The 144,179-nt window shown below is 38.0% G+C and overlaps 1 protein-coding gene across 1 annotated transcript; it reads left to right on the top strand.

Moving 5' to 3' along the window:
• Positions 1 to 65,914: 65,914 nt before the first annotated feature.
• On the top strand, positions 65,915 to 137,805 carry LOC131048674 (light-inducible protein CPRF2). Its single transcript, XM_057982720.2, has 6 exons — positions 65,915 to 66,605; positions 90,793 to 90,913; positions 92,478 to 92,685; positions 133,795 to 133,870; positions 133,968 to 134,093; positions 137,128 to 137,805. The coding sequence occupies exons 1-6, from the start codon at positions 66,093 to 66,095 to the stop codon at positions 137,545 to 137,547; spliced, it is 1,464 nt and encodes a 487-aa protein (XP_057838703.2). The 5' UTR covers positions 65,915 to 66,092; the 3' UTR covers positions 137,548 to 137,805.
• The last annotated feature ends 6,374 nt before the right edge of the window (positions 137,806 to 144,179 follow it).

Raw genomic sequence — 144,179 nt, 5'->3', positions numbered from 1 at the left:
TGGTTCCTTATGGTTCCAAATGGTCTAGTGGATGATGTCTTCTTAGTTGATAGCTAATTCACCCCCCCCCCCCCCCCTCTTAGTTACCTAGATATTTAACAATTGGCATCAGAGCTTTGGTTCCTTGGAGAAGAGCTTAACCGCTTGAGGTAGATCCTAATCTGATGGCACATAAACTAACCATTCCTATCTTTGAAGGATCTGACTATAGCTTCTGGAAAATGAAGATGAAAGGTTACCTAATCTCTTTGGGCTACAACACTTGGAAAGTTGTGGAAAATAAGTATGTACAACCAACAAATGGTCTTACCACTCCAGATGAGTTTCAAGCTTATGAAGAGAATGAAAAGGCAAGGTATGTTATCTTTAGTGCTCTATCAAAGAATAAATTGACAAAGGTTATTTTATTAAATCCTTCTTATAAAGTTTGAGAAAAGTTGAGAGATATCTATGAAATAAATGACAAAGTTAAATTATCAAAGAAGCTTAACAGCTAAGCGCAAATATGAGAACTTGAAAATGGAAGAAGGAGAAGATAAAACAAACTATTTTTAGAACATTCACAATGCAGTAAATGAAATTAGAGAGCTTGGTGGAACATTGACAGATAAAGACATAATTGAAAATATTTGAATGTCTCTACCAGAAATCTATAGTGACAAGATCTTTGTTATTGAAGAAACTTATGATTCGAAGAAGTTTACAAGGGAGAAACTCTATGGTACTTTATATGCATTTGAGATAAGGAAGTTTGGAAAAGACAAAGTGAAATTTGATTTTGCCTTTAAAGCCTCTGAGGAAGATCCAGAAGATGAAAGTTCAAATGAAATGGAAGCAAACTTTGTAAGGAAATTGAAGAAAGGCACTGGCAAATACAAAGATATGTTACCTCTTAAATGCTTTAGATGTGAAAAGATTGGCCATATAGCCTCTAGATGTTCGGAAAAAGGATCAAGACAAACGTTTAGAGAAGGTAAAGGAATGTTTAATAAGAGAGCCTACTATGTCAAAGATGATGGAGAAGAATATGAAGATGGTGATTGTTTGTTTTTGGTAGAAAATGATATACCTAAGATTGATATTCCTAAGACTTTTGCCACTGTCTTAAATACTAGAAGAGATAGAAATGAATGGCTGGTTGATAATGGATGTTCAAATCATATGACTAGTGATAAAAGTAAGTTTTTAAAACTTGAAAAGTATAATTGAGGTTTATGTTAAGTTCGGAGATGATTAGACAACATAAATTGTGGGAATTGGTTCTATTTCCTTTGATGGAAAGAATAATACTAACAATGGTTACTATGTGAAGGGTTTGCATCATAATCTCTTAAGTGTTGGGAAAATGTGTGAAAATGGTTACAATGTTATTGTTTAGAATGATGGTTGTGAGATCCAAAAGGGATCTACAATTGTTATTACAGAAGGGAAAAGGATTGGTAGAAACATGTATATGTTAGAAGGAGATACAAGGCATTGTTTGTTATCTCATATTAATGATAGATAGCTCTAACACTAAAGTATGTACCATATCAACTTTGATAAATTGGTAAATATTAGTTCATCAAGTGCAGTGAGAGATTTACCAAGGCTGAACAAACCGAATAATAATATTTACAAAGAATGTCAAATTGGAAAGAAGATGAAAAGAACATACAGAGGAAAGGAGAATACGTCCACCGGATTGTTGGACTTAGTACACAAAAACTTATGTTGTCCTACCAGGAATAAGGAGTATACAATTTTATGTTGATGACATAATATTTGGAGGAAAAGAAGGCATGTGTACAAAGTTTGTTAATGAGATGCAGAAGGAATTTGAGATGTCCATGATTGGTGAGTTAAATTTCTTTCTTGGTTTGCAAGTAAATTAGAATGACAAAGGAATTTTCATTTCTCAGTCTGAATGCATTAAGGAATTATTGAATAATTTTGGGTTGGAGAACTCTAAATTGGTGTGTACACCTATGACCACCAGATGCAAGTTAATAAAAGATGATAAATACCCTAAAGCAAATGCAAGTCAGTACATATCAATGATTGGAGGACTGTTATATTTGACTGCTACTAGACTGGATATCATCTATGTAGTCTGTTTGGTGGCTATATCTTAGCAAGAACCAAAAGAATCACATGTTGTGGCAGTAATTTAAGAATTTGCAAATATCTAAAAGGAACAAAAGAGTTTGGTTTGTGGTATCCCAAAAAATCATATTTCGCTTTGACAGATTATGCTGATGCAGTTTGGGTCGGAAGTGTTGATGATAGGAAAAGTACAAATGATGGAGCATTCTTCCTTGTCTCCTGGTTGGTTACTTGGTCAAGTAAGAAGTAGGATTTTGTCTCTTTATCTACAACTAGAGCATAATATATTGCAACATCTTCATGTTGCACACAAATTCTTTGGATGAAGTAAACTTTGAAGGATATTGATGTAATATCTGATGAACCCATCTCAATTATGTGTGATAACACTAATGTAAAAAACATTTCCAAGAATCTCATACAACATTCCAAAACAAAGCGTATATCTATCGAGTATCACTTCTTGAGAGAAAAGGTGATGGATAATGAATTAAAGCTTGAGTATGTACCTACAAAAGAACATATTATAGATATCTTCTCGAAGGCATTGTGTAAAGATATTTTTGAGTATCTCCAGTAGAAATTAGGGGTATTACCCCTTCCTAGTTTGAACTAATGTACATTCAAATGTGCATTGGTTCATTGCATTCCCTATATATTCTTATCTAGACTAATGCTTGGGTGCTTCCTCTTAGGAATGGTTAGGATGGCAAACACAAACAAACAAGCAAGAAACCAATTGTTAGTGTTAAGAAATTAGAAATCAAACACTATCCTAAGCAAGCATATCAAGAAAGACACTAAAAGCAAAATAGAGAGCTTAACAAAGAAAACAAATTCTCTAAGACATATCCAAATGCCTTCCACCGTGTTTGTAGCTTCTCCTCCCTTGTTCCTCTCCTCTCCAAGTTCCCAAATGAGTGTAGCTCTCAGTAGCTTTTTGCACTATTCTGGATGTCTTATGGAGGTTCAAGATTGTAAATGCTTTAAACTATGTAAATGCAAGTGTAAAACAAACTAAATATGACATATTATGTAATTAACCAAGATTAATTTTAGCCCAAAATGACAATGTGAGATTATTATGCTAAATGCTCTCTAAAATTCACTATAAGCTAGATGCATACAAGTTTTCAGGATCTGGATTATCAAGAAATGAGCTCCATTTATAGGTAAAATGGAGCAATGGAGGGCTAAGATTGAGTATTCTCAACATAGGTCGGGATTGAAGGGCTTAAGATCCATGTGAGGGCTTTCAATCCAATCTCAGGATGACAAATGTCAACAAGAGATGGGTTGAGAGGAGAGGAAATAAACATTAAATGCTTGACATGACTTGAGGGTTAACTTGAGAGGTAAGGTTAATGTTGAGTTGAATTAATAAAGCCATTATCCAATAAATAATGTCTTTATCCAATGGATAAACTCTTGTGCAAGAGTTAGTGAGGATAACCATGGTCAAAGAAATAAATGCTTGAAGAGACCCATGGGTTAAATGAGGGTTGAGTTAGAGGTAAAGTCTCTAACCATGGGAGAAAGTGGATTTAACCATAAATGGTTATGTAAGAGCCATTAGTGGTTTGGAAGGCTTTAGGGGTTAACTTGTTGAACACATAAAGCATTAAATTCTTTTCAAAGACTTTGAGGGCTTTGAGAAGTGACTTCAAGTTGCTTAGGAATGTGACAATATTTAGGAGATGGATTAGGCTAATTAGGAATGATTAGAAAGTGGTTAGAAGGATCTAGAAGGGGATTTAGGATTGCAAGTGGGTTTGGTGGGTGAGGGAAAATAGGATTTTAATTAAAATAATTTATTTATTTTAACTTGTGGTTGCAACTTGCATTTGTAGGAGAATGCAAGTGGGGGGGATTTAATGATTTAAATAAATATTTTAATTATTTATTTAAAAGAGGAAAGGGAATTAAATTAAATAAATGGGATTTATTCATTTAATTGATTGTAAATTTGGTTTAATGAATTAATTAATATAAATTTAATAATTTATTTAATTAATAGGAGAATGGTTGAAGATGAATTCATTAAATGTTAATTTAATTAACTGTTGGTTAGCGGGTTATTAATCGAATAAAGAGTAAATATTCACTTAATTAAATGGACATATTTATGTGACTATATTTGCCCCTCTTTGAGACGGTGTTGTTTATCGTGTCGTTTCAAAGAAAGAAAAATGGTTGTGAAGAAATATGCCCCATAAATGTTAATTTAATGGGTGCTATGCCCCCTCCAGAGATGGGCCAAAAAATTTCAAAAAATCAGGCGATCTCTCCAAAAAGAACGAGAAGTGGAGGGGAGGTAGAATAGAAGAAATCAGAGATAAAACGGAGAAATGGGAGGTGCTGGAAGTTCATGGGGACCACGGTGGTGAGCGAAGTAAAATTAGGTTGAGGGCTGAGGGTATATATGGGGGTGAAGGGGTAAAAATAGGGTCATTTGCATCCATCTCCACAGCGATTCAGAGCTCTGATAGTGACTTTTGTGAAAGAGCGAGTAGCAGTCAGCATGTCAGTACCGATAGCAGATCATCAGCTAAAGTGGGTCCGTCGATTCCAGCGGCCAGATGACTATGGACCAGTGGTACGCCAATTTGAATTTTTTCTTTCATGCATTTTTTTTATGTCTTTTTGCAAGTGTCCAAGTTGAATCAAGACAATAGCACTAAAACTGTGTTTTAGAGTTGTTGTCACCTAAACTAGCGCTTTTGTGCCGCTATAGCGCTATTGCATAGTGGTTTTAGTGCTATCACAAGGTTTAGTGCAGTCGTGTAGTTGTTTTAGCGCTAGTGTAGTTTTAGCGCAATCGAGTCAATGTTGTAGCGTGGTTGTTCTAGAATGGCATTGTTGTGTAGTGGTTTTAGCGCTAGTGTGTAGTTGTTTTAGCGTGATTGTTAGTAAAATAGCGAAATTATCTGAAAAATAGATGCCCCGGTGTTTAAGAAAATGATCTCCCGATGCCTGTACTGGGTGGATGGATGGATAAGTTAGTTGTTTTGAACTATAGCAGCCCCGTTGAGAATAGGTCATTATGATAAATGCCTATTATAGTCTAGGTTTGCCATGATTGCTTACGTGTTGAGACTTGAAGATACTTGATCAAAGTATATGTTGATAGTTTAGGTTTAAACTTAAGAAAGTTTGAAACAAAACAACTAATGATGATGAGGATGTGTTTTTGTGTAGGAGGATCTTCCCGTCTTAGAGATGCGGGAGCAGCATCCAGCCACGCAGCAGCTGTGAGATCAGCTAACAAAGGTCGAGATTGATTGCATTGCGGCGACAGGTCTTTACGATATGATGTACATGCCCGTGATTGGGATGAATCGTGGCCTGATGATGGTATTAGCAGAGCGGTGGCACAGCGATACTTGCACATTCCATCTGGCTATGGGTGAGATGACTGTGATACTGGAGTATGTGTGGCAGATTTTGCATATTCCTATCCGAGGGGAGTTGGTGACATATGACCAAGCATTGGGGACAGTAGCTGTGCAGTGGATATTTTTAGAGGATGTTTTTATTGATGATGGATCGGTAGCGTGGGAGGAGATAGTTGTGTTATAAGAGCCACTTCCAGCTGTGTTATCAGGGATTGTTGGGGGCCTGCTATGCCCTGATCGACGATCGCATGGACTAGCCATGGGTTGGAGCCAGGTTATAGAGAAGATGGTGACTAAGAGGACCCACTTTGCATGGGGACCATGCATTCTGGCACATTTATATCAAGATCTGCATAAGGTGGTGTACCGAGAGATGAGTTCTCAAGGAGTTGGGATCACTCTTGCATATCTGGGCATGGGAGCACCTACCCATGGCACAACCTGTTAGTTTGCGATTTAGGGCAGTAGATTAGCCCTATGTGTACATGTACAGAGGTATGATGAGTCAGCCCCACCTGGGGAAGTTGGAGTGGTGGCAGCAGTCATTAGATGATTTAGATATAGTGATATGGAGGCCCTATATTAAGTGTGAGCCTTGGGATGATGATGTAGAGGCCTTGTCGTATGTATTTATGACATTATATTTGATTGGTAGGATATCCTACAATGTAGAGAGACAGGTACTTGGTAGAGTGATGAGGCAGTTCGGTCGGAGGCAAGGTTTGTCGAGTGGATCAAGGGAGTATGCACAGGCGGTATGGGAGAGATTCTAGTGGGGACCAGTGTTACCATATGATCAGGCCTTAGCCAAGTTTCAGACTTTACGGGCAAGACCATGGCATATGAGGTCGGGGATTATAGATGCAAGGTTATAGATGAGTATACCCAGTATATGACTGCACATCCTATTCCACATATATCGGAACCGACGAAGCCGATTCCATCTTTTGAGGATGACAAGAGACAAAGACGGAGGAGGAGAGGAGGTCAAGGACTTTAAATAGGTGGATGAGGTAGAGGTGACAAAGGGGGAGGAGGAGGTGGTGAGGGAGGTGGAGGAAGTGGAGGAGGTTGAGGGGGAGGAGGAGGAGGAGGTGGACAGGGTAGTGGATTTAGAGGTGGGGGTGGATTTGGAGGTGGTGGAGAAGGACTGTTACAACGGAGAGGGAGAGGTGGGAAGTCATTGTGACTGTCACAGGGTCCTTTGATTCCAAAAGGAGACGGATTATGTAGCAGGGATATGGGGGAGGGAGAGGCACTTATGGATACGAGAGAGGGAGCTACTGGTGGGGGAGAGGGAACTATAGGTGGAGGAGAGTATCCGATGGGGATGGGAGATGTACGAGAGCATATGCTAGTATATATGTAGACTACAGCATTCGAGGCACAAGTGGAGGAGATGGAGGCAAAGGTTGCAGCTAGAGATGTTCAACTTTTTGCACAGGAGTTAGAGTTGATTGTAGTGTTGAGAGAGGGAGATGATACGGTGGAGAGATTGAGGGAGCTGCAGGAGAGAGGACGAGTTGCAGCAGGAGCACAGGGTGCTACTTGGGAGGTGATGAGGGAGATGTGGTGGGCTTAGGCAGAGATAGATTATTGGCGAGGTTTATATGAGCAGGCGGTGCCATCCAGTCAGCGGGCACTAAGCTATTCACAGATGTGTCGGGCGAGATCAGAGCAGTCTCAGAGGATGCAGAGCAGTGGTGATGTTATGGGTCCTCCACGATGAGATAGTGTAGGTGGTGCAAGATGTAGTGGTGGAGCAGGCGGTGATGGGGGTGCAGCATCTGGCCAGTGTGCCATTTGAGAGAGATTTATGTATTTTATTACATTGTCATTTTGGACTATGACTTGGATGACTCTTGGTAGCCGATATTTTTTATATCATCGTACTCTAATACATGTATGTTTTTGCGAGATGATATATGATGTGATATATGAGGAGATCCCATATTTTGTGATGAGATGCATGTTTGATGATATGTATGGGTTTATGCAGGATGATGATTGATGATTTATGGTTAGATGTATGTTTTTACTTACTAGATGTATATGTTGATGAGATGATTTCTATATACACGTGATGATGATTTTATGATGTCTATATGCATGTTTATGAATGTGATGCTAACATGTGGATGTAGGTTAATATATGTATGATGCATTGTTGTAATGCCTTGTGTATCTAATGCCATGATGATGATGAATGAATGATGTTGACTATGAGATAGATAGTACTTGGTGTTTTATGTTGATGAAATGATGATATGCACCTATGTTTGATATGATGAAATGTAATGAATTGAATGGTTTATGTAAATGTTTACAGATGGTTAAAAATGAATGCAAAATTGATAAACAAATGATGATTCAAATGTTTATGTGATGACCTCAAATGAATGCACTTGTAAAATGAATAAACAAATGTTGAGACAAATGTTTATGTTGTGATTCTAAATGACTTAAAATATGACTAAGTGAAATGATAATGCAAATAAACGCAACTAAGGGATAATGAATAACTGCACCTTAATGCAATTAAAAGGATAATGAATGCATCTTTAATAATTCTAGATGAAACTTTTTAAGATGAGAATGAAATGAATGAGTATAAGAATATACTGGATGGATAGATGAATGTACTTAACTAATAGATAGATAAATGCAAATGAATGCAACTAAATGAATCTAGATGAATGTATTGGAAACAAACTTTAAATGATGATGAATGATTTGGAATGATTTAAGAGACAGCTAACTGTACCTAGATGACTAAATGAATGGATGTTATGGCTAATAATGGTAGTAAATGAAATGATGGTAAATTTATACAAATGAATCTAAATGCCTTTATTTGTAATGATGAAATGATGTAAGGATGATAATGTAAGTAAATGATAATGAATGCAACTAAATGATATTAAATGCACTTAAATGAATATCCAAAATGGATGTAATGAACCTACATGCAAGTAAATGATAATGAACTAGATGCATTTAAATGCAACTAAATGCAATGCAATGGTGATGTCATGCATTCATGATAGATGAATGAAAGTTGGTGAGAATTTGTATGATGCACTGATGATGTATCAGAGAACTTCATCATGATTGTATCCAAGACCAATTTATATTAAATAACTTCTCATATTTTAACTTGTTCACACTTGCATACAAAACCATAAATATGAATAATGAATGATCGAATGGATGGGTGATATGCAACATAATGCAATATAAACAGATGAGATGAAATGACGATCCATAGTGCTTTATTTTTTTCATCATTGAGCAATGGTAGTATCAATCTTGGATGAGGCAGTAGGAACCAAGTTTGGAGCATTGTACCTGTAAGCAAGTAGCATAGATAAAGAATATGCACCCTCCATAATGGTTCATGCTCATATGGTCGAGGTATACACTGTAGTCAGTAAGCCATAGTGATCCATGACTAGATTTTGCATAAGATCATGTATCTTAATGAACTTCCCACATAGACACCATTAGTACATTCCCCAGAATTTCATTGAAACAATTCGCAGATAATAAACAAAATGATACTTAGGAACCATCTTGGCTACTCTAATCACTTGTGGATATCCCAGAGTAGCGTAGGAACCTGATATAAATGAATAAATAACTTTATCAAACTGACCAAGTACTTGATAGCTTAAACATAATTTTCTTGTCAAAGAAAATGTTATTATGTCTTTGTTTTGGTAAGGATGGATGCATCCTTGTTAAGACAGTTGTTTGTCAATGTTTGATTGTTTGGTTGATTTGATAAGTGATCATCATTTGAGTAACTCAAAATGTTTGTTTGATATCTTCTTTGATGCGTATGTACAAAGGTTATCATGTGTTGCCATGTTTTTTATTGATTTTTGAGGTTTTTATGATGTTTTTGGATTTTGTGGGTTGTTTGTGAATGTTTTTGGATTTTGTGAGACAGTTTTGAATGTTTTTGGATTTGGTGAGACAATTTTCAATGAAGAACTCAATGAATCACAAGTAATGCAGAATTGACTTCCATTAATAGGTTAAGAGCATTGCCCCCAGTTTAGATATGACTATGAAAAAGTGGGATGCAAGACACATGAAGTACTAACCTAGATTACAGATCAATAACAAGCCATGGTTTGATTGATGGATGAATGGATGCAATGAATGCGATCGCAGCAAGTCTAAAAAGACAATGGAGCCATAGCCTCTACGAGTGGCGCCTGTTTGCCAGGTTTTCACCATCGCACTTATCCAAGGTGCCACTGGAGTGGTTGTTCACCATTTGGATGCATGATTTTTTTTTTCTTTTGACTATTTTGTTTTTTTTTGTATTTTCTTTAGGACATTTATCTGAATGTTTTGGGTTTTTTTTATATGTATTGGAGCCTGATGCTCTATACAGCTTATGTATGAAACCATTTGAGGTGCATGTTGTTGATCAGAACTGCGAGCAGTTCTCCTTCTGAAGTAGCCAATTAATATGCCCTGGACCCAAATACAGTGGTGATAACATATGGACCCAGCCAGTTTGATTCAAACTTTCCCTGATGTTCTCTGTCTGGTTGGTTATGAGGATTCTCTTTGAGAACAAGATCACCTACCTCAAATGTACGAGGCTTAACTCAGTGATTATAACTTCTGCTCATGTGTTGTTGATAGGCTTTGAGGTGGTTGTATGCAGCTTGTCACCTTTCATCAAGTAGTTCCAAGTCTTGAAGACAGGAGACCTGGTATACTTCATCATCTATCAAATTATGTAAGGAAACCCGTAGAGATGGTATCTCGACCTCAATAGGAAGGATGGCTTTTGTGCCATAGACTAGTGAGTAGGGAGTTGCTCCTGTAGGGGTTCGAATGCTAGTTTGATATGCCCATAGTGTTGGATTTAATTGAACATGACAATCATGGTCAATATCATTGATTGTATTCTTGAGGATTGTCAATATGTTCTTGTTCGATGCTTCGACCTGACCATTTCCTTGTGGGTAATAGGGAGTGGAAAAGTGATGTTGGATGTGAAACTTCTCACAAAGCTCATGGACATCTTGATTTTTGAAAGGAAGCCCATTATCTATGATGATGGACATGGGTACACCATACCGGTAGATAATGTAATTAAGGATGAATGAGGCGATCTTCTTGTCAGTGACTTGGGTAAGTGGAACAGCTTCGATCCACTTTGTGAAGTATTTGGTGGTGGTAATAATGAATTTATGGTCATTGGATGAAGATGGATGAATTTTACCCACAAGATCAAGTCCCCATTGACAAAAGGGCCATGGTGTTGTGATTGGTTGCAATTCCTATGTTGTTCCATGTATCAGGTCTCCATGAACTTGGCATTTCTTGCATTTTCTAACAAAATAGTAGGAGTCTTTTTCCATGGACAACCAATAGTATCCAGCGCACATGATCTTATTTTCTAAGGAAGGACCGCTTGAGTGAGTCCCACAAATTCCTTCATGTACCTCTTCCAAGGCCTTTGTTGTCTCATCTTGTTCCAAACATCAAAGGAGAGTACCATGAAGATTGTGTCGGTATAGGGTTTCAACAATGATGGTGTATCGAGTGGTTTTGCGAATGAAGGTTTTGCATTGGTTATTCGATTGGTTAGGAGGAAGTTTTGATCATGGAGGTAGGTGTAGAACTCACTGTGCCATAGGGATTTAGAACCGACAAGGAAAAATATCATCTTAGATTCAGGGATATAATAAGCGGGAATCCAAAGTTGTTCTGCCAAGAACTTGTAGCCTGTTGAATTCTGTGGAAGATCTAGGAGAGATACAATGGTAGCAATGGCATCAACAACTCGATTCTGATCTCTTGGTATCTGCTCAAACATGATAGTCGCAAATGATGCTTTTAAATTGTCCACCATTTTCTTGTATGGCATCAGTTTATCATCCTTGGTCTGATATTTGTCTGTAACTTGTCAGATGACTTGTTGGGAGTCACCATATATCTGTATTTATTTCAATTTCCATTGTATAGCTAGTCTGAGTCCGGTGATCAGGGCCTCATATTCTGCTATGTTGTTTGTACATGGAAAAGTTAACCTGTAAGACTTCAGGTGTTGGCATATGTTCAGAGTTTTATGACATGATGATATTGTATGTTGTCATTGATGTCAATATGTTGAAGTATGAATCGATATATTAAAGTAAGTAAATTGGCAAGAGAATCGGTATGATGATGTGAATGGGTATATGCGAAAAGGTGAAGCGGTATGTTGAAGTGTGAACTGGTATGATGGTATGAACCAGTATATGCAAAGTTTTGTATCGGAGTTTCATTTGATATGACTACCGATTGGTAGTCTCAGCTTCAGGGTTTCCGGTTGATGCATTTCAAGTCTGTGTGATTCAACCGATGATATTCTGTGATGGGTTAGCATTGAAATGAAGATCAGATCGTGTTGCCACGTCAACCTTGTGTGCGTGAAGGTTTTCCTTGAGGATCTTACATGAAAAATATTGATTCTATCTACCTCAGGAATGTGTGAAGTCTCAGTAAACGGTAGAGAACACGTGATGGGTTATCAGCTTCCTGAAGCGGCAAAGAGCGAACGATGGAGAACGTCTTGAAATTTGTTCAAGATTGTTTTACCCTATGCAATGTGTTTGAACGGTCAGGATTGGACTGACTATATTGATAACCTAAATGTTTAGGGTTTAGGGTTTATTGACCTATTTGTTTCCTATAAGGTCGATGATGATTCTCATTTGAGGTTGTTGGCAAATGTTATGTGTGTATCCAAGTGTAGAGATACTTGATTGTTTCCAGACCAGTGCAGTGAGTAGAGATCTATAGAGTGTGATTGCAAAAGTAAAGGAACTAAAATGGATCTTTCTTGGCATTGAGTGTTGTTATCAGATCAGTGTATTACCTATTGACTTCTAACCATTTCAGCAGTTGGAAAATCCCTTTACTGGGTAGCTTTAACAATATTTTTGTAAATCCTTTAATAGGGTGACTCAAAATCATTGAGTTCTCAAAATCCTCTGACAAGGTAACCTTTAACAGGATTTTAACCTTTAACCAGGTATTTAGCCATCACTTAACCGGGTGATCCCTAGCAGGATCGATTCCTAGCAGAACCTGTTGTAAAGTCCTTAACTGGACTAGGCTCCTAACAGAGCAGACTTTAGAAGAGTTCAAGAACAACTTGTGGGTATTCATCCCCACCGTGGTTTTTCCTAGTTGGGTTTCCACGTGAAAAATCAGTGTGTCATGTGTGATGCTTTTTCATGTGATGATTAGTATTTTATGTTAAGTGGTAATGCATGTTGATCCAGTGGTCATTATATTTCTGATGATGTATTACTTGTTTATGCATATGGGTGAAATGGAAATGAGATATTAGGCATGGTGAAAATATAAGTGTTACCGGTTTATGTCTTTCACAGTCATACTATGTTTTACTGGTAGTGCCTTGTCTTAGATCGGTGATGTTGTTTACCAGTTAGTGCAATCTTTATAGTCAAAGCGGTTTAAGGAAGTTTTTGTCTATACTGATTCACCCCCCCCCCCCTCTCTAAGTATCTGTTGAGTATTTATTGATCATCATTATTCATCAATTGGTATCAGAGCATCCTCCAAGTCCTCTGTGTTGTAAGCTTAATCGCTTGAGGAAAAGATCATATTCTAATGATGAAGAGGGAAGGTCCTAAGTCCAACAGAGATAACTTTAACATATGGAAGGACAGAATGAAGATATACATTAAAAGCATGGGTGCTCAACACTAGAGCTATGTTGAGAATACTTATGTTGTCCCTACCGGTACTCTCACCGATGATCAAAGAAGAGAAATTCAGGAGAATGGGCAAGTCATGGAAGCTCTTATCAGTAGTCTATCTGATGTTGAGTTTATAGATGTTCCAGAAAAAGATAATCCCAAAGATGTATGGGATTCTCTGGAGTCTATCTATGGAGGTGATAAGCATGTGAAGCAAGCTAAGGAAGAAAGCCTTAGAGGAAAGTTTGAAGATATGCAGATGGTTGAAGGAGAGACCATTAAATAATATGGGATAAGGATTAAAACTGTTGTTGGAGACATCAAGAGTGCAGGAGGTACAATGGATGATTCCACCATTGTTAGCAAATTTTTTAGATCCTTATTACCGGTCTATGCTATAAGGGTTGCCGCTATTCAGGAGTTGAGATCTATTGACAAGACAAAGGTGTCCCTTGATTCTATCATTGCTAAGTTGACCTCTTATGAGCTAAACAGTTATGATGGCAGTGTTCAAAAGATTGATTCAGCCTTTAAAGCATCTACTGCACTATCTAGAAAGGGAAAAGAAGCTAGTACCAGCTATGAACCTAGACAAAGCAGAGATATGGATGATGAGGAGATCCTGATGGAATTTGAAGCTCTTCTGGCCAAGAGACTTCCTAAGGGTACTGGTATATATAGAGTTAAGCTCCCTTTGAAATGCTTTTCCTACAATAGGATAGGACACATTGTTGTCAACTGTCCTAATAGTGATAATAAGGACAAAGCAGAGAAGTTCAAAAAGTTCAAAGGAGGAAATAGGAGAAATTGTCTTGTTGCAGTTGATGAAGTTGCCATTGATGATGAATCAAAAGATGAAGAAAGCAAAGACATAGTATTTGTAGTTGTTAAGGAAGATGTGTCAGACAAGAAGGCTCTTGTCTCCCACTTTGATAATTCTAATGAGTGGAATATTGACAATGGTTGTTCTCACCACATGACTGGTGACTGGAGAAAGTCTCTGTCTCTGGAAGAGTATGATGGAGGTGTAGTCCGATTTAGTAATGATGCACCTTGTATGGTAAAGGGAAAAGGGTCCATCTCTCTAAATGGAAAAAGCAGTGCTAATAATGTGTATTGGGTAGAAGGTCTCAGGCATAACCTTTTGAGTGCTGCTCAGCTGAATGATAAAGGACTCACTCTAGAATTCAAAGATGAAGTGTGCAGAATAAAAGGAAAGAGTGGTGAACTGATGGCCACTGATATGCAGACCAAAGGTAACTTATTTCAGTTAAATACAAATATCAGTCAATGTCTAATGGCTAAGTTTGATGATAGTTGTATATGGCATAGGAGACTCTGCCATGTAAATTTTGATAATATTGTGAAGGCCAGTAAGATCAAGTCAGTTAGAGGATTGCCTGTGCTAAACAAACCGGAGAACCCTTTGTGCAGAGAATGTCAACTAGGGAAAATGTCTTCCTCAACCTTCAAAGGTAAATCTTTCATAGCAGATAATTTACTTGATCTTGTGCATACTGATTTGTGTGGTCCTATGAAAACTAGGAATGTTCAAGGAGACAGGTACTTTATGATTCTTACTGATGATTTCTCAAGAATGATGTGGGTCACATTCTTGAAGGACAAGTCTGAAGCTTTTGGAAAGTTTAAAGCCTTCATAGCACTGGTTGAAAAAGAAAGTGGTAAGAGATTCAAATGCCTTAGAACTGACCAAGGAGGTGAGTTCACTTCTAGTGAGTTCAATAAGTACTGTGAAGAAAATGACATCAAGAGGAAACTGTCTGCCCCCCAGAATCCACAGTAGAATGGCCTAGCAGAAAGGAACAACCGGACTATAGTTGGAGTAGCCAAAACAATGCTAATTTAATGGAAGGTTGCTCATACTTTTTGGAGAGAAGCGGTGAGCACAACAATCTATACTATGAACCAGGTACTCATCAACAAAGGTAAGGATAAAACTCCTTATGAGTATTGGGCCGGTAAGACTCCTATAGTAAGCTACTTTAGAGTGTTTGGTAGCAAGTGTTATATCAAGAGGACTAAACACCAGAGCAAGTTTGATGCAAAATGTGATGAGGGAATATTCCTAGGGTATTCCACCAAGAGAAAAGCTCTCAAGTGTTTTAACAATAAGACTCAGAGAATTGTTGAAAGTATCAATGTTAGAGTTGATGAAACCTTTGAGAAACCTAAGGAAACTGGCAGTGAGCAAGTGGTAGATGAATCAGATGTAACCTTCTAAGAACCAATTGCAAAACAACCAAGTACCAGTAATAGTGCTCCTACACTGGTAGATGTTGATGCTAATGAAGATGAGGATGAAGAGGAAAAGCAAGAGGAATTAGTCAAGATCATTCCTATGTATGTAAAGCTGAATCATGATCCAAAGCAGATCATAGGAGATAAGGATGCAGGAATTGTTACAAGAAGAAAGGTCAGAGAAAATTCTTCTATGGTCTCTGAATTTGAGCCTAAAACATTTAAAGAGGCACATAAAGATGAAGACTGGATTAAGGCTATGGAAGAGAAAGTTGACTAAATAGAAAAGAATGGTGCATGGTCTTTGGTACCCAGACCTGAGCATAAAAATGTTATTGACATCAAATGGGTTTTTAGAAATAAGTTGAATGAAGATGGCACAGTGGTAAGAAACAAAGCAATATGTAAGGGATATGCTCAAGAAAAAGGAGAAGACTATGGAGAAACCTTTTCTCCAGTAGCTAGATTGGAAGTAGTTCGAATGCTTCTTGCATATGCATCCTTCAAGGGATTCAAAGTGTATCAGATGGATGTGAAATCTACATTCCTGAATGGAATACTTGAAGAGGAAGTATATATAGAGCAACCAGATGGGTTTGCCCTATCAGAAGATAGTGATATGGTGTGTAGGCTACATAAAGCCTTGTATGGATTGAAGCAAGCACCTAGAGCATGGTATGAACGTTTACACTCCCATCTTGTGAAGATTGGATTTGAAAGAACAAGTGAAGATAGAAATATCTATCTAAAGTCAAAAGGAGATCAGATTCTTATATGTGAAGTGTTTGTTGATGACATAATTTTTGGAGGAGATGACAAGATGAGTCATGCATTTGCAGATGAAATGAAGAAAGAATTTGAGATGTCACTAATCAGAGAGACTAAGTTCTTCGTTAGACTATAGATTCAACAAATGAAAGATGGTATCTTTATCACTCAGTCCAAGTATGTCAAAGAGGTGTTGAAGACCTTTGGCATGGAAGATAGCAAACCGGTTGGTACACCGATGGTGACCAGTTGTAAATTTTCAAAAGAAGATGACTCAACATTGGTGAATGAGAAGGAATACCGATCAATGATTGGTAAGTTGCACTATGCAGTACATAGCAGACTGAACATAGCACATGCAGTGGACATTGTTGCACGTTTTCAGGAAAGTCCAAGAGAATCCCACTTGGTAGCAGTCAAGCGGATTCTTAGATGTCTAAAGGGAACTATAGATTATGGATTGTGGTATCCATACAGTAATGATTTCAATCTCAAAATGTATACAGATTCCAATTGGGTTGGTAATGTGGATGACCGGAAGAGCACAACCGGTGGTGCATTCACTCTTGGTGGTAGACTAAACTCATGGATGAATAAGAAGCAAAGTTGTATCTCACAGTCTACAGTAGAAGCAGAATATGTAGCAACATTTATGAACTACACTCAAACAATTTGGATGAAGCATGTATTAAGTGGTTTCAAAGTCCCTGTATCTGAACCGGTGAGTATATTTTGTAACAACACAAGTGCAATTAATATTTCCAAGAATCTGGTATTGCATGCTAGAACCAAGCACTTTGAGCTCAAGTATCATTTCTTAAGGGAGAAAGTTCAGAACAAAGAGGTTGTATTGGAACATGTTTCCAGTAAGGAGCAGTTAGCAAATATATTCACCAAGCCTCTACCGAAGGCTACATTTACCTATTTAAGAGGTGAATTAGGGGTGTTGCCCCTTCAAGATGTGAACTAAAGGTATGTGCTCCACATTAGTCAGGTATTGCATTGTCAAATCTTGTTAGGATTGGTGTGTTGAAGGATGCTACTCCTCAGGGGGAGTAGCATAGTGGAACATGGATGCCTATGCCTCCACTTTGGCATTGTTGTCAAAGGGGGAGAAGATGTGAAGCAAAGAAGATATCTGCAGTTTTGAAGAAATAATATGGAAGAGATTGGGGAGACGATGTGAAGTAGAGAGATATCTTTGTATATTGCCATCAATGCCAAAGGGGGAGATTGTTGGCATATGTGTAGAGTTTGCTAACATGATGATATTGTATGTTATCATTGATGTCAATATGCTGAAGTATGAACCGGTATATTGAAGTAAGCAAACTGACAAGAGAACCGGTATGATGATGTGAACCGGTATAAGCAAAAAGGTGAAGCGGTATGTTGAAGTGTGAACCGATATGATGGTATGAACCGGTATATGCAAAGTTTTGTATCAAAGTTTTATTTGATATGACTACCGGTTGGTAGTCTCAGCTTCAGGGTTTCCAGTTGATGCATTTCAAGTCTGTGTGATTCAACCGAGGACATTCTGTGATGGGTTAGCATTGAAATGAAGATCAGATTGTGTTGCCACGTCAACCTTATGTGCGTGAAGGTTTTCCTTGAGTATCTTGCATGAAAAATATTGATTCTATCTACTTTGGGAATGTGTGAAGTCTCAGTAAATGGTGGAGAACGCGTGATGGGTTATCAGCTTCTTGAAGTGGCAAAGAGCGAACGATGGAGAACGTCTTGAAATTTGTTCAAGATTGTTTTACCCTATGCAATGTGTTTGAAAGGTCAGGATTGGACCAACTGTATTGATAACCTAAATGTTTAGGGTTTAGGGTTTATGCTACCAACCTATCTGTTTCCTATAAGGTCGATGATGATTCTCATTTGAGGTTGTTGGCAAATTTTATGTGTGTATCCAAGTGTAGAGATACTTGATTCTTGCCAGACCGATGCAGTGAGTAGAGATCTGCAGAGTGTGATTATAGAAGTAAATGAACTAAAATGGATTTGTCTTGTAATTGAGTGTTGTTATCAGATCAGTGTATTACATGTTGACTTCTAACCATTTCAGCAGTTGGAAAATCCCTTTATCGGGTAGCTTTAACAGGCTTTTTGTAAATCCTTTAACAGGGTGACTCAAAATCATTGAGTTCTCAAAATCCTCTGACAAGGTAACCTTTAATAGGGTTTTAACCTTTAACTGGGTATTTAGCCATCCCTTAACCAGGTGATCCCTAGTAGGATAGTTTCCTAGCAGAACCTGTTGTAAAGTCCTTAACCAGACTAGGCTCCTAATAGAGCGGACTTCAGAAGCGTTCAAGAACAATTTATGGGTATTCATCCCCACCGTGGTTTTTCCCAGTTGGGTTTCCACGTGAAAAATCAGTGTGTCATGTGTGATGCTTTTTCATGTGATGATTAGTGTTTTCTGTTAAGAGGTAATGCATGTTGATCCAGTGGTCATTATATTTTTGATGATGTATTACTTGTTTATGCATATGGGTGAAATGGAAATGAGATATTAAGTGTGGTGAAAATCTAAGTGTTGTTGTTTTATGTCTTTCACAGTCATAATGTGTTTTACGGTAGTGCCTTGTCTTAGATCGGTGATGTTGTTTACTAGTTAGTGTAGTCTTTGCAGTCAAAGTGGTTTAAGGAATTTTTTGTCTATATTGATTCACCGCCCCCCCCCCCTCTCAGTATCAGTTGAGTATTTTTTTATCATCATTATTTATCATCAAGATGTTGTCACCTTGAGGTGTGATAAACATAATGCCTGCCCCCGAGCCATGCCTAGTATATGACCCATCAAAGTAGAGCTTCCATGGTTGCATTGTTGTGATCATGAATATCTCTTCATCTGGAAAATTGGAAACAAGAGGATGATCACCTATGAGGGGTGCATCGACCAACTGATCTGCAATAACTTGCCCCTTGATAGTCTTATGGTCCACATACTCGATGCTAAATTCACTCAAATTCATCACCCATTTGGCCAAGCGGTCTGTCAATGCTTCTTTGCTAAGTAAGTACTTTAGTGGATTGATCTTTGTAATGAGTTGTACTTTATGTGTTAATAGGTAGTACCTCAATTTAGTGGCTGCCAAGATTACTACTAGGCAAGCTTGCTCAATAGGTGTGTAATTGAGTTCATAGATGACTAGTGTGCACGAGATGTAGTATACATCACACTCTTTCCCTTCTGCATTGTGTTGTGCCAGTAGCACTCCCAATGTTGTATTAGTTGCTGAAATATAGAGCAATAGAGGTCTACTTGGATCTCATGGGATCAGTAATGGTGTATTCATGAGATAGTCCTTAAGCATCTGGAATGCTTCCTGGCATCTGGCATCCCATTGAAAGTGGATGTTTTTGTGTAACATATGTGTAAAGGGATGACACTTATCTACTAGTTCTGCAATGAATCTTTGGATGGATTGTAGTCGCCCTTGTAATATCCTTAGCTAATGGATGTTCCTTGGAGGTGGCATGTCCATGATTGCTTTGACCATTGTTGGGTCGACCTCAATGCCTTTGCTTGAAAAAATGTATCCTAGAAGCTTCCTTGAGGTTACTCCAAAGACACATTTCTTTGGGTTAAGTTGAACATGATATTGGTCTAGTTTGTCAAATATTTTCTCTAATATTTCTAGATGACCTTCTCTTGTTAATGATTTTGCCAATACGTCATCAACATAATCCTCCATTATGGGAACATGATATTGTTCTAGTCTGTCAAATATTTTCTCTAATATTTCTAGATGACCTTCTCTTGTTAATGATTTTGCCAATAAGTCATTGACATAATCCTCCATTATGGTGCATCATATCATGAAAGATGGTTGTCATGGCTCTTTGATAGGTCGCCCCTGCATTTTTTAGACCAAAAGGCATTACATTCCAACAGTATGTTCCCCATGGACATGTGAAGGTCGTCTTATGTTGATCCTCGGGTGCAATCTTTATCTAGTTGTACCCTGAAAAGCCATCCATGAGAGAAAGCATGGCTTGTCCTATTGTTAGGTCCATGATCATGTCAATGTTTGGTAGGGGGAAGTCATCTTTAGGACATGCCTTGTTTAGATCTCTAAAGTTAGTATAGATACAGATTCCCCCATTTGGTTTGCCGATAAGTACAACATTGAATATCCAATCTGCATAATCAATTGGTCTAATAAAACCAACATCCAGGAGTTTCTTAAGTTCTGCTTTGACTAGTACCGCAATCTGGGGGTGCATTCTTGCGAAGCTTCCATTTTACTGGTTTAGCTCCTTCTGCCATGGTGTGGTGATGGATGACTAAATCAGGATCGAGACCAGGCATTGTCTGGATATGACCATGCAAAGTTGATCTGAAGCTTTTGGAAGAATTCTACAAACTTAGGTTGTTCCTCTGGAGTTAAAAGAGATGCCAAATGCATGTGGTGAGGAGTCTTAGGGGTCCCCACATTGAATTCTTTTGTTTCCTTAATAAGGATTGTTGATCATTCCTGATCTGCACTAGAGGGGAGGATGTCAAACCTTTCATCTATAGGTGCCTCAGAGAGGTTTTCACCATTGGATACGCTCTTTCTTTTTACTTTTTTGGGACCAAACAAAGCCACAGTGTGGTTTTCACTGGAAGATCCATGTTTTATTGTAATATTTTTGCAGCTGAAAGGTTTGGCATCCGCCTTGAAGTATGTTGCGCTATTAAGTTCAATGGTGAATCTAGCTTTGTGATCCCCGCTTGGTATGTTATCCCGTAGTTCCAAAAAGTCAATGATCACCTCATCATTTTGGAATTGGTCAAGGCATGGGGGATTAGATTGGTTCCATTCTATGAGTTCAGGATGGATAATGAGCATTACCTCATCTATCAGGTTAAGTTCATAAGATGTGTCAGTGAGGGTTAAGACATTGTGGTGAAGGTCATTGATGGTACTCTCCCTGTCACAATCAAGCGTAGAATGTGACGTAGCGTCTGTGGAAGGTGTTTCTAGTTCAGGAACCCAAGAGGTTTTAATATGTGCTTCTCCGTAAATAGGGATTTCTTTGTGAGGTGGAGGTGGTGATGCATCTTCCTCATCTGAAGTATTGAGATGTACAGAATCAAATTCCTACTCATGTGAGTTGGTCTCTGAGTCACTTTCCAGCATCCGATTACTATACCAAATCGAGATATCTTTTGAGTTAAACACTGCAGGTGTAATCGGCTGATGTACCTTTGGAGATGGAATGGTTGGTGTTTCGGGGAGGATTATTGGGATCAGTGAATCTGATACTGGGAGTATCGGTGTTGTTGAATCTATTGTTTCTGATGGAATTATCAATATTGTTGATACTGTTGGGGGTTCTGATACTGCTAATGGTGTTGTTGATGCGGTTGCTGCTATTGATGGGGTTGTTGTTTTGATTTGTGGGATGATTGGTGTTGTGGATGGTATTGTTGGGATTCTCAGCCTCATTGGGGCAGTTGGTGTGGTTCTTGGTGATGCTAATATAATCAAGGGTGGCCTCTTTAGAGTATTAGGTTGATATAGAGGTTTGTTGGGTTTCCCTTTGAATCTGAGCTTAGGAAGAGTCTCCTTTTGAAAGCCTAATCTAGTGTTATCTTTAGGCTTTAATTCAAGCTGCAACATCTTGTGTCATCCTTGCTTATGAGGTCCCAAAGCACTATGACCATCATAGCCCATTCTTTGCATAATGGTAAGGCCTTTACCATATTGATTTGTGGGAAGCTTAGCTTGTGGTAATTATAGGTTGCAATCTATTCGCCTGCATCATATAGGTGATTCAAAGTGTAATTATAGGTGGCTCATTTATAATCATTTGTATCTGTGTTTCGCCCTAAAGTGGAAGGACCCCTTTGATCTTGTGATGGAAGCGGATTCATAAACATGAGATGATCATTATTTGAGGTTTTTGGGTCATGTCCTTCAATTTCAATCTCTCCTCGATCAATAAGACCTTGAACAAGATCTTTCAGTCTATGACAGATACTTGTTTTATGCCTTTTCCCTTGGTGGAATTTGCAATGTTCTTTATCCCTCCACCATGGAGGTTTAACCTGAGGTTTGTAATTAGATGTCTTTAGTAAGGTCACCAGATTTGAAAAGACCAATTAACATAACACTGTTTCAATAGGTTCCTCTAAGGGAATGTATGTACATTTTTGTTTATAATTTTGTTGTCGTTGTCTCGGTTCCTCTTGCGGTGCATTGCGTCCTTGATTTTGCAGAGGGGAAATCGTGTTATTTTTAGGAGGGGGATTTTGCCCCACAAATCGGACCATAGGTTGTGCACTCTTTATAATCCTTGCATCTACAACCCTGTCATTGACGATGTTTTTATTTTTATTCCAGAAGTTGGGTTTATCACTATTAAAGCGTGGGCGAGGGCCATCTTTTGGTTCATTGTATATCTTGATAAGCCCCTTTTTAATGAGGACCCATTCACATTTTAACCCTTGGGTGATCATGTCAACAAAGAATTTTGTGCCCTTCATGTCTAGGTGGAATTCCATTTCATCGCTCAAGTTAGAAATAAATATTTCCACTAGCTCTCATTCAGGTAGATGAAGAGAACGCCTACTAGATAGTTGTCTCCACCATTGTAGGAAAGCTGAAAAATAGCTCCCCTGATTTTAGCTTGGTGTTACAAAGATCTGCCATGGTGACATCGTGTTCTATGTTGTTAGAATAATGTGCGATGAACTTTTGGACCAGTTATTCAAATTTCCTAATGCCGCCTATTAGTCAGGAAAACCATTGTGTGGTTGTTCCTCCCAAACTCTTAGGAAAGAGGTGCATTAGACATGTGTCTTCATATGCCACTTCTAGGCAAGTTGAGTGAAATTCCCTTACTTGATCTCTAGGGTCTCCTTTTCCCCGATAATTTTTGAACTTAGGTGTTTCAAACCCTCGTGGAAAAGGTGGCATATGTAGATTCCTATCAAAGGGATAGGGACAAATATCATTAAGTGAAAACTGGGTAGTTTTCACACCACTGTGGAGTTGTTGGGCTAGATTCTCGACTTTTTGCCTCAACATGTCAATATCATTAGGAGGAGGAGGAGGTGGGGGATTTCCTTGATTAAGGTCATATCTGAAGTTATCTTGACCTCTTCCACCCTCATTACGACTATGTTGTTCTGATGCTTGTCTTAATTGTGCGGTATCAAAATCAGAGGGTAGTTTGGCTCCCTCTTGAGCAAGTCTCAAAAAATGAGCATTAGCGTTGTTTTTGAGGATTTCATCGAAAAGTCGATTGAAAAGGGGGTTGTGTTGTACCCTTTCTATTGCTTCAGAAGTGGGAGTACTAGGATTTTCATCATTTGCATTTCCTCCAAAGGCTTCTTGGAATTCATTGAGATTTTCCTGCTCTTCTTCTTTGAGATCTAGTTGTCTAGTCCTTCATCTGGTTTGAGCCATTTTGTTTGAGAGTTATTGTTGAAGTCTGCTGAAAATGATTATGAGTTGGTGATGAAATGAGAGATAAATGTTTGGTGAAGTGTTTAGAATATGGATCTCTAACACTAAAGGTTTGATGTTACCAGAGTCCTTCTATGAATTGTTTGTTGCGTTTGTTGACAATGTTTGATATGATAAGGTATAGCAAGGTCTAAGATGTGTTACAAACCAAGCTACCTAGTAATGAGAGGATGCACTCATAGACTAGTTTTAACCTGCGTATAAATTCCTATTAGGATGAGTTTATCCTAGATGTAGAGACACTCTAAAGAGTGATGTGTTGTTTTGATTCAAGCAATATCTAAAAAGAACTTAGGACAAGACCTTTTTATGTGTTGAGAGTTGGAATGGATTGATGATGTATGAATGTGAGAATGGATGGGAACTTCAATAAAAACTTTGTGTTACATATGGGACAAATTATTCCTCTTCTCTCTCGGGGGTTGGTGGTTCTTCCCGAGCTATGTTATATGTAATGCAGATGTCTGGAAAGAAGGCGGGATTGATTTTGCCTCCCTTGTTTTTATGATAACTCAAAGCTCTAGATTGAGTAAAATCTCTATTGTTCAAAGACTCTTGATCAAACTCGTTGGATTTTCCTTAAAGATATAGATGCATATGACGCAAGAAGGCTCTATGTGAGACAAAAAATTGTCTATTGAGATAGAAAAATTTCCTTCTTTTGATGCAAGACTTTGAGATCAATGGTCTTTTCTTCAAATTGATATGTTTATGAAGATTCTTCCTTCTCAAAATGTGAAGGATGGTCATATAGTTTGATATCTTGTTCGCACTTTGTTTTGATTTTTGTCAAATGTTGGTTGTGAAATTTTTGTGTTGGATGAATACTTGTTTTTGAATTGGTTTTTGATTTTCTTTGACAAGAAAACAGACTAAGCACACAAACACAATAATGTTGCCTCAAAAGGCACAAATAAGTGTGGGTTTAAATCAACCCAATCTTTGAACTTTTTGACCCTTTTTCAAATATCTTTGTGTATGTTTTTCCCAAAGCTTGAAGTTAGCTCAATTTATCACTGGTCTAACAAAAAATGAAGACACTTCAAACACATTTTATCCCTATGGTCCAATGGCCAGTTGTGATAATTTCAGCCCACATCTTGATATTTCTTTAACTTTGGTAAGAAGGTAAGGATGTGATATACTAAGTCTTGGGCGAGCATAACAGATAGATGATCCCTGTGATGGGGGAGTCACCACTTTTATCAGTCTACAAGTAGCCTTTCAAAAAGCTTTGTTTCTACTCAAAGAAATATGTATGGTGAGTATCTTGGGAGCAAAACCATCTATGCTCTTGCACTGAATTTATCACAAATATCCCCAATCAATAGAATGGGTGGGTTTCTATATAAAAAGGTGTCTAGTAATTTTTTATGTTTTTGGACATAAGTTCATTCTATAGTGACTCTCTTAAGAGCCTTGTAACTTGTGGTGGGGCCCATATGTCCTTTCGGCAAGTTACACTGTAGGAACAACTATACCCAAGGCTACAACTTTCGCTCACACCTGATTTCTATTGCAGCTCGAAGGATTTACCACGCGAGGTCGTTCCCAAGAGTGATGTGCCTCTTGGAAGGCCTCTCTTAAAAAGATAAAAAAAATTAGTGTTACTAACACTTTTCTCTTGCACCTAGGACCATGAAAGCCAAGGGAGAGGATAGTGTGTGTTAGAAGTAGGACCACTCGACAAACTTTGCACAAGTGTGCCAATCACCAAAAACACTTGTTCTTTTTAATCAAAATATAGCAATGTGATCTAACTATTTGGAGATGTTGCTCCAACAATCATGGTGTTCTTTTTAACTTCAAAGGTAAAATATTTTTGTAGTCTAGGAACTTGGAATCTTGGTCAACTGAATTGAGAACACGTTTTGCTTGAAGTAAATCGATTGAACTCTGAAGAAAAAATGGTTTGTTATTTTTAAACTTGCCCAAAATGAAGTGTGGATTGTGATTTCTTTAAGTTGATGCAAGAAATAAAATTTGTTTTGTTGATTTTAAGCACCAAAATGAAGATTGTTCCTATCTTGCAAAAAGGAAATTTGTTGGGTTTGGAATTTGTGGTTCTTTTTACCTTGACAAATGAGATTCTTTTTACAAGCCCAAAACAAAATGTGTGATTCTTTTTAAGAGCCCAAATTGAAATGTGAAGTTGATTTTAAACTAAAATAAGAAGTGAATTGATTTTTAAGCCAACTATGAAAAAGTTAGTAAAAAAAAAAAGTAAATTTACTTCCTAATCTAATTTAAAAACCTACACAAAGAGATAAACAGTTAGTAAAAATGATTATGGTGGGCTTCTACAAGCCTAAATTCTGATTTTTCGGTTACAAAAAGCTTTTTTACAACTCTCTGTTACAATAGCGCTACTCTGTGTGAAAACAAAAGTGCTATTTAACACCAAAGTGCTAAATAACAATCAAAAGCACTAAAAGAAGCACAAACGCGCTAAAAAAAGACACAAAAGTGCTAAAAAAACTCTGTCAAATAGAATTAATTTTGTCAAACAGTGAGCTAAAAGCGCTAAACTAGGAACGATAGCGTTATTTAATGGTCAATAGCGCTAAAAGAAAGACAATAGCGTCAATTGAGAGACAATGACATTATTATTAGGAACAATGGCGCTAAAGTACCAACTTTTGAAGGCGCTAAAGCATGAACAAAAGTGTTAAAGCGCGACCTGTGTGTCAATTAAAACATGCAAAAGTTAGTAGTTTTCAAAAAAATAAGATATCGGGAAGTTGCATCTTCGATTTATGTTGATTTTACAAAATGATTCTCTGCAAAAAGGAATGGTTAGGATGACAAAAAAAAAAAAAACAAGTAAGAAACCAATTGTTAGTGTTAGGAAATCAAAAATAAAACACTATCCTAAGCAACCATATCAAGAGAGACACTAAAAGAAAAATAGAGAGCTTAACAAAGGAAACGAATGCTCTAAGACATCTCCAAATGCCTTCCACCATGCTTGTAGTTTCTCCTTCCTTGTTCCTCTCCTCTCCAAGTTCCCAAATGAGTGTAGCTCTCAGTAGCTTTTTGCACTATTTTGGATCTCTTATGGAGGTTCAAGATTGTAAATGCTTTAAACTATGCAAATGCAAGTGTAAAACAAACTAAATATGAGATATTATGTAATTAACCAAGATTAATTTTAGCCCAAAATGACAATGTGAGATTATTATGCTAAATGCTCTCTAAAATTCACTATAAGCTAGATGCATACAAGTTTTCAGGATCTGGATTATGAAGAAATAAGCTCTATTTATAGGTAAAATGGAGCAATGGAGGACTAAGATTGAGTATTCTCAACAAGGCTCAGGATTAAAGGGCTTAAGATCCATGTGAGGTCTTTCAATCCAATCCCAGGATGACAAATGTCAACAAGAGATGGGTTGAGAGGAGAGGGAATAAACATTAAATGTTTGACATGACTTGATGGTTAACTTGAGAGGTAAGGTTAATGTTGAGTTGAATGAATAAAGTCATTATCTAATAAATAATGTCTTTATCTGATGGATAAACTCTTGTGCAAGAGTTAGTGAGGATAACAATGGTCAAAGAAATAAATGCTTGAAGAGACCCATGGGTTAAATGAGGGTTGAGTTATAGGTAAAGTCTCTAACCATGGGAGCAAGTTGATTTAACCATAAATGTTTATGTAAAATCCATTAATGGTCATGTAAGAGCCATTAGTGGTTTGGAAGACTTTAGGGGTTAGCTTGTTGAAAACATAAAGCATTAAATGCTTTTCAAAGACTTTGAGGGCTTTGAGAAGTGACTTCAAGTTGCTTAGGAATGTGACAATATTTAGAAGATGGATTAGGCTAATTAGGAATGATTAGAAAGTGTTTAGAAGGATCTAGAAGGGGATTTAAGATTGCAAGTGGGTTTGGTGGGTGAGGGAAAATAAGATTTTAATTAAAATAAAATAAATTTATTTCAACTTGTGGTTGCAACTTGCATTTGTAGGAGAATGCAAGTGGGGGGGGATTTAATGATTTAAATAAATGTTTTAATTATTTATTTAAAAGAGGAAAGGGAATTAAATTAAATAAATAGGATTTATTCATTTAATTGATTGTGAATTTGGTTTAATGAATTAATTAAAATAAATTGAATAATTTATTTAATTAATAGGAGAATGGTTGAAGATGAATTAATTAAATGTTAATTTAATTAACTGTTGGCTATGTTGGGACCTATAAATTTTTGAAGGTTTAGGGTTTTTGTTTTTTCCGTGAAAACATTTAGAAAAAATTAAGCCTTTGTAGCGCATTGTTGTAATTCATATTGAACTTGAATAGGTTCAAGGTTCAAGGTTCAACCATTTCTCTTGTGTGATTCGTGGCTTTGTAATATTTTTTAACAAGCAAGTGAGAATGTGTTATGTCTGTTTTGAACCATTTGCAAATCGATTCAAGGTTCAAGGTTCAAAATGTCCCTTTCTTTCGCTAAATATCTTTGCTCGTTACCTTTTTCCACTTAACCGGAAGGGTTTGTGCGTTGTCAAGAGGGGCCCCTTTTAAGTCTAGGCCTAGGCGGGTTCTGATAAATTTTAATTTTGCCTAAGTCTTATGTCTTTTCCTATGTATCTGTTGGGTTTCCTAAAGATCAAGAAGGTTCATGTTGATATCATGGCTATCGCTATACCACAACCCAAAAGTGCTCGATGGTTATTCGCTACGACATGGCGACTAAGTGGTGGGACCCGTGAGAAAGGTGTGAAGAGCAAAAATTCCAAGAAGATTAGAAGTCAGGTTTTCAAAGTATCCCAATGACTCGATGGAAAGGGATAAGGTGAACCTTTTATCCCACATTCGTCGTAGGCAGGAGCATTTTAGTATTTATGTGCAAGGTCACATATATCCTAAGTGTCAAAGCTTACGGGCTTTTGGCAAGTCGCAACTAAGTGGTGGGCCCCCTACGTGAATCTCAAAGCACCCAAAATTTTGCAGTATAAGGGAAAGTTAAACAGCAAGCAGGTTGAATGCAGATCCACGGCCATCACTATACCGCCATGTGAAGGTGATCAATTGTTAATGGCCATGACTTGGCGACTGATGAGGTGGCATACAAGTGGCAGACACATGGTGATACCATGGCATAGGATGTAGTCGCTCAGAAGGGCTAAGGGTCAAGCAAATCAAGAAAGATCAACGGTGATCAAGATGGATCCAAGGGTTGTCGCTATGTCGCAATGTAAAAATGCTCGCTAGATATCGCTTACGACTTGGCGACAAACCACTAGCGGCGAACCATGGCCGGTAATTAATGCAGGTGCTTCCTTTCGATAGTTAGTGGAGGTCATGCTAAGGTGTCAAAGTGGAGAGCTTGGAATGAATACCCTCGCGATAGGTAGCACCCAGTTGTAAACTCCAGAGCCAATCAAAGGGTGTCACATGGAAGATAGGTGGCATATCATCAAGGTGTATATCAAGCAGACCATGGCTTCGATGGATCATTGGAGGGACTCACCGAAGGCATCAGTTTCATCAACATGAAAGGTGTCGATGAAACTAGGGTTTTGATAAAATATGAAAATGGCTAGTCGAAGAGGAGGTTTAGCCGAAAGAGTGATGGGTCTGGTAGTCCTGAGGTGGTAGATGGGGCCGTTCTCAAATGGATCTCGGGAGCAAATCATGAGGTGCCACGTGGTGCCACTCAGTTGATGAGGTGGAAGGTCTAGTGGTGTACCACATGGCAGAGCAAGTGGTATGTCATCAATATGAATGTCGGGTAGGCTTTGGCTGTGATGAACCTCTAAATGGTTTCACCGAAAGCTCAGTTCCATCGACAAGGGCACGTCGAAGAAACATCAACTGATCCCACCAATAAAATAATGACATCAATGAAAATATGGTTTCGATGAGATAAGAAAACGGCTAGCTGAAGAGGATGTTTGGCCGAAAGAGTGATATCCGCCAGAGAGGAGAGTAGCCCAGGTGAATTAACTAGTGGGCAAGTCAAGAGGGATCTGATGGTTGGATTGATGATATGATGGTGGTTGCCATGTCGTGATGGAAAGATGCTCGATGGCTAAGAGGCACGACTTGGCGAATAAGTGATGGGACCCGTAGGAAGAACAGTTTGGAGGAAGTAAAGAACAAGCAAGTTCAAAGAAGATCTACGGTTGTCGCCATACCACAAGATGGAGGTACTCAAATGTTAATAGCCATGACTTGGTGACTGATGAAGTGGCAAGATAGGTGGATCCCAAGGGGACTCACGAGAAAACTAGGAGGTGACATATGGTTGAGATCTGCGAGGGTTGATTTTTTGCCTGGATATGGATTTGTCAAATATCAGTGGATGGCTCTCAATCCGAGTAATCTAATTTTGCATTCAAGTGCAACCCATGACAAGTATTTGGGATAGTGACCTTGGGATCTCAAGGTTTATTCTTTAGTAAGAAAGATTGGATTTTCTATAGGCCAAGTGCGGTAGCGGTTAAGTTTTTAACAACCAGAGACCAGGTGGTGGGGCCTGTTTCTAAGCAGATTACTCAAGGAAGTTAAAAGGCATGTTAGTTTCCCTTGATCGGATAGTTGTCGCTATATTGCAACGGAAATACATCCAAACTTTAAAGGTCATGACTTGGCGACTAAAAAAAAATGCTCAGAGAGAATGCCTCCTGATCCGTTGGTGCCAAAGAATTTTAAATATTCAAAAGAAATATCGACAAAGCTATGCAAGTTGCATCTGACGTTGCTTCAAGATGAAAATGGGTTGGTGAGAGGTATCCAGAAGATCTGCAAGGAGATATGTGAAGAACATAATGGTGCATTGATGTGTGTTTTCTTAGGTAAAACCATTAATGCTCTAGCTCGAGATAATACATAGACATTATGCAACTGTTGGTTGTTATTACCAAATTTGGGTAATAGGAATTTACTCTTTTGGCCATCTTCCAAATGAATACCTAGTGAATTAATGAAGCACGCATCCCAAAAAGAATGTTAGATTTCTCCCTCAACTGCAATGGCACAAAAATATAACTTTTGCAATAAATGACTATTAGGGTAAGATTTTTCTTCTAGGTGGTCTGAAGCTTGTTGCATCCCGATTTTTATAAAAGGATACCAAGGCTACCTAAAAAGGGGACACAAATTTTGTAGCTAAACTCTGGCAAAATTAATACAAGCCTTTGTCTTAGCAATTTCTGAGTCAAATATGAAGTACTTGTAACCTTCCAACAGAGGAATGAAATATATAGTCCAGAGAATTTAAAATCCAAATTTGCATTGTCTCTATGTCACTATACTAGTGTTTATTTCATTTAAGTAATCAAGGATTGCTTATTTGAATGATCTATTAGGCATCTAGTGAAGTTGTTCTGAGTATTTTTCTTAAGGAGAAAAATATAAAATACTTTGAACAAAGTCATTAATATTAGTACTCTTGGTGTGTATTGGGTGATGAAGTTTGATGCAGATTAGGACTATGTGTATGTCAGGCATATTCAGAGTTGATCGATCAGGAACTTGTGATTTGTGTACTACTTTCTCTTGTCAGGTTACAGTCCATTGTAGATGACTCTGTTGCCCGGATAAGGCACTGGTTTATCTGTTGGTTTTTATTGCATTTTGTGATCCTCTTTTAAAAAATCAAATCAATTTTCCATTTAGGTTAGTTGTACTGGTCAGTAAGGAAAGTTTGCAGGAATTTACATTGGTTTTTCTACAAACCATTTACCATTTTTGTGAGAAAATAGTCTTTAAAAGGGTTCACCCGCTCAAGCTTTTATAAGCTTAAAGTGTAGGAGGTTTCCTAATTCTAGAACCTCATATTGTTGTCTTTATTTCAAACTTTTGTTGTTCTCTTCCATTACAACACAGAAGCAGTAATTTTCACTTTTAAAGAGAAGAAACAAAAGTTTTCAAAATGGAGAACAACAGGCTAGTGGGTTATTAATCAAATAAATAGTAAATATTCATTTAATTAAATGGACAGATGATAAAATTAATTATTAGTTATTTTTATCAAACTCCTAACATATGCTTGCATGGGTTGTAGTAGGTGTCCATAAGGTTTTACAAATCCAATCAACTAGTTTTGAGTTTGGGTTTCATCGATTTCTCCATCGCTCTTTCCTTTCCCTACTTTCTAGGCCTAGTAGCCCTAGAGCCCCAATTAGCCCTACCTAACAGGGTTTTGAGGAATTATTCAAAATTTTCCCAAAGGGCCAGGAAAACTCATTTGTGATCTAAGTACCCTTTTGAAATAAATTTAAGATTCATGAACTGAGGAAACTAGGTCTATCCATATAGGTATGAAACCCGAAAATGACAAATTTGAAGGGTTTTTGGGTCTTTTTGGTCTTTTTCCAAGGTTTTAATATCTTCCCTTATCTACCACACCTCCAAACTCCTACATAGGCTCTTACACACTCCACTTTCTCATGCCAAACACTTGGCAACTCCAAACCTGCTCATCCCTACAAGCATTTGCAAAATTTCAATCACTTCCTAACTAGGCTATGACTGAGCTCGCCTAAGAAGTGATCTCCAATGGCCTTTCAATGATCTCCAAATCAAAACAAAGACTATGTATACTGTATAAAGTTTCTATTTCTCGAGTCCCAATGGTTATTGAAAGAAACTCAAAGGACTTCAAGCTGGAACCATGTTTGGGCCTCTCAAACCCTTTCTCAAGCCAAGAGCTTTCAAAATCAAAAACTCAATTCAAACCTGAAACAAATAATAATTCAAATGCTTCCTGAGCACTAAAATAACATATACAAATCAATTATTAAAGAACAACAATGCAATCAATCCATAAGTACGGACTGTTGCTCCAAATTTTAGGAAATACAAGGCAAAAGTTGGAAAATGGTCTTCAAAATATATTATGATTTGCTCCGAGCGTTCACCAACATGATTACATTCATACTCAGGAAATTTATATGTCATTTTGGGCCTAACTAACTCTCCATTGGTTTCTTAACCACCGCTTTGCTCAAAGTTGCTCAAAGTTGCAAAATGTTGTCAAGCAACATTGACAACTTTTGCCAAAAAGGGCGTTTTTGCATTTCATGCTTTGTTTCTCATTCTAAACCACCTAGGATGACTAAAAACCATTAAAATGACATGTCTCAAAACCAAATAAGGCTTTTCAATATGTTTTACACCAAAATGCATGTTTATGCCATTTTAGGCTTACAAGGGCTTACAAGCCAAAATTGAGTAAACACATGATCCTATTGACATCCAACCTCAAAATGCATATCACAAACACATGTGGACCTATGAGTAGTCCATTATTCACAATCCAAAACCAAACTATAGACTAACACACCAAAATGTAGAAAATGCACTCAAAACTAGATGCTCCTGCACCATACTCCCCCAATGAGAAAGAAGTCAAGTGACTCCTTTAGGAAACAAAGAAAGGGGAACTCCAAGATTAGAAAATTTTGCCTTAGGTACCCAAGTAGCCTCAAATACTGGAAGGTGTTTCCATTTAATCAAGTGGTCCATATAGGCGGTATGCCTTGTTTTCTTCAAAACTCTAGAGTCTAACACCTTCTCGGCTTGGGGAATGGGTGTAGGTGGTAAGGGCAGGTTTGAGAGTGCTTGAGAGACCTCTGAGACTCTACTATCTTCTTCTAGAAGTGTGCCCTTATATTGCACAAAATCTACAACATTGAAGATGGGGGATAAAGCCAAATCACTAAGTAGGTCTAACTTGTATGCATTGTTGCCATGCTTGGCCAAGATTTTGCAAGGACCAACCCTCCTCATCTGAATCTTACTAGGGACACCTTTCTAAAGCCTTGCCTTGTTCAAATTTACCATGACCATGTCTCCAACTACAAATTGGATATCCTTTCTTTTCTCATCTACTCGTTCCTTGATTCTTTGAGTGGTGTCTAATAGGATTGTCCCAACCTGCTCATGAACCTCGTGCATCGATTGAGCCATGTCCAAAGCATGTCCACTTTGTTGTCCCATCTTTCCAACATATTTGGGCTCCAAAACACCTTTAGGATGAAGGCCATACACAATCCCAAAATGGATTTTACCAGTTGACCTATTCACACTGTCATTGTAGGCAAACTTATCTTGATGGAGGATCTTATCCCAAGCTTGTCCATATTCCTTTTTTAGACATCTAAGAAGGTTTCCAAGTGTTCTATTGACCACCTTTGTTTGGCCATCTATTTGGGGATGATAGGTTGAACTGAAAGACAAGTTAGTACCCAATCTCTTCCACAAAGTCTTCCAAAAATGACCAATAAAATTTGCATCTCTATCTGATACAATGTTGATAGGTAAGCCATGAATTCTAAGAACCTCCTTGAAAAAAAAAATGCAATGTGACTAGCATCATGACTGACCTTACAAGGAATAAAATGGGCCATCTTGCTAAACCTATCTACCACAACATAGATGCTATCAAAACCTGATTTGGTTTTAGGAAAACCAACAACAAAATCCATACTTACACACTCCCATGGCCGGCTGGGGATAGGTAAAGGCTGATAAAGACCAGCATTGGAAGAGGTACCCTTATCTCTTTGGCAAGGCACACATTGTTCCACATATTTCCTAATATCTCTTTGCATCTTAGGCCAATAGTATAATCTTTGGACATGTTCCAAAGTCTTGTTCAAACCAAAATCCCCACTTAGGCACCCATTGTGCTTCTCTTGCATCAAGTTTTCCCTCGTAGACCCTTTAGGTACACATAGTTGTCCTCCTTTGAACAAAATTCCATCTTATAAGGTGTAATTTGCATATGCACTATGAAAATGGTTTCCAAACTCTTGGCAAACATTGTAGGCAGCAACAAAGTCTTCATCATCTTCATACAAATCCCTGAAACAATCCACTCCAATACTTTTGAGATGCACTTCTTGCACTATTAGTAAACTTCTACTCAATGCATCAGCTACTTTATTACATTGTCCTTTATTATGTTTAATGGTAAAGATATATGACTACAAGTACTCTACCCATTTAATATGCCTATGGCTCAACTTTTCTTGAGAATTAAGAATACTAAGAGCTTGATTATTAGTATAAACCACAAATTCCTTAGGAAGCAAATAATGCCTCCATTTCCTAAGGGATTGAACAAGTGAATACAACTCCAAATCATAAGAGGAATACCTTTTCTTTGCATCATTGATCTTTTCACTGAAAAATGCAACTGGTCTATTGTCTTGGCTTAAAACTACTCCAACTGCTATGTTGCTTGCATCACATTCAATGGTGAAGAGCTTGTCAAATATTGGAAGAATAAGTACTGGTTGAGTAGCCACCTTTGTATTCAAGAGATCAAATCCTCTTTGTGCTTCTTTTGACCATTGAAACTTGGTTCTCATACCTCCCTTGATTGTCTCAAGCATGGGTGCAGATATTTCACTAAATCCTCTAATGAACTTTCTATAGAATTGAGCCAAGCCATGAAAACTTCTTACTTCACTTGTTGTCTTAGGTGTAGGAAAACTGATTATAGCTTCCAACTTAGAGGTATCCATCTTCAAATCACCTTTTGAGATTACAAACCCAAGATACACCAACTCTTGTTTCATAAACTCACATTTCTCTAGATTGATGGTTAGTTGCTCATCACATAGTTTCCTTAATACAATCTCTATATGCTTAAGATGTTCATCTTTAAACTTTCTAAAAATTAAGATGTCATCTAAGTAAACAACAACAAATTTACCAATATAGTCCTTTAGTACTTCATTCACGAGTCTCATGAATGTGCTAGGAGCATTTGTGAGTCCAAATGGCATAACAATCCATTCATAGAGTCCTTTTGTGGTCTTGAAGGTTGTCTTCCATTCATCACCCTCCTTGATTATGATTTGGTGGTAACCACTCTTGAGGTCTATCTTGGTGAAGTATTCAACGCCTCCCAAACAATCCATCAAGTCTTCAATTCTTGGAATGAGAAATCTATACCTAATGGCAATCTGGTTTATGGCTCTAGAATCAGTGCAAAGTCTCCAAGTACCTCCCTTCTTTGGGACCAAAATGGTGGGTACTACACATGGGTTGATGCTCTTTCTGATTAGTCCATTTTCTAAGAGTTCTTATATTTTCTTGGCTATCTTCTTGTTTTGATTCGGTGTCATTTTGTAAGCTACCTTATTGGGCAATGAAGCTCCAGGTATGAAATCAATTTGGTGACTTATGGCATGTTGAGGAGGAAATGTTGTTGGTGTTTCATCACTAATAATATCCTTAAACTAATTTAGGACCTGCTTCACTTCTTTGGGAATGCATACTTTCTTTTCTTTGATGTCTTCTTTTGGCTTTACAACAATGGCAAACCCCACTCCTTCTCCTTCCTTGAGTGTGTTGATGAACTCTTTCTCACCAACTAGAAGCACATTAGAACCTTTTGATCTGCCCTCTACTTGGTCTCCTATGGATTGGATCTTGTATGTGATTCTATCCTTTTGAAAGGTATAAGCATTCTTCTCTCCATGGTGTATTTCTTTTCTGTCAAACTACCATGGCCTACCTAGGAGTAGGTGGCAAGCATCCATGGGCAAGATGTCACACAATATTTTGTCATTGTAGCCTCCTATAGTGAACTCCACCCAAGTTTGTTCATTCACAAGTAGATGTTGCCCCTTGGTGAGCCATGTAACCCTATAAGGATCACTATATGGTATGATGAATAATGATGAACAGTAAGTACCAAACCGGTATTGAGAGAGGGGGTGAATCAGTACAGACAAAAACTTTCCCTCAACCAGTTTAACTGCAAAGACTGCACTTAACTAGTAAACTGTAACACCAGTCTAAATCAGGGCACTACCGGTTACACACACAGAGAGTTTGAAGAGCATAAACCGGTAAACACTTAGATCTCTACACAATCTAATATCTCATATCCACTTCACCCTTATGCATAAACAATTAATATATCATCAGAAATATAATGATTATCCGTTCAACGTGCTTTACCTCTTAACAGAAAATATTAAAGCATCACATGAAAAGCATCACACATGACACACAGATTTTTCACATGGAAACCCAACTGGGAAAAACCACAGTGGGGATGAATACCCACAAGTTGTTCTTTGAACTCTTTTAAAGTCTTCTCTGTTAGGAGCCTAGTCCGGTTAAAGACTTTTGCAATAGGTTCTACTAGGAACCGATCCTACTAGGGATTACCCAATTAAGGGATGGCTAAATACCCGGTTAAAGGTTAAAACCCTATTAGAGGTTACCTCGCAAGAGGATTTGAAGAACTCATTGAATTGAGTCACCCTGTTAAAGGATTTACACAAAAGCTTGTTAAAGCTACCCAGTTAAGGGATTTTCCAACTGCTGAAATGGTTAGAAGTCAATAGGTAATACACTGATCTGATAACAACACTTAATCCCAAGGAAAATCCACTTTAGCTCCTTTGCTTCTGCAATCACACTCTGCAGGTATCAACACACTTCTCCGGTCTGGCAAGAATCAAGTATCTCTTCACTTGGATACACACATAACATTTGGCAACAACTTCAAAATAAAAAACATCAACGACCTTATAGGAAATAGATAGGTGGGTAGCATAAACCCTAAACCCTAAACATTTAGGTTTAATAATTTAGTCGGTTCGATCCTGACTATTAATCATACTGCATTGAATACAATAGTCTTGAACAGATCTCAAGACGTTCTCCAACGTTCATTCTTTTCCACTTCAGGAAGCCGATAACCCATCACGCACTCTCCATCGTTTACAGAGACTTCGTACATTCCTAAGGTAGATATGATCAATCTCCAAGCAAGATCCTCAAGGAAATCCTTCATGCGCACAAGGCTGACGTGGCAACACTATCTAGTCTTCATTACAATGCTAACTCATCACAAGATGTCATCGGTTGAATCACACAGGCAATGCATCAACCGGAAACCCTGAAGCTGAGACTACCAACCAATAGTCATGCCAAATGAAACCCCGATACAAAACTTCCATATACCAATACTCATTCCAACATACCGGTTTAACTTGAACAAGCATACTGCTTCACTTTGTCACATATACCGGTTTACATCGTCATACCGATTCTCTTGCCAGTTAGCTTACTACAATATACCGGTTCATACTTCAACATATTGACATCAATGACAACATACAATATCCTCATGTCATCATGCTCTGTACATATACCAACATGGTATTCTTGGTAAATTGAGCTTACTCACCGCTTCCTCTGACATTATATTATTTGTGGATCCTGAATCCACCACCACTCTACATACCTTTCCCATGATTTTGCATTTTATCCTAAACAAGGATCTCCTTTGGCTAGGTTCCTCCTTAACGGGTTCCTTAATCAAGACTCTTCTTATCATAAGATTCTCTCCAACCTTTGAATCCAAACTCAATTCTGATGCTATCATGTTTGATGCATCCTCTTGAGTATAATTTACTCTCCTCTCACCTCCTTGGGATGAATAAGACTTCTCGGGACATCTATAGGCTGGGTGTCCAAGTTGATGGCAATTGTAACACTTAATTGTGGCAAAATAGGACCCTCTACCCGATCCACTAGACCTTCCTCTGCTAGAGTTGCTAGACCCTCTTCCTCTATAGTTGCTCTTGCTATTGGAATCCCCACTTTTCTCAACCAACTTGGATTCCCCTTGGGATATTTGGTCTACACTTCTTCCACCAAAGCTACCTCTTTGACCTCTGTCATCTCTTCCTCTTCCTCTGCCTCTGTCGCTTTTCTCTTGTTTCTTCTTTCTCTTTTCTTCCACCTTGAGTGACAATTGATAGCACTTATGAATGGTATTAGGACACAACAAACTCAATTCCTCTTGAATATTCCATCTCAATCCATTCAAGTATCTGGCTACCTTGATGCTTGCATCCTCTACCACCTTGGATCTTAGACACAACTTCTGAAATTCCTCAGTGTAGTTGCTCACATCCAAGTCTCTTTGTCTCAAGTTTTTTCTCCTCTTGTACAATTGGATCTCATAATCTTCAGGAATGTACGCTTCTTTCACCTTGGCTAACATTCCTTTCCAAGTGGCTATTGGGTTCTTACCCTCCTTTTTCCTCTCTTCTTGGATGAATTTCCACCAAGTCAAGGTTTCTCCTCTCAATCTAGACTTGTCCACCTTCACCTTTTGAGCCTCACTGATCCCATCACATTCAAGGTGATTCTCCAATCCTTCAATCCATTCCATAACTACCTCAGGCTCCATTTTTCCACCAAAAAGTGGCACTCTTTCCAAGGATTTTCCTCCTAAGGCCTTGATTTCTCTAAGGAAAGGTTCTTCGGGTAGAATAGGGTTTGGTTCAAGGGTGTTATCCTCTTCTACAACTTCTTTACCCTTCCCTTCATTGACCTTAATTGTCACTTTCTTAGTCTTGTCTTCAACTGCGTCTAGTTTGCTCTCCAATTGTAGTAATCTTTCCTTAAGGATTCTATTCTCTTCCTCTTGGTCTTCTACCTTCTTGGCTAACTCTGCATTGGTCACCATCCTTAGACTATTTTCTCTTACTAATTCAATGTCTGTCATGTACCGACTTCTTCCCAAATCTCGGTTGCTCTGATACCACTATGATGGGGAGGGGTACTCAAAGAGAGTCTATCCTTCTCCAAAAGGAATTCAAGTGATGTCTTACTGGGATCCCTTCACTCTACTCTATTTTATCAACCAAACTAAACATCCAAACTCTCTAGGAGTTCTCCCAATCAGTATGTGCTCACTAGCTTCTCAGGCATGGTTGAGATTCACAAGGGTAAATCCAACCTTTCTTTATCAAACTCCTAATATATGCTTGTAGGGGTTGTAGTAGGTTTCCATAAGGTTTTACAAAGCCAATAAATTGGTTTTGAGTTTGGTTTTCATCCATTTCTCCATCGCTCTTTCCTTTCCTACTTTCTAGGCCTAGTAGCCCTAGAGCCCCAATTAGCCCTACCTAACCGGTTTTTGAGGAATTATTCAAAATTTTCCCAAAGAGCCAGGAAAACTCATTTGTAATCTAAGTACCCTTTTGGAATAACTTTCAGATTCATGAAGTGAGGAAACTAGGTATGTTCGTACAGGTATGGAACCCGAAAATGGAAAATTTGAAGGGTTTTTGGGTCTTTTTGGTCTTTTTCCAAGGTTTGTAAAGAAGTTGTAAAAGAGGATAGAACCCTTGAACCAGACCCTATTCTACTTGAAGAACCTTTCCTTAGAGAAATCAAGGCCTTAGGAGGAAAATCCTTGGAAGGAGTGCCACTTTTTTGTGGAAAAATGGAGCCTGAGGTAGTCATGGAATAGATTGAAGGATTGGAGAATCACCTTAAATGTGATGGGATCGGTGAGGCCCAAAAGGTGAAGGTGGCCAAGTCTAGATTGAGAGGAGCAACCTTGACTTGGTGGAAATTCATCCAAGAAGAGAGGTAAAAGGAGGGTAAGATTGCTATTGGAATCCCCACTTTGCTCAACCAACTTGGATTCCCCTTGGGATCTTTGGCCTACACTTCTTCCACCAAAGCTACCTCTTTGACCTCTACCATCTCTCCCTCTTCCTCTACCTCTGTTGCTTTTCTCTTGTTTCTTCTTGCTCTTTTCTTCCACCTTTAGTGTCAATTGATAGCACTTATGAATGCTATTAGGACACAACAACTCAATTCCTCTTGAATATTCCATCTCAAGCCATTCAAATATCTGGCTACCTTGATGCTTTCATCCTCCCACCTTAGATCTCAGACACAACTTCTGAAATTCCTCAGTGTAGTTGCTCACATCCAAGTCTCTTTGTCTCAAGTTTTATCTCCTCTTGTGCAACTAGATCACATAATTGTTGGCATATGATGAACCGACATGTTGATATGATGATAATGTATGTTGTCATTGATGTCAATAAGTGTAAGTGAATTGGTATGCAGAATGAAAGAAGTTGGTGAGATGGTATGAAGAAATGCAGTGAACTGATGTCAGGGTTTCACTAAGTGTGACTATTGGTTGGTAGTCTCAGCTCTGGGGTTTCCGGTTTGGCAATCCAGCTTGGGCGATGCAACCAATTATATTCTGTGATGAGTTAGCTAAGAGATGAGGATGAGATCGAGGTGCCATGTCAGCTTTATGCACGTGAAGGATTTCCTTGAGGATCTTGCATGAGAAGATTGACTGCATTAAAAGTCTACCTCGGGAATGAACATTCTTCTTAGCAGTATGAGAAGAAAGCGTGATGAGTTACTGATTCCCATGTGTGGTGAAGAATGAATGATGTATATTGTCTTGTGATCTGTTTGAAATTGTATTGCTCTATGCAAAGTGTTTGGACAGTCAGAATTGGACCACCTATATTGTAAACCTAAGATGCTTAGGGTTTAGATGTTTGTTATTGTAATTTGTTGGAAAATGTTGTGTGTGTATCCGAGTGATGAGATACTTGCCAAACCAGTAAGAGAAAACTGTAGTGTGATTGCAGAAGTAGAGGAATTGAAAAGTATCTGCCTTGGCATGTAGTGTTGTTATCATATCAGAGTTTTTACATGCTGTCTTCTAACCATTTCAATAGTTGGAAAATCCCTTTACCAGATAGCTTTAACAGGCTTACTGTAAATCCTCTAACCAGGTGACTCAAGTTTATTGAGTTCTTTAAATCCTCTAGCAAGGTAACCTTTAACAGGGTTTCAACCTTTAACAGGGTATATAACCATCCCTTAACCAGGTGATCTTTAACAGGATCAGTTCCTCGCAGAACCTTATTGTAAATTCTTTAACCAAACTAGGCTCCTAATAGAGCGAGCTTCAAAAGAGTTCAAAAACAAGCTTGTGGGTATTCATCCCCACCATGGTTTTTCCCATTTGGGTTTCCATGTGAAAAACCTATGTGTCATGTGTTGTGCATTTTTCATGTGATTCTTTGTTTGAGTGATTATGCATGCAGAGCAAATGGTTATGGTATTGTTGACACACCACTTGCATATTTTTATGGGTGAAGTTGTTATCAAGTATTGAATATATTTAAAGTGTTCAGACTTATCAATTTATGTTGTTTGAAGTCTTATTGTGTTTAACCGGTATTGCCATGGTTAAGTTCAGTGATGAAGACAACCGGTTGGTATTGCTTTAACTTGATAAGATTGTGAGAAAGTTTTTGTCTGTATCGATTAACCCCCCCTCTCAGTACCAGTTAGGGTATCTATTGTTCATCATTATTCATCACCTCTCACCTCCTTGGGATGAAGAAGACTTCTCAGGACATCTATAGCCCGAGTGTCCAAGTTGATGGCAATTGCAGCACTTAATTGTGGCAAAATAGGACCTTCTACCTGATCCACTAGGCCTTCCTCTGCTAGAGTTGCTAGAACCCCTTCCTCTATAGTTGCTCTTGCTATTGGAATTCCCACTTTGCTCAACCAACTTGGATTCCCCTTAGGATCTTTGGTCTACACTTCTTCCACCAAAGCTACCTCTTTGATCTCTACCATCTCCCCCTCTTCCTATGCCTCTGTTGCTTTGCTCTTGTTTCTTCTTGCTCTTTTCTTCCACCTTGAGTGACAATTGATAGCACTTATGAATAGTATTAGGACACAACGAACTCAATTCCTCTTGAATATTCCATCTCAAGCCATTCAAATATCTGGCTACCTTGATGCTTTCATCCTCTACCACCTTGGATCTTAGACACAACTTCTGAAATTCCTTAGTGTAGTTGCTCACATCCAAGTCTCTTTGTCTCAAGTTTTGTCTCCTCTTGTGCAATTAGATCTCGTAATCTTCAGGAATGTACGCTTCTTTGACCTTGGCTAACATTCCTTTCCAATTGGCTATTGGGTTATTACCCTCCTTTTGCCTCTCTTCTTGGATGAATTTCCACCAAGTCAAGGTTGCTCCTCTCAATCTAGACTTGGCCACCTTCACCTTTTGGGCCTCACTGATCCCATCACATTCAAGGTGATTCTCCAATCCTTCAATCCATTCCATGACTACCTCAGGCTCCATTATTCCACCAAAAAGTGGCACTCCTTCCAAGGATTTTCCTCCTAAGGCCTTGATTTCTCTAAGGAAAGGTTAATAAAGTAGAATAGGGTCTAGTTCAAGGGTGCTATCCTCTTCTACAACTTCTTTACCCTTCCCTTCATTGACCTTAGTTGTCACTTTCTCAGTCTTGTCTTCAACTGCGTCTAGTTTGCTCTCCAATTGTAGTAATCTTTCCCTAAGGACTCTATTCTCTTCCTCTTGGTCTTCTACCTTCTTGGCTAACTCTGCATTGGTCACCATCCTTAGATTATTTTCTCCTACTGATTCAGTGTCTGTCATGTACTGGCTTCTTCCCAAATATTGGTTGCTCTAATACCACTATGATGGGGAGGGGTACTCAAAGAGAGTTTATCCTTCTCCAAAAGGAATTAAAGTGATGTCTTAGTGGGATCCCTTCACTCTAATATATTCTATCAACCAAACTTAACATCCAACCTCTCTAGGAGTGCTCCCAATCAGTATGTGCTCACCGACTGCTCAGACATGGTTGAGATTCACAAGGGTAAATCCAACCTTTCTTTATCAAAATCCTAATATATGCTTGTAGGGGTTGTAGTAGGTTTCCATAAGGTTTTACAAATCCAATCAACTGGTTTTGAGTTTGGGTTTCATCCATTTCTCCATCGCTCTTTCCTTTCCCTACTTTCTAGGCCTAGTAGCCCTAGAGCCCCAATTAGCCCTACCTAACCGTTTTTTGAGGAATTATTCAAAATTTTCCCAAAGATCTAGGAAAAATCATTTGTGATCTGAGTACCCTTTTGGAAGAACTTTAAGATTCATGAAGTGAGGAAACTAGGTATGTTCATACAGGTACAAAACCCAAAAATGGCAAATTTGAAGGGTTTTTGGGTCTTTTTGGTCTTTTTCCAAGGTTTTAATATCTTCCCTGATCTTCCACACCTCCAAACTCCCACACAAGCTCTTCCACACTCCACTTTCTCATTCCAAACACTTGGCAACTCCAAACCTGCTCATCCCTGCAAGCATTTGCAAAATTTTAATCACTTCCCAACCGGGATATGACTGAGCTCGCCTAGGAAGTTTATCCAATGGCCTTTCAATGACCTCCAAATCAAAACAAAGACTATGTACACTTTACAAAGGTTCCATGGCTTGAGTCACAAGGGTTATTGAGAAAAACTCAAAGGACTTCAAGCTGGAACCATGTTTGGGCCTCTCAAACCCTTGCTCAAGCTTAGAGCTTTCAAAATCAAAAACTCAATTCAAACCTAAAAAAAATACTAATCCAAATGCTTCTTGAGCACTAAAATAACATATACAAATCAATTATTAAATAACAACAATGCAATCAATTCATGAAGTACGGACTGTTGCTCCAAATTTGAGGAAATACAAGGAAAAAGTTGGAAAATGGTCCTCAAAATGTATTATAATTTTCTCCAGGAGTTCATCAACCTGATTAAATTCATACTCAGGGAATTTATATGCCATTTTGGTCCTAACTAACTCTCCATCAGTTGCTTAACCACCGCTTTGCTCAAAGTTTCTAAAAGTTGCTCAAAGTTGCAAAATGTTGTCAAGCAACATTGACAACTTTTGCCAAAAAGTGCATTTTTGCATTTCATGCTTTGTTTCTCATTCTAAACCACCTAGCATGACTAAAAACCATTAACATGACATGTCTCAATGCCAAATAAGGCTTTTCAATAAGTTTTACACCAAAATGCACATTTATGCCATTTTAGGCTTACAAGGGCTTACAAGCCAAAATTGAGTAAACACATGATCCTATTGACATCCAACCTCCAAATGCATATCATAAACACATGTGGAACTATAATTAGTCCATTTTTCACAATCCAAAACCAAATTATACACTAACACAACAAAATGTAGAAAATGCACTCAAAACTAAGTGCTCCTGCACCACCTTAGTTGGCAATATTCATGATAATCCTAGAGATGACATTGAAAAGTCACTTGTACCTCTTCTAGGGTATCTTGTGAGAATAAGGAAAGATTAAATACTAATATCAATGATCTCTTTAATTTAGAGGAAGCATTGAAGAGATATATGATAATATCTTCTTCTCATATACATACTTTAGTGCAAGTGGGGGCAAGGTAAAAATTTTGGTACAACAATTCCTCTAGATCCTCCTTATTCTCTAGAGCTTATCTTGATCATCAACATATTTGTAGGCAATATGATGTATTGCATTTTATTCATGACCTACCTCCTAACATAACATTGAGCAAAGATGAAGCCTTAGATTATGAATATCCTCCTCCCCAACCTACCAAAGAGGATATGAATAATGATGATAGAAAGAAGAATCTCCCTACAAAGGGTATCCCTTCTTCATTTGTTCATCCTTTTGGTCCTTCAACATTCCCTTACGCATCAAATTTTAAGGAAAATCGTGACCAAATTTCCCCTTCATAATAAAAAACATCCTATGAGGTTGGCTATGATATGATTTCAAAACAAGGCTACGAGGGCAAGAACTTGGAAAACAAGGACAAGAAATCAAGGTCCCTATAGATCCTCCCTCACAATCTACTACAACGGGCCTAGAATATACCAATTCAACAGCATCAATGGATGATCTTCTTAAGGTTAAAATTCTTAAGGCGTACTTTGCAAAACATAAAATTTATCGTCCATCTAAACATGCTTCTTCATCAAACAATCCTCCTTGTTCCTCACCTATCCTTTTACCACAATAAAACAATCCTTCTTCTTCCACTAGTGCAACTTTCCTTACATCTCAAGGGAAAATACCTATCCATTTTGAAAATTGATAAAAAAAAACTAGCTACAAGAATCTTCTGGAGGTTGAACTATGATAAGTATGTCACTTTTCCTTTCATAAAATATATCAATAATTACAAGAACATATATGGTGATGTTTATTGTCTCTTTCATCATAGCTATTCTCATTCTCTTGGAAGTTGTAAAGATTTTAAGGAATTTTTTCAAGATCAACATGATAGAGCTTGTATTACTCTTACAACTGATCGTATCCTTTTTCTCAATGCTAATTTAGATGTAGTGCCTTAGCACTCCTATTACTGTATTATGTTGCTCCTTACCCTATGACATTGCTAGTTTACCTTTATTGGGGACTCTTTCTCATGAGTAGTGGTACAACTTAATTCTAATCATACTTGGACAAAACATAATAGTCATTCTTTCTTATCTTCATGCTAGGGGGAAAGGATATTATTTCAATTCTCTCTCCTTTTTCAAAAATTGTCCCTTCCTTTGTGAGTGGCATTTTTTATAACTTGATGTCATTTCTTGCATAGAATTATAATTCATGTGAGTACATGTGTGTTCCTTGTTTAGGACCTATTCATTGTTTGCATTGGTATGTCTTCTTATGAATAATATTCTCTCCTTGGTGAATGTGTGAAATCCTTTACTAAGAATCCACTTTTTCCTAGCAATGGGAGAAAGCGTGTATTCTTAGTTTCCTTCTCCTTTTCAAAGATGTTGTCTTTATCAAATATCCCTTTTATTTTTAGAGGTGAATATCTTTGGATAAAGATCTCTTCCTCTGTACATCCCTCAAAAGGATCCCTTTACACTTGTTGCAAGATATCTCTTTTACAACCATCTTTAATCGCTTATAAGAGTTATACCTCTTTATCTTGGAGATATGTGCATTGTTGCCCAAAGGGTACCTCCTTGGTGATGAAGGTGTGTATCCTTATTTATATCTTACTTTAGATATTAACATAAGGCTATGTTGACATCTTAATGAGGAGCATACATCACAACCTCCTTGTATCATATGTTCAATTCAAGTTGTGGATTTCCTTGCATAATGCCTTGCTTGGTTATCTTTTCAAGCTGCACATTTCCTTGCATAATTCCTTGCTTAGTTATCCCTTTTCAATTCAAGTTGTAGATTCCGTTGCATAATTTCTTGCTTGCTTATCCTTTTTATAGATTCCCTTATATAATGCCTTATTGTGATATCCTTATTGCACATCTTATACAGGTTGTTGCATCCTTGAAACCAGACCAAAAGGCTTAGAAGAGATGCTTGACTACTAAAACTAGACAATTACATATACTAGGATGTCAACTCATCCTATTTTTTTCAACTTCTTTAAGATAGGTTGATTAGCATGATACAACTTTCTAGATCTTCCAACCCTGCTTGTGCTACATTTTTGGATGAGTGAAACTAGCATGACACAACTTGCTAGACTATTTTGACTCTTCCTTCTTACATGGATCACAAAACATAACACAATGTGTTGTCACATGAGAAATCATGTTTTTGTAGATCACCTAGCATAACACAGCTTGCTAGCCCATCAATTCCATGCTCCCTCTTCTTTCTCTCATGGATCACCTAGCATAACACAATTTGCTAGCTCGTGGAATCCATGCTTTATTCTTTATTTTACCCATAGGCACATAGCATTGCTAGTTGTTGGATCATGGTTCTTCTTCTGATGCATACTCTTGCTCTTTCCATGTGACCACTTGTGCTCTTGTAATAGAATTTTGAGAATGATATTAGCAGTTGAGACATTTTTATTATCGAGGTCTCTTCAACTACTTTACTTAGAACCTTTGTTTTTAATACTAACCCCTTTTGTTTCTTGTCTTTAATATTTGATTGTCTTCATTTGGATTTTTTGTCTTTGTATTATTTTGTATACCCTTGCATGTGGTTGTATGAGTTAAGATCCTAAGATTTGGGACCTTATTCTTCAAAATTAGTGATGTCTTATCCCTTTGTGATCTCGCTCCTAGTTGCTCTCTCTCTCTCGCTCTCTCTCTCTCTCTCTCTCTCTCTCTCTCTCTCTCTCTCTCTCTCTCTCTCTCTCTCTCTCTCTCTCTCTCTCTCTCTCTCATCTTTCTACTTTACCATGAGTATTTTCATAGGCTCATACTCTCATTAATTGTGGGGGCTAAATGTAGTGTCATAAATTATAACCTATTATAATTCACACCTCATTCTTGTGCCCCTAATTTAATTTGTCTTATTCTAGTTCTCCCCTAGGCTTGATCTCAACCCTTTTACTTCAAATTTGATGTCACCTAGCTACATGGTTGAGTGGACCCCATCATGGGATTGTGCCTTCCTATTTACCACCTTGTTTGTCCTATTTTGGGAGCATACCCTTGTCTAGACTAGGGTGCCATGGTCCTCCTTAAATATACCCTAATTTAAATAGGATGAGGCACTTTCCCTCCTCGATGAGTTGTGGTCCCCATGTCTCAATGTGATCGTTGAAGGACCACCTAATCAATAATTTACCTAGGGAACCCTATATAAAGAAATCTTATCAATTCATTTTAAATCCAAAACTCTAAGAAGCATTCCTACCATAATTGAGATCATTACAAGCATTCTCAAGTATTGAATGTAGCACTTCATTTTGATGGTATGATGAGAGAATAAGTATCTAATCAACTACTAAGAGGGGGGGTGAATAAGTAGATAGAAAAACTAATAATAAACTTCACCAATATCAAAAATCAATCTCTCAAAGTAAACTTGGAATAATAACTCTGTCAAGATAAAAACTCATAAGATAAATTGGTTGACTGTTACAACAAATTAACAATAAACAACTGCTTCATATCTCAATGCTTCCAGTTATCATGACTTATCAAAAATAGTTAAGTAGTTAAGTAAATCAATTATGAAAACATAACCACAAAAACATTCACCACTTGACACAAATATTTTTGACGTGGAAACCAAAATAGGTAAAAACCATGGTGAGATGAGACTCACAAGACAACTATCTGAACTCCTTTGAAGTTCGCCTTGTTAGGAGCCTAGCCTGTTAAAGCTTTACAAAAAGTCCTGTTAAGAATTGATCCTGTTAGGAATCACCCGGTTAAGGGATTGACTACAAATGCCTTGTTAGAAGCAATACCTTGTAAGGAGTAACCTCAGTAGAGGATTTGAAAATCCAATCTAATTGACCACCTTGTTAGAGGATTTGAATAGCACCAAGCTTGTTAGAGCTTACCCGGTTAGGGGATTTCAATTTTGATGTAATTGTTAGAAAACAATTGGAGTTTGTTGATATGTCTGAATAACACTACACTTGCTTGATTAGATCCATTTAATGCTCCTTTCTGCTACTACTCAAACTGCAGATATATCATCTGGTTCGGCAACCACACACTCAACTGAACCATGTCTATCTCTTTTGCCAACTCTATAAAACTAAACAACTTCATTGACCTTAAATACAAATCAATCAGGTCGGTAACACAACAAAAACCTAATTCTCATTGATATTACAAACAAATTGGTTCAAGTATGACCGTTGGATTACATATCAATCTCTGCACATCAATCAAGAAAACCTTGATTGCTCCTTGATCACTGCTTCATCGAACTTAGTAACTCATCACATGCTTTGCATTAGATGCAATACATTTGCTCATTCCCTAGACAAAAACCGTTATAACAACACGCCAAAATCTCTTGGAATTGTCTTCATACAATAATCATGTGTGTCATAATCATTACTGGCCATCATTAGATCATAAACCAATATAACCAATTCACTAAGCTTAATCGGTTAGGGTTTATCAAAAACAACATGTAGGGTTTACCGGTTACATCAATAGATAAGGTTTACACTGGTTACTGGTTCACTCCACAAATTCTTCCTACCAGTTACAGTAACAATATTACAACAATATCAACAATATCATTACCGGTTTAATTGACATCAATGACAACATAGCATATCATTAATGCAATCTTTATTCAAATGCCAACACATTCCACCGTATTCTTCAAGCATCATGAAGAAAGTCACTTCGAATTTCATGCAAGCATGTGTTTGTGTTTGAGTCTTCTATTATTTTCATATTATTGCATCAACATTTGTTATCACATCTAAAGAGCATCGAATCATCAATATTTAATCAACCATTGCAAATATGAGTTATTGTGATACAACATTTACTTTAGTATTTCAATTACAATTTCAATTTAATTCAAGGTTAAATCCTAAACCAAGGTTTAATCTAAGGCAAACCTCCAACAATAACCTTATTTCTTTATTTTTGTGTGTAGGAAATTGTCTCGGGAGTTGTGAGTGAGGAATTTGACAAAATAGACTGCAACAATTAGACTCAGCTTTTGAAGGTGCAAAAAGTGGAGTACCAAAGCAACCAACTCCCTTCAATCCTGAAAATTCCCAATGACATTCTGCTAGTGTATTATATGCATCATCTTGATTCAAAAAACATCAAGCTTGTTTTCCCCTGATATTCAGAGGACCAGGGCAACTTGCTCCTCCTAGTATCGATAATTCTACCTAATTTTTTTGTCATAGGTCTTGATCTATTTTTCATTCTTAGATCTAGGTTTATAACTATGTGATATCTCGAATATTCTATTATTATTATTTTATGCCAATTTCTAATTGTTTGCCCTAGATCTAGCATTAAAAACTAACCCTAATTCAAATTCAATTTCAACTAAAACAAAGAGGAATTAATCTAATTTGTATTCAACCCTTTTAGGATTAGATCAATAAAATTCAAATTCATCTTTAATACAAGGTTGATCCCAAGAAAAATTAGTGGCTTTATTAATACAAGTAGTTAAGCCCTAATTTTCAACACCCTACAGGCCATCTACTCTAAAAAAGAGTGGTGCAGGGAAGATCCAGCCTAGATTCTATAACCCATTTAGAGTATCTCAATGGGCTGGTGAGGTTGCCTATGATTCTATAACCCATTTAGAGTATCTCAATGGGCTGGTGAGGTTGCCTATGAGATTGAGTTACCAGCTAGAAACAAGGCTCATAATGTATTTCATGTATCTAGGCTCATGAAGGCACTCAATCATAATGTGGTTCCCTCGTATAATTTGTTACCATTGGATGAGGAGGGGAAGCAGATATTGATTCTAGAGGCCATCAATGACACCAAAGAGTGGAATCTTTAGAGGAGGTTCATTAAAGTTTTTTTGGTCAAATTGAAGAACTTGCTAGTGGAAGATAAAACATGGGATAATGAGCAATTTTTTTAGTATCCTGAGTTGAGATTGCTTGAGGACAAGCAATTTTGGGAAGGGTGGACTATAATGTCCCCATCCTAACCAGATGTTTTGGTGGACCATTAGCCTACTCAATTTGGTTCCAGTCGGCTAGCAAGTTGGGGTTAGGTAATTTTGTAGGCAGTGTGTCAAATGATTTGGTAGTATTTGATGTTTAGTTGAGCTCCCATCATTATTATGAGCACAATACCCTTTTTTGGAGTAATTTTGGGTTAATCTTCCAATACTTACTATTTTTAGTAAGTCAATCTCAAGCATTGATTGAGCCAGCTAGCATGGGTACTTTTTTAGTATTGTTGATGGATTTAGTTTTGATGATTATATCAACATTTTATATAGTCCAATGGTTTTAAATAAAATAACAATAAGTCATTAATTAATAAAGTTAATTAAAGATTTAACTCTACCATTATTTTAATTTATTTGGGCTCGTTATAAAGTAAAAGGTGATTTATTTTAAATGGATGAGGACCAAGTTTATATTCAATGCTACATTAGAAGATTGAAAAAGTGACTTTAATCAAATAAAAGGTAAAAGTGAAAGGGGTTGATTTTTTTAGGAGAGCTATAAAGATAGTTTTGTGGAACTTGTTTTATATGTTGAGTTTGATATTTGATATTGACATTTATTCTAAAGGAGATTTATCTTCTTTGGTTTTTGAAGATGAAATCCCTTGTGAGTGACATTCTCCATGTTATTGAGAGACATAATCTAGAGAATTTCTTGGTGTTTTCATACAAGTTTAGTTTTTAGACATTGAGAGTGTTGGCATTGCATACTTGGTCAAGAAGGGCCAATTAGAGGGAGGTATCACTATTGCAAACTTCTATTGGCTTGGTTCAAGTACCTTTCCTTGGCTAGGTTGTACATGTTCTTGTTGATTGAACCTTCCAAAGGGGGTCGTACTTGCTTGTGGAGTTGTGCATTATTGTTTGGGGTAATTTCCTTGAGGGTTTGGAGGTGTTTGTTGCTCTATTTTTTCATCTTCTTCACACCACTCAAGCTAAGAGACATTTTGCTACATACCCATGGTTTATAGATATTATTGTTCTAGTCCATTATTTTCATAACCAACAAATGGGTATGGTGTATTTATGTTTGTGATCAATTTTACCCTGCTGGGTATCTTTAGTTTTGTCTCTGTAATGCACTTTCATATTATGATTAATTATAGGTATTATAAATTACAAGGATTTCATTAACTTATTTGTTGTTATAGTATTGTATCCATTGCAATATAAATTTTCTCTTTCTATTCTTCTATTCTCTTTGTCAAACATTCCCAAAACACATTCAAAAAATAAATAAAAAACAATAAAATACAGGTAAACAAGGTTTCATATTACACTTCACTTGGGAGGACTCAATCTCAATAGTTGAGAGCAACTCCTTTTATGGTGCATGGATGCATCAAATATGTTCATGAGGATATAATGATAAAAAATAAAATAAATCCATAACTAATTTTTAAATTATGTCATTTTGCATTATATACATATATGAGAACCCTAAGAAACCACCACAAAAGTCCCAATATTTAATTCATGACTCATATTGTTTGTAAATAAGAAAATAAGAAAACAAGATAACAAGATAAAATTATGAGACATCATACAAAGGAATAGATACAATATTCTTCTTTATCTTCAATATTTAAAACACCATAAGAAACCAAAGATAAAAGGTCTAGAGTACCTCAAATTGGAAATCGTGTATCCCCTAAGAATTAAGGTTATGATATTTATAAGGCTCTTTCTACTACGAGAGAACCTCATCTTCCATTTGTGCTAACAAGAGAGAAAACTAATCAAAGAAGGATAAATAATATAGTTATTTATTCTTCCAAGAATGCTTCTACGACATGGCTACCAAAGCAAGAATATAATGTTTAGCATGCACGTAATTCACACATGGAGCCACCTTGAGAGAAACAAGAACAATGGTTTACAAAGGAAAAATAATAATAGTATTACATCTTTTTATTATTTTTACTAACGGAATTACTTCATATGATGATGAGAATCACTTATATGAGGATGCAAAGATAAGAAATACATGGGACAAGGAGTAACTATTGGAGGAAGATTTGTCCCACATTATCAGTTGAAACTTTGAGCCTTTAAGATTTATTGGTATATTAATATATTTATATTGATTTTTATCCTTTACTTTTATGTTCTTAGTTAGCATGTGATAATGCAAAGACCTCCTTAGTGGTCTACGTTAACAAAAATGACTTTTAACATGTTTTGTGTGTTTTTGTCATTTATTTCTCTTATGTGTGTGTTTTCCATTAGGTTTTTGTCATGAATTTGGAATGATGCAAATTATCAAGTGATTGATAACAACTCTCATCATGCTGACCAAAGATATAGCTTTACTTTTTGTGTCTTTGGTCTATTAACTAAGCCTTACTTGTTATGCTCCTCCTCCATCATTTATCACATTATTTTATATTTTTAATATAGCATTTCAATCATGCCATGCATGTTGTGTACCTCCTTTATCACATCTTCTAGTATCTTATGTTACCTTTTGCCTTTTGGAATATTCATTATACTATGTTTGTTTTTATTAGGTACAACAAGTTTTGAAGGGGCCCCAAAAACCTTCACAACAAAATGTTGCCAACAAGAGAAAAATAGACTACGACTAGCAACAAACCTACAACATCAACAAAAGATAGACACAACCACAAACAAGACAAGGACGAATCCCGAACCAACCTATTATAATTCTTTCAGAATTTTTGCAACTTCCAGGTCCTCGTGTATAATTTGGTCATGCATGATCATAACCTCTTTAATAACTTGAGAATGGTCACCCACGATTTAGATTGGCTATGGGTCCTAGTCGAGGGCCATTGCACCTTAGAAGATACATGTTTACGTAAATTAGAAACATGACTAGCATCCTCCACCTCCTCTCCAACATCATCAACACCCTCCACCAAGATCTTGTCTTTCTTCTTATTCTCACCCGTGCATAGGATTTGAGATTTTTCATTCAACATACAGAGTCCTTTGACATTCCTCTAGACAACATCCTTATTGACACTAACCATTGTGCTAATATTTTTGTGGACCTTGTTGATCGAGCTTTCCAGCATATTGATTCTTTCCTCATTCATTTTCATATGCTTCACATTAGTTGCCATCACCTTGATCAAAGTTAGCATCTTCTTGGACTCTTTCTTCTCCAAAATCTTGTTTCTAGCATTCTAAAGACTATGATCCATCTTGTTGGACATGGATCTCAGATTAATTTTAATATCATCAATCTTAGAAAAAAATGAATGGCCAAATTGACCTGAAATTCAATAGCTTTCATGAGAAGCACCACCACATCATTATTTCATTCATAGGATTATCTTTAGGACAATCCTTCTTTGCACATATAGTCTACAAGCCATCATCCTAAAAGTCCTCTTCTTTTTCCACAACAATCTTCTCATAGCTAGGTTTATCAAAATCCTGTATTGTCTCAACACCCACATTCTCACTCTCACCCACCTCCACACTGCCCCTCCTCATTTGACACTTCATCCTTAGAATCAGTGGACATGCCAAAGTAATGAACCATAACATTCGGGACTCAATTTTGTGTTTGCCCATAGGGATCTTGAGGGTATTAGGCATAGAGTTAGCATACCTATGAGGAGTGGAATAAGGCCCTTACGGAGTATGAGCTCTCCTTAGGATCATTGATACTAGCAATAAGAGAAGACACCAAGTAACATGAGAAAGAAACCAAACGTTTGTGATGAAAATGGTTTAACCAAACGAAATGGTGACTGAACAAACTAGTGAAGCAACCATCAAGAATTCAATACCTCATGATAACTTCTCTCTTTTAGCCCATAGAGGTTTGATGGTGCCACAATTATAGTCACCCAACTAAGTACTTTTAACCTTGTCGAGCTCCTCATCTTTGAAGAACAAAGCAATGACCTCCTCATATGTTTTTTGATCCCTTTAAATATTTTTGCCATCACAATTGAGACTAGTGACCTCAGTAATCAAGTCCTCTGACACAATTAACTCTCATATGCAGCCAAGGTGTCATGCTTTCAACCTTTCAAGAATGCCTTAGTAGCCAATGGATCAAAACTATGGAGCCTCTCCAAGAAAGGAGTACCCCACCCAGAAAGAGATTAACCCAAATAATAAGGGTTTTCTACCACTTTTCACAAGAATTAGGTTCCATTATAAACTTGTCCCCACCCATGGACTCAAGGGGACCACCAAAATAGCAACAAGACACCATAAGAGGGGGAGAATGGCAAGAAAAAAAAGGGAGAAAGTGACACTCGAAACAGTAGCAGGTAAAAACGAATCAAGGCATATAACACCAACAATTTGTGTGAGAACAAGAATGAAATGACAAGAGACAATCATGAGCAATAAAGGAAAGGCAAACAAAATTATCAAACAATAAATGATAGTAGGATTGAGAAGACTCCCCATACTCCAAATTCCCTATGACAAAATCTAGGGAATAATAAATAATCATAGTAAGCCATAAGACCACCACTCTGACATTCACGAGTTTCATAAAAAATTAAAGATTTTATCTTAAAGGGTAGGGGGTCATTACTCCCCCACCAATGAATAGAATCTTTAACGACACCAACATTAGAAAAATAACTCGCCACCAGATTTCCTTCCCTGTATATATGGGAAATAAAATAATCATCCAAATAATTTATAATTTCTTAACAATCCAAAATCAAACCTTGAATCATCCAGCTAGGCTTTTGAATCCCTTTCAAACAATTGATAATGTTCATGGAGTCTCCTTTGATCCAGACCTTCCTACAACCCTCAAAGAGAGCCAATTTGAGACCAATGTAGGCAACTTTAGCTTGGACAAAGTGGGTTTTTTGATTTCCCAAGGGGAGAGCTATACTATGTTTTTTGTCAGTCTTGTATCCCCGTCTTTATTTTTTTAGGTTAATTAAATAGGTTTATATTAGGGACCCACCCTTGAAAATTGTGAGGTATTTTTCATGGGACTCACATCCCATAGAATTATTTTACAGGTATACCACTTTAATTAATTATCTATTAAGTTGGGGGATATCGCTACAATTATCATGTGCTCTTTATCTTAAATGATTCTCCTTTTCACTTCCTTTTACCTCTTGCAAGTCATCCATTCACCCTTTTCACTCCACATTCTTTCTCTTTAAATCTTGTAGCATACTCTTCTAGCTTGAACACTTAGGTTTCTCCTCAACTTGAACAATTTTTCTCCCAATTCTTGTTGTAGGGAAACCACTCTTTGTAGTTATCTCTTTCATCTTCCTCTTTTATTCCTCCATGACTCACAGTTAATTGGATCTCTCTCTAGTATTTTTTGTTCCAAATGGGAAGGGTTGAAATTTTATTACATTAGATTGCATTGTTAGCCCTATGAATTTGAAACCCTCATGCCATGAAGAAATATTGACATTAACATCCACAACAATAGAAACCCCATGGGCAGGAACTTGTATCCATAATTTTCCAAAATTGGCTTACTTGAAAAGGAAGAAACAAAAAAAATTGTAGCAAAAGGATTCTATAAAATTGTATTGGTAAATAAGAAGAAAGCCAAGAATGTAGATGTGAGAGAAAAAAGGAACTATTGACTTCCACAGAAAAATGAACGAGAAAGAAGAGCGACAAGGGGAGCATAATGAAGACATTTTGTAGGGTTTGAGGCAATTAGGTGCCCTCGTGCATGGAGCGTTTAGGATGACAAGAATAATTTACTAGGAAATGAGATGAGAGGAGTGAAGATTAGTAGCATTTAGTATTTCTCTGATGGTGTGTGGAGGAGACTACACCCTCCTCCATGAGGTTTGTTTTTGACTCGTGGGTGTTCTCATACCTTCTTTAAAGTATTCTTCCTTTATTTCCTTTTGTATGCATTAATTGTTGACAATACTTGGTGTGACTACTTTGTATCTCTAGTTTGGCTAGTTAAATGTATTCATTTATATTGCAGTGGTTTTGTATCACTTAGGTATGTGAGAATTTATTTACAGGGGTACAACCCCCTCCAAACTTTCCCTACAGATGGACCAGAATAGGTTAATGACCTTAATCATACCAAATCCTTCTAAGATGTTGTTTCAGAAGAAAGACCAAAAAATTCCTCTACTGCTAAATTATGCGTGAACACTAATGATAGGAGTGGAGAAAGCAAAGGAGATGACAAATGACAAGGTAAATATTCCTTTCTTAGCCCTAAAAAGCTTTCAGTTTGCCTAATGCAACGATGAATAGTGCAATAGCTAATAAAAAATTAGATTAAAAATGTCACCATATTCATGGTGGTTATAGACACCACCAAAATTCTTGCATGAAAATTCCTTGGTGAATGGATTGTGAATGCTTGAACAAAAAGTTAGCATTCACATTTTCTTTTGTTGAATGATTTAGAGAGGGTTTTTTTAATTTTCTTTAAGGTCCATAGTATGAAGAAAGGTGTTGCACAAAAACTTTAGTAGAATACTAGTAGATGCTTATTTCATGGCCTATTTTGGTTTCCCAAGGCAATAAACGATGAAGTGCTTGCCTTGACATGCCCTATATGGCTTACAATAAAAAATGTTCCCCCATTTTTTGTGGGTTTTTACTAAAAATGTTAGTACCATTAGGAAGTGTGTTTAGGGTGGATGAATCTAAAACATCCCTTCCCCATATGGACACTAGGGCTCTAGTGTCCTTATCTCTAGGGGTGGACATTCCTAAAGTTTTGGAGGTTAATCTTGAAGAGTCAACTCACTCATGTGATATAGAAGTTTTGGGAGGCATTAACGCTTTCTTTGTAGAAAGGAGGGGCATATCAAGAGAAATTGCCCCTCATTCTTAACTAAAATAATACACCCAATGATAAAGTGAATAAGGAGGACTCTATGACAAATTCTAAAGGAAACTCTAAAAATTTGAAGGCTCATACCAATAAAGGCGACCTGATAACATCTCTAGTAAAATTTTAAGAAACCCTAATGTTTATAGTATTTTAGTTAACCCTAATGCCTATAAAGGTTCAAAAAACCATATTATACATAAAGATTCGTAAAATATTAATGTCCGTGAAGACTCAAAAAACCCTAATACTCAAATTCTTTTGGGTTACATAATGTGCATAATAATTCAAAAAACCTTAATGTCCATAATGTTTCAATTAACCATAATGTGCATAGAGCCTCAAAAAACCCTATTGTCCATGAAGATTTGGACAAACCTAATGTTCCTAACTCTTCCAAGAAAACCAAAACTTCAAATGACCCTAATGTCCATTCAATGGATATGGTTAGACCAATTAATCAGCTCTCCAATGCTCCTTCCAATATTAAGCTTTATAACATTTTCAGTTTCTTAATTGGTGAGATAGTTGATTCCAACATTGAACATGAGATCTTAGGAGATTTAGAAACTAACCTTTCTTTTTCTCTCTTTCATCCTTCTAATCCCCATTACTCGACCATATTTGTAACCCATGTTCCCCATACTTCTAAGCTTAATAGAAATGCCCAATAGATTGTAATGGACAAAATTAAGCATAATATTGCTTGAAATAAGAACATGGAAACCAATAGACTCCTGTTGAGGCTAAAAAGTTAGAAACAAATTTAATTATTAAGGGATTTAACAATAATTGCATTGCTAAAACCATTAATGTGAATTATGTCATTGGCTACATGAACACAATATTAATAACAATGTTAAAACCATGAATGTTGATGATAATAGCATTGCTAAAACTATGAATGTGTATGATGCTATTTGTTCTAACCAACACAATATAAAGTTACTTATATAGTTAAAAACATATATCTTGAGATTGAATCCAATAATCATATTATTAGTGGTTTATTTGGTACTAGTAGGGATGTTGGTCCTCACCCCCTGAATGTGAAAATGATTCAATCATATAAAGTTGGACCACCTTGTCTTTAAATAGGCAAAATGACGATGAAATTATAGACGATATCATTGAAGCAACAAATGACCAATGTACATGCAATTAGGATCAAAAGGGTGTGGTCCACTAGCAACCTACTGGTGCCCTAGAGGTCACCAAAATTACGAGTAGTGAAAACAATTCTCATGTCCACTCTATGAATATGCCCAACGAAGGTGATAGTGATGTCTCTTAGGGTTGAGTGTAGGCATAGAGGGAATGGATCAAGAGGGTATGGTGGACCATCAATCTATTGGTACCTTGGAAGTCACTAACATTCTGGGCAGTAAAAACAACTATCAAAATCGGTACCCTAGAAGTCGCTAACATTCTGAACAATGGAAACAATTGCTAGACTCCTCTTATAACTATACCCAAACAAGAGGACAAGGATGCCCTAGGGATGGGTGTAGACATAGAAGGATAAACAAATGATGGCAATAGCATTTTTAAAGTTGGAATAGATCAAGATGTAGATAACAATGACAAAGGAAATAACCTTGTTACAAACAACACTAAGAACCTTGTAGGAGTTAGTGTGTCTTTAGCTATTGAGAAGAACATAGATAAACATTTGAACCCTAATCTTTTCTTCCCCTACCCCAAAAGGGGTGAAAAAGGGAAGAATCGTTATATTTGGAAATGGCATATTAAGCTTCCCCAAGAAAAACAAGAGAAAGAAAACAAGTTTGGTGAATTTATATATACTATATCTAAAAGGTTAGAGTCACAAGATTATAATTATTAAATGCTTGACAACTTTAGGAATGTAGTAGAGGCACATCCAAACACTGATTGCAATGAATCTTAATTGTACATCTTGTAATGGTAGGGGAGTTGAGCTCCTTAATAGAAACTACATGTCAGAAGGTTTCTTAACCCCCCCCAAAAAATAAGGATGTTATCATCCTCCAGGAAGTCAAAGCCACTAGATTTATTCTTGAGACTAATCTCAGCTTCATCTGAAAGAGATCCTCTCACTTTGTCTCCAAGAATGAGAGAAGGAGAGGAGGTTAATCTATCCTACTCTTTAATAACAAGGCTCAACATATATCTGCCTCCGTCACCTCCCCATGCAATAGAGTTTTATGGGTCACCATAGAGAAGGGAGAGCTTAAGTTTGGAATTTGCTCTATATATGCACCCGATGACTATAGAGATAGGATTGGCCTATGGAATTGTCTTTGCAATCTACATGACATACCTTGGATCTTGGGTGGTGATTTCAATATGGTTGAATATAAAGAAGATAAGAGGAGATGATAGTTATAGGTTGGAAGGGAAATGGAAAACACTTCTAGTAAAGAGTGAAAGTTAAGCTTAACTTGTTTGACACTCTTGAAAAGATGAAGAAGTATGATATTGCTATCAGGGTTCAACTGTGTAGTTTTTGAGTCAAACTCATTGACCCATGTTTCATGAGTAGTGGTTCACAAAAACCCATCTCTCATGAGAATGAACGACCCACTTAGCACTAATTGCATCTAGGTGATGCTCATAGGGGTGAAGCATTGGGACTTCCTGGGAGATCACCCATCCCAATACTACTCCAACTCAAGTGCGCTTAACCATGGAGTTCCCTCCAAGTTTAAACCTACTTAGCTTGCAACCCCATTTTCAAAACCTTCAACAAGTGTTGTTCCTTATGAACCACTCATTATAGAACCCCTTTAGCTCATCAATTGATAAGTAGGAGGTATTTTCCACAACAAGTCAAACTATGATATTGCTATTAGGGTTCGACTATGTAGGAAAATACCTCCTACTTATCAAGATGAAGAAGGATAACACCAAAATATGGTATACCTAGTGTAATACACATAAAGGAGAGAGAAGAATCTATTGGAGGTTTGAAAGATTCTATACTAATAGATAATATTTTAATTTTGATCCAAATAATGATGGCGGTAAAGTCATTGTTTATTCATATTTACTATCTAACCACCGCCCTTTTAAGACACAGATCTAATAGGAAAATAATAATAATAGAGAATCAAGAAGGATGATTGATTCATTCTCAATACAAATCTATTAAAAGATGAAGACTACAAGAATACAACTTTTACACTTAGGGAGACCCAAAAATGGATGGTTCAGAATATGAATTCTATAGAGAAATGGGAGCATAATATAAATGGGTGGAAAGTGATGTTCCACACCATTGGCAAAAAGAGAGCTATGGATAGAAGGAAAGAGGAAAATAAACTACAATAAAATTCAATGAGAGATAAAAGTTGTTTATAGGAGGACCCGTTGAATGAGAAGTTATGTGAAGAACTCACCAAAAGTGAATAACTCATAAAGAAAATTGCAAGTTAACAAAATTTAGGGTCTTAAAGTAGGATCTAAACTAAAATGATTAAATAATGGTGATAAAGGAAACAAATTATTATTTAGATACAATAAGGATAAAGGAGTAAAGAAACACATTGGCAAAGTATGACATGAAGGTAACTTTCTCACTAAGAAAAAAGATATCAAAAGGTAATTTTTTCTCTTTTATAAGAGTCTCTTTGCATTTTAAGGGAACAATGCATAAATTATTTCAAGGAAAGTAATCGAGGACAATGTCGTCAAATTAAAATAAGAAGATTCTAAAGATGAGATCAAAAAACTTGTTACGACTCTTAAAAATGACAAATCCCCTATGGCTAATGAACTGCCCATTGAATTTTACAACACCAATATTGATTGGACATGTGCTGACTTACTTCAAGTTTATAAGGAGGCACTAAAAAAGGATCATTGGGAAAGAATATCAATATAGGAACTATTAAACTACTCCCCAAATAGGTCGATAACGAACTAATAAATAATTGGAGACCAGTCACCTTGCCAAATGTGTCATACAAGATCTTAGCCAAGATTGTAGCTACAGGATTGATTGGTATCCTTCCCAAAATTATCAATAGTACTCAAATTGGTTTTATCAAAGGAAAGAATATCTTAGAAAACTTTCTCACTAGCTAGGAGGCTATGGAATGGGTGAGATAATCTAAACAAAACCTTGCAATGCTCTTATTGGACTTTGAAATGGCATATGACAGGGTTGAATGGTCATTCTTCAAAATGACCCTTGAGGCATTTGGATTTATTGATTCCTTTTGTAACATGATTAACACTCTATTGTGTGATGTTGTTACTCAAGTGGATGTGAATAGTTCTCTATATGATGTATTTACACTGGAGAGATCAATCAAGGAAGGTTTCCCCCTTGCCCCTTCCCTCTTTATAACTGCCTCAAATGCTATGCATTATCTATTAAGAGATTTAAATATTAGCCCCAAGATTAAGGGTGTTTCACTTATTGAAAAAAGAGATTTACTAAAATATTCAATTTGTTGACGACACAACAATCTTTGTTGAGCTTGAAGAAAGTAATATGGATAATTTGATTTAGAAACTAGAATTTTCTGCAAGGCCTCAAGTGCTAGGGCCTCCAATGCAAAATCCATAAAGTTTGGCTTGATTGATACTCCCCCTAAGTGGCTCAAAAAGTATGAACTTACGTGGGGGATCCCTAAAATCAAGTCAAGTAATTAGGGACACCCTTTAATTGACCCTGATCTAAAAGATATGTGGCTATGAATTGAAACAAAGATTGACAAAAACTTGGAGGGATAAAATAAATAATTATTATCATTAGGTGGTAGAATACAAATTTGTTAAAAGATATTATCTTACTATAGTTTGTACTATGCATTTGTATGACTCTTTAGTAGTTACCAAGTTAATGAGTTTCAAAAGAAAATCATGAGTTTCCTATGATCAGATTCGAAAGGGAAAAGGAAAATAACTTAGTCAAATGAGACTGGTGTTGTGTGGATAAAAGTTAAGGGAATTAAGGCCTAAGGGACCTAAAGAAACATGACATTGCTTTGGCAACAAAATAGATCATTAGAGATCTAGATGTGATGAGCCATGGAAAGTTTTGGTGAGAAACAATGTTTAACTTGTTGTTCCCAAGCATGCTAAAACCTATAAGTCTTTGGATTTTTGTGATCTTCTTATTAGAAAATGTTCAATAACTCCTACAGGGTCTATAATGTTTAAAAATTTGTGAAAATCCTAGGAAATGATTAAAGATAAAGTGAGTTCTTATTAGTTCTCTAAGAGAAATAATAGTCAAACCTTTGCTCATAGATCCAACTAGTGGAACTTAGAGTATAAAGACAAACCCCTTGCACTCCTACAAGGATGTTTTGCCAAGAGTTGGTCTCATAAAGGTATCAAGTGTTTCAATAACATTATTCATAATGGGAAACATAAGAATTGGGCCTCTTTAGGCTGTGAGTATGCTTTACCTCCATCTAACTAGAGAACATATACTATTTTGAGGAAAGTTCGTAAGGGGTTTCATTTTCCTATTGAGTGTATTAATGATGTTGAGAACCATAAAAAATTAAATAGTAGAACGGTACATCACTGATCAGTGTTAAAACAAAGATATTATATAAATCTTTGTCTAGTACTATTTCTATTAACAATTGCTTGAATGCTAACTTAGAAGAAAGTCAGTGGTAAGGAATTTTTAAACTATCATGGTCAAATATTCTAGAGCCTAAAAATGCTTGTTTCATATGACTATTTACATTGAAAATGTTACCTTATTAAATTTTAATACTTCTAATGTAGAAATGTGCACAATTTGTAGGAAACCTAAATTAGTTAGACACATTTTTTTTAGTTCTTTTATGCAAAGGAAATCTGGAATATGTTTTGTGCTAGTTTAAAGGGTTGGGATGCTAGTAAGAATGCTAATTGGAAGGAGATTCTTACATGAACTATCAATAAGTAAAATAAAGTGTATAATCAGTTTCTGGATTTGCTTTTCAATTGGAATTTTATGACATATTTGGAAGGCAAGAAGTGAGGAAAGGTTTACTGGGGTTAAGAGGACACTTATTGAGTCATAAAAAAGAGTCACATTATTTAATGTTGATCTACATGTTACAATAATAATGGAGATATCAAGAATCAAATTTATGAAGTTACTAGGAGATGGCACAATAAGAGTAAAAAAAGAAGAGATGAGATATGGACACACTTGGCCTTATAATCAATTTGAAAACACACCCTTCTTCAAGGGACTTATGAACTTCTAGCTGAATTATAATGAAAAGACAACCGTGAACAAAGAGAAAACTATTGGTCCAAGGTTTTCCATCAAACCTTGGCGATGACTTTGCTATTGAGGTGGCTAGATCCAACAAAAAAGTTTCGGTTATATCTCCTCCAATTGATTGGAGGGACTAGGATACCTACAACGAGAACATGAACTTCTAGATAAATGCCACCTTGTTGTACTTGACGACATGCTCACAAATAGCATTATATATGACACATTTTGTTTAGAAACTATATGAGGATGTATAGAATCTATATATCAATTGTATAATGATGTAAAAACCTATATAGCTACTTTTTTGTTTATGTACAACATCAAACTTCCTTTAGGAATTACATATTATAGGAGTTAGTTATAGTTAATGGAACTAGGACCTTAATGGCCTCTTAACTAAAGTTGGATTTTTTTTGTAACATTGTGTTGAAACTATATTTGATATAAAAAAATATCTAGGGGCATATGTTGCTTCACCTTTTGCACATATTTTCATGATAACATCTTACTTTGTTGTTACATGTTTATCATATGATGTCATCTTACATTTTTAGTGCAAAAGGGTTTTGCACAAGCATATTTTCTCCTTTCCTCTAATTCTTTGTAGCCCATTGTATGCAACCAACTGGAGGGGCCAATAACATCAATAATGTTTATTTGATGAGTATGATTGTAGTGACTAGCTCATAATCACTTTCATTTCTTGATGGAATCACATTAATTCTAGTTTGGGAAATATATTTATTTTGATACGGTGAAATCACATTACTTTTGATCATGTTAACAGTTCAAGCAAGTGGTAGTTTATGCATATTTTAAATGCTTGGTAGATACTACTCACTATATTTTTTAATTTTATAACTCTCAAGATGAGCTAGCCCTCATTACAACGAGAATGAATTGAATCGGTATCTTTATTCTATCCTTTTTATGAGTGTTTGAATATTTATTTTCATGTTGTCTTCTTGTTTTATTTGGCATGCATCTTTACACTAGTTCACATGTAAGTCAAAGTCGGGGTAAGGTGTAATGGTGAAAATTGGATGTCATGCACACATTCTCCCTTTGTTTTGGGCTCATTTTGATTTATTTATTTGGAATAAGTATTATGTAACTGACACATTTCAATGGAAAAAGTTAGAAAATAACCTAAAATTAATTTTGTTCCATCCACACACATCCTTGTGGACTTGTCCCAATTCTTAGTTTCTTCATTCATTATCTCACATATACTTGAATGGGGTCAAACTAACAAGTTTTTTTAAAGGATTACAAACCCTAATTCATTTGAAAGATCATTCATCACTAATGGAGAAAATTATTACTCTGACAAGCTCCTAAACGATGTATAGTGACAACACTCATACTTGAAAATATTTTTTCCATATACAAGACTCAAATTGATAGATACGATTTCCATCCATAGTTACAAAATTGAACCATAATAACAAATAAAGACTAAGTCAATAATGTTCATCTAATCATTTCCAAAACACTGACATATAAACAAATTTATTGACAGCATCTATCATAATAAAAAATCTTCATTAAACTAAAAACTAAATATCATTAACTAATCTAATTTCCACACATTTATTTCAATTCCATTACCAAGCCTAAGACATTAAATATTTGTGATGTTAAGTGTACATCTTTCTTAATTATTTATCTATTTTTTTTTTCTTTATTTTACTTAAAGATCAAGACTTATGTCGGGGTAGGTATAGGTGCGAACCTAAGCTTAGAAGCTTCTGCTATAAAAAGATGGGGTAAAGTGGAGCGATTAGCATGTTTGTGAATTTAATATATATTTTCTAGGGGGGGCATTTTATTTTTTAAATTAAATAAATTAAATAAATTAAAACAGCCCGCCTTCAATTAACCACGTGCGAACGAGAAAAAGGGCAAAGGTTTAAAAACTCAAAATCAACGGACACGGTTTGTTCCAAGCCTGCAGCGCCGTCCAGCGGGTCGGTCACATGGATTAAAAAACCAGCAGCCTAATTTCGGCGGCGGGGGCTTAAAAATGTCCCGCTCACAACACGCCAAGATAAAAAAAAACAATGAAACAGGCAGCTGAAGAATCTTGTCTGTAAAAAGGGCGCAGATTGTCGCTATTGTAACGCACTGAGATGTGCCACGTGTGCAGACGCCATTGCAGAAGTACCATGAGATCCGATCATGCTGACTCATAAAGAGCAAGTGAAAGGAGGCTTAATGGAGTTTCTTTATTTCTTTCTGTTCCCAATTCCCTCTTTGCACAGCGCCTGCCAAAACCCCCAACTAAAAAGAAAAGAAAACAATGGAGCGCCCCTTCTCCACAGATAATTCCTTATCATGGTGCCCTAATACTAATTCTATCACAGTTGCAGCGCCAGGGAATAGCAGCACCTCTAAATTTGAAGTTAATTCCCCGGGATTTGGAGAGACTGGAGCTAAATTTGGAGTAGGGCGCAGCAGAATGCAGCGGAGTGCTTCGGAATGGGCCTTCCAGGAGTTTCTGAAGCAGCACGAGTCTAATGATGAGGGAAAGAAGAGGCCGGTGGCGCCGCCGGCGCCTCAGGAGGAGGGGGACGAGGAGGCGTCAATTGGTGGAGAAAATGATGATGGTGGCAAAGGGAAGAAGAGGCCTGCGGGTAAAGATCGCGTAGCTTTGGCTGGGACGGGGGGCGATGCGGACAAGGTGTCAGGTGCGCTATGTCCTCTGTTTACTGGGCTTGGGGAGGAGCTAGGGAAAGGCGGAGCTCGTCCTGTTGATCCACACGAGCTCAAGCAGAAGCTTCATCTTGCATGCGCGGCAGTAGCCTTAACTCGGGTTAGTTTTGGCATTTTAGTTTTTTTAATTGGTTCAATTGTACGTCTATCGGACTGGATGTTTCATGGAGGCGTGGTTTTTATGTTTAATTTTAACTGGTTAAATTATACGTTTATTGTAAATGGATGTTTCATGAAGCGTATGTTTGTGTGATCTTTCTGTCATACTTTCAATTTGCACTGTAAAATTCCACAATAATAGAGAACGCTATGCTGGGTGACTTCAGGTCATACATCCCCGGCCTTTTTCACTTTCTAACACATCCCCTTGGCCTCCTTGAATTCCTCCACGGTGTTAGCCTATCGGTTGTCTTGGTGATGAAAGAAATTGGTTTATAGAGTTTGCCAAAGTGTATAGAAAATGTATTATTTTGAGCTTTGTTGCGAAGTATTTTTTTGGGAGTAGTCCTTTTTAAGGGACATGATATTTCCACAGTCTATGATCGTGAGAGAGACTGCTTCCAAATTTAATTGTGCGGTAGTGTGATCCATCGTCAGATGATGTTAACAATAACCATACAGTTAAATCCAGAAGCGTTCTCTCTCGGTTACTCTTTACGTTGCCAAACATCACCATCTGCTTCTCTTCCTCAACTTTTAACAAGTGTCATATTGAATTCATTAAGCTTCCACAGTTCATAATGATTTGAATGTTAATCTTCTGGATTGGACTGTGTAGATTTTTGTATTGCCAACGGATCAAACACGATGATCCATCAACAGGGTAAAAAAGCAAAAGAGAGAGCAAGAGAGCAGAATATTAACATTACTCTCTCTTGCTTTTTTGCCCTGTTGATGGATCATGGTGTTTGATCCGAAATGTTGGCAAATGCAAAAATCTACACGGTTGAATCGAAAAGATTAACATTCAAGTGTCATATTATGAAGTGCCCCGAATGAGAAGAGTTGGTCTTATGAGATCCATCGACAGTGAAATAACAAATAACTATGATTTCTACGGAATCAACAGTTATCTAGGCATTACAGGTTGAACAAATGAGAAACTTTATTCTGAAATTGTGTGGGTATTTAGTGAAAAATAAACCTCAGGATTAATTGTATGTTCACGGAACAAGCAGAAGCTTTTTCAAAAGAAGCTATTCAGAAAATAAGGTATTAGAGATTGAACAAATGAGAAAATTTATCCTTGAGTTGTATGGGTATTCAGTAAAAATAAACCTGACTCTGGATAAATTGTACGCTCACGGAACACGCAGAAGCTCTTTTAAAAGAAGCTATTAAAAAAATATCGAGCTTTTTCTATAAGTATATTAACGAAATAAGAATTAACTATAATTTATAAACAAAAATTTGAGAGCAAAATGAATTTTAATATCTGGTAGGTCAATGTTTAGTACTTATCCACGTTGTGTTTCATAGGGGCTTGCACCTGGTTTTGCTTGTCAAAATATTGAGCCACTGAGCAACATGTTTTCTTGTCAAAATATTTAGTATAAAATATTTTCCCTTACATTTGGGGTTTTGTCTATATATCCTTTTTTCCTTTTTCTTATGAAAATTAACCACAAACTTAAAAACGAATTTCTCCACATGATATAATTTACCTTTTTGTTCAGCAAAGTAGATGAAGCTTCATCTAGAATTGGCATAAGGAAAAAATATTATTCCTTGTGTGTCGTTTTGTTCTTCACTCATTTTCAGAGCATTCAATTGCTTGAGTTTTTCAGCAATTCTCTCATAAGAAGGAAGCGTATCCAATGATCCATTATACGCTTCTCAATATCTTCAATTTCTTGGATAATTTTTTTTTGCCTTTGTTATTAAATAGTCCAAGTTCTCCAATATATTTGTACCTCATTGACAATTATTTTCCTTCCATTTTATGAAGTTCTTACTATACACAACCTGCCAATTTAGCTGATTCTGATCTTTGGAGAAGCCAAATTTTGAGGCATAAGTAGTGTTGTTTCTGGAGAGGGTTGCACAAGATTATATGCTCTTGAAGCTGTTTGATCTTGGCCTTCAAGGTTGCTTTGTCTTTGCCATACCTTTCTAATATCTTTCTGGCATATTTAGTAGCAACTTACAACAACTCAATATTACCCTTCCTGTTTATAGACCCGAAATTAGTTTCTAAAAACTGAAAATCAGCAACTTACATATGTTGAACAACTTTATTTGTAGGAGGTATGGTGGTTTCAGCTATGATATGCCTCTCTTTTTTTTAAACTTCATTTGCCTCTTGACTTTTTTCGTTTTCTTATCTGTGATGAAACTCGATACAAGTAACAACACACAAATTGAGACGTTGTGCAACAACTATTCCTTTTTTGATCAAAGATGGCTGAATCTATTTAGAAGCACCCTCACTAGGTCTTGCAGTTTCCATTTTCACGGCTATTATCTCTTCTCTAGGTTGAATTTGTAATGTCCCCTTTTGGGATTGCCCTGAATCTTGCCCTTGTAAATATCAAAGTCTGCTAATTTTCACCCTTATTAATCTTGATATTAGATATTGATCCATTGACTTTCTTGTCTTCCTTGATCTTATGGATGGTTACTCCAATTCCTCCTTCTCAGTTGAATTAATCTCTTCTTTATATCTTCATTTGTGGGAAGTCACACCTCTTCATAAGAAATGAGTGACTCTTCATTGCTGCCCTTTGAGAATAAAAAAATATTCTTCAAATTGATCTCCCTTGGATGTCCTCCTCAAATAAAACTTTCTCCTTTTTATATCCTCCAATGTGAAGGAGAGTCACACCTCTTCAGCATGTATGTCCCTTTGGCAAGAGACACACCCTTTCCACCATTAGTACCTTTTGAAAGAGTGCAACTCTTCATCATTTCTGCCTTTTGAAAGGAACACAACCTTTCACATTCAGATCTGCACTTCTTATTTATATCAGATCTGTACTTCTGATTCCCCAAATTACCCCCTCAAATGAGGTTCTCTTCTCCCTTTTATATCTCATGTTTGAGGCAGTCGCAACTTTTCATTTCATGTCTTTGACCATTCATTAACTTAATTAAAATTTAATTATATTTAATTGTATTCTTTTATATTTTAATTTTAATTTTATTATTATTTATCATTAAATTGTATTTCAAAGTGGGGACATTACAGCCCGTCCCACTCAAGATTGCTTGTCCTCAAGCAATGATCAATTTAACTAAATTTTTCCAATGCAAGGATTCCTAACTAACCCCTGAAGATTTGTTATCTTAAGACAAGTTCTCTCTTATCAATTGTAATCGTAAGAACTATGTTTGGTTGTTTCCTTGAGACAACAAAGGTGAAATCCTTATTCATTGAGAAGAGGATTAGAAGCATGACACACATGTAAGACCTTAATTGCAATGTTCTTTGCTAAATAAACTCATCTTTCAAGGTCAACAAAAAATTAGAATTCACAATGATAGAAATCAGTAATCATAAATATTCATGCAGTAGATATGCCCAACACAGAGTATAAACATAAAACACAGAGCATACACATGAAAACACAAGGTAGACACATGGATATATTCAGATACAAGCATACACATGTAGATATAGTTTACTTGGTCCACAAGAAGAAAGAATGTCCAACCAGGACCAGATCCATCCCTTGGGCCAATCAATCTATTATTTTACCCACGAGAGGCAGGAGCGTCCAACTAGGACCAGAACCATCTCTCGGAGTAACCAATCCACAAGAGGCAGGTTTGTCCAACCAGGACCAGAACCATCTCTTGGGCCAATTCGTTTTATCCACAAGAGGCAGGAGCGTCCAACTAGGACCAAAACCATATCTTGGGCTAATTCACTTTATCTTCAAGAGGCAGGAGCGTCCAACCAGGACCAAAACCGTCTCTTGGGCCAATTCACTTTATCCACAAGAGCCAGGAGCGTCCAACCAGGAGCAGAACCATCTCTTGGGCCAATTCACTTCATCCACAAGAGGTAGGAGCGTCCAACCAGGACCAGGACCAGAACCATCTCTTGGGCCAATTCACTTTATCCACAAGAGGCAGGAGTGTCCAACTAGGACTAGAACCATCTCTTGGGCCAATTCACTTTATCCACAAGAGGCAGGAGCGTCCAACTAGGACTAGAACCATCTCTTGGGGTAATCATTATTCCATAATTAACAATAAATCTCTTCCTCAAATCTGCTATAAAGTCTTCCATAATCTGATCATAAGATTGTCATAAAGTATCTTCAATCTCTTCTCAAAAGTCTATTACCAACTCTTCATATACTTCTCCTTAGGTCTCCATAATATTCTTTCTTAATCTAGTGTATATATTATATACTTGATTGTCTTCTTTGCACAATACATTTATGTTTGACAATCTCTCATATTGTCTTGCCATTGTCATTTAGTTGTTGCCATATTTTTGGATGAAGTTAATATATCCCTTCTCATTGATTAGAATGCATAAACGATTTATCCTTACCCTATGGGCTGGCAAGATCATGCTCTGATACCACTTGTAATGTCCCCTTTTGGATTGCTTTGAATCTTGCCCTTGTAAATATCAAAGTCTGCTAATTTTCACCCTTATTAATCTTGATATTAGATATTGATCCATTGACTTTATTGTCTTCTTTGATCTTATGGATGGTTCCTCCAATTCCCCATTCTCAACTGAATTAATCTCTTCTTTATATCTTCATTTGTGGGAAGTCACACCTCTTCATAAGAAATGAGTCACTCTTCATTGCTGCTCTTTGAGAATAATAAATTATTCTTCAAATTGATCTCCCTTGGATGTCCTCCTCAAATGAGACTTTCTCCTTTTTATATCCTCCAATGTGAGGGAGAGTCACACCTCTTCATCATGTATGCCCCTTTGGCAAGAGACACACCATTTCCACCATCAGCACCCTTTGAAAGAGTGCAACTCTTCATTATTTCTGCCTTTTGAAAGGAACACAACCTTTCACATTCAGATCTGCACTTCTTATTTATATCAGATCTGTACTTCTGATTCCCCAAATCATCCCCTCAATTGAGGTTTTCTTCTCCCTTGTTAAATTTAGTCTCAGTCGTAACTCTAAAATCGTAATCTGTTTTAGCGCCCAGAAATTCGATTTTATACTTGCGATTTAATTTAGTATTAAACTAACATACTAGTTTGTTATTGTTATGTTTGGTTTAAGTAATCCCGCCGGTGTAGAAGGATCGTGGCTCCACACAGGGGTCACGACCCTATGTGGAACCACGTGGTTCCACATAGGATCGCGACCCCCCGTGGAGGCACGATCCAATGAAGACAAATGATATATATCCGCCACCCTTGTTGAATAAAAGGATATACGATACATGTGGTGAACGTAGAAGATATAATTGCTTGGTCTTCGTATCTGCAGAGGCAAACTGATAAGACATAAATAAAATCAGTTTTATATTTCTTTAAATCAAATACTAACAGTATAAATTCATTGTCTCAGAATTCTGATTGTTCTGAAAGTCATCACAGTCTATTTACATTTACATCCCTTTTATATCTCATGTTTGAGGGAGTCACAACTTTTCATTTCATGTCTTTGACCATTCATTAACTTAATTAATATTTAATTATATTTAATTGTATTCTTTTATATTTTAATTTTAATTTTATTATTATCATTTATCATTAAATTGTATTTCAAAGTGGGGACATTACAGAATTGGTGAAAAATTAGAGGCATCTGAACTAGATTGGGGATGGAGGAACAAAAGTTGCTACACAAGAACTTGGAGAAACACTTATTTGAACAAGTGAAGAAGATTTCATTTTTTTTTATTTGTAACTAACTTCAATTTACTGGACGTTGAAATTTCCATGGCTTCTTTTGGACCTTTCATTTATATCTTCTCATCGTTGGTTCCAATAGTTGCATCTTTCATAACATGAACCGCTGTCTTTTCCAGAATTCTTAGTTCTTGATTTTGCAATCCTGATCATTTCCCTTTTGGAACCACCATAGTTTGCACTTGTAATGTACCCTATTTACTTATTTTGTTTCACAAATTTCCAAATAATGTACTAGTCATCATAGTTTTACCATAGACAACTATTCATACCACAAAGGCATGTTTTGTTCCAGGTACCATTTAAGCACATCAAAGTTCTAGACTTGAGATCTTACTATGGCACCACAAGTTGATTCAGGAGCTTCCAACTAATATTAAATTCTTGGGCCACCTAGGTGTCTCCATGAGCTTAATTTTCTTTTAACTTAGAAGATGCACCATAGCAATGTTCTCAATGGGGAACGTGTAATGTCACCACTTTGAAATAGAATTTATTAATAAATGATAATGATAAAATAAAATAAAATAAAAATATAAAATAATATAATTAAATATGATTAATTAAAAACTAATTAAGTTAATGAAAAGTCAAAAGACATGAAAGGAAAAGTTGTGACTCCCTCAACAATGAGTTATAAAAGGGAGGAGAATCTCATTTGAGATGGGGATAATTTGGAAATCAGAAGTGCAGATCTGATTTAAATAAGAAGTGCAGATCTGATTATGAAAGGTTGTGTCCCTTTCAAAGGGCAGAAAATAATGAAGAGTTGCACTCTTTCAAAGGGTGCTAATGGTGAAAGGGTGTGTGTCTTGCCAAAGGGTATACATGATGAAGAGCTGTGACCTCTCCCTCACATTGAGAGATATAAAGGAAAGGAATAAAGATATAAAGGAAAGGAATAAAAAGCATCTAGTGAGAGCACCATCGATCAGATCAGAACTGTTATTAAGTTACAGGCATTAACATCCTTGTTCTTGGAGGTATCCATAGGGATTAAGAAAAAGAAAGGAATGGGCTGGAGATTAAAATGGCACTCAGAAATCAAGAAAAGGCAACGAAGGTATTCAGGGACTGGTATGATATAATCCGCTCTCAATATTTTATGACTCAGAAATATATCGAATCTCTCATTCAAACAATTTAATAATTATAATGAATCGCAAGTACAACCATAGTCTTGTACCATAAAGAAGGAATAAATACAAATAATAAGGTTACTGAGAAATGATCAATCTGTTATAATTTCAGCATTCTAACAGTGTATCAGTATATGATCAGCATTAGTCATTGACATAACTATAATGAAAATATTATATTGGCCTTTCATGTGTTTTCTCATGTACCATGTATTATGCATATCAGTTTCATATGAATAGAATCTAGTGCCCATTCTGATTTAATATTAGTGCCTAGATATTACATATTCAAACTCATCATGGAGGGAAGGATGAGGGATGTAGGAAGAAGGTTAAGGCTGCCAACTAAGTTCGGTTAATATAAGTGCGGCCAAGAGGGTCAATGTTCCGCTCTTGGGCTTAGTTCGGTTAAGCTGAGAATTCCATTACATTCCCCCCTACCAGACTGTTGTGACGTTTTCACACATCGCCCCATTGCAAATGGGGACCCATGTTTTTTTTGCTTTTTAGGGTTTGTTTTTTTTAGGTCTTTTAGGGTTTTGTCAGTTGGCTTTTATTTTTGAGTGCTGTCGGGGAGATCAATAGGATAGCAGGTCCTGCTGGAGTAAAGTCCTGATCCTGAAATTTGGCTAAGTCTGGAATGTCTTGATCCTGAATTTGACTAAGTCTGGAAACTGAAAAACCTCAAAAAACTAGATTTTGCAATATAACTCTTGGAGGTTTGAAACCACTCTCAAACATCCTGAAAGTATATATGGAATATAACTTAAAGTATAAGAAAGAAGAATCTTATACTTAAATGTTATATTCCATAAAAATTATCCTGATAGAGAGTTCAAAAAGTCAAATTTCGCTCCTGTCCTTCACTGAGGATCCAGAGCGAATTTCGCTCCTGTCCCTCTCCAAGGGACCAAGGCAAAGCGCTCCTGTCCCTCACCAAGGGTCCAGGGCGAAAAGGCTTATTTGAGTCATTCCTGACCTTGTTTGGTTAAATTGGAACATCAAAGGCATGGTGGAGGACGAAATGAACGTGATAGAGCATCCAGATTTGATCAAAAACAATGAAATGATGGAGTTTTTGTCTACAAAGGTAAAAGCGCTCCTGTCCCTCACCAAGGGACCAGAGCGATTTTCTTTATATACACATTTTTAGACCTTTCTTAGACTTGAACTCTTATTCATGGCGTGTAACAAGATGATATCTTCCTTAGCCAAGACATTTCATGGTGAAAAGTGAAGCATTTTTGCCTAGAAGACAAAAAGCGCTCCTGTCCCTCACTGAAGGACCGGAGCTTGATTTTCAAATTTGCACTGTTCTTGCAGGATCAGGACAATTTTATGATTGGAAGAGATCAAGGAGGGCATGTTTTGTCCATTGAATATAATTTAAGCAGTCTACAAAGGAGTAAATCAACCCAAATGACAAAAAGTGCTCCCGTCCCTCACTGAAGGACCGTGCCACTTTTTCAAGTTTCTCCTATTTGTTTGATATTTAATGGCAAAACTTGACTTGGATGGGAAGGACGAAGGATGTTTTATGCCTTGGACGCAATTGAGAGATTTAAAGAACAAAAGGGTACGCCAAGATGTCAAAAGTGCTCCCGTCCCTCACTAAAGGACCGTCCCACTTTTCTAAAAATACAAATTTCTTGCAAAGGCAAGGCAAGTTGCGTGATTGAAATGAATGAAAGAGGGCAAGATTCATCCATTGAAGATAATTTGGAAGACTAGCAAAGGACGAATTGGCTTAAAAATGAAAAAGTGCTCCCGTCCCTCACTGAAGGACCGTCCCACTTTTTCAAAAGTGCTCCTATCCCTCACTAAAGGACCAGGGCGATTTTTATAAAACCAATAATTTCCCTCCAAAACTACGCTAAGGCAAAGTCGAGCAAGATTGGAAAGGTCTTCTAAATCATGATGAACAAAGGTTTGACTCCAAAAACTTGATGATCCTAGGCCAAATGCAAAAGGCGCTCCTGTCCCTCACTGAAGGACCAGGGCGAAAATCTCTAGAACATCAATTTTGCCTTGCAAAAAACGAGTTGAACATGCACTGAAGGGACGAAAGGGATCATTGCTAGCCCCACAACGTGAATTGGCAATTAAAAAACGAAGGATTGAGGACAAAAGTGAAAAGGCGCTCCTGTCCCTCTCCAAGGGGCCAGAGCGAAGTTATTGGCATTCACTATTTTCTACTTGGGCATTAATATCCTCCAAATCGCATAAAATGCCAAAATCATCAACTTCGAAATATTTGAAAAAATTAATTAAATTGGCATTTAATAAATTAATTTTGGGCCTCAAAAAATCGAATTTCTATTATAAAGGCATTTAAAATTAATTTTTGTGAAATAAAAAATTAAAAGTTGAGCGCACAAGGCATTATTTTATCTTTATTTATCAAGTCGGCCTTCTTCTTAGTGTTTTTTATATTTTATTTTTTGGCTTATTTTGTCAAGTCGGCCTATGGGAAATGAAATGGTGAGCGCTCTATATATTTGGGGTGTGTTTTTTCATTATCCAAACATTGTTGAATCTTGGCCATTGATCTCGAATTGATCTAAGCCATCGAATTGTATTGAGGGCACTATATAAGCCCTAACATTTCATTTTGTAAAGGCAATAGTTAGAATATAGATAGAAAGCAGTTAGAAAGGAGTTAGTGAATAGAAAGTAGTTAGAAGTTGATAGAATAGCAATTAGAGTAGAGTAGAGAGAGAAGGCAAAGATTGTTGCCAAGATATTGTTGTAAAAGACTTGTAACTTCATTGAATAAATGGTGAAATTTATGGGTCGATTCGACAATTTGCATGGTCTTTATACTTCTCACATTTGATTTCATGTTATTAGATGAATGGAAGAAATGTGCTTGATTGATGGTGGAATTCGTATATCCATACTACTAGTAGTTTGTTGATTGCAGACTTGCCTTGTGTAGTCAACTGGAATCATTCAGCTTAAGCTTAACTTCAATTGTCGCTTCTTCATTGATATGCATCAACCTGATGGTGTCTATGCCTGCAGTGATGATTTGAACATCATAAAGTTTTCCTTCGAAGATCGCACCAACCTTGTGGTGATGTTCCTGTGATGTCAAAACAAGACTTGGTTAGAATTTCATCAAAGATCATTCATTGCTTTTACATTCTTAGTGTTAGGATTAGATCCTTTCCTCGCCCTCATCTTTTTTCCTTTTTTCAAATCTAAGCTAGTAAGAGCCTGTGTTCCAGCAATATTCAAAGCAGATCAGACGTTCAATCATCAAATGTAAGTCCCCTTGTGATTCCAGCAAATCACATCAATACCACAGAGAGCTTATCCACACGTAGAGACCCTACATACAAGAACCTTGAAGTCATCCCGATTGATCCTTTTCGCGACATCTTCAGCATTCGGAGGCTTTACTCAAGAGAGGATAAGGTACTCTTAGGTATTTTATTCTGTGTTTGATAGTGTACAAAATACACGTCAACACAGACCTACCTTGATAAGTTGGTAGCAACACAAAAGATAAGGCATGGCTAGGAAAGTAAGACCAGAATCCTGCTAAGTAGGCCACCTTGGATGGGGCCTAAGATCTGCCACCAAGGCCAAGAGGGTCAATGTTCCGTTCTTGGGCTTAGTAAGGTTTGGTTGGGTCACTCTTATCATGTCCTATCCCAAACCTAGAATAGGTTTAATATGATTATAGTTAAGCAGAATATTAATTTACATGTTCTAATTGACAACATTAACAACTATATATATATATATATATATGCATTTGTGTTTTATATGTGATGATTGCAAGGCTTAAAAGTCAAGAAGTTGTTGGAAAGATAATTATTACAAGTAATTCCCTTAACCTAAGTCATCGTATTCGCCGAATTTCCAGCTTCAAGTTCGGAATTCGGCAAATCTATAAAAACAATAAAATTCGAAAAAATTTGGCAAAATTCGTACGGATAGCCCAGCCGCCGCTTTTCCTGTGCCCTTGACCAGCCGTGACTTTCTCCCTGGCTGCTATTCTCATGCCCTTGCCCAACTGCGATTTTCCCCTCCCAGTGCATTGCCACCGTCGGGTTTTTGCTTTTTGTTTTTTGTAGACATTCTACAGTCTACCAATTACTAGTATATTTTTATTGAAAGGTGAAAATACAGATAGGGTCGTTGGTTGAGCCCTCCTCCCCCTTGATCAACTGTATAGATAGATCAGATCTGAGCGGCACCCCCTATAGATCTGGGTGGTACACCCCTATAAATTGCGCTTTATACCTATCTTGCATTCCCATTCAGCTGTTAGCTGTGAGAAAGAGGGTCGAGCATGCATTTATGTGCTTCTTGACGTTTATTTTTAGTTATTAATATTAGATAGAATTAGATTTATTTATTGTTTTATAATTTTAATTTATATATTTTTTTATTAAAAAGTTAATATTTAATATATTTTATTTATTTTTCATCTGTTTATTAAACCGTTTTGATAATTTATTAGATATATTACTTATACTTTTCTATGTCGATTTTTTTTTCAAACTTTTTGCCTTTGCCGAATTTTATCTGAATTTTATGATTGTCGAACTCAAATTCGAATTCGAACACGGTGACTTAGCCCTTAACCCAAATCTCCTAAATTTGCGTTTGTAGGGTTTAATTTGAGGCAATTAGAGTAGGGGATATTATAGAAGGTACCTATTACAGCTAGATGAATTTCATATAGGATTGAAACTTTGAGTTTGAATTTTCTTGTGATCATGCATTTTTTGAAGCCTCTCTATTTGCCTCCATTTCAACACTGAAGTGCTACTAACCCATAATGCACATCCATAAAGCATCGGCAAAACAACTAGAAGCGTGAATAGAGTTTGCATAGTTTTGTAGTCCTATAATTCTGCCTCCTAACTTACATTATGCAATGCATAAAGTCCTCTCCAACTTTCCGAACTTGTCTTCCATCTGCACATATCCTGACTGAGCTTCTTGTTGAAGTCAATCCCTAGATACTTGTAATATATTAATTCCTCTAGAATATTCCCTTCAAAATAGAAACTGAGCTGATTTTTCTTATTTCTATTGTCTTGTTGGTGCTGACTCGCATACCAACCTCCTTGTAGAAATGTGCTTTAAGACATATAACTGCTCTTATAACCCTTTAGTGGATCTAGTGATCAAAACAAGATCCCTGACATACAATAGAAGTCTCACAACATACACTCCAAAAAGAACACTGACCCCTCCTTGCAGGTTTAGCCCATTCTTCTAGTTTTGTTGATATATAGGCTAGAGGATTCACATGTTTGACACCTGTTTCAGTCGAAAAACTTTTTGAAAGGTCTGCGTGAGTTTTAATTTTTACTCTAACCTCTTCATAAAGCCTATGATAAGCTGCTCTTTATTGCTTTGGATACCAAGATCTGTCATTCACCATGCTGGTAATACATGGATATATCTTTTTTTAAGGCTGCATGAGGATCCTTGGCAACCCTTCCATAGTTTTGTAAATTTTGAGGTTTGTGGGGCAAAACAATAAGCTGCAATTTCAACATTTTCTTCTGTTTTCTGTTATTCTTAACTAAATGTATTGCTTATTGTGTCTTCTTTTTCCAACTGAATGTATATGCTCCAAGTTTATCTTACCAACACCATCATTCCCCAATAACCTTTGCCATTTCCTATGCCTCATTCCAAACTGCCATTTTCATATACCCTTCAAAAGTTTATGTACCTGTTGTGACCTTTTCACACATCGCCCCATTGCAAATGGGGCCCCCCTCTTTCCTGCTTTCTGCGCTGTTAGTTTAGGGTTTTTGGCAGCATAGTGGGCAATTTTGAGTTCCCGTGCCCGAGTCTCAGATTTTTGATCATGCCTAATTGTCATTTAGGTTTTTTTTTGAAGTTATAGGATCAAGCATGTAAAGTTGAGATTTTAAATGATCCTAATTTTGTCTAAGTGTAGACCTTTTGAGCGTTAACGTGTTTTTGAACGTCCTCGTCAGTGATTTTTAAGCGCTAAGGTGTTTCAGGACCTTTTGGAGTCGTTTTCTCGCTCCTAGGAAGTTATTCAAGTTGATTTTTCACTTTTTTCTGATAGGTTTCCTTGTGTTTCGCTCAAATTTTTGGTGAATTTGCCCAAGTCTAGATGAGTTTTTATTGAATTTTGAAGTTTCCTAGTGATTTTGAGTGGAAAAATCATCATTTTCCGGATGAAAATCCATATTCTAAGGGTCAAAAGGTCAAAATTTCAGACTAGAGGTGCTTTTCCCCCTCATATTCCTGACTACCCATGATTTTCCCCACTCAAAATCGAGATTGGACATGGATTTCCCCTGGAATCCAGACATGTCCCATTTTTCCATCATTCAAAATCCATACTAGGGGCGATTTTCCACCAGATGACTGAAAATGATTTTCCACTAGATGACTGAAAATTTGATTAAGTGTTGGAGATTTTCCTGACAGCTCACATTTTTCCACTGGGAGTGTGGATGAAGTTGCGGATGACTTGAGTGATGATTCTTGACATGGATCGATTTTCCACCAGGACCTTTTGTGACAAGATTTTGTCGTTTTTTGTGTGAATAATGATTCCAGACCCTAGGTGAATTTCCACTGGGGGTGTTTTGATGATTTTTGTGTCCGGATGACTATCCAGACTGGGGTCGATTTTCCCCCAGAGGAGTCTTTTGTGCTAAGTGATAAATTTTTGGTTGGGATTTTTATCTCAATAGGGATCGATTTTCTCCTGGATCCAATTGTGCAAAGTTGATGAAGATTTTTTGATGGGATTTTTATCCCTACACAGTGCGATTTTCCCTTGAAGGGGTATTTAATAATTTTTAATGATTTTTATTGGGATTTTTATCCCAAGTAAAATCGATTTTCCACCAAGTGGCCATTTTGATTCAAATTTTGAAATATTTTAAATGAATGGGGGCCAAATCTAATTGTTTTTACAAAGTGCAACGACTATTTAAAAAATATAAACAATTAATAAATGATTTGCAATGAGCATTTAATAATTTTCACTTTCTAGAAGGAAATCGACTGTTGCCAGGCAAGTATAAATACAAGTGTTTTATCCCACATTGCTTGTGTGGTGAAAGTAAAGGGCAAAATCAAGTTTAAAAGGAGGAGGCTAGCATTATTGTATTATTATATTTGCCAGGTGTATTTCAAACTAAGGCGATTTTTTCCTCCAACTGGCGAATTTTGTGAAGTGTCAAGTTGACACCATTGGAGCATGAAGTTGATTCCTTGTTCATTTTTTCTCCATTTCCTAGATGGGCGATTTGTTTTGGCTGCCATTGGAGTGTGTTAAAGCTTCATTTTCAGACTCGTACGATTTTCCTAGAGGTTGCGCCATTTTTGGAGGAGGGGTGATTTTGGTTTGGAGGTGATTTACCTTCATTTTTGAGTGAATTTCTTCATCATTTGTGTCGCCTTGGCTGGGAGATTGCTGTCAGACATTTTCAGACCTGACTTTCTCCTCCATTGCTGAGATTTCTTACCTCCATTGCTGGCTGTGCATGACATTTTCAGACATATACTTCATTGGCAGCCCAATTGTGCCTAAGGCGATTTTGTCTAAAGGCTAAGGGGAGTTGTTTTCAGTCAATTTTCAGAGCTATCCGTCATTGTTGCAGGTCTGAAACTTCATTGTAGGGGGGCTGTCTTCAGAAAACTTTCATTTCCAGCCACCTACCTACCTAGGCGATTCCACTTGGGAGGCATTGTTTGCTTCATTCCAGGGTCATTTTCTGAGTTTATCATCATTCCTGAAGGTGCTGGTAAGTCTGAAAACTCCATTTTCAGACTTGTCTTAAGACTAAGTTTTCATTTCCAGCCCTACATACATACTCAGATTTTCTCATGTTTGCCTTGGAAAATCGATTTTCATCAAGTTTGTGCACATTCAGGTAATTGCAACATGTTTGTAGAGATTAATTTGTGAAGTTGCAGGTTGTCTTCAGACTTGTTGGCAGCCATTGTTGACCTTGAAAGGTGTCTTCAGACATAGTTTTGTGTGAAAACACAACCTTTCACACCTTTTCATAGTCATTCCGATCCAGTATACTCCTTTGCACTCCAATTTGAAAAGAATTTCTAAGTATAAGGAGGTGTCTTCAGACTTTGGTCTGAAAATTATTGATTTTAATGAATTTCATGAGGGTTTTATACCCTAACCTTGTCACATTTTGCATTTTATTGTTGAAATCTATTGAGAATGTGGATTATTTTCCTGATTTCCATACCCAAATTTGTCTAAATCATTAGGAAATCAGAATTTTTGTCAGGAATATTTTCCAAGGTTCTAACTTCTAGTTTTGTACCGGTATGATGTCGAAGTCCGGACTCAAGGAAAGGAGAGAACAATAGAGGATAGTTGAGATGGGATTCTATCTAGAATCCAAGATGTCATCCAGATGGAAGTAGATTACAGACTCGAACATGCATTTCTTAAACATGAGCCAAATGTGACAGCGTATGTTTGGAATTGGAAGCCAGATTCCTTTCCCAGCTTATGTGAACATTATGAAGAGTGGCATTTATCAGGCCGCTGGATTTCTGCAGTCCATACAGTGCAGTGAGCTTATCTTGGAGTGTGTGCGATGTTATGATCCTCGCTCTTGAATGATCAAGACTTCTAAGGGTGCCATCATTGCCTACCTTGCTGAGGTGTTTGGAATTCCATGTGGAGCAGACATGAAAGATATAACTAAGGATGAATATGAAGACAAATATAAGAAGAGGATGGATGCATGCAAGACCATAGTAAATAAGGAGTGGATGATTGATCCTAGGACTCATCATTCCAAGGCTCCCAAGACACTTATGTGCACATACCAGAGAAACGAGACTCGCCCGAAATCGCCCAAACTCGGCGAGTCCGAGTCCGAGTCAGGCCAAACGAGTCCCAGGGGCTCGGACTCGGACTCGGCCGAGTCTGGAGAGTAAACTCGCCAGACTCGCCGAGTTGGCGATTTTGGCTCAAAATCGCCAGACTCGGCGAGTCCTGAGCCCCAGACTCGGCTACTAGCTGAGTTAATAAAATGACCAAAAAAAAAACATTTTAAAAAGTATTAAGTTTTTTTGGAAGGGCGAAATTTGATATTTTGGTCTCTCCGTCAGGATTATTTTATGGAATATAACATTTAAGTATAAGTGATATACTTTAAGTTATATTCCATATATACTGTCAAGATGTTTGAGAGTGGTTTTGGGCCTCCAGGAGTTATATTGCAAAATCTAGTTTTTGGAGGATTCTTCAGTTTTCCAGACTTAGTCAAATTTCAGGATCAGGACATTCCAGACTTAGCCAAATTTTAGGGCATTTGAAGATCAGGATGACATTCCAGACTTTATCACTCACCAACTTGACCTAGCTTGGACCTTCAAGAATGATACTCACTCACCAAGCAAGACCCAATTAGCAACAAGAGCAAAACCAGGCCCTAAGGAAGACTCTCAAAGAAACCCTAATTCAGACTTGTAATAAGTTTTTTTGGCCTTGCGGGGCGCTGCCCCTCGACCTCGCCCTGTATCGCGACAGGGAGCACGCAAGGGGCACTGCCCCTTGACCCCACCTTGGGGGCGCTGCCCCCAAACCCCTGTCGAAAAATATGGGGGAAACTGCGTCGATAGAAGTAGAGAAAATTTAACCTCCGAGTCTGACATTGATTGGATCGACCAGGTAGATATAGAGGTTGAGATTGTAGCCATGGCAGAGGAGGAGCGGAGAGCACGAGCACAGACAGGAGATTCAGAGGCAGATAGTGACATGGATGTTCTTGATGTTGGTGAGCATGGCATGGTGTCACGGGGAGCGGCTATGGCAGTCGAATCATCTAGGACCTACCTTAGACGCCTTTGCAGGGGGCTGGGGCCGGAGGGTGCAAGCTCCTCTGAGCCATAGACTTGTAGTTGTATTTACCTTTGGTATTTGTATGAAACATTTGATGATGATCATATGATGACATGGATTTTTTATTCCATGAGTTTTGTAATATTGTATACATTTGACAATATTTATATATCTATGTTTGTTATTTTCTTCAGCTACAATTTGCGTTTATGCTTATGTGATTGATGTATACTTGTGTATGTAATCAAATGAGCCGAGTTTGATGATGTTATTGTGTCTTTAAGGTGTATTCAATAAAGGGTGTCTGAAACAAGTTTTAAATATTTAAAAATCTCTAAATTTCTTGAGTTTTTCACTATCCCGAGTCCAGCCGAGTCTGGAGCCGAGTCTGACGCCGAGTCCCTAGTCCGAGTCCGAGTTGGCCTTGCCGAGTCCGAGCCGAGTCCGAGTCCCGTTTCTTTGGCACATACTTTAAAGATGAATATAGTGATTTAGTATTCCTGCTTAACAGAGTGATGGGGATGCCGCAGGGTGCAATATATGATGGATGGATGTTTTATTTCATCCAGGATTGTTTGAAAGGAACGTTGATTAATTGGCCTATAATCATAAGTGACAATCTGGATTTTCAGCTGAGGAATGTGGAGCGATCTTGGTCATTCACCATGACTTCCTATTTGGTGTACCTGCTTGCACAATTTGTTACATTCAAAGGATTGATATGTAGAGGTGAAGTTGGGAATGGACAAGGACAATTCAAGAGCTATGAGTGCTATCCATAGTTGAGCATGTATCGAATTGAAGATTATAAGAGAGTGAATGATGTATTCACTATGTACATCACGCGAATGTTGCAAGGCGGAATCCATAGGAGGTTGTCCAAGGAGGCAACAGAGCTAATAGAGAAATATGGATCGTGGTATATATAGTTTCCCACTTTCACATACCTAAGGATTCATGGATTTCAATCCGAACCTTACAGGCTTCCCAGGTATCCTTCTGACAGAGTGATCTTGTTGGAAGTGGTGAGACAACTTTTGGAATATGATTCTATCTAGAAGGAGAAGCACAAAATAGGCATGCTATTTCCTATTTCAGTGGGGAAGACATTGGAGGTTTGCCAATCCGCCTTAGCAGCTAGCACAACAGTTGATGAACTTGCATTCTATCGATTTGCAACATATAAGAAAAGAGAAAGATTTGATCTAGATAAGAAAGTTGGAAGGATCAGGGGAGAAAGTTCATCCACAAGGTAGATATAGAAGATTATTGGGCCAACTTGATGGACGAGCAAGTAGTAAAGAGAAGAATGTGGTCTAGGATGTCAGTGGATTTCATGAGGAAGTTGTGGACTTTTCCTCATTCTTGATCAAGTATTAGATGATAAGGATCATACGCATCCTCAATATGAGAGTAAAATGAAGAGGGCGATTTTATTGCCTAACGGGTCAGAACTAGAAGAAACATATTTTGAATGTGTTGATGAGAGAGGTCTTGAGTTTTTGCCTAGCATGGGTGGATATTTAGATGAACAAATTAGTTGATATGGGTGTTGCCTTCACTTATGAAAAGATCAAACAGGAAGAATCCGCTTTTGAGGATGATCAAAGGACTATCAGTGATATCAGGATTCATGCGAATAAGGAGAATCAAGCTCCCAAGCGAAGGAGAACACACTAGGAGAAGTCAAGGCTAGACGGAAGAAGATTGAGGAGGTTAAGAAGAAGAAACAAAAGACTATCATTCCTTCACCGCCCCTCAGTGTCTTGTCAATCAAGGAAGTGGAAATGCCAGAACAAAATAGGGAGTTTGAGAAATGTTCAAACAAAGTGATTTTACCAGAGAATATTTAGGATTTGCATGCCAGAGCGACATCTGCTGCACCTAATGAGGATGATGATCAGCTGGGATTCCCTACTGTCCTTTTGGAGGTTAGTTTGGGCATGAATGTATATGATTTGACCTGGGATAATCCTAATGATAATGATGATGTTATCTCGATATTGAGAGAGCTTGATCGAGAGATGTGTCTCGATGATGGTATGGGGATGGCCGCTATTCCTGCTTGGCTGATGAAGAGTATGGAGAAAAGTAAAATGATTGAGGCATAGCCTATTGATGATATTGATGACTACTTAGCTAGGAGCAATAAGGAGAAAGAACCTAAGAGAGATGAGATTTTGTCACACATAGCTAGAGATGAGATAGGAATGCAGATTGCGCAGGCGGATGTTCCTATTGGAGGTGTAACGATAGACATTGCTACTCCCATGGATTTCCAGATTACTTCAGTTGCCCTTGGCCGTGCTACAAAAGAGAAGGAATTCCAAGAGGTTGGTGATACCCTTAAGGCAATCAGTGTGAGATTGGATGGAGAAATAGAGAAAAGAGAAAAGTATGAAGTAGAGAATATCAGACTTACATTGCAGGGATAAGGCGTGAGAATCCTACCCCTATTTCCCCTATTGCAATTGATCGTGGACTACATTGACATTATGAGGCAGCGAGAGATACACTCTCCAAGGTGGCAAAATGGATTGAAAACACAAAGAGACAGGCAGATGATCTGCTTACTTAGTTTATCCAGGCTTTTGATAGGACAACAGGGCTCATATTCAGGATACAGTATTTGGAGGGAGTTTGGGAAGAATTCTGACCTATTTAGGAGAAGACTATTCCACGCCTCAAAGCTTTGAAGAAGATTCCTAAGTCCACATTGATTAGGGATAATGTTGTGTACAATGGAGATAGATATGATTTCCATGGCTGGTATTGTTCATTGGCCATGAAGAAATCAACTTATGAGAGCTCACAAATGAGTTGTGCAGAGGTGGGAGAATCAATTCATGATATTTAGTTGAAGATCCTTGCCTCAATTGAGGAACTATTGGGAGTTGATGTCAATGAAGCCAGTGGTTTATACTTAGCTGAATTGAGAGACAAAATGAGGTCCATGTATTTCAATTAATTGGACTCTTTGAAGAAGAGTCAAATAGATGATTTGGTCTCTTTGTTGATTCATGTTCATTATTCGCAGAAGCTCATGCCAGATTGGGAGAACACTTTGGATGCTTGCTCGGATGCGTTGGATGTGATTGATTTACAACAGGATACCTTACCTAGCATTTCCATAGAGGAGTTAGATTCTGTATTGGCTAGATTCTTGGAGTATGCTAGGAGAGAGAGAGAGAGGTGCGGGACAAAATCTTCTAGAAGATTCCCTATTTGATGACTAGGTATCTTTCTATTGGGCCATATGTTGGTGGCACTATTTTTTATGTAAACCCTAATTAGGGCAACTCTAGGGTTTTGTTGGCATGATCTTGGCCCTTGGTTTAGTTTTAATCTTGGCCATCCATTTTGTATGAGACTATATATACCTCATTGCCTCTCATTTGTAAGAGAGATATTTTGTAGGATTGTTGGTATATGCTGTAGCTTTTGAATATAAATCATTGTTCGACTTGATGGTGATTTTGTCTTTCAAGTGTTGTCTTGCATTCAAGGTTCTCAATTCCTCCAAGTTAGATTAAAATTTGCTTTCAATGTTTGTTAGATTGAATGAAAGAATTGTTGAGTATATTTGTGCGGAATCCATTAATCCATACCACTCTCCTTTTGCTGATTGTAAGTGCGCCTTGCGTGGTCAACTGGAAATTTATGCAAACTTAACTTCGATTATTATACGTCCATTGTTATAACTTGGATGGTCTCAATGTTTGATGGTAGTAATTTGAAATTCTATGAAATATACCCTAGATGATTGCACTAAGCTCATGTCAAAATCTGTTCGACTTGATGGTGAGACCTTGCCTAGTTTGATTCCACTAAATTTGTTCATCATTTCCTACATTCCTAGGCTTAGAATAGATTTCTTGAACCCATATTCCCTTTTGTCATTTTTTAGAAAGTCTTGTTAGAATCGAGTTCATAACTACATTGCTAAATCCTTAGTTATCAGCACACCTATTCCATATTCGTGATATGCAAAGTTAATTCAAACAATTGTGTAAGTCCCCAAGTGAAAACAACAATTTACATCGACCACTGAGTTACCCACTCGTCAAGACCCAACTGTAGAAACCTTGGAATCATTTTAGTTGATCTTACCCTTAGCATCTGAGGTGATTTTGTTCAAGAGAGGGTAAAGTACTCTGGTATTTTATTCTGAATGTTATGTGCATAAAACACACATCAACAGTATTGTTTTTGTGAACAGATCATGTCATTTCCTTCTGCAACAAGCCCTAACCCAGCTCCCCTCCTCCATGGTTATTGTCTACAATTCCAACACAGTAACTCCATGTTCTCGTAGGGGGCCATAATTGCTATTTACCTTGAAGCTGATGACTCAAAGCAAGATCCTCACCTCTTTTTATTCAATTTTGTTTTGCCTTTGCTCTTGCTGCCATTGATTTCTGTGCCCACCCTTTGCTGCCTTCTGCTGTGCTGAGGTGTTTTGGGAATGAAATTGAAATTCATAACCCTTTGTTGGTGTGCTTTAGTCAGATTTGCAGATTATTACAGATTGAAAGCGGATTGCTGTGAATGATAAAACTAAAGGACATGCTTCTTAAATATTTTTTGGAATTTACTTTTCATTTTCTGAATTTTAGGTGCTTTTTCTTCTAGAATGCATCAAGTTTGGGGATTTTTCATTGGGGAGACAAGGTTGAGATGTCTCTAGCTATGGGAGACATGTCTTGGTCTTGGACACACCTCCCATTGGATGGGAAATGTATCTCCCTGCAACAGTTCTCAAACCCAATCTCTTACTAGAATTAACTGACCATATTAACCGAGTGGCTATTCCTAAGGATATTGAAATAAAAAAAATCACACAGTGGAGTTCAGATACTTGATATTATGTCTGTGAAAGTCTAATATCTAAAAAGTTTAAACTGTATTCTTGCCCTGTATGCCTTGATTTCGAAAATTTAAGTTTTAACCATCCTAAATCAATTAGTATTGGTGCATGTCCCAGAAATGTGGGCTAACTACAAAATACTTCACACAGGTCTACAGGAGCTACACACTCTGTTTTGTGCATCATCCTATCTCTTCTACTGCAAGCTTGAAAGTGTAACGGTACAGAGGATAATAACACAAACAAAAATATAATGCACAAATAGAAGAGAGGAGACTCAATTATTGGCAAAAGAAAATATATGTAATTATAAACTCTGAATGTGTTCTGGACTTTAGTCATCCTCTTTCCTAAACAGTTATAACTAAGGAAATTGGTTTTCTTGCCTATATATGCCTTTCTTTTGAAGATTCTATAGTTTTTGACCAACTGGTGGTGGTTGTCTCTTCACTTGAAAGTGATGTGCCTATCCCACAAATATGGGCTACCCACAACTGCTCTATGCAGGTCAGCTGGAACTAAACACTATCTCATCCATAAATTGAGATATAATGGCAAATTTAATTAGCGAGTTTCCCAGAAAACGTTCTTATGTAATCACCCTGATGGATGTGGCATGGGATGCACATGAGTTGGCAAATCTAATTCTTTCATCTTTTTTTGAAATATCAGGTTCTAATGATTCTGAGTTAAATTTGACTAGAGTTTGGTTATTCGCATCTTGAATGTGATGAGCCTTTAGCAACCATATACTATGGTAAAGTGCGCACCAAGGCGCGCATGGACATTCTTTAATTGTCTCTTCTTGTTGCTTCCACAAATACTTTGTCCTTGAACAAGCCTTCCAATACAGTGTTATGTGATAAAACTTTAAAAGCATTCACTCAAGCTCCAAAGGCATTAAATAAAAAAATGCTGAGGGATTTGAAAGCTTACCCACTGCAAAGTGATCCCTCATGAGATTACAAAACATAGGCTTGCTGAAGGTGTCCTGGCACAATACCTCATAAAGCTCCGTGGCCTTGTCTATTTCACTAGCCTTCACAAATCCTTTCCATGACTTCTATAAAGAGAGAGATCCAAATCACTGCCTTTGTCTAGCATTTTCCTGAAAACCCTCAAATGCTCTTGTTTAGGATTTATCCACAGCTTACTCGGGATGGCAGGGCCAGGCCTTGGCTAAACCTAGGCCTTGTCCTGTCTTGCTCCCATCCAATATGGTGGCAGGTATATTTTGAATGACCCAATAACTAAGCTATATATTCATGGGTGAATTCTAACTGGGTCACTCACCTAGAAACAACATATTCCCCTGTTTTAATGAATATTTCATTGTTTTTTGATTTCCTAAATAATTATTTATCAAATCCGAAGTAATTGAATTTCATTTATACTTATGGGTTGTCAAGTCAAATTTGATTCTGAGCAATGCTACTATGATTATAATTGATTCTATGTTTTCTAAACTCATTCTTTATGCTTCTCATGCATTCCGAGTCCGAGCTTTTGAATTGTAATTGATGGTTATTGAATTAAACAAATTAATATATTCCTCTTATTTTTCCTTAAGCTATTATTTGTACTCTCATTCATAAATAATTGTACCATTACAATGAATTTGCATATTCACTTCTATAAACTTGTAAACAGATGATGCCAGTTTTCTTTTAGTTTGTTAGTAAATTTAGTAGACTCGAGCATTCTAGTATTGACAATCCTTACTGTATTGGATCACACTGTGCTGCATCATCAGAGTGAGAGACAAATGAGATGGGGGCTGCAAGATTTTAAATTTAATTTTAATTCCAATTTCAATTTTTTGATCTCAGCGTTCCCCTAGAGCACCTCTCCGTGGCATCACAGATTTGCATTGAACTAAGCTTGCAGCTCGCATCTCATTTGTCTCTCATTCTGATGATGGTTCAACAAATGTGATTCAGAACCTTGATGCAAAAAATTAAGACAGTTTTATGAAAAGCTTTATAACTCAGACTCATGGACTGTAATCTTATGTTTATTACTAATCACAGTGTTGGATCAACAAAAACAGTTCAAAATTGAGCCAAAATACTATCGTAAGCCTTCTTATTAAGTATCTGAAAGAAGGGGATTTCCTGTGCCGACTCATTATGACACTTAATATTTGATGGTTTCTCTTGTAGTTGTATTTGACATGTGTGTGGCTAGAAATGGTTATGATGTATACTGTTTACCGTTTCTAGTATTGGCTTTTTCCAAAATGTGTTCTTATTTGCAGTTCAGGGCCAACATCTAATAGAATCTTTTGAAAAAAAGATTTTGCCTATGAGATGGAATGCATTTGTGTTGTACTTACTAAAAATATTACAAACCTTCTGAATTATTTGTTTCTGATGTTGAGGTCCCATTATGATCTTGAAAATGTAGCTTTGGCATTCTCTTCAAATTTTATTTTTGTATATCTTCCAATTCAAGCCATATAACTGCAGTTTTGTTACCTGCAAGGAGATGTTTTAAGTGCCCTTTTTTTCTCAGGCAACGTCCTAATTTTTGTGATCTTTTGTTTTTTCATTTTGTTAAAAACACACCTATTTTTTTCCTTCTTTGACAATCTAGGTTACAGGAAATAGCTCCACGGATCTTGTTCCATCTGCAGTAGATGCAAATCAATCACAGAATATCAGTTTGGGACCAGATGCCAGAGCTGCAGTCTTGGCATCTCAGTCTTCAGGCACAGGTAACCTATATTTTGCAAATTAAGAGGATGCCAATTTATTTATTTTTATTATTATTTGATATTTTGAGTGCTTTCTATTTGATGACATAATAGTAGGCATACAAGAAGAAATTGTATTGTCTGCTGACTGACTAAAAGAGATCAATGAGATTGGTAAGTATGATCACAATGTTCGACTGGAAGGGGTAACAATCATTCTTGAGAATGATTCTTTAATGAGTAAATAATCATGAAAAGTACAATATGTCTTTGTGCTGTGGGTTTATGATCATGTCTGAATAATAGTAATGTACATTAAATGCCCAATTCTTATACGCATTTGTTTTCTATATCTGTTAAGTGTTCCACTATTTGCAGGATAATCAATAATGTCACATATAGAGTCTCATCTATAGTGATCTTTTTCTAGGACATGATTCTCGAGTTATTGGATTCTTTATGTACTTTTTGCATACTTGGTAAGAATCTCGTTTTACTGGAGAAGCTCCCCTATATTTATAAAGAATCCTTTACTTAGGTCATGTTCAATGGATCAATTATTTATTATGGCTGGCATATGTGGATGTCTCCCAGATATTAATGTGGAAGTTTGGTCCCAGTTAGTGAGCTGTGCCTTGATATTTAGTAGTTTTCTCATTCTGGGAGCTAGAAAGTTGCTTTTTTCTGCCCAAAAAGATTTGGATGGAAAACCTATATGACCCTTCATTTAGTAATGGCAGGCCCTCTTGGTTTTTGGTTTAGGTCCACTCAGAAGACATCTTTTGTGGTACAATAGTTGTCTTCTTAAATTTGATTATGCACATCAGATTCTTGCATGCAATAATGTTGAGTTGGCAATCTTGTGAGTTGTAATGCTTGAACAAGTCTTGTGGATAAGGAAGTGTGTAAAGATGAAATACTGAAGGATTTAGATACAGTCTTCAATGAGTGTAATATGAAATTCTGCTGGTCTTAAGGAATCCAGTGCACTGCTTCGAAAGCTGGTAATGCCATGGGAAGTTGTTCTGGGAAATATACCGTGACTAGTAAAAACCAGAGAAATATTGTTATTGAATAGGTTGTGCTGCATTGCGTATCACATGAGCATATACTTTTGTTTGTGGGTTTATTCAAAGACTACATGACCATATACTTATGATATATGCAACTAAAAATTAAAAAATCTGGATGGTAAAGTTATTGAAGACAACCCAATGTTGTTTATGATATCTTTATCAAAGCAACCTATGGCTTTTCAACATAAATTCCATCTTTGTCCCAAAAGTTGTCTCCTAAGCCTTTGCTCCCATGTTTGTTTTATTGAAAACAATGACATCTTGATAAATATCATGTATGGCAAAGTCTCATGTTTTTGATGATCTCAATCTTAATTTTTTATGTTAAGGTCCGTTTTGGTTTTTTATTCTTGCCTAACACACCTTTATAAGCTGTTTGGTATCTATCAGATATGTTTACAAGTAATTGCCAAGAGGATTTTCTATGATTCTTTTCCAAGATCTTATGTCACAATAGATTTTTTATCTGATGTTCTGAAAGCTTTTTGTCTTTGGTTTTATGTTCATAGGTTCAGGTATTATATACAATGGAGCTCCAGGAAGCTCTGCTTCAGGACCAATAGGTATTCCAGCACTTCCTCCCAAGCCTAAAGGTGGAGTTTCTCAAGCAAGAACAAACACCAGCGGTTCTTCAAGAGAGCAGTCAGATGATGAAGACCTAGAAGTTGGGCCTAGTGAACAAAGTACAGATCCCAGTGATTTGAAACGTAGGAGAAGGTTAGTAACTTAGTACAGAATGCACTTAAATATTTTCATTTATTATCAGAAAGAGTCCTGTCAGTAATTCATATGAGTTGAAGAGTTATTCTTTATGTGTATGCTTGCCAATATCTACATATGTTTACTTAAAGAAAACAAAGCTAACCTGTATTCCCACTTATATATTCAGCATTAGAAGTATTTAGTAACTTATGCTACCAAAGTGATGACTGGTCATTTTCTAATTTCATCCTACACTTTATTGATTTGCATTCTCTGTTTGGCTATTATACATGACTTTATCTGTTGTACAGGTGTTCTGGTGGCTTTATTCTTGCAATTGTGTAACATAAAATAGTGAAAAGAGATTTAATTTAAGTTCTAATAATGACAGCAAAGAACCAATGTTTTTGTTGAAGGAGCCAAAAAAAGTCTTTAGTATATTCGAGTCCTATATTGGACTGGAAATAACAAATAGTATAGTCTGCTATCTGAAAAAGAAAGGCTTTGGTCATCAATTCATGTCATAGGCGAGTCCATGCCCTGTCACGTGTAGTCTAGAAAATATATAATTTCTAAGCATTAATTAACTTTGTTGGAGTGAATTTTCTCATTATTAATATGATAATATTACTTTAATGATGCTACAATACTTGAGGTTAATACCAGAGTCTATTACCCAGTATCCCACATCATTATATTCTATGCCTTTGGAATTGATGATATGCATCGAATTTCTTTCATAGTTAGGATCATGCTTGAATATGGAAGATGACAGATGTGGAGAAAACATATAGAATCTCAAGTTAAATAGTACAATGAGATGGAAACTGGTTATTGATTATAATATGTATAAATTTTAGCTGAAGCAAATGTTGATGTTATTGTAGCTTCGGTCGGTATCCTTCTCAGGCTGACTTGAAGAAAATAAAATGAGTATATATTAAATATAAAATGTGATTAATATTTGTTTAAACAATGTGAGCCGACCCTCATGTAAGAGACGTGTCTCCTTATCCAAGGCGGATATATATGAAGGGCTATCACTTTTACTTGGTAATCAATCAATAGAAAAAACATAAGCAGAATGCTCAGGGTGACGATAGTGTATATCTTCTATGGTTTTGAAGGCAAGTCATTGCATGTGGTTAAACCAGCAATACCAAATAACATGTTATCAGAGCCTGGCTCACTAAACAACAAGGAGATCATCGGAACCCCATGTGAAATGCTTTCCAATGTGGAGTTCCAACCCGAGTGAGAAAGGAAGCCTCCAATTGAAGGTGATATACTTATGCTCTCCGCACACTGCCCACAAAAACTGATGGCCGCTTGTTTCAATTCCATGTTCTACTTCTGCAATCTGCTCCCTCGACAGAAAACCACCACTTCCAAAGGAAAGATACACAACGATGGAAGGAGGTTGTTGATCTAACCAATCGAGGCACTCTTGTGTCTCGCGACGCTACAATATGACAAGACCGATAGAATAGATTGATGGCATAGAAGGAGTGGTGAGAACCTTACCTTCTTTGAGGGCTTCTAAAGCTTCCCACTCCAAATCATCAAAAGAATTTATCAGAAACCCTACAGCTTCTGAAAGGCGAGAGCAAAGGAAGAGACAGCGGAAACCCCTCATCGGATTTGTCTTTCAGAGGGTTAGGTAGATCCCTTGCAGAAAATGTCGGAACCCCTGGAACATCGATGGGACTTCTTCGTCTTTAAACGACACGGCATGCTCCAACGCAAATTTGGGGAAGCGTAACAAAACGGAAAGAAAACAAGCAATGCAGGTGAAGAATACGTAATTGGGTATTTAGCTCGGCTACAAAATTGAAAGTGGCGGTGCAGAATAAATCTATAACAAAGGCAGAGATGGGCTTAGATGAGTTGAGCAGCAAGTCGAGAATATTCCCAACCTGTGGTGCGACCTTTCTCCATGTACTTTAAAATGCGTGCTTCGATCTTCATAAGCTCGTTGTCCTCATTGTGGAAGTCCACATTGGGAAGCTCTGTAAAGCGAATGTAAAAGGCAGAAGATGCCAAGTGATGGGTGTATGTGACTTGCTCGGTTGAGTGCATCCAGTTGCTCGTTATTACGTTTATTGTAAACCCATGGTAAACGAAAAGCTGCTTTGCGAATTCAACCGCAGGTTAAGAGACTCTCGGCCAATTATTTAAATAACTTGAGAAATGATGGAGTGGAACACTAGGATGTTTACGATAAGTCGTAGCAATGTTTGTTATAGATGAAACATGTTTGAACTATGTGTGGATGTTATGGATTCTAATCCTCTCCTATTCTCCGATTGTTGTGGTGGGATCAATATTGGTTGATGAGTGATTCTAGCAGTTGACGGGAGACAGAGATACACGAGATCATGGCCAAGTCGGCTACGTGGGACATCATGGCTCCTGAATTCACTATTGTTCCTATGCCTAAATAATGCGGTTGGTGGTGGAAGATATATTTGTATACATGATAGACTATAATAATGGACGGGCATGATGGATATGCAATTGTTGGACGTGATTCTGCCCACTTATTGAGGCGTGTTGAAACATAAGTTGTATATCTCAGTCTTCTTTGTAGGAAGGTTGCATTGTTGAAATCGTATATCTATAATGCGGAGTAAAATAAAGATATTTGCATTGTTGGTCAGCTACATCTGTAGATCGTGGGTGTTCTCAAATTGTTGTAGTGCTCAGTTCATGTGTATGCCATACGCGGGTATAGTCTGAGAAGTAAGTAGTGTCGATTTCTAAAAGTGTGCTTATAATCCTATGTGCTTATAATCCATCAATGGAGGGGAGTTCACTTCCAAAGGATTTCTTTGCAATCTCTGAGGTAGGGATCAAGAGGGAGTTCTGTGACTCACTAAGAAGAAGTGAAGGTGTCAGCTAAGAAGGTTGCAGTGTTGCAAGGCTAGCTACTAAGTCCTTGAAAGACCTCTTTAACTGCAGAGAACATAATTGCACAAGACAGTCAAACGGGATTTAACATTGATAGCTCCACAAACCTATTCATAATAGGGTGATCCAGGATGAGGCCAAGAAGTACGGTCCTAAATTCTTGCTTGTCAATAGTGTCAGAGGAGTGTGTCAGAAACCATTCCTCTAAGGCAAGCATTGCAGGGAATCTTGGACGAGGAGGTCAAAAGGTTGATGCAAGCACTTGGAGATTTAGAGGGAGTCTGACAAACCAAAAAAGGCAACCTTGGACGAGGAGGTCAGGAGGTTGACGCATGTACTTGGAGCTTCAGAGGGAATCACATCATCATGAAAATTTGTTAATACATTCTTCTCTATGAGAGAGAAGTTTGAGGTGCAAGCCCTTGTTAATGCATTCTTCTCTGTGAGGGAGAAGTTTGAGGTGCAAGCCCTTGTTAATGAATTCTTCTCTGTGAGGGAGAAGTTTGAGGTGCAAGCCCTTGTTAATACATTCTTCTTTGTGATAGAAGTTTGAGGTGAAAGCCCTTGTTCCACCCTTTAGGAGTAGCCATGGTGGATGTCATGTTTAGAGACTCCATGACTTAGCACTTGTGTTTATTTACCCTCTGGAAGTAGCCATGGTGAACGTCATGATGAGATGACGACATCGCGTTGATGACTCTGTGATGGGCACCTATATTCATTTACATTTCCATTCATTGGGAGTAGCCACGATGGACCCACCCTCTGGGAGTAGCCATGGTGGATGTCACTACGTGACTAAGATATTGAGAAGGATTCCTCCCTAGCTAAGAGGGAGTGTTGATGTTATTGTAGCTTCGGTCGGTATCCTTCTCAGGCCGACTTGAAGAAAATAAAATGAGTATATATTAAATATAAAATGTGATTAATATTTGTTTAAACAATGTGAGCCGACCCTCATGTAAGAGACGTGTCTCCTCATCCAAGGTGGATATATATGAAGGGCTATCACTTTTACTTGGTAATCAATCAATAGAAAAAACATAAGCAGAATGCTCGGGGTGACGATAGCGTATATCGTCTATGGTTGGAAAGGCAATTCATTGCTTGTGGTTAAACAAGCAATACCAAACAACAGCAAACACCTTTCATTTGGAGGCATTGGCTTTGATCTGGATTTTAATTTACTCAAAGTGAATAGAGAATATGAAATTGCATTGTTAGCCCAAAATGGCAGTGGAGGAAAAGAGAGATAGAAGAAAGAGCACGTGGATAAAATAAAATGTTGAGTAAATTGGATATCAACATGCAAAAGTGTCCATACACTAATGTGAAAATCAAAAGAAATGTGAAAGAGAAAGGCAACCATATGGACAAAGCAACTTGGGAGAAAAAGAGAATATTATGTCAGAAAATCCTACATGTGACTATAACTAAAAGAACTATATGGGTGTGGAATTACAATAGAAAGTGAAGATGTCGAAGGCTTAGCTAACGACTAGCTTGCATCATCTTAGCTGCAAGACCAGAAGGTAGAAAACATCTAAGGAAGAGTGGGGTGATAGAATATGTTGTTTTTGAACTTTGGTGTTAGTGGAAACAGAATGGCACTACATCATAGAATGTCTAGCTTACAAAGATATACAGATCAATTACATTGATATTTTAAATGTTGTCTCCATGATGACCTTGTTTGAAGAGGAAAGGGTAATAAAAACGCCGGACTATTTGATCAAGATTCACAGCAGAAGATCCAAGATCAAGAAGAAAATAGAGTCAGACTTAATACAGGCAGCCCACCTATAGTGGCTTATACGCATGACAGTGCTGTTTAATATCCCAGGTAACAATAGATTGCTTGGTCTTGTGGATGTTATTAAAAACTTTCATTTATTCATTCATACTTGAAGTCTTCACGAAGAGGAGGAAAATTTGTGACAAAAAAGAAAACAAAAGAATTTCAAGAGTCAATTATTTAAAAATATGGGAGTTTGATGGGTATGAATTTTTTAAGCGGGTATTAACATTTGACAAATGAGTATTTCAATGTTGCTTTTTGTGGAAATGTAGGAAATTAGAAATGAATGAAGGTGGAGGTAGTTAAACTTGACATGGTTAGCAATGCCATTGGTGAAATGGAAGCAACTATATGTGGGATGGACTTGGTAGTAAAATTGAATATCTTACTTTATTGTGGAAGGAGACTTAAAATGAATGGAGGTGGAAGCAGTCAATATTGACATGTTAACTAATTCCACTAGAGAAATGGAAGCAACAATGTTAATACTTATTTTTATACCTCCCTTTGCAAGTGAATGCTTAAAATATGGAAATAAAATATTTTAAAAATTGATAAAATAGTAACCATACCTTCTGGCTCCAACTCAAATTGTCAGCTGCCAATTCTTTGCATGTTAAAGTGCATCCCTTGAATGTTAGTCTCATCAGGCTCAGCAAACTGTAAACAACAAAATGGCTGGCATTTGCAGCAAAGGAAGATGTGAAAGTTTAAAAGCCACAAGAGAGGGGTGAGCACATCAAAGTGAAGAAAGCTTGAATGTGGCAAGCACTCAATAGAGTAGTTGATAGTGATGCGCTCCTGCACATAGGGCGATGCCCATATTAAGGAAAAGCCCTTTTGCTTTGACATCGTATGTGATTGGTTTGGTTGTAGCAGCTATGACCAGCTTGTTAAACGATATACTAAAGAAAGAAGTCGTAGCCTCTTCCACACCCATTGAGTTGCATCCATGTAGAAGGAAGATAATTTCAATAAATGCAAGTGGAAGAATTTCCGCAATCTAGGTGTTAGGTAGAGGATAGAGAAATAAAAGCAGGGGATGAATTTGAAAAGATACAAGCAACACAAAGAGGGATTTGCTCCCATATTTGTTGGATCGAGTCATAAGGAGTATTCTAGAAACAAACTTAATTTGCAATAGAAATTTGGGTTTGGAGGTGATTGCCATGGTGTGTTTGGAGTTTGTGCATGGTTAACAATCCACCAATACTTGCAACTGTAAGCCTGGTATCAGATATTGTGAAGAGCATTAATTACTCTTGCACTGGCCCCAAAATAAAAAACCCTTGACATGTTCATTGTTTCCTGATCTCATTTATTATTTGCACGATTATAGATGGATACTCTTATATTTAAGGCTTGAAACTTGTTAAGTGCTTGTGGAGATTTTATCCAAAGGACTGTTCTGATTTCTTTTCTGTCAACAGCTCTTTTTTTTTCTCGCCAGTTTAAGAAAAATGATTAAATCTTTGTATTGGTTTAGCTTGTAATGAAAGGTCGGGGATGTTTATTGGGTTAATTTATAAATAATTTCATCTACTGAGCTCAATTAGGTAAGAATAATTAAAAGTAATTGTTTATGTAGATGAACAATTCATCAAATAGCAATGTATAAATATGCAAATAAGCACAAGAAATAGATCAAATAGTATATGAGAATGTGAAAATGATGGATAACAATGTTCAAATCACCTGTCTACAGAGACTATTGTGCAAACTGCTCCAGTTCAACAATTGGCAGGCCGGGAGCCCCTTAATACCCAGGAGTAAAAAGCTTGACATCCCTTTTATATCCTATTTAAGAAAAATCATAAAAGAGAAGATTTGGAGTGGATAAAATTCTCAAATTACAATATTTCTAGTAGTGTTGCACAAATGGTTCGTAATGATGCCTTTGAGGCTTATATAACAATACCTGAGTGGTTTCCTATGATAATACACCAAAGCTCTCCAAGAGTGTTCAAAATACTCTCACAGTGCTCATATGGACGTTGAGGGTCTCTCTATATATAACCTACATTTTGGGTCTTTTGCTCGCCACATCATCAATACATGTGTTCTTTACATGGATTCACTCACCTGATATGTGGACCATTAGATCTATAATGCATTCTTTCAACCTCGGTGCTGGATAAAGAGGTATATCTAATTACTTCATTTATAGGATTAGGAACAAATCCTATTCACATTAAAATAAATCACTCTTTCTAGTTTCTACTTTCCCTTAGGGTCTGCAACATGATACCTAAAGTCTCATAAATAAATTCTAGCCAGGACTTTTGAAATGAACTGAATTAAAATCTAAAAATTCTGGAAACAAGTATTTGTCCAAAATTTGCACTAGAGACAGAACTCTGAATAGCCAATCCAAAATTTGATTGATGATCTTTAATACCAGTGAATGAAGCTAAATGAATTTTGAAAATCGTAGAAAACCAATTTCCAAAAAAATGTGAAATATGCTTTGGAAGAAACAAAATGATCTGATTGATATTGAATTTTCCACTATAATCGCAACTGAACCTGCCCTTATTTTTAATATAAAAATTTCACATAACAGAAAAAGCTCTTAGGTGAGCTACTCTCAGTTGTGAAGATAAACCAATTTTCAAAGTATCAGGTGCTGGTCCAGCTAACTCATATATATATGATTTTGCACAAAGAAAAACGCTTTATTGCAATAAATCCTGTCATATTTATGGACAAGGAAGACCTCTCATATAGATGTTACCCCATGATTCGGGGACAGAATAGAGCTGTGACGGGGACAAGAGGGAGCCATTTTTTTAGGGGACGACAGGGGATGGCTTTTAAAATATAGAAAATTTCAAAGATTCATATAAGGCATGCACAATGACAAAGAGACTGCAAACACAAAGTTGCAGTGTATATGCTATATTTAAAATATAGAAAATTTCTAATATTCAAACTTTTCCTTTTGTCAAATTGTAAAGGCCCTATCCTATCCTCTCCCCGCATTCCCGCATTCCTAGGATGGGGATAGCCCCATTTTGGTTGGGGACATGTCCCTGGGTAACATAAGATTATTATACCTTATATAGATGGGCTTCCTCCAAGAATAAATGTATCCATGCTTTATTTTTGTAAAGGTAAATTGGCCTTTGCATGTACTTATTTTCTTTATCCTTGTAAAAATTCATGGATATATATATATATATATATATAATTTCATTTTCCTAGAGTAAACATATGCTTTATTCTCATCCTATTTTTGTAGAATAACCTATACCTTTTTCGTATACTATCTTCCTAGAAATCTTATGAGTTTTTGAAATGCAACAATGTATTGTATTAGAAGTTCAAGTGAAACATAGTGGGCTCATTACAAGTTCATCATTCTTGGATTCATTAATCTCCAATCAATCTAAACAGTGATGAATGCTGGAGTAGGTTGTATCCCTTTCAAGAGGACATTGGTGTATTCTTTAATTATTGGAAAAATTTTAAGTTGCCGGTTTTGGTATAGGATCCGGTTTTGGTATAGGATCAGGATTAGGTATGGGGTTTTGGTATGTCATTTTTTTTTCCTTGGGTTACATTTGGATATGGCTGTATTATATATGCAAAGAAATTAAAACTTTACAGAATTACAAATACATTTGATATATCATAGAATATTTATTTTATAATAATGTCATTTGAATATTTGATAGTATGACACTTCCATTACTTTTAAATGATATTATGATCATCATAAATGTTGTAATGGACACCCCCTATTCGGCACTAAATTTATGTCTTGTTTACCTAGTGTAATTTTGTCAAACAGTTGGCTTGCAAGCTGACTACTGGATTTTTTGGTTCTTGATTTGCAATAGGATAAATTGGATAAGCTGATATATTATTGTAAAGCTTTCAAAGTTTATTCAATATAAAAACAACCAGACATATCAAATACCAAAAACAAGAAGATTAATGCGGATGGTATTTATTAAATTCCAACTTCAAGCATACAAATCAGATCTGAAGAGCATTACAGACTATATGATAATAAACAAATTCAAACCTGAACTCCACAAGTATAGAACCTGCTGAAACATTGTTCACACACTGTAGTTGCACTATTCACGGCACTGTAGCATTTTTACTATTTACGCGGCACTGTAGCAAAACACTATTCACGCGGTACTGTAGCAAAATCACTATCTTCAAATCTGCACTTTCAAACCCCTGTAAAAACTTCATGCGAGAGCACCAGATGAAGCCCAATGTGTTTCCTGAATGAAAACACCATTAATCCTCCTGACTGTGTCTTTCAACAGCGAAGAGAATGCTAGCAAAGAGGGATTCCGTCCTCCAAGCCCAATAATCAGATCTCTACGAAATCCAACAGCATAACATTAATCTCATCCCAGCATACCCCCAAAAGAGAGCTCTCAACCTCCATTTATATCTTCTTCCTGGATGCCAAACACTTCATTTCCTAAATGTGGGATAATACATTTTAGAATAAAATATTATTTCCCACAATGTACACATTAAAGAGAATTTTTAATATTTTAAGCATTACTTTATATTCCCAACCTTATAATATAACGATAAAGTTAAATATTTAATTTAACTTTACACTTTATCGTTAAATATTAAAACCTTGTTGATAATCATTGTCGCCTTCAAACATTTTTACTGATAATTATGCCAACCAGGGAAACACTAAAAATTTCAAGTCACTGCTTGGGGACTAACTTACTATAAATAGTAAGTGTCTAGAAACCCTGTCAGAGCAGCACCGATTGGCCTGAAACTGAAAACACCTAGGCCAAAACACCTCAGGATCCCACCAATGTCCTTGTTAGCCTTCGGGACCATGTCAGAATAGGCTAACGACACCCCATATCATGTTGCGCTAAAAAGGGGACATTACAAATGTAATTGTCAAAGTTGTCAGTTTTGGTCTCCATTCATAGACCCTTGTATTGTAATCAAGTTTCTTATGTGACGAGATCCCAATAACAAGTGGGGGTTGGGAGTGGAGACCTTAATGGAGTTGAAGGCAACACCCCTCATGGGGTTTGGGGGTAACACCCCCGGTGGAGTTGAAGGGTAGCGCCCCTCTTGGGCTCTAGGTGTAGCGCCTTGTTGTGAAGTTTTCACACATCACCCCATTGCAAATGGGAACCCCCACTTTTTGCTTTTTAGGGTAGTCATTTTGCTAGGTGTCCCGGTCTTTAGCCTTTCAGTGAGAGGAGGTTAATCTATTCAGTTAGGATATGATGAGTTAGGGTTGAAGTTGCTAAGGATGTCAAAACTGCAAGATTGTTGTCAAAGATGTCAATATTGTCAATGTTGTCAGGTTGCAAGGAATGATGCTAAGTTGCTAGGGTTGAATTTGTTTAAGTGTTGAGAGTCATTCCTGAAGGGATTGCAAGATTGGTGCACCTAGACTCACCTTTCCTTCTTTGTTCCTAAGCAATCCTAAGTCCATCACTAAGGCAATGAGTGGAGTGAGGTATGAATCAAGTTGGAATGAAGGAAGAATTTGACTAAGCATGAAAGGTAGGTGCAAATTGCATGCACTATTGCATTTGTCGCCCTAGTTGTGCAATATCATGTAAGATTTGTGCCCTACAACATAAAGCACCAGAATTGTTTGAGGTGATCTAATGGCTGTGCTAATTGCTTCCCAATGATGATATAGATCCAAGTAAGAATCACCAAAATCTTGCCTAAGTTATGCAAATGAAGCTAGTATTTGCGCCCATGCTAGAGAGGCAGGAACCATAAGATAAACTAGGGCAATGCTAGGTAAGTGATCAAGATTGATGAATTGGTGTGTGAAAATGAAATTTGATTAAGTCATGATTTTGCTCAAGTCATGGTCTTGATAATGGCTTGCTCACCATGAACAATTTGTGCAAATGAACCTAGAAAAATGCGCTCAAGCAAGCAACACTTGTGCAATTGAACATAAAAAATGTGTTCATGGCAATTTTAAGGAATATGAATGTAAATTCAAAGATTGAATTAAAATTTTGCCTAAGTCAAGGACCTAGCAAGCAACACTTTATGCAAACAAACACCAAAAGTGCAGTCAAGTAAACATAGTGCAAATGGACACCAATTTTATGCCCTCCAAATGAGGGGTGAAAATGCGCCCTAGCAATTTGTGTAGTTACATGGGAAAAATGCGCCCAAGCAAGAAAGGTGTAGGTCTCAATCATGGCGAATTGTGCAAACAAGCATGAGATTTGCGCTCACCTAGAGGATTTATGCAATTGAACATAAAAAACCCGCCCATGTTGTGCAATTGAAGATGAAAAATCCACTCAAGCAGATAGGTCTTGACCCAAAATGAAACATGTGGACCTAAAGCTGAATGTGCAGACCCAAATTAAGGCGTATGAAGAGAGGTTTTAAAATTAAGACGTGTGAAGAAGACCTACAGGTGGCGTGTGGACCTAAATCTGAAAGGTTTTGACCTAAATCAGGACATAGGTCCTAAAACAAAATCTGTAGCTTCAAATCAAAAGGTGTGAAGTATGTAAAAGTTAAATTAAAGCATGAAGACCTAAATCAAACATGTCGAGAGCATAGGTCCTAAATCAAAAATGTTAAAGGAGGCTTAAACATGAAGCGTATAAGGGTGGTCTAAAAGGCAAGCGTATGAATTAACCCTAGACCTAAATGAAACGTGTGAATGTGGATTGAAGTGAAACGTATAAGGGGAATAGGTCCTTACCTAAACTTGAAACGTGTGGCAAGATACTAGATAGGTCCAGGTTGGATTAAAATGAGTCCTTATAAAACGTGTAAAGAAGGGAATCTACTGAAGCGTGGAAGATAAGGACTTGACCTAAATCAAGGCGTGTAGGTCCTAATTTAAGCCTTGACCTATGCTAAAACGTGGAGATAGGAGACCTAAAGATGTGACCTAAACCAAATGTTAAGGGAATGGATATAGGTCCTCACAAAGCGTGTGAACCTAAATTGAGGTCCTAGTCTAAATTAAACGTGTAAAGATAAGGCCAGACCTAACATGAGGCGTATGGGTTCCAAAAGTGAAAAGTGTGGGTTCAATGCGAAGCGTGTAGACTCATAAGGACTGATCCAAAGGGAGACCTAAAGCATGAAGCATGGGGAATGCTTGGATTAGCTTGAAACATGTGGAAAGAGGCCCCAAACCAAGGCGTATAGATTCTAGTTTAGGCCTTGACCTAAATGCCAAACACATAGGAGAGATCACAACCAAATGGAGCAACCCATATTGGGAGATAAGTTGTAATGCGTGGACTCGTAAGGATCAGCTTAGGGGAGACCAAAGCATGAAACGTTGGGAAGATTAAAGTTAAGTATCATCCTTATGAAAGCATGGAGAGATAATATGAAACATTTGAGGTTAAAATTAGGTCGAGACCTAAGCGAAACACTTAAGGATATGATTAATTTTAAGGGATTGATTATTGTTTCCTTAATTCATATGTGTTTTAATTCAAATTTTATTTTGTAGGTCTGACTGCACGTGAATAAGGCGTGAAGCACAAGGATGGATAAATTCAATATATGCAAGGTAAGGAACTGAGTGCAAAAGGACTTCGCCAAGGCAAAACCTCTCAAAAGGACTATGTAATGATATCAAGAATCAAATCATCCAAGGAAGCTGGTATAGTGATCTAGCATCAATCAGAGAATCAAGTGTCAAGGAAAAAATTTCCTCCTAATGCCCAAGGCAAAATCCTCTAAATCTGGAGTGAATTGTCAGATCAGCAGTAAATTTTTAAAATACATTGAAGGTCAGATTTGGAGTAAATATCAGCAACCTTAAGTGTGAATTCCACAGATTTCATTTAGCATTTTAAATCAGGCCTAGGAAGAGTCAAGTTCCCATTCACATTGCTGCAAACTCCACCAGTTGTTATCACTAGGCACAGCGAATTCCAAATCTCAGACCTGATTAAGGCAAAATTCTCAGTCAAGGTAGAATTACAATATCCTGAGTGTTTAATGAAAAGATGGAAAGCAAGAAAGGAGGACATTCACTTTCCAAAAGGAGGAATTTAAGAAGGAAGACACAAGTGTAGAAGACAACATGGGCTCAAAGAATGGAACTTAGAGGCGGAGTTGTATCATCAAGATTTTCATGAATATCAAGAACCACACCAAGAAACTCAACAATTCACAAGAATTACTATATCATGAGTGTTTAATGAAAAGATGGAAAGCAAGAAAGGAGGACATTCACATTCCAAAAGGAGGAATTCAAGAAGGAAGACACGTGTAGAAGACAACACGAGCGCAAAGAATGGAACTTAGAGGTGGATTTGTATCATCAAGATCTGCATTTCATCAAGACTTTCATGAATATCAAGAACCACACCAAGGAACTCAATAATTCAAAGGAAGGTACTCTACATCAAGGAAATTCCAAGACTTGATGAAGGTGAAGGCTGTACAAGGTTCATGTTTTAATAGACTTCACAAGGATTGCAATTAGAATGGAGAAAGCTTCATAATGGTGGTGAAGAAAGAAAATTCCCGAACAAGAAGATGGAAAATGAAATGTGATCAAGGACAAAGTGATAGTTTCAAAAGAGTTAATCAAAGTTAGAAAGTTTTCTTGAACATGCTTAGATGATGCAATTTGGGAATATGTATCATCATCATCGCATTGAGCAAGTTGGATATTGTTGAGTATCAAGAGATATTGCTTGACCTCCAGCACTCTGTGATGATGTAGCTAATGTGGCATCCTATTCATCACCAACCAATCAAGTTTCTCCAAGTTAGCACATCCAGGTTTAATGTATCTGACTCATTCAATGGAGGGACAAAATTCAAGATACCTAATGTGATTTCCCCATTTTTGGAGTAATAATAATTAATTAATTTAATTAGTTAAGTTGTCCAAATTATTGATATTTCTTATGGATAGCTTGATTAATTATTTTAATTAATAATATTAAGTTAATTATTTATAAAGTTTAATACAGATGCAAAAGCATATGGATTTCAAAGAATCGATGTTGTTCAATTAATCAAGGAGACAAAGCTCCTTTAAATAGAGTTACAAAGACAGTGTTTTTAAAAGAAACAATCGTTAACTAGAGGCGAAATTAGAAACAACTTAAATGACCATTAATAACACAAAGAGAAAGATATTATTCTAATACCCTCCTTTAATGGTCATTGTTCTAACTACCAAGAGATATAACAGAGAAGGTTGCCCCCTTCTTCTCAGAACACATTGCACCAGAAGACAAGAGCCTGCCACTAACTTTGCCACTTGAGATGAGTCTGCCACCAACCCTCCCAGAAACTGCAGAACTTCTGGAGATACCCAAAACAACACCAACCGTCCAACCTGATGTTGGAGAACTGTCCCTCCTTGTAACCAGAGACACACCAAGAACAGCTGTCACGATTTTGAGGAAAAAATCGGCAAACCTTCCAAAGTTTTGCAGATGAGCAAGATGCCCGAAAATAGACTGCAAATAAGAGACTAGTGCAGATGTTCGCACAACTCCAGGTGCGACGAAAAACAAACTGCAGCAAAGTACAATTTTTGAGGAAAAAATCATAAACCCTCCCATGATTTTTTTTTTATAGGGACAAAATATTTAAAAACCCACAGATAATTTTTTTAGGACAAAATTATTAAAACCCACAGATTTTTTTAAGGGAAAAAAATATTAAAACCCATCAGAATTTTTTTAGGTAAAAAAATATTAAAAACCGAAACAAACATCGATGCCCATAAGCCATCTTCACACTTTTCGAGGCACGAAAAATGAGGTACTAAGAAGATGCTAAGTGCACAAAACCTGATTGCCTTCCAACATCAAGTTGGTCAATGATGCCATCTTGCACGTTTCCTAATGCACGGAAAACGAAAAAACTGAGAAGAGGCGCTGGCACAGAATTCAAAAAAATTGAATCCTAATGCAGAAACAGAGGCAGATGCAAGTACAAACTTAAAAAAAATGAAGTACGGGTTGCACGAATTTCAAGAAATTTTTTTGGCTGACCTAGAAAAATCCAAAGACAACCCAAAAATCCTTGCGAAAAACCCAGAACGAATCTGCTGTTGGAATTTGGATCCGCTGGCTTGAAAATCAAGGCACGAAAATCGAGGCACCCAAAAAATTCTGACGACGACCCAATTGAGATCTCGAGAAACCCACCACGAATCTGTGCTTAGAAATTTTTTTCGACTGAATCTGGAGGGTTAAAACCCTAGCCGAAAATGCAGATTTCCGTCCAAAAATGGCAGAAAAAAATCTGCAGGTGGGAAAAAAATGTGTCGCGTGGTTGCGCGAAATGCAGGAGAGACGGGTCGGGAGAGAGGGCAGAAAATAGCCAGAAAACCCTAGTAGCTACAGCCAAAACGAACTGCCAAAGAACAGAAAATTTTTCAGAAAAAAAATTGTTAAAAATTCGTGACGAATTTTTAATTGAAAAATTATCTCGAAAATAACCAAGGGTTTGATACCATAATACAGATGCAAAAGCATATGGATTTCAAAGAATCGATGTTGTTCAATTAATCAAGGAGACAAAGCTCCTTTAAATAGAGTTATAAAGACGATGTTTCTAAAAGAAACAATCGTTAACTAGAGGCGAAATTAGAAACAACTTAAATGACCATTAATAACACAAAGAGAAAGATATTATTCTAATAAAGTTGTCAAATTAATTAAAATATTAAAAGGTGACTTTATATTTAATTAATTTAATAAAGTGACTTATTTAAAAAATTATATCATAAAGTCACTTAAGTGAAATAATATTATTTCTAGAAGCTTCTAGGGATGAGCTGAAAAAAATATAAAGGGAGATCTAGTTGAGCTTCAAGGCAGCTTGGGATTGGATTTTGATATTGATTGAGTTTTGTAGAAACAAGGGTGCTTGCAGAATTTTGTCTTTGGGAACAAAAACTCCCATTGATAGCATAACTGAGGGAGTGAAAGATCTTCCGAGGGGTTGCAGCTGAGAGTGGGAGATAAATCAGTCTTCCATATTGAGCTTATTGAATTTGCTACATTTCCATGGTTTGGATTCAAGGTCTGATCCAAATTGGGTTTCACCATTCCAAACCCACGATTTTGCTCCCTCTTCATCATTGAAGCATCGGATCACAGCTAGGAGGACATCGCTAGCATTAGGAGTTAAGGGTGATTCTTTAGAAGCATTTGGAAGGAATATTTTGAGGAGGAATCAGTAACTAACCAGGTCTGAAGACAAAAGTGTATCAGACCTCCATTCCCTTTAAATTTGCTCATAACTCTCCATTTTGGCATCGAATCCCATCAAAGAAGGTAGTGCCACACTTGAGGATTGAAGACGATCATTTTGGAAGAAGAAATTGCAGGCTGGTAGCCGATCTTCATATATTATCAGACCTTCATTGTTACAACAGGGGCGATTTTGTGACAGGTTCGAATTGGCAGATTGGTGGCTCCAAAATTCATGATATTGCTTGTTTCTTCAACTATCCAACAAGGTGATTTCCATCAGGCACATTTGACATTATTCTATGTCCTATTTCAGATAGTTGTAATAATCATGGCAGTCATGAGTCCTCAAGATTGCATTCTAATTACATGAATTGTCTGAGGTTACATGCCAAATGTTTGATATAATGACAGGTAGTTGTAGGTGCATGATTGTGTGTCTAGAACACTATAAATTGGTTGTATATGCATTCTTGGCAATCTTACTAACATTAGTAGTCATTCATAGTTGTTCGATCATAAGAAATATGTGGTTGTTAACTTCTACACAGAGAAACAAGAATCGCCCGGACTCGCCCAAACTCGGCAAGTCCAGGTCAGAGTCATGCCTCCTGAGTCCCCAGAGCTCGGACTCGGACTCGGCCGAGTCCAGGAAGTAAAATCGCCAGATTCGCCGAGTTGGCGAGTTTGGCCTAAAATCGCCAAACTCGGCAAGTCCAGTGCCTGAAACTCGGTCACCGGCTGGGTTAAATAAAATGACAAAAAAAAACATTTTAAAAAGTTTTTTTTAAATGAATGATCTCGTCTTTGTTCATTACAACCCTCGTCGAAAAATATGGGGGGAAACTGCGTCGATAAAAGTAGGGAAAATTTAACCTCCGAGTTTGGCACTGATTGGATCGACTAGGTAGATATAGAGGTTGAGACTGTAGCCATGGTAGAGGAGCGGAGAGCACGAGCAGAGACATGGATTTGTATGGAGTTGGTATTTCTATGAAACATTTGATTATGATCATATGATGACATGGATTTTTTATTCCATGAGTTTTGTAATATTGTATACATTTGACAATATTTATATATCTATGTTTGTTATTTCCTTCAGCTACGATTTGTGTTTATGCTTATGTGATTGATGTATACTTGTGTATGTAATCAAATGAGCCGAGTTTGATGATGTTATTGTGTCTTTAAGGTGTATTCAATAAAGGGTGCATGAAACAAGTTTTAAATCTTTAAAAATCTCTAAATTTCTTGAGTTTTGCACTTTCTCGAGTCCAGTCGAGTCTGAAGCCGAGTCTGACTTTGAGTCCCAAGTCCGAGTCCGGGTTAGCCTTGTCGAGTCTGAGTCCCATTTCGTTGCTTCTCCACCAATCTGAAAATTTTGAGACAAGATGTCGGCATAACACGCAGATTGGACAGTCAGTTGTTAGCAAATATTCCTTGTATTTTCAGTCAAACTATTGCAGGGGATATTTCACCTAACCTCATTTTCTATTGGTTCACATTCAATGTGGAACAAATGTCAAATCAAATGTAATTTTCTCATTGGCCAAAAGTAATTTGTTGTAACAAACCCTTATTAGGGTTTTATCTTGTAATCTTGGCCACTGATTGTGAATCAATCCGAGTCACTCATTGTAAAGAGCTATCTATATAAGGCTCAATTTTCTCATTTGTAAAGGTTAATAGAGAATAATTGGTAGTTTATAGTTGATCAATAGACATGAGATAGCAGATAGTTAGAGTAGAGTAGGAGAAAAGGAGATTTTTGCCAAGACTTTGTTGCAAGAGACCTTATTTTCATTGAAGATGTGGTGAATCTCATGTGTTGATTCAGAATTTGCATGGTTTCTACTTCTCATTTATTTTCATGTTGATTAGATGGATGGAAGCTATTGTGGATGATTAATGGTGAAATTCGCATGTTCATACTAGTATTTCGCTGATTGCCAAATATTTTATGTGGTCAACTGAACTCTTTATAAACTTAACTTCGATTGCTACTCACTCATTGATATGCATTATATTGATGGTGTCATGCCATTGATAGTAATTTGAACATCATAAGGTTACCTTAGAAGATCGCACCAACTTTGCCTAGTTTTTCTTTGCATTGTGAAACTAAGCATGGTTGAATTTCACTAATTCATAGTTTCTTACATTCCTAGGATTAGACTAGCTTCTTAAACTCTCATCCTTTTTATCTTTTTTTCCAAGTCAAGTAAAATTCCACGTTCCAGCAGCATTCAAGCATTAAGGTTCAATGTAAGTCCCCCTTGTGATTCCAAAAAATCACATCACAATCATTGAGTCTATCCATGTATAATGTCAAGACCTGACAATAAAAACCTTGGAGTCATCTTGGTTGATTGCATAATTTAGCTTCTCAGGAGATTTTGATCGAGAGAGGATAGAATACTTAGTATTTTATTTTGTGTTGCATGATGTCATAAAAAAACACATCAACACTCCCTTGGCGTATTCCCTATCATGATACAAGGCAGGATTGAGGAGCAAAGCCCTCACCACCAAGCCCATGTTAAGGCCTTTGAAACCACACAAACCTTAATGACACACACCAATTTCACAATTTAAACACTTAATGGTGAAATTAAGTAGTTTGCAATTGTTTTGCTTAAAATGCAACCAGCTACCTTTCGAAATTAAAAAATGGCATAGGAAGAATGAGTTTGTGTGCAATAGAGTTTGTTAGCCGCATTATTGTACACGGGAATAAGACTAGTTAATTAAGTCGTAATTGTGTTGGTTAGTTGGCAGCCGAGGGGTGGTAGTTGTGGTGCGACGGTTGGCACTCGCACCCCCTCGGTATCTTTATATACGTCGGCATGTAACTTGTAAGACACACTTATTATGAATGGAAGAATACCTTTTATACTTTGTCTGATATTTACGTCATTATTCTGCATCATGTTTTAAGTTATTCACTCGAGAGGGTAAAACATTTGGCGCCGTTGCCTAGACGTACTCGGGAACGGAAGACGCGGATAGCGCACGGACACGATGGGCCTACCCATTGGTGAAATAAACCCAGAGGCCGACGACGCGCGAACATAACTTTACAGAGGAGAAGATACGGCAACAAGAGAATTTTCAATTTTGCTCTAGGTAGCCATCCAGAGCTACGTCCAATGAGAGGCAGCGGAGGCGGAAATCCCAACCAGTGCTGTGTGGACAGCGTTGGAGGTGAGCTCGGCAGTAATCGGCTGATGAACCATCTTCCCCGGTTACTTGCACAAGCATTGCTGGCACAACAAGCTCACCTAGAGGAGGCTGCCTAGGAAGAGCGACGCCAACAAATCCTGCAACGGTACGAAGACAACAACCGATGGGAAGCGGAACGGGATGGCGCCAGGCCAGGAGGGAATTGAAACTTGAACTTAATATATTTAAATAAAAGTGTCATTGACACAAGATTGTATCTGACAAATGAATTAATACAGACGTATTTTTGTTTATGTATTGCGAAGTATGGAAATGTATGGCAATTAATGCCCAACCTTTTGAATAAAGATAGAAATAAGAAAGCAGAAACGGACGAGTGGGAGGCCGCGCAGAGGGCCTTGATTCTGGAGCAATGTGTAGAACGTAGACGGAGGCTGAGGCAACTTGCCGAAGGACAACCTGCCGAAGGGTTTCCTGAAGGGAACCAAGGAGGTGTCACAGAGGGTGCAGAAGCCGAGGGGAATTTCTATGCGTCGCCAGACCACCGTAGGGTGAGAAGCCACGAAGAGTTTCTGGAGGAAACGAGGTTAAGGAGAGATCTAGTGGAAGAGACCCAAGATCGGTTCAAAAACTTATCCCTTACACCACAAAGCGAGGATCACCAACGGGAACCGGGAGTGGGCGCGGGAGAGAGCGAAGGGGAGGGCAACCGTACGGGTGTAGGTGCCACACACGACAGGCAAAACACCGTACCTCCAGCTGCCCATGCAGGACACACCACCGGCGCCGGAGGAAGCAGCGCAGGGCCACATACACAGGCACAGCCAACCCCAGGAAGACGACCCGGGATGGCAAGTAAACAAAAATTGCCAAAGTTCACAGGGGACGGCAAGGAAGACCCCTTATGGCACTGCCGTACATGTGAAACCATTTGGTCCGCCAATGGAGTGACAGACCAGGATGACTGGGTACAGTAGTTCCCAGCCACGTTACGTGGAGTTGCCATAGATTGGTACTCTGATGTGGACAAGCAAAAAGTGGCCGCGTGGGCCAATCTATAGAAGGAATTCATGGAGGAGTTTCGGTTGCTCTGTGATGACAATGAAATTGTAATGGAGATATACAGTACCAAACAAGGTACCAAGGAGACAGTACGGGCATACAGAAGGAGGCTGAAGGAATTGCTGGGTAAAATGGAAAGCCAACCAGTAGATGGATTGAAGAAACGATGGTTCGTTGAAGGATTGAAATCCTCCCTACGAAAAAAGATGAAAATTGTACCCCTGACGTCGTATGATGATGCCTATAATAGGGCGATGGACCTAGAGAGCGAATACAAAACGTCAAAGAAGAAGAAAAGTAATAAATACTCATGTGACGATGATGAAGACTCTGACGGGGAAAGAAGCAGCAGTGGCGAATCGAGTAAATAGGTGCACGCTCTCCAAAAGGACATGGAACGAATGTTGAAAGAATTCAAAGCCATGAAGGGGAGTTCAAGTAAGACTGAAGAAAACGATGTGTGGTGTACTGATTGTAGGAGTGATGAACACACCAAGGGGTCCTGCCCCAAGAAGGCTTTCTGCGACATTTGTCAGATTGCGGGACATTTGACAAAGGAATGTCCCTACAATATGAAAACCAGGAGCCAACAAGTTCTCTTCACGCAAGAGCAGCCGACCGTCGGAACTTCGCAAACTGCCAACAATAGTGCATCATCTGGCGGATACCGGAACAACCGGCGAGGGGGGAAGTCCAATAATAATAATAGGAGTTGGATCCAATATGATGCAAAGGGACGGCCAATGATCAAGTGCCGAGCCTGCAATCAATGGGGCCACTTTGCTAGGGAATGCACCTCAGAAGAAACTCCACAAAAACTATGCAAATGGTGTGGGCCTAGAGACCACGATGATGGAACTTGCCCAAAGTCTGGAGTGAACCTGCTCAACATTGACGGGACGGAGGAACGGGTATTGGCAATTACACGGTCATAGGCAAAGAAGACCACATACCTGGACCCCCGCATGGAGAAGCAGCGGGCGCTGGAGGCGAAGGCTGAAGTGGCGAAGGAAATGTTGGCACAAGGGAACACCCAGGAAGCAGCAAGTACTTTCCACTCTGAGGCGGAGGAAAATATCCTGAAGCAAATGTTGCAGATTGAAGTACCCGTGAAGATGAAGGACCTCCTGGAAACGATGCCGCAATTACGTACGACACTCCTACATACAGTGCAAGTAACTCCTCACAGTCAGGCGACTCGGAATACGAATGTTTCCCGCAGAACACCTACAGTGGCCGGCACCCGGCGGTGGTAGAAATGGGAATACTTGGCACCATTTTGACTGACACTATTGTCGACTGTGGGTTGGGAGTGAATGTGCTTCCGGAAGAAACCTGGAAGCAGCTTGGCAAACCGACACTATGGTAGTCAACCTTAAACTTACTGGGAGCGGATCAACATGGTATCAAACCCCTTGGAACGCTCATGGCGCAACAAGTGACCATCGGGACACAACCATTTGTCCTCGACTTCGTGGTAATTCCGCTCGCCAAGAAAGGATACGACGCCATTTTGGGCAGAGGGTGGTTGGTGGCAGCCAGAGTGAATCACAACTGGAAGCGTAACACGTTGTCAATGGAGAAAGTCGGGCGAAAATTTATTATCGACCTGAAAACACAACTTGTGAGTGAAGAACTCGCTTCAAAATCAGAATTAGACGGCGAGGGCCGAGTTGACGGAGGAAAGTACGGAAGGGAACCGAACGAGGAAGGCGTCCTGGGAATCCAAGGATGTTCCGAGGACGAGACCGATTCCCTTAATGGGCTCTTCCACTGGCAAATGGAAGACTACGAACTACTGTATGGGTGCAACATGTTGGAGGTTGACGAGGAGCCGGACGAAAATGAATTTCTACCAGCATACGGGGAATACATGGAAGGGGATGCTCTTGTCAACAAGACACCAGCACATAGGTTTGACATGACGAAACCAATCCGGTACGAAGAGTCCGTAAAAACCACAAACCTCGGCACGGAAGCAGAGCCAAGGAACATCCTGGTTGGCGACGACTGGAATCCAGTCTTGAAAGCCGCCGCGTTTAAAATATTCATGGAAAACAAGGATGTATTCGCTTGGACGTACAAGGACCTCAAAGGGGTGCCACCAGAACTGTGCGTACACCAAATTTCACTCGTACCTGGGGCCGTACATGTACGGAAGAGGCTGTACAGAATGAATAAAAACTATGCTGCGAGAGTGAATGATGAAATCGAGGGTATGCTGGAAGCCGGGATTATTTTCAAAGTGCAGACCAATGAGTGGGTATCGCCCATAGTGATATCCCTTAAAAAGGAGGCAAACCAGATCCGAATCTGTGTGGATTTCAGATGCCTTAACACGGTCACCATAAAAGACCCATTTCCAATACCATTTACGGATAGCATCTTGGAGGAAGTGGCTGGTCATGAAATTTATTCATTTATGGATGGATTTTTTGGGTATAACCAGATATCTATTGCCAAAGAGGACAAATTAAAAACCACCTTCATAGTGGAGGATGGCGTGTACGCGTATAATCGAATGCCGTTCGGATTATGCAACGCGCTAGCGACATTTCAATGGATAATCCTTCACATATTTGACAAGATGTCAGTAGGGAACTTCAGGGCATTCCTTGACGACTGGTCCATCTACAGTAACCAAGATGCACATCTGGCCGCACTTGGCAAATGCATGGAGCGATGCAGGTGAGCCCATTTAGCACTCAATCCCAAAAAATGTAGATTCATGGTGCCTCAAGGGAAGCTGTTAGGACACAGTGTGTAAGGCTGGACTCAAGACTGACCCAGACAAGATTCGGGTGATAGTGGAAATGGAGGCACCGACAGATGTCACGGGAGTCAAATCCTTCCTAGGACACATAGGGTATTATAGGAGATTTATCAAAAATTTTGCTCGAATATCCTGTCCTCTGGACAAGCTGACAAGGAAAGGTGAACGGTACACATGGGGGACGACTCAGGAAGAGGCCTTCCAAGAACTGAAGTCACGATTGGTGGGTGCGCCAATCCTAACATATCCTGACTGGGACAAAGAGTTCCACGTACACGTTGACGCATCCAATTTTGCCATAGGGGCCACACTGGCGCAGGTTGGCAATCATGGGCTAGATCACCCGGTCTACTTTGCAAGCAGACTCCTGTCGAAGGCAGAGAAAAATTATAGCACCACAGAGAGGGAAGCCCTCGGGATGGTGTACTCCGTCCCGATGATGTACCTGGTAAACAAGCCAATTATCCAAGGATGAATCAGCCGATGGCTGCTATTGCTTCAGGATTTTACATTCAACATTACCGTAAGACCCAGGAAGAGCCACGTGATAGCTGACCAGCTATCGAGAATCCAGTCAGGAGAACCAATCAAAGGAGTGAATGAAGATTTCTCAGACGCTCACTTATTTCGCATCGCGGTTCTCCCCGCCTGGTACGCAAGCGTGGGGGAATACTTGTCGACATCACGGTTTCCGAGGGAAACGCCACCAGGAGAAAGAAGGAAACTGGTACTGAGGAGCAGAACATTCCAACTCATTAATGGCCTCTTGTACAAAATGGGATCCGACCAGATCCTACGACGATGCGTCCTAGAAGAGGAAATTCGGGGCGTCCTAAGGGAAGCACATGAAGGGCTCGCAGGTGGACACATGGGGCCCAACACCACGGCCATGAAAGTTCTGTTGGCAGGATTGTGGTGGCCGACACTACATAATGATGCCAGAGAGTGGGTGACGAGCTATGATACATGCCAACGGGTCGAACGACCATTAAAGAGGGATTTTATGCCCCTCAACCCATCGAATGCCCAGGAACTGTTTGAGAGATGGGTATTGGATTTCATCGGACCATTAAAACCAAGTAGAGCCCGACGATGCAGATACATTGTAGTGGCAACAAAATACTTGACCAAGTGGGTGGAGGCATGGGTCTTGCCAGACAACTCGGCGGTCAATACAACAAAATTCATCTATGAACACATCATCACGCGGTATGGGATTCCAATCCAACTGACGAGTGACAAAGGAGGACATTTTGTAAATCATATAATCCGATTGCTAACAACGGAGTTCAAAATCTTCCACTCCTTATCAAGCCCCTACTATCCGCGGGCGAACGGGCAGGCCGAGGCAACCAATAAAATAATCATGTCGGTGATTTATAAGTCTTGCGGAGTGGAGAAGGACGACTGGGAGGAGCGCCTACCGTCGGTACTTTGGCCATACCGAACAACTTACAAGGTAACTACTGGACAGACTCCCTTCCAGCTAATGTATGGACAAGAAGCCGTGGTGCCAGTTGAATTCATGGTGCCAAGTCTCCGAATCGCCATTGATAATCGACTTGGTGACATGGAAACCCTGAGAGAGAGACTGTACGCTTTGAACAAATTGGATGAACGAAGGATGATGGCTCAGTGGGCGACAGAGACAGCCCAGCAAAGACAGAAGGTTTGGCACGACAAGCATCTTCGACGAATGAAGTTTACTCCTGGGCAGTGGGTGTTGAAGTTCAATGGAAGGAATGAAATCAAACCTAGAAAATTCAAAGTGCGATGGCTAGGGCCCTTCAAGGTACGCGAGGTCAATGCTAACGGGGCGATTAAGTTGTGGACGCTCAACGGGAAGGAGATACCAGACGCCGTTAATGGGTCGAAATTAAAGGTTTACCACGAACGGAGGGAGCCTGGACCCTCCAGTTAGGATGCTTGATAGACTAAATCTATACTTTTAAAAAAAAAACAAAAAAAACCGTACGGCCGTACGAAGAGGAAACAAATTTAAATTTTTTTATATATTAAAAAAATGTACGACCGTACGACGACCATACGGAGAAAAAAAACCGTACGGCCGTCGGTCGTACGACCGTACAGAGAAAAAAAGAAGAGAAGAGAAAGTGGGACCACTGTACGGTGGGACCACCGACGGTGGATGCCACCGTGCGGTGGTCACTGCACACCACACAAATAAAACCCCCATGCAAACAAAAAGAGAGACGAAGCCCGCGCAGCCCGCACTAAAACAAAAGCTGCGCAACATTAAAATGCAAACAAGAAATAAATAGAAAGGAGGACACGCCGCACCAGCACAAGTCCGCAGCAGCCGCGCAAGAGGAAAAAAAAACAGGCCCACACACATAGCCCGACCCACCACCGCACAAGGGAGCACCGTACGGTAACACCATACGCGCAATCTGCGGAAGGTTATTTGAAAAGCGGCAGACGGGTTTTGTTTTTTTTAAAGGTTATAAAAGCAGAATTGAAGAAGTAATCTGGGACTAATGGACATAAATAGGAACAAGGCAGATTGGCGGAAACGGTTGCAGCCGTTAGAAGACAAGTTGTAGGGAGGGCTAAAAGAAACGAGTGCAGACACAGGCAAACGGATTTTGCCATCTAGGGTGCGTATTGCAGGTAGCCTCGGTATGAGCACCAATCAAAAAAGCAAGAAGCATCGTCCCAAACCCTTGGCGACAAAGGACAAAGATGAAATAACGGCCGATAATATTATGTTTGAAGGTCTGAATGGAATAGACTGTCGGAACTGGTGGGCGAAGACACCTCAGGATGATCTGATAAAGAAAAGCCTTCGCCAGGCACAAGTACACTGGGTCGTCCAGATGCCAGTTTTTTCTATAAAGGACTTTGAGGTGGTTTTGCGTGCCATGATTGGCAGCTATGACAGACATCGCCACCAGTCCGTATTTGATTATCAACACCAGAGGATAACCGTGTCATTTACGGCAGGCGAGTTCACAAGGGTGTTTGGCATACCAGGGGTGAAAGGGAAAAAAATACACTTCACAGAAAATATCTCCAAAAAATTGTGCCACACTGCTGCAGTTGATGTTGCGCGATAACCTCACCCAGGGAGAAAAAGATAGCCTCAAGAGTGCAGGCAAGAGTTGGGGGGTGAAGAAACAGTTTTTTGCTAAGGGAGTATGGTGATGCCTGTTGTCGGTGGTGAAGAGTTGCCTCACAGGTGCCAGTCGTGCGTCAGACATAGCCATTGCACAGATAGTGTTGATGAACGGGCTGCACAATGGAGTGGTATACGATTGGGCGTCACTATTGGCGGATAGGATGGACGAGTTCATGACGCTGCAATACAAAAAGTTTTATATGCCGCATCATGCCATTGGATTATTCCTCGACGCAGTCCGCACGCAGATCACCCCGGGCTCAGCCATTGGAGCCGTAGGGGCGTGTTGCACCAGACCAGCCGCCCATATTCTATTGGTCACACTTGGACGTCTTGGCACATGGCACGGAGGCACGTTTAGGCACAAAAAGAAAGAGGGCCGCCTTGCCCGATACGGAGTTTGACACAGAAGAGTCCGAGGCTAAGGATGCAGAAAGTGGTAGGGAGGAATCCGCAGACACCTCCCAGGTAAGCGGAGGGAGCTTCCGACTGACAGGGAGAAGAGGCAACCAGTTGCCTGAAGAGGGGGTAGTGGAGTCGACAGGTACAGTAGGGTCTACTTTAGCATCACAGGTACAGGTCCACTTTACACCAGCCCGCTTACCGGAGACTTGTCAGTTGGCGGTGTTGTGGTCCTTCGAGACAGTGAGTGTAGTCACCACGGTACCAGTTCCTAGCTTTGGGCAGCCTCGGGTGACGATAGCCATGACACCACCACGGGTGGAGACCTTGGTGAGTGCAGAGGCTTCCATGGTGCATGATGTGCCGGATGTGACAGGACAGGATGTGCTAGGGTTGCCCGGATATATGCAGGAGGCAATAACGGAAGCAGGCACTCTTCATGATGACCTCACTGCCTGGTTGAGCCGTTACCAGATGGCACCTGTGGCACCTGTGGCACCTGCGGGAGAGGCCACTCTATCCCCAGGGCGGACCATGTATTCCTTGGATGTCATTGATCTCGAGGAAGGGAGTTCTCCGAGCAGCAGGGCGGTTTAGAGGGTTGCCTCACCCCCTGCGGTGGTAGTCACCAGTCTGTACAGAGCAGAGGGGGTGCCTGTAGGAAGTTAGCAGGGTGCAGAGTTGGAGCAGTTTATTACCGAGATGACTCTGGGAGCACAGTGGCTTGTGTCATCTGCCACGCTCCAGGCCGATGCGACCATGGTTGAGCGGATGGAGGGGTTGTTGACCTTTGCCCGCACCGGATGCTGAGCTGAGTTTGAGAGGTGTTTTGAGTGTGCCGGTTGGCCTGACACGGAGAGCCTGGCGATGCTGGAGGCTTGGCGCCTCACTGAGGGGGTTGGTGAGACCCGGATGCAGTCGTTGGTGAGAGAGGTAGAGCAGGCCTTCCGTGAAGGTTATCTGGAGCTTCGGAGGACACAACAGACGGCAACCACAGTTGAGGCTTTACGGGTGGCAGTAGTAACCGCTCGGGAGGAGCTGACTACCAGGTTTTGAGAGCTCGAGGCTACTATGGCACAGACCCAGACAGCGGTTGACACTTTAGTAGCAGAGAAGTCTGTCTTGCTGATACAGTTGGAAGAGGAGAGGGCATCCAGAGAGCTGTTGGAGGCTCGATTGGTCAGTGCCTTGGAGAGTGTCGACAAGAAGGATAAGGAGGTGCTGGAGGCAGCCTATATGGTAAAGACCGCTATGGAGCAGCAGATGGTCGCGGAACGGGATCTAAAGAGGAGGACGAAGCAGGTATATGAGCTCCGTGGGCGCTTGGCGTCCACCGCTACACCACCACCGGTGCCTTCTTCATCAGGGACGCCTTCTGCACCCCCTTAGTTTTTTCTATTCTGGGTTTTGTAAGCTCCATGTATTCTCCATTTTGTTGTAAGTCGCCTGGAGACGACTTTTCTTTTTGGGGGGGATGATGTTAGCCGCATTATTGTACACAGGAATAAGACTAGTTAATTAAGTCGTAATTGTGTTGGTTAGTTGGCAGCCGAGGGGTGGTAGTTGCGGTGCGACGGTTGGCACTCACACCCCCTCGGTATCTTCATATACTTTGGCATGTAACTTGTAAGACACACTTATTATGAATGGAAGAATACCTCTTATACTTTGTCTGATATTTACGTCATTATTTTGTATCATGTTTTAAGTTATTCACCCGAGAGGGTAAGCAGAGTTGTGTTTGCCAAACATAAGGGTGTGTTTAGGGTTAAGGGTGTTTTTTAAGGTTTTTCTAAATTTAGGTTTTTGGGTGTTTTAATTATTTTTTGCCCATTGGAGCATTTGGGAGTGGGTAGGGAGCACCCTTGCTGCATCGGGTTTGTTGTGGGTATGCTTATGCAGTAGGGGCGCTCCTAAACTTGGGCTATTTTGGTACAAGAACAAGGACTAGTTCAAGTGAACTTGGTAACATAGTTGTAAACCCATATGGTAGTATTCCAGAAAGAAGATCAAATGGTCAATCATCCCCACCAAAGAAAGTAAGATGTATGTAATAGGTGATGAAGAGGAACAAGTGGCAAATGGTCACACTCTTAGGACAAGGCAGAAAAAGGGGGAATTGGGGAATTTTATGTTGTTGACGTGTCTAGCATTACATTGTTTGTAGCCAAAGACGAGAAAAAGGAAGATGGAACAACTGTTACCTTGAAGATATACAAGATTACAAAATCAAAGTCTAGGGAAGGACATGGCAAGGATTAAAGAGAAAATAATTGAAGGAGGAAATTTTGAGTAAGGGATTGTCGAAGTAGGATTTTACTTACCATGGACCAGTTACAAGACTCAAACTTACTCGGCAGCCCAAAAGTTTGACTCAGACTTGGGATTTGACACGGACTAGGCAAAAAAATGGAAAAAGAACCTTATAGTTAGAAAAGAAATCAATGTATTTAGAGAACATAAAAGTTTAATTTGACTATCAATTTGTCTTAATTTAAACATATTCACATGTTATGTGATCCTCAAACTCTTAAAATGTGAAATTTCAGTCACTATTTCTCTTATGTTCAGGTGCTAGAAGAGTCTGAGCTTCAAGACTTGGGAATCTTGGAGTAGAACCTGGTTGAGTACTCTCCAAGACACTGCACAGGAGTTTGATCAACTTGGCTTGGCCAACTTAGAGACTCGAGAGTTTGGCGAGGCTTGTAGAATACTCGTAGTCTTCAAATTATGCTCTGCAATATACCAGAAGAATAGTAAGGATGGCTGAGGCTGTTAATGCCGCAAGGAGAGACAAGTATCTCAAACAATTCATGCTAGTTTTTTAGAGGGACAACTGCTCAACCAAGTGGGAGAAAGAGACTTAGAAAATCCTAAGAAACCACTAGTAACTCAGAAACAACAAAAGATGAAGCAAAAATGAAACATATAAAATTGCTAAGGCAGTGTTGACGTGTATTTTGTACACTGCCTAACACAGAATAAAATACCCAAGGGTACCTTATCCTCTCTTGAATAAAGCCTCTGATTGCTGAAGATGTCGCGAAGAAGGATCAATCAGGATGACTCCAAGGTTCTTTAATGTAGGGTCTCTACGTGTGGACAAGCACCAGTGGTCGTTGTGAATGCTGTTTCATCAAGGGGCCTTACGTTTCCGTTCAGGAACAGATTTTCCTAAAACTAACAAGTTCTCAAAAAGATCAAAAGGTAGGGTTTGGAAAGGATGAATTCTAATCTAATCCTAGGAATGGCTCAATGTAGGCTAGCTTTGGTAGGATTCGACCAATTTCAGTATTGCCAAGGAATTACAACTCTACTGAGATTGATGCGACCTTCTAAGGTGATTATTGATTTTCAAATCATCTAGAATCATAGACACTACCATGAAGGTACATATCAATAGTTCAATGATGATTGAAGGTTTAAGTAATCCAAATATCTCCAGTTGACCACACAAGGCGTTCTTACAATCAGTAAGGAGCTAGTGGTTTGGAATGTGAATCTCACCAAAGATCAAGCTCAACACTTAGTCCTTCAAATTTAAACGCTACTTCGATTGAGAATGATTCAAGAAAGTGAACAACCATGAAGATAACCACGAGAATTGCAATAAAACACCATAACTTCAATATTTTATTGATCTCAAAGTCAACATAGACAACAATTGCTTGAAATTCTTTCTTCAATGCTCAATCTTGCTACAAAATAAAAAAAAAGCTCTAATCTTCTAACTGCTATTCTCTATCTCTCTCTTATTTCTAATTACAAAATGAAAATGAATGAGGGTATATATAGCATCCTCAATTACAATGAACGGCCCAGATCAAAAGAAGATCAATGGTTGAGATTTTGACACCTAAACCCTAATTAGGGTTTTATTACAAAAAGTTCCCCTTTTATTGAACAATATTAAATGCATAGCCAAATATTTAATTGGCACAAAAATCTAGGAAACATAGACCAATGATAATTAAGGTGCCACATCATCTATAACAACCTCTCTTCTAGAACCTTGTTCCCTTTCCAATGCTCCTTCTTAGCATATGCAGTGAATCTAGACACAATTCCTTCGATCTTAGCAATAGGAATCTCTGGAAGATTCCTCATTCGTTCCTCCAAGTGGATGACCTGATTGAAAGCCTTGAGAAGAGCTATGTCCCATCCAGGCTCGAGTTCTTTGATTTTCTCAATTAGGAGCATAGTGGCGAACATTTGATCTCTTTGCTCATCTGTGATAACATTCTCATCTTTGCAAAAGATGACCTTGACCTTCTCCTCCAACTCTTGAAGATTCACATCTGTCTCATCTTCAATACTCCTGCCAAGAATAGAACATAACATCTCAAACACCTTGTCCTGAATCGGGTGGATGACCTCCTCAACTTGATTGCATTTGGTACTAATGTCTTCGAAAAGAACTTCCTTCATCTGGAGCAGAGTTGACCACTGGAGTAAATTATGAGCTCCTCCATCCATTATCTTTTCTTGTGCTAGGATCTTCCTTGGTGTTTGCCTGATTACTTGCAGAACAGGAATGATAACATCTCTAGTGTGGGCAAAGGTGGATACCGTTATCATTGGGTTGTGAATGATTTCAAGGACCTGGATAGCTCGATGGGTAGTCTGCATCATTCTTGTTGCGAACTCAATGGCAACAGTATGAGATTTGTCAATCCAAGAGCTCATAAGCTGGACCAAGCTCTTAACTCTTTCTGGCTCGCCAACTGATTCAAGGGGAAGTGCTTGCACAGGAGATACTGCTGGATCTTGACGTCCCAAAGGCTGATTGAGATGGCTAAAGTAGTCTCTCCAAGCACCGACCTCTCGCTCAAGCTTTCTATTCTTTTCCATTTCTTCTCTAAGCTTGTCTTTAAGTGCCTCGAATGAATCAGTGGCCTCATCCAGTGTCTGCTCGGCTGTGAGTGGACCAAGTTCAAAGGTCTCTACATCATACTCCTCTGCAAGGATTTCACCTTCGTACTTGTCCATTGCTGGTGTAGCTATCTGCAATTTCCTGGATCCTGTCTCATCTCTAATCATCTTGGACATCTTGGTAGCCTTCCTTCTCTCTGTCACTTCTTGAGAATTTCCAACAAGGCTTTCTAAATCAATTACATTATCTTCATCTTCGATCACAATCACCCTCGTTAGCCTCTCCTTTAACCAGTCTGGAATGGCGGACCTTGTCTCTCTAACTTGTATTTCTTTAGGCACTGATCCCTCTTCTCGGAGAGGAGATGTCACTTCATCATCATTCCTGTCTTCATGTAGCTCATTGACTTGGGGAGATTGACTTGATGAACGTTGAGGTGCTTGCCTTTCTTCATGTTTATCATTCTGGACCATTGATTCCATAGATTCCTCAACTTCAAGTACCCTCTTCTCTTGTCCTTGACTTGTCCTTTTTTCATGTTGAGAAGATGTGCCAGATGAGTGATCTTGATGGGCCTCTTGCTTCTTTCTGGAGGGTTCCCTTTTCTCAGGTCTTTCTTTCCTCTTCGCACTTCTAGGATGAGGATTGCCTTCACTTACGCATCTACGGTGAGGATTGTCTTCATTTGTGCTCCTAGGATGAGGATTGCCTTCGCTTGTGCTTGCTCCTTCCCCTGGCCTTTCCTCCAAAGTAAAAGTCATCGATGTGTTCTGTTCTCTCAACTTTTGATGTTGTATATCCACCCATCTGCGAGTACAAGACAAAATCGGAGCCATCAAAGTTCTCAAGTCTGTAACCTCAGGCTCATTCCAATCTATCTTCACTGTTTTGTCCTCTCGGTCATAAGATGATTGGAGATGTTTGCCACTGTCCTGGGCTTGATCGGCCACTCTGTAAACTTTGCATTTCTTGAAGAGATCTAAAGGTAATCTGGAATGCAACTTTCTTTTCACCTCTAAATCACTTGAGAGATTCATCAAAAAGTCCTCTATCTGAAATTCGTGCTTGTACTTTCTACCAACTGTTTCTTCTACATATCCATAAGGATCAAAATTCTCTCTCAAGGCAAAGAATGAAAATGAATATAAGGCCAATTCCTTCTCTGCATCATCCATGGCTAGAGCATTAGGACATACCTCAACTGAATTCCCTAGTATGATAGGCACCGGAAGTCCATTTCCATGCTTGTGTCTGAATGCCTTTGCATAAGCCGCCAACTGCCTGGTCACTTCCAGTAATACCATTCTGTCTGTCGGATATCTTGGCAACATATATGGTGGTGAAGGACACCCATGAACTCTAATATATGTAAACTTTTGGAATTGGATAAACCAAGCACCATACCTCTTTACAAGCTCCTGTGCATCTTGAGATATCCGATTATGAATCCCACCCTGCAATGTCCTGGTGATGTTCATCGTGAAGGTATCATTAACTAACTTGTAGTTACTTCTAGGTGGATGATGCAAATGAACATAAGATTCACAAACTCTGACTTCCCCGGGTCCTCTTCCGATCACTCCTCTATGAGGTAGTCCTGCATATTCAAAACTCCTGATCAAGGCATATATGATGTATGAGCTCATGTGGAATGACTTGGTAGCCTTCAGTCTTCTCAACTGCACGTCCAAGCAATGGCTAATAATTCTAGCCCAATGAATTGTTCCTTTCCCTTGAACTATCACTTGGATGAAGTAGAACATCCACTTCTCAAAATAGAAGGCTTGAGGAGCCCCTGTAACTCGATTGAGTAAAGTTATCAAATCTCTGTACTCCTCTTGGAAGTCGATCCTATGTGGTGTGTTTGGAATCTTGCTCAGGCGAGGACGACTTTTGAGTAACCAATTCTTATTGATGATGCTCAAGCAAGTGTCTGGATCATCTTCGTACATGGATCTAGCTCCTTCCAAGCTTTTGTAAATCATGTCTTTATGTTCTGGCAGATGGAGAGCTTCACTGATAGCCTCCTCTGAAAGGTAAGCCAAAGTGTTTCCTTCCTTGGACACGATTGATCTTGATTGCGGGTCATAATGGCGGGCACACTCGATCATCAGCTCAGGACACTGGACTGCTGGAGGGAAGCTGGCGGCCTTGATAATGCCACTTTCAATTATTCTCCTTGCAACAGGTGATGGCTTTCCAATGTAAGGGACCTCTCGAAACTTCTTCACACTGAAGTTTCCCAAGTTGGTATCTCCAATGTTGCTCCACTTTGACACGATCTTGGTCTCCAATTCTTCATTCTTTTGATCTTCCTTCATGAGGGCTGGACGACTAGTGGATGCTCCTGCCTTTGGGGTCGCCATCTTGACACCTACACAACATTTCATAATGAGTAATATATCTTGGAACGTAGAAATATAGACTGGATTTAAGTTTTAAATTTAGGAAACTTCATGATAAATCTTTGAATTATCATTTCCTAAATATGACTACGTAATTGGAAATTCAAAATTCAAAATTTCAACATTAAACTAGGAAGATCTCGCCATACCTCCTCTTGAGGACTAACTCTAAAAAACGATGCAAAATTAGTAAATTCGCTAGGCAAAATGTGGATCGAGGCTCTCCCTTCGACAAAATGGTCTTCCTCTAGACTTCGCAAGCATTAACTTTACCACCTCTAGCCTTCAACGCCTTGAGGAAAATTCGCTCCACTTCTAGCCTCCAACAAAGTTCGCACTCCTTAGACCAGATTTCGCACTCCTTGCTTCTCCAAATCGCATTTGAATGGATGATTAAATGATGGATTAAAATGCTTCAAAATACCTCTCTTATATAGGCGCTCACTATTGCAATTGCCCATAGGCCGACTTGGAGAATAGGCTAAAAATAAATAAAAGAAGAGGCCCACTTAGCAAAAACATTAAAAAGAAACCTTAAGCGCTCTATTTTTGAATTTAATTTAATAATAATTAATTTTAAATGCCTTTATAATTAAAATTTTGATTTTTTAAAAGGCTTAAATTAATTATTAAATGCCCATATGCTTTTATTAAATGCCAACTTAAATAGGATATTTCAAGGTTTTAGCGAATTTGGCATTTAATGCAATTTGAAGGATATTGGCGCCTAAGCATGGGAAGAATAGGGGATATCAAACAACATCGCTCTGGTCCCTTGGAGAGGGACAGGAGCACCCATGCATTTTTGGCCTTGTATTTCTTGCTTTTCACGTTCAAAGTCTTATCTTGGACGTCCAAAATAGCATTCTTGCTTGGAATTTTGAGTTTAATCAATGTGACCTTTGGGAGGAGCTTGTTTTAAAACATTTTCGCCCTGGTCCCTTGGTGAGGGACAGGAGCGATCCCACCATTTGTCTTTGGACTTCATTTTCCAAATCGCCAATTCATGATGTGAGGTAGGCAATGATCATTATCGCTCGTTCTATGCATGTTTTGCTCGCTTTCTCAAGGCAGAATTGACCCTCTTAAGATTTTCGCCCTGGTCCTCCAGTGAAGGACAGGAGCGATTTTTACATTTGAGCCCAAGATTGTCGATTCTTGGAGTCAATTCTTTGTTCATCGTCCTTCTAAAGACAATTTTGACTTTGCATAACCTTGCCTTGACGTGGTTTTGGAAGGGAATGGTTGTTTTTATGAAAATCGCCTTGGTCCTTGAGTGAAGGACAAGAGCGCCTTTTAGTTCTTGGTACAAACCCTTGATCGTGTCATCTATAAATCACTTTCTAAACGTAGAATATCACTCCGCCTTCCATCTTGAGTCTTTGAAACGAAAGTAGTGCTCCAAAATGTTAGGCTATTAAGCAAATTTGAAGATTTCGCTCTGGTCCCTTGGTGAGGGACAGGAGCGCCCTAGCCATTTTTCATCCAGTTTTGTGGTCTTTGCAACTTTGTTCTTCCTTGAAGCACCTTAAATATCATCGCCATCTTGTGCCTTGGCCTGGATTCGTCCAAGTTTGGAGGGAAAGACTTGATGATGTGTTTTTCGCCCTGGTCCCTGGGAGAGGGACAGGAGCGATTTTATCTCTATAAGCCAAAATATCCAAAATTTAGGCCTTCAATCACTTCACAAGGCACAATTAGGTCATTTCCAAGGCCAAGAATCGGTTATCAAGCCATCAAAAATTTGGTCAAAAATTACCCAGACAAAAAAAAAAAATGCACAATTCCATCATTAAAATGCTAACACTTAGACAAAATTTGAATTTGCCCTCAAAACCCCTGACTGGACCTATCCTGAGACATACTTGACCTTCCTGACAGGCTCATCCTATTTCAAAATTTGCAACCCTCAGGAGAATGCTTAATAACCTTCAAAACTTGACTAGACTCGGCCTGAAAATATCCAATAGAAACCCCTAAGGCTTAACCCTAGTCTAGACAACTCACTCACTTAATCAAAACCCTAAGAGCAGAGAGAAGAACAGGAAAAAACAAAAGCAAAAAAGAGGGGGGGGGTCCCCATTTTAATGGGGCGATGTGTGAAATGGTCACAACAGGCAGGCAGAAGAGTTCCCATCCTGTACATGGAGCCAAGGATTGGTGGGCTATTTAGATGACAATTATTCAGAAGTAGGTGATAAGGTAGCATTTGTAGGAAAATAAATTGTTGAAAAGGAGGTTAGCAGTGAAGAAGAGCAAAGCAAGGGAGAAGGCATTGAGGAGATTAGGAATCAGGTTACTATTGTAGCACATTGTAATGTCCCCACTTTGAAATATAATTTAATAATAAATAATAATAAAATTAAAATACAAAAAAGAATAAAAATAAAAATTAAATTAAAATATAAAAGAATATAATTAAAATTAACGAATGGTCAAAAGGCATGAAATGATAAGTTGTGACTCCCCCAAATATGAGGTATAAAAGGGAGAAGAGAATTCATTTGAAGGGGGGATAATTGGGGAATCAGAAGTGCAGGTCTGATCGTGAAAGGTTGTGTCCCTTTCAAAGGGAAGAAATAATGAAGAGTTGCACTCTTTCAAGGGGTGCTAATGGTGAAAGGGTGTGTCTCTTGTCATCAAAGGGCATACATGATGAAGAGGTATGACCTCTCCCTCACATTGAGAGATATAAAGGAAAGGAATCAAAAGCCTCCAATGATATCACCATCGATCATAACAGATCAGAACAGCTATTAAGTTACAGGCAGTAACATCCTTGTTCTTGGTGGCAGCCTCCAACTAGGAGTTCGAACATAATCTAGGAGAACAATCAGACCAAGGCAAGTAAGAGTTGGAACATAAATTCAAGAGCAGAACAAACAGGTCAAGGCAACACATCATAGAATCATCGAACTATTTTAGCAGCACATCCCATTGGATTGAAGGGTCATAACCCTCTTGGAAAGTGCGGTGAGGTGATAAGAGAGACATCTCTCTTTCTAATAACACGTCTCCTTCCAATGAAGAGACACAGCCAATCAGAAGTTTAAGAGGGGCCATCGAGTGCCAAGGAGAGGATAGGGACACAGGAGAAGATAGATCACACAAGCAAGCAAGTTTGGGATTTAGACAAGCAATACCAGCAACTCTACCACGGTAACATCATTCTGATTACTTACTAGTATCATATCTGTAAGCTGTTATGATCCAGACTCACAGAATTACAGTCATAGAGGAACAATATTAAATAACTTCATCAATCATAAGACAACTGGCACAAATAACATAAGCAGGTTATTATACTGAATACTAATTTATAATTAATGGCAACACAATCAAATAAATTCTATCTCAGCAATTATTAGTAATCTCACACAATGAATACAAGATGTATACAGTAATATGAAAGGCTATGTAATGAATCATGGATTGTAAAATCATTAAGAACATGCTGATAAAAATATTATGTATTTAAATCAGAATTACAGTGCTTACTTGTGAGGGAAGGAATGAAGGTGTAATGGAGAGGTTAGGAGAGACTCGTAAGCTGGCTGTCCTAGAACGATCCCAGAGGCATCTAGGACCTTGAGAGCACTTACCTTCGGGAGTCTAGCAACCTGGTTACAGCCTTATCCCAAACTCACAAGGTAAGTAAGCCACGAAGAAGGTCGATATATGAGGAGATCAGTTAGGGTCACCAAGTGGAGCAAGATGGTTGGAGGAAACAACCTCTCTTGGGCTTAGGTAGAGAGACTCTAATGCAGTCCTCATAGTATCCTCCTTCCAAACGTCATGATTCTATAAACTGAAATTCCTATCATTTTGTTAAAATCTTGAATTTTATAATTTTCTGATTCTTAGTACAGAATATAGAAGGGGACATTACATACATGAAAAAAGCAGGTGGAATAGTGAAAGTGGCTAATAGATATGATGGATTTACACATCAGGAAAGCAAAGGATAGCAGATACAATAAGAGAATATATTAGACAAGCTCTGAACAAGTGTACATGATGTAATCTTAGCACTAAGGATAAGCTGGATAAGAGAAAGCTGAGAAAACAGAACCGGAAGAAAGGTAATCTGCAGTAAATGAAAATGCAAGAAAACAAAAAATTATTCCTGTAGAAGCACAAGATCTCTATAAGCAATAGCAAAAATAATTATGAAACAATATGTAGCTGTCATAAGGCAAGTAGCAGAGCAGAAAGTCGAATTGGAGGAGATGAAAAAACAAGAGGCAGAGGCCAGAGAAGAAGACACGGAGTAGAAAAGAAGTTAGGGAAAAAGAGAAGAAAGACTTAAAACAATCAATGAAGCTACCATGAAGACCAAACAATGAGAAAGAAAACTAAGGGCGAGAGGAGAAAATTAGGAAAGAAGTAGAATAGTTGCAGAGAAAAAGGCTGCCTAAGATCAATATATAGAATCAAGCAGAGCAATGCATTCAAGAGAAGGCACAAAAGTAGGAGGTAGTGAAAGAGCTTAAAGAAAAGTGAAGAGCACAATATAAATTTTAAAGGAAAAAGAAAAAGGAAAATATCAAGGCAGAATAAGAGGATTAAAAAAAAAATACAAAATGAAATGGAGAGGAAGTAGAAGGAGGTGGCTACAATATTGGAGAAACAAAGAAAAGAACTCAAAACCAAAGCCCTCAAGAACAAATAGAAAAGCAAGAGCAAAACAGGAAAAGGAACGAGGAAGAACTTAGTAGAAGTAAGGAGGGGGAAGACAAGAAGATCAAGCAAGAAGATGATGATAGGAAGAGAGCTGCAGTGGCCTGAGAACACATAGGATCGAAAATTTATCCAATAGCAAGGGTTACTGGTACAAATGGCCAGAACAAATGACAAACTTCTAGAGGACACCGACAAACCAAAATTGACATTGAAAACACTTAAAGGAAAGAAAGCATGGAGAAGAGCTTAAGGGGATTGAGGATGTAAAATAAATGAAGGATGATACATAGAAAGTTGATTCCCAGAAAGTAGTGGAACAAGGAGAAAAAGAGAATAGGAAGCTGATACCACATCAAAGAGGAAAGAAGGTCACCAACTTGCATTGCTCCTAGTTCCTACAATTAATTTGCCAAGGGAAATTACAAGCACTCTTATTTCTGGAAGCACTAATCTGCCCTGATCTTGGGAGAGAATCCATATCGTAGGCAACCAAAGGGAGCCTTTTTTCCTATTATCATTTCCTAGTAAAACACTTCTAAGTAATTTTCCTAGAACTCTATATTATTGCATCCTTCCCCCTGTTCCCCCGGGTTCTGGTCCTGTTTGCACCAAGTCTGGATTCGGGGCTGGTACGCTGTGGGTGTGGTCAGGGTTTGTCATTTTATCTGTGGGTTCATCCTAGACGAACCCGCTAAGAATTTTGACAATTTTTCTTCATTAAGGTGAGAAGCAAATTGGAGAGAGTAGTTAGGAAAGGGGTGGCGGTGGAGGAGGATGTTGAGAAGCTTTCGTATTTGCAAGCGGTTGTGAAAGAGATGTTGAGGTTGCACACACCCATTCCGCTACTTGTGCACATGAACTTTGAAGAAACCTCCCTTGGCGACATACATCTCCTGCCCTTCGGAATGGGGAGGCAGAGCATCATGCTGGCCTTGCCTCAGCTCACGGAGGGGTATGCTCGATGGCCCAACCATTCTACCACAATAAAAGTATGTTTAATATTAATAGACTAATAGTTATATATTTTATATTTACATATTAATATTAATAAATCAAATATTAATATTAAATTTTAATTTTAATATTAATAAATTATATATTTATATTTCATATATTATATAATTTTTATTAATTATTATTAACATATTTAATTTTAAATAATTATTATACACACACACACACACACACGTTTTTGTACGGACGAACCCAACCCCCCGAAAAAAATGTTTGACTGAATCTGTGAAGTAGTAAAACATGTCCAACTGCCAATTGGTTTTCAACAATCTTGATTTTCCCAGCAAGGGGAAGATCAAGCTTATTGAATGTCAATATCTTCTTTTAAAATTTTTCCAATATTCAATGCCAGTGCTCATTCATATTAAGATGTGTGTAAAATGAAATACCAGAATATTGAATAATTTCACCTCATTTAATGAGTGTCAATCTTTGGTTCATCTATAGGGAAGAGTCATCCTACCAAATGAGCAATTCTTCCTTTTTTTCTTTACTCACCACTAGGCTGGTAGGCTCAGCAAAGGTCTCCACACAAATCATTGGGCCTTAAACTGATTTTTGAGTAAGCTTGGGAGTTAAAGTTGAGTTATTGCTTCTTAGATTTGCTATTTAGATTTTTAGTTTTAGTTGTTGGAGTTACTTTTAGCTCTCCTTGTCAACTATTCTTGCTATAATTTTGAGTTCCATAGACCTAACACTTTGTTAATCGCTGGACATTAACACGATTGCTTTTTTCTGTCTTTTTCAAATTCTAGCCATAACTTAATGGATTGACAGAAAACATTGCAATGCAATCTGGATTGAGAGACACGTAACTGTGTGTTACGGAATTTTTGCTATGGTTTTTTTGTAGGACATTAAGTTCTCTGATTCTAAAGACTTGGCGGATTATGCAAAACTGGTGAGCTGTTAGTTGATATGCATATGCCCATTAGTAAGAAACGAGTTGATCTGTGTTCATTGTTCGAACTAAACTCTGGCTAGATATGCATTCATCAAACCCATTTTGCCTGTTCACTCTCAAATGATGCAAGTCAGATTTTAATTTTAGTAATATTTATCTTCCTCTCTCAGGTGATAATGGATCAAGTTTAATCCGGTAATATATTCAGAGTCTCTTTCAGTAATCCAGTAATAGATTCAAGTTATGTGATTGGGTTTACCACTTTAAGTAATATTTAAATTCCTCTTGCAGTTTGATTATGGATCATTTGTATCTTGTAATCTAGTAATATATTGATAATTCAGTGTTTTTCAGTAACCAGTGGCATATTCAATATATTCTAGTCAGTTTCTATTTCTAATAATACTTCTATTGAAATTAAAATTGATGATGGATGAGGTGTAACACAATGCTATATTATTATTTTCAACTCTCTTTTCCTTATATCCATGATGACTGTAGAAGGGATCAAATTAGGATATGTGGCTTTAGGTTTTATATATGTGACTTGTAGTAGACCCATTTTTGGTATTATTATGAATTGACTGAAAATTCCAATATATATTTAGTGTTGCCTTTTTGGAATCTTTTGAAGGATACTGTCTACAGAATGTTTTTTTTGAAGTAAAATTGTCCACTCAACTAGTAACTTGAAAGCTTTTTGAGGGCTATTTTAACACTGGCATCTTTCTATAATAATTGATCTTTAGCTCTGAACTAAATTGAAACATGCTTGGATCTCAGAATGCTGTCAAATAGAGAGTCTGCAAGGCGTTCAAGGAGAAGAAAACAAGCACACCTAACTGACCTTGAGCTGCAAGTATGTCTTCTATTTTCATTGATCTCTCTGAAATTTTTATTAAAATGAAAAATTTAGCTCTTATTTTATTGGCTATTATTATAAATGTCTTTAACAGGTTGCACAGCTAAGAGTAGAAAACTCTTCTTTATTAAACCGTTTCACGGAAATCAGCCACAAGTACAACGAAGCTGCCATAGATAATAGGGTATTGAAATCTGATGTGGAAGCACTGAGAGCAAAGGTTTGCAACATAATGTTTAATTTATTTCTGCCATGTAGACTTCATTTCTGATCAATTTTTATTTTTATTAATTTTTATCTAGCATTGATTTCAGATCTCAGCAGCTATTTAATCTTTTTGACTTTTAAGTATAATCTCTGATGCCTATAAAGCCATGCATTTAGTGCTTTAGGTTTAATAACTCATCCATGGAACTCATCAACGTAAATTCTTTTCCTAAGAGGTGTCTCCAAGTATATAACCATCTATTTGATAATTTTTTACAATGCCTTTGTGATCTTCAACTAGAGAGATGTTAAAATTTCCCTCTGATATAATTGTGTAGTTTTCCCTATGGATCAATAATATGGTGCTCTTCTTTGACGATTTCAGTAAATTATTACAACTGGGATTTTTCAAGAAGATAGCTTACAGGTTTTGACTACATAACGTTGCTCAACAATTTTTCACCAGTGGTAAAATATCATTTAACATGCAAATGAAGAAAAATAGTCATTAAATCCCCGCAAAATTAAAAAATCAAATTTGGGCAACAACGGAGGAAAGTATAACTTGTGTGAGTTTGATGGAAGTAATAGGGTGGACATAAAGTGCATCTAATGCTTCATTTCTTTCTATTTATTAAATTTGTAAATTGAGCGCTTTGTAGTTCACATGAATAGTTTCTTCATTTTTTTGATGAGTTTTTTACAGAACTTGTCCTCATCCTTGCAAATCATTCGTGAACTTCGTTATTGTCTACAATAAATGAGAATGCTACAACCATGAATGATGGTTGCAAATTTTTTAAAAGTCCCATTAAGTTGTTGATGGAGAAACCTTAAGGTTCTTGTGGGGCTTATATTGTTACCGAACTTCTAATTGAAAGTTGAAACCTGCTAAGGGATTTAAATCATTGAGAATGTGATAAGTGAACTTCATGAAATTGCAAACAAATTGGTAACAGCTTTACCATCATCTTCCCTGTTGGGCGCAGGTAATTTTTAGCCAAGTGTTATTAACCATCCTCACCATCCAACCTGAGTGAACATATCAACATCAAAATCTAATAGCTGCAGTCCAATGCAGAGGTTTAGCTCATCAGGATTGAGCTTCTTGCAGATAGATGAAACTGCATGGTTTACATATTAATAGAGATTAAAACTTTGGATTATCTTCCAACAGATTTGTAATTACGCTGAAGGCATAATACATTCACATATGAATGCAAAAATGTCCATCAATAAAAGCTAGAAGCATTTAATTTGACGTCTTTGTGAAACTCAAATGCATGAAAAGCAAAAAAAACAAACTATTTTATTATTATATTTTTAATTATTTAATGCTAATTATATCTTCACTTAATCCTCTCAACTACCACTCACTCTAAGTTTAGATCAATCAATTCTCTCTATCTCCATCATGCATTCAATCAACTTTATAATTATCTTAATCTAATTATGTCGATAGGCGTATTACAATGGGAGCATGGGGGATTGAAAGTGTTCGCACATAAAATCCATTTTTTTCTCAAGGATAAGAATAAGAACAAATAAAAATAAAAATATAATGATATGATAATATACTAATAATAATTTAGTTTTAATAATTTTTTTGCTTTTCAAAATGTTTTAATAAAAATATAATAATATGATGGTAAAAAAATAGTTTTAAAAGCTTTTTTATTTTCACAAAGAGTTTAATAGAAATATACAAATATAAGAATAGGAATATATTAAAATATAATAATATAATCATATATAATAATAATTTATTATCAAGTACAATATAATAATAGAATAATAATTTTTTGAGTGGAATGATGAAGAAATATGATATACTGGTATCTTTTACCTATTTTTTTTAAAATATAGGTATGCTAGTTATGCTATATGCTAAAAAGGGAATGACATTCACTTTGTTAAATTATGCACATAACCAAATGCCATTTTCAGCCTTCAAAAGTAACTTTTCCCACAATGTTATTTACTGATTCATCTCTCATGATAAAAGCATGAGATAATGAATTGTATCCCTATCAAATTCTTAACAAAGGGAAACATTTGCCAATATATAGTATACAAGAATTTCTTGAGTATTTGATTGTAGACAATATTCTAATACTCTACAAATATTGGGGTGAGAATCATCTCTGATAACCATCCTTGAAGCCTATCATCGTGGTTCAGTGTCTAGTTATAACTTACATGGGCTGATAGAAACTCTAAAATATGAAAGAAGCTTTCAGTATCAGAGGAAATATATTAGATTTCAAAGATTTTCAAAAAATTGTTTTGTACATATTTAGCTGCCATGTTATGACTGCAGAATTCTCAGCAGATTCTTAACACAATGGGAAAGATCTTGTGACGTTTTAATTTTGTATATAGCAAATGTCATTTTTAAGCTTTCAAAAATATCTTTCGAGTGTCGAGCCATATTATTTATTGTTTCACCGCTCATGTTAAAATGATGAAAGAATTAATTGGACCAAATACTGAATGGGTGGTACATACACCAATATCACCCATTCACCAATATTTTAGCATTCAAGAATATCTTTGTATTTGATTGCTGATTATTTTCTAATTTTCGCCCATAAATATTGGGGTGAGAGAGTCTTCACTGAAAAACATCGTGAAACTCATCACCATGGTTCAGTGCTTAAATATGACATGGGCAGAAAGAAGCTCTAAAATATGAACACTGCAAGTCTATCCACCTATGAAGCCAAGTCAACAGAAAAGAATTGTGGCTATAATGTGCAAGGTAGCTACATATCTGTGAGGCAATGACAGTCTATATCTAAGTCAAAGGCAAATTTAGCAATCGATTTAATGGCTTTTTTACTTAGCAAGCAGTATTTACATCTCAGGTGAGACGTTGTAGTATATGTTAGTGGCAAGAGATGTTATTGTAGTATACGTCCTCAACCCATGCTGAATATTTGGATCAAGTCAAAGATTTTTAAAGGCATTCTGAATTAGGTGCATCTGTTAATTATAACATGATCAGGAGTCCAGTACGCTGAACTTGAATTTGGTGTAATTTTCAGGTTAAGATGGCTGAAGATATGGTTTCCAGGGCTTCTGCTGCAGCTACTATAGCTCATCCACTTCGCAATGCATCTCAAATACAGTCAACTGTCAACTTGCAATACCCTGGTGGATTATTTGACTCACCTGCAAGTAGTGTTGTGCAAGGAGATGAGGGACTTTACATGCATACTGGACAGTGCTCAGACACTCAGGGTTCATCCTTAACTCAAGCTGTTTCTGGTATGAAACCACAGAACAACGAACCACAGCTGCATCCTGCTGGAACTAAAATGGGGCGTACCCCTTCAATGCAGCGGGTTGCAAGCTTGGAACATTTGCAAAAACGGATCCGTGGTGGAATGACTTGTGGATCAATGTCATGGGGCGGAAGTTGGGATGTTGAGGGCTCTCCTGTAATTGAAAATAATGAACATTGATACGAACTCTTTGCAGTGAGCCCTTAATGTCTAATTCATGATTCACCCTGGAATTAATTTACTTATGTGTTGTTGGTCCTAAAACTGAATATGATAAGACAGGCTCTGGTTCGGGTTTGGTACAGACGTGATACATCCATTGGTGGCTTTAGATATGAAGGATATAATCTGTTTGTGTGTCTTGCAGAAAAAATGCAAAAGTACTTATCAAATTGGTTTCTATTAATTATATATAATCGTCAAAATATTGTGCATGTTTCTGATGATTGCACTCCTGTTCTGTTTAGCTCTTTACCAACTATGTTCACAGTCCATATGATGATGGAATCGTTTCTGAATTTAAGATTAATAAAATTTATGTTATGATTTATTTTGCGTGCTATAAATTGATTTATTTGTCAGAAAAATGAATTTTTCATGCGGTGAATTGAAGTACAAATTTCAAGAACTCAAAAGTTAGTAAAAGAACACAAGTCAGTTCATCTTATAATGTTAAGCTATAAATTTTGGATATTTTAGGTGATGTATAACAGAAATTTGCATCATGATTTGGATTCTGGGAGGTGATATAAAACTGAATTTTGCCTAAAAACGGGTATGTGCATTTGTGTGTAATTTTTGTTATGGTGTGCATTCCTTGCATCTACACATCGTGGGGATGGACTTTTAGTTATTTCTGCGATTAAGCATGTTTGAGATAAAAGCCAAATTTTTGCAAGGTATGCTAAGTCGATCTGATGTCAATGTCACATCCTCATCTATTTTTAGTTTGTTTGGAACTGGATGTTATATTTGTGTTACAAGCTCAATGCAACACAGTAGCACCGTCCATTTTTTGTATGCATACTTTTTATTTTTTGGCATCTGTACGTTTGGGAGAGGAAGCCGATCCGGTTTCAAGATGAAAGGATAAATCTTTCATTCTTGTTAATTTTTTGCGTCTGTACATTGGAAAGGACTTTTAACTGATCCGGGTTCAAGATAAGAGGACAAATCTTTCCAGGGCTCTTTTTTTTTTTTACTGTTCTTATAAAGGTAAGTATATTGACATTTAGAAAATATTACAAAAATTATAAGAGTTACACTGGGTGAAGTACAAATTTGATTAAAGAGAAGATGATTGCAAGAGTACAGGTAATTATGAATAACTTAGGTTTATATCCAATAACAGATACCAAACAAATGGTATGAGCAATCGACAGTAAAAATAACAAAGATTAAATATGAAGATACCATTTAAAAAATTGCAGTAGATAATTTTTTCTTGAAAACGGCAAATTTTAGAGTTTTGGAACAATGTCTCGTCAATCATTTCCTTAATCATGTACACCTATCAATTGTTGCTTGCCCTATTGTTCTTCTCTACGTGAGGATTCACCCCATCCCTCCATCTCATAATACATAATCTCATTCATCTATATTTTTTTTAATCAGTAAAGGAAGAGCCGAGTTTTTATATTGATTATGGTTAATTACAGTATAAACATAGATGAATGATGAAGGATCAAAAAACTTATTGTATGCTTCTGAAACCATTTTCAGCACTTTCGAGAAAAAAGGTTTCAAGGCAAACAGAAAACCATATGCATCATTATCTATCATTCCAAAATCTAACAAGTTTATGTCATCGAAGATCATATAAACTATAGAAAGTTTGAATAACAGATTCTCAACTGCCAGATTAACAGAGATTTTTTCCATGGTTATATAGCCAAAAAATTAACTAATACCAGTGTCCAGCTATAAGCAACTAAATGTCTTAAAAACATAACCAAATTAAAAAACCTAGCTTTCAATTTCATCCAAGGGCTCGGCTAGAGAAGTAAAAGTTCTCGCTCTTCCACAACCTCTACCCGGAGGACGGCCTCGGCCGCGACCAGACCCACAACGTACCTTCTGGCACCACCCTGACAACCTTGTTTGGCCTGGAGATCATCTTCTTCGGCTTTAGGAGGCAGGATTCCGTTTAATCTTGCAAATTGAACGAGTTCTTCCTCTCTACCTCGGTCTTCCGGATTTTCCCCCATGAACTGCCACTTGAGATATCTGAGCCCTACTTCAGCAAAAACCTTATGTTTGTCCAAGTTCTTACCTTTCAGGTCTAGCAGGAAGGGGTAATACTTTATGAGCTCCCCATGAACATTGAACAAAATCCTTTCGCTTGGCCAAGGAGCTCCAGATTCATGAAGCGCCTTGTTAAGAATTTCTTGGAATTCTTGAAGGATTTCTTTTGGGAATAACTTCTTGGTGAGGCTCCATACGGCTTGCTTGGCTAGTTTTAAGTCCATCAAGGAGGCAACAAACCTGGATGATATACTTGTATTATCTCAAGGATACTCCTCCTTGTTCAAATGCCCACTACCCAGAATCATTTTAACTGCCAAGATAATCGAAGGCTCCGAGTGGAGTAGGAGTCGCTTTAGCCTCAAGTCTGTTATTCTTCTGAATGATACTTGATGCGTCGAAGCCGAGAGAGAAAGGAGTGTGTCTGCTCCAAAGCAGAAAGTGGGCCTTGGATATACACTCATAATAAACCCAAACGGATCCTCTGTAGACATGGTTGACAATTGCAGAGGTTTTAGACAGGAGAAGGATTGAAGCAGATTAATCTTTGGAATGATTTTTGGTAGGATACGAAAAGATAACGGCTTGCAGGATACGCTAAGAATAGCTTGGCGAGCACACTCTTTAACGCCTAATTATGAGGAGTTGCTTTGCATTCAGCAAAGGTGGCAGAGTATATTTGTCCCGGACAAGCCAAATCTCCCTGGCTCAGATAAGATGATTTTCCTACAGACAACGCACTCCTTGAGTTCGAAATGACGGCTCTCGCCAGCTGGATTTCGAGAAGCGGAAAAAAGGAAAGGCTTAATTTGAGAGTGCATTAAGATGACGTCACTGGGACTAGGCCCGTTGTTTTGCCGAAATAACATGAAAATTTGAATTCAAAAAAGAGTAGCCATTTCCCCACTTGACTACTTAAGATAGACATTAGACATTTGCTTTAATTTAGGAAGAGATCTTTTACTGATTTTTCTCACTTCTCTTGAATTCCTCTCTTGCACTCAATAGACCCAAGGGGCACATTCTTGCTAATTTAACCTGATCTACTAGTCCAAGCTACCGAGCTCCCTAATCCCACCAATGAATAAAGGTTCCCTGAGCTGCTGATTTAGAGAGGGCGTCTGTCTGCCACTAAATTTGCTTCTCTATAGATATGTTTTGCTTCATAATGCTCTAATCTTGTCAAATTTTCTGTTATATTATCTAGAATTGCTTGTAGCCTCCAATTTGGGTTTTTTTCCTCTTGATTGCATTTATTGCTATCTTTGAGTCTCCCTCCACTGTGATGTTTCTTAAACCATGCTTGATGCAATCCATCAGTCCTAGTTGTAAAGCTTTGAATTCTGCTATATTGTTACTGTCAGGTGGAATCGGCTTTGCCATTTTCCCTATGATTGATCCTGAGTGATCTCTGATTACATATCCTATGCCTGAGTTGCCTTTAGAGGCACCATCAAAATTTAATTTTAGTCAGTCAGGCTTTGGAGGGGTCCAGGTAGCATCCTTTCTAGAGTTGGTTTTTTGCTCAAAAGATGGAGGGATCCTGATTCCTTGCCAATTTTTTCTAATGCTTTCATCCCATGAAGATAAAATTTTGGGCGGTTCCAAAGAGAAAACTATTTTGCAGTTTATTGTGTCCACAATTGCCGCTTCAATTGAGTTTAGGATTGATTCAAGCCTTCTGGCTTTGTCTTCAAATAGTCTGCGATTCTTTTCTTTCCAAATTTCCCAAACAACATGATGGAGACACCTCCATGATTTAACTCAAGGTGTTTTCCTTAATTGGGAGAAGCCATCATTGAAACAGGGACTTAATGTCATTCGACAGGGTTGTGATCCACCCCAATTTAGCACAGAGCCAATGCCAACATTTGGAAGCATAGGGATAGTTTAGAAGGAGGTGATCCACTGTCTCTGTCTGTACTTTACACATAATGCACCTAGATGGTCCTTCATACCCCATTTTAGTGAACTTTTTTGCAGTTAGGATTTTTTTTGAAAGGCTAGCCACGCAAAAAATCCTTGCTTTTGGAACGATCTTGGTACTACAAAACAATTTGATTGGTATGCCCTGCTTTTCCTGATCTGAATTATTGACTAGAACTCTGTAGCCGTCTTTAGAGTTATATTGCCCTGTTTTGGAGGATGCCCAAATTAAGGTGTCTACTCCTCTTCTAGGATTGATGTTTCTTGCTTTTAGCTGTTCTAAGAGTTGTTCTAGATCTTCCCCTGGGTTGGCAGTCCTACCATTGGTTTCCACCTCCAACTTTGTATATTTGAAGTGCTATCCTCTACCATATAGTCTCTAACTTGAACACCCCAATGTTGTTTAAACCAATGCTCTGTTATTGGAATATTGAGGGAGTTTGCAACAGATGGATAACCACCCCAAGAGTCATCCCAGAAAAGACTAGATGAACCATCATGAATATCCCATGTGATTGATTCTGAAACCAATTTTCTACAGGAGATGATAAAGTTCCAAGTTCTAGATCCCTTGAGAAAATTGCTTGTTCTTAGTAGATTAAGAGGATCCTGATCTGGTAAATACTTAGTTGCCAGCATTCTAACCCATGTGGTGTTAGGATTATTTATGAACTTCCAAACTAGTTTGGCCCCTAGGGCTTTGTTTTGCAATTTTAGATCCTTGATACCTAAACCCCCCATTGTCTTGGGTTTGATTATTTTATCCCAAGCAATTAAGGCAATTATGTGCTTTTCTTCAGTGTTTTGCCAAAAGAAATTTCTCATCTTCTTAATTATAAAGGAGTTAGCACTGACTGTTAGGGATAAGATGGATAATAGATAAATAGGTAGGGCTGAAACCATTGCTTGAATCATCACTAGCCTTCCAGCCCAAGAGAGTCACTTCCCCTTCCAAGAGTTTGAGTTATGTTCCATTTTTAACTTTAGGGGATCCCAAAATTTAGTATTCCTTAGACCTCGGTCTATTGGGATGCCCAAATGTATGCATGGGAGAGATCTTGCTCTGCAATCTAGTATTCTAAGAATCTTGGCCTATAGGATATTTGAGGTGGAGAAAAAATAAACTTTGGTTTTATCCTTGTTTCTTATTTGGCCTGAGGCCTTTCCATAAGATTATAATAGCTGGTTTAGGTGAGTTGCTTCCTTAACTTTTGCTCCCTCCAAGAGGAGATTATCATCTGCAAACTGCTGAACGGTAATTGCAATTTTTTTGGTTACTTTAATTCCCTCTAGTAGATTATTAGTATGACTTGTTTTGATTGCCCTTCCTAAAGCTTCCCCCATTATAATATAGAGGAAAGGAGATATATGATTTCCTTGTTTGATGCCCCTAGAGGAAGAAAAGAAGCCTGTTGGCTTTCCATTTATCAGGATTGAAAATTTAGGTGTTGAGATGCATTCATACACCCAGGTGATCCACTGTTTGGCAAAGCCAAAGGCTTGCATGATTTTGCAGAGAAAACGCCAATCTATGTTATCATAAGTTTTTGATATGTCTAATTTTATTATCATACATGTTCTATTAGTGCTTTGAAGAGTGTGGATTGCTTCTTGCGCTACTATAACCCCATCAAGAATTGAGCGGCCTGGGACAAACCCTGTCTGTTCTTTTGATATAATGCTTTCCATGAGAGGCTTCATTTTGTTTGTCATGAGAGGCTTCATTTTGTTTGTCATGATTTTTGAAAGGATTTTGTAAACTGTATTGCATAGGAAAATGGGTCTGAAATCACCTAGATTTGTTGCTTTCTCCTTCTTTGGAATGGGCACAATAAACACATTATTGACTTCTTTAAGAATTTTTTCTGATCTTCTTGAGCATTCTAGAGCTTCTGTAAGCTCCTGACCCAATATATGTCAGCACTTCTTGAAAAAATCTACAAGGAAGTCATCTGGGCTAGGAGCCTTTCCAGAGGGAAGTTGGTTAAGGGTTTGAAACACTTCCTCCAACTTGATTTTCTCATTTAGTTTCTAGTTTTTCTCATCTGTTAAGATCTTAGGGATCACTTCCAGAAACTTTTTTGGTTCAGACAATTGAGATCCTTCTGTGTTATTTAAGAGATTTAAATAAAAGGTGGTGATCTCTTTCTTTATCTCTTCAGGGTCCTCCGAGATTTGGTTTTGCTTTGTCTTCGGTTTTGATATCCAATTCTTGCTCCTTCTAGCTTTGTAACATTATGGAAAAACTTGGTATTTTTATCCCCCATTCTGAGCTAGTTCTCTCTAGACTTTTGTTTCCAAAAAAAATCTTCTTTTGAAAGGATATCCTCATACTCCAAAAGGAGGTTCTTTTCTTGATGAAAGGATTCTTGATCTATTCCCACCGAAATGATCTTGTCATTTAGAGCTACCAATCTCTCTTCTAATGATCTTTTAGTTGAGAAAATGTTTTTGAAATGCTGAGAATTCCATTGAAGCAATTTCTGCTTTACTAATTTTAACTTTGCAATAAAGCAAAAAAGTTTTTATCCTTCAAATAATTCTTCCTTCCACCAATTTTCAATCAAAGAAAGTTTGGATCTTTAATCCACATGTTCTAGAACCTAAATGGGGCTCTGGAAATTTCCTGGTTGCCTTGAAGT

The sequence above is a fragment of the Cryptomeria japonica genome, chromosome 2, assembly GCF_030272615.1.
Source record: "Cryptomeria japonica chromosome 2, Sugi_1.0, whole genome shotgun sequence".
In the NCBI taxonomy this organism is placed as follows: domain Eukaryota; kingdom Viridiplantae; phylum Streptophyta; class Pinopsida; order Cupressales; family Cupressaceae; genus Cryptomeria; species Cryptomeria japonica.
Note: the sequence above shows the minus strand (reverse complement) of the source record. Positions and strands in the feature narration are given on the sequence as shown.

What these genes read in the sequence shown, in the direction of transcription:
- LOC131048674 (XM_057982720.2), top strand. Translation starts at nt 66,093, where the DNA reads ATGGAGCGCCCCTTCTCCACAGATAATTCCTTATCATGGTGCCCTAAT. An exon ending in GATTTGAAACGTAGGAGAAG is followed by an intron (nt 92,686 to 133,794) that starts GTTAGTAACTTA and finishes CTTGGATCTCAG; the next exon opens with AATGCTGTCAAATAGAGAGT. An exon ending in TGGAAGCACTGAGAGCAAAG is followed by an intron (nt 134,094 to 137,127) that starts GTTTGCAACATA and finishes TGTAATTTTCAG; the next exon opens with GTTAAGATGGCTGAAGATAT.